The sequence below is a fragment of the Strongylocentrotus purpuratus genome, unplaced genomic scaffold, assembly GCF_000002235.5.
Source record: "Strongylocentrotus purpuratus isolate Spur 01 unplaced genomic scaffold, Spur_5.0 spur5_scaffold_10, whole genome shotgun sequence".
Lineage (NCBI taxonomy): Eukaryota > Metazoa > Echinodermata > Echinoidea > Camarodonta > Strongylocentrotidae > Strongylocentrotus > Strongylocentrotus purpuratus.
In genome coordinates this window covers 25,219,229-25,351,740 of record NW_022145595.1, presented here as the reverse complement: position 1 = coordinate 25,351,740, position 132,512 = coordinate 25,219,229, and the positions used below count along the sequence as shown (strand labels likewise).

General features: G+C 37.3%; 4 protein-coding genes across 11 annotated transcripts; 1 reads left to right on the top strand and 3 right to left on the bottom strand.

The window, feature by feature from the left end:
- Nucleotides 1-2,955: 2,955 nt before the first annotated feature.
- LOC579579 (stomatin-like protein 1) lies at nucleotides 2,956-12,108 on the bottom strand. 2 transcript variants are annotated; one of them, XM_779686.5, is made up of 9 exons: nucleotides 11,972-12,108; nucleotides 9,484-9,683; nucleotides 8,801-8,907; nucleotides 8,439-8,505; nucleotides 7,880-7,962; nucleotides 6,756-7,015; nucleotides 6,024-6,118; nucleotides 5,246-5,575; nucleotides 2,956-4,650 (listed from the first exon to the last, which is right to left on the bottom strand). In XM_779686.5, exons 2-9 carry the CDS (start codon nucleotides 9,659-9,661, stop codon nucleotides 4,445-4,447), a joined length of 1,326 nt encoding a protein of 441 aa, XP_784779.2. In that variant the 5' UTR covers nucleotides 9,662-9,683; nucleotides 11,972-12,108; the 3' UTR covers nucleotides 2,956-4,444. The 2 variants fall into 2 exon arrangements, with proteins under 2 accessions (XP_784779.2, XP_030835748.1); XM_030979888.1 differs by having other exon boundaries at nucleotides 9,484-9,646.
- A 2,811-nt stretch (nucleotides 12,109-14,919) lies between these two features.
- Nucleotides 14,920-49,056, bottom strand: LOC579645 (folliculin-interacting protein 2). 3 transcript variants are annotated; one of them, XM_011675669.2, is made up of 17 exons: nucleotides 48,784-49,056; nucleotides 46,752-46,781; nucleotides 31,790-31,916; nucleotides 31,015-31,122; nucleotides 30,347-30,507; nucleotides 29,521-29,621; nucleotides 28,662-28,742; nucleotides 26,028-26,191; nucleotides 25,149-25,361; nucleotides 24,350-24,522; nucleotides 23,520-23,637; nucleotides 22,936-22,988; nucleotides 21,046-22,335; nucleotides 20,247-20,418; nucleotides 19,414-19,617; nucleotides 18,576-18,806; nucleotides 14,920-18,499 (listed from the first exon to the last, which is right to left on the bottom strand). In XM_011675669.2, the coding sequence occupies exons 1-17, from the start codon at nucleotides 48,876-48,878 to the stop codon at nucleotides 18,488-18,490; spliced, it is 3,333 nt and encodes a 1,110-aa protein (XP_011673971.2). In that variant the 5' UTR covers nucleotides 48,879-49,056; the 3' UTR covers nucleotides 14,920-18,487. The 3 variants fall into 3 exon arrangements, with proteins under 3 accessions (XP_011673971.2, XP_030835746.1, XP_030835747.1); XM_030979886.1 differs by having other exon boundaries at nucleotides 14,920-18,806; nucleotides 25,149-25,358; XM_030979887.1 differs by lacking the exon at nucleotides 46,752-46,781 and having other exon boundaries at nucleotides 14,920-18,806; nucleotides 48,784-49,055.
- Nucleotides 49,057-50,036: 980 nt separating this feature from the next.
- Nucleotides 50,037-84,470, bottom strand: LOC579710 (probable ATP-dependent RNA helicase DDX46). Of its 2 annotated transcripts, none has more exons than XM_030979884.1 (23): nucleotides 84,338-84,470; nucleotides 79,745-79,972; nucleotides 78,975-79,163; nucleotides 78,316-78,514; nucleotides 77,360-77,587; nucleotides 76,470-76,727; nucleotides 74,952-75,074; nucleotides 73,786-73,954; nucleotides 70,778-70,898; nucleotides 69,297-69,472; nucleotides 67,603-67,724; nucleotides 65,038-65,116; nucleotides 62,848-62,930; nucleotides 61,744-61,908; nucleotides 60,568-60,762; nucleotides 59,787-59,920; nucleotides 58,785-58,947; nucleotides 57,897-58,046; nucleotides 55,427-55,732; nucleotides 54,829-55,005; nucleotides 53,834-53,951; nucleotides 53,130-53,203; nucleotides 50,037-52,273 (listed from the first exon to the last, which is right to left on the bottom strand). In XM_030979884.1, the coding sequence occupies exons 1-23, from the start codon at nucleotides 84,352-84,354 to the stop codon at nucleotides 52,226-52,228; spliced, it is 3,522 nt and encodes a 1,173-aa protein (XP_030835744.1). In that variant the 5' UTR covers nucleotides 84,355-84,470; the 3' UTR covers nucleotides 50,037-52,225. The 2 variants fall into 2 exon arrangements, with proteins under 2 accessions (XP_030835744.1, XP_030835745.1); XM_030979885.1 differs by having other exon boundaries at nucleotides 77,372-77,587; nucleotides 84,338-84,469.
- A 5,699-nt stretch (nucleotides 84,471-90,169) lies between these two features.
- Nucleotides 90,170-129,064, top strand: LOC100892295 (gastrula zinc finger protein XlCGF57.1). Of its 4 annotated transcripts, XM_011672296.2 has the most exons (8): nucleotides 90,170-90,292; nucleotides 98,695-98,796; nucleotides 99,885-99,980; nucleotides 101,598-101,687; nucleotides 105,688-105,789; nucleotides 107,243-107,323; nucleotides 117,103-117,204; nucleotides 124,141-127,716. In XM_011672296.2, exons 2-8 carry the CDS (start codon nucleotides 98,700-98,702, stop codon nucleotides 125,535-125,537), a joined length of 1,965 nt encoding a protein of 654 aa, XP_011670598.2. In that variant the 5' UTR covers nucleotides 90,170-90,292; nucleotides 98,695-98,699; the 3' UTR covers nucleotides 125,538-127,716. The 4 variants fall into 4 exon arrangements, with proteins under 4 accessions (XP_011670598.2, XP_030835742.1, XP_030835741.1 ...); XM_030979882.1 differs by lacking the exons at nucleotides 117,103-117,204; nucleotides 124,141-127,716 and adding an exon at nucleotides 127,745-129,064; XM_030979881.1 differs by lacking the exon at nucleotides 117,103-117,204.
- Nucleotides 129,065-132,512: the final 3,448 nt, after the last annotated feature.

Below are 132,512 nucleotides of genomic sequence, written 5' to 3'. Positions count from 1 at the left end.
TGAAAACGGGGCATTTCTCGCACCTGAAAAGGGGCACTCACCAGAGGTTTTTAAAAGGGGCACTAATGATAATGAAAAATAGGCATTTGTCGCAGGAAAATGGGAACCTATTAGATTTTGATAGGGGCATTTATCAAAGATGAAAAGGGGTATTTATGAAAAGGAGAGGGGCCGTATAAAAAAGGGAAAAGGGGCACCCATTAGGAGGGAAAGGGTACTTACAAGAAAGGAAAAGGAGGCATGTGTCAAAGAGGAATTTATGAGAAAGGGAAGGGGCTCTTATTAAAAAGGGGAAAGTGGCACATATCAAAAAGTAAAAGGGCACTTATTAGAGGGGACGCGTGTCAAGGTAAACAATAAAAAGGGCTATTATCAGATATCATAAGGGGCACTTATGAACTTGTGACAAACATATACAATCCAGATGAAATACGCCATAGGATGAAATCATTTCTTCACAGTATACGAGTAAGGAAAGAAAAATATAAGAAACCAAGATTACTTTTAAAATTAGAGAAAAAAATAAGAAAAAGATAAAGGAAAGAAGGGAAAAAAAGGTAGCCAGGCCTATAAAAAAAAAACAAGAGGTTGACTAGAAGTGAAGACATGGTATCAATATTATCTTGCTCCTTTCCCTTCTTCTTTCGTCTTCTTTTCATTTCAATTTTCGTTCAATTTATTTCTATCTTTCTTGGTTTCTTTTTCCTATATTCTATTCATTTATTATTTATATTTATTTTCTTTTTTTACTTTTACTTTTTTCTTTCTTATCCCATTTTCTTTCTTCCTTTCCTTCCTTCTGCTTCTTCAATTTCTTTTTCATTTGTTTTCTTTTCTTTGCGGCTTACTTTCCGGCATATTTTCATCATCAATAGAAGTTAAATGTGCTAGATAGATGTAATCAGAAACAATTGATATCTCCAAATTCTAATGGCAACTGGTATTGCTATTAGACTGAAGTCACTTGATGAAACACGCCAGAATTACGTAGTAGGTAGGTGATGGTTTTGTCCCCCATAACGAATGGCGATTAACACGGCCTGCTGTGCATGTAGCGCAGTCGGAGTGCAGTCTATAAATGCTTCGCGGTAATGACAATCTTCGGCCTTTTCCACTTGAATCTCTCCCCCTCTCTCTCTCTCTCTCTCTCTCTCTCTCTCTCTCTTTATGGGATAAAAGAAAGCTTACGAAGCTACTCATGTAAGGCATATTTCCTATCGGTCTGTATTAAGCTTTAAATATTGAATTGGTACACTTTAGTCGAACAATTGCAGCAACTAGCTAGTTAGCTGGAACGAAAGCGAGCAGTATACTGCTGTTTGCATGCATGATAACTACAGCTAGCTGTACGTAAGCGCCGCGCGCACGCAGCGACTCTTTTTTCAGGAGCTAGGGGGTCGTGTTACACTTTAAGACCATGTTACACTTTAAGACCTCAACAGTCGTTGCCAAAGTATCCTCTCTCCCATGATTCTAGCGATGAATGAATCTTATGATGTTTCTGTTCTGTTTTGGAATTCATTAAGTAGTGAAATAAAAAATGCTCCATCGATCAATACTCTTGAGAAAGAAAAAAAAAATTGAAATTGTTTCTATTACAATCATATACACCTCATTGAATTATATGTCATTGTTGCTTTTGTTTAATACAAGATCATTCTCCACTCGATGACTCAAAATGTAATTTGATATATTATATTGTGCCTTTATCATGCTTATTTCCTTTCTATTAAACGCGCATTTCTCTATCCTTATCTTCTTCTCAACCCCACATGCAGCTCATCATTTTGTATTATTTTCTGTACCCCCGATCTCTCACTTCTTTGTGTCATGTATCATAACCGTGTTCTTCTATATATCTTTGTAGTGTAAAGCATTGTCTTGTCCCTAATTTTTCGTCTCTGTTGGCACCCCCTTTGTCTTTCCCCTATTTTGTAGTTCCTTTTGTAGTTACGGATTAGTTAATTCAATCATTCATTATTCCCAAGTATCATTTTAGGTGTTCACATTTGTACAAGCATTACTTTTTAGTGGACCCCTCTGTTTCCAACATGTATTTCTTTAATTTTCTTACATTTGTTTTAAATGCTTATAACTGATGTTTTGATGGAAACATGAATAAATTGGAATTGAAATGTATATCTTGCCCTATAGCTGTCCGACACCCAATTTGTAGTTGTTTTGAATCTGAGTTACCCTTAAAATTATTTATTTAAAAAAGTCTTTCTGACTAATCAATCATGATTCACATTAGACTAAAAAATGTGTCTGCATCGTTCAGGGATATAAATAAATGGTCAGCTGAGACTATACGTCTGTCTCCGCCAAATTCATCTACATTTATGTGTAGGAAGGAGAGCCTCTAAATTAAGTCAACTTTGCTGGTGTTCTTCCTTTTGTTGAAACATTTTTGGAACATCTGTTGGTAAATTGAAACTGTTACTACCCACATTTCCTCTCTTCTCTGTCCCTATCTCATGCTCTTTGTTAGTTTGTTTTCTCTCCTCCCACCCCACCCCCCCCCCCTCTCTCTCTCTCTCTCTCTCTCTCTCTCTCTCTCAATTGGTATAGTACTTTTCCTTGCAGTTACACAGTGCTTCACAATTTGCTACTTATCTTTCTCTGTCTATCTTTCTCTGTCCGACGTTCATTTATTACACTTCATATTTTGTCCATCATGAGATATTGCGAGGCCGGGTGGCAAAGAACAATTAGTATAAACATATTACTATCCTACCCCCTCCATCTCTTTTCTCTTTTCTCTGTACGTCTGTCTGTCTGTATGTCTCTCTCTCTCTCCTACCCCTTCCCACTCTCTCTCTCTCTCTCTTTCTCTCTATCCCTCTCCCTTCCACTCTCTCTCCATCTCTTCCTCCCTATACCATTTCTCCTCTGAGCAACAAAGCCTCCACTTGACATCCATCACCACACAAAAGACAAAAACAACAGTCATAATTGATAGTACAACAATTTTCTATTGCACAAACATTGACAGGAAAAAAAGAATCATTTATCCCTACAGAGACAAAACTATCATCATCACTATCATTATAAACACATTGTTTTGTAGAACATACATACACTGAATAAGTACCAAGCTTGGTAGAAAACTGCTTGAAATAAAAACAGAACACACTGCGGGATATAGAGGGCCCGCATAATGTGCCTTTTCATGCAAAGAACCACAAGTCTATGAATCACAAAACTATTCAGAAGTCCTCTTTCTACACTGATCAATAGATGCTGATTTACAGCAAAAGAGTTGATTGAACAATAACAAGAGTCTAAAAATATATTTTTCTTCCTTTATTTACATATCAAAGACTATATCTTCATTATCTACATACCTACTGTACACATAAATAGTACATTATATCAACATTGTATACAGCATAATTGCACACAAACACTGTTGGGTACTGTTGAGGGGAGGGGATGAGAGTTGGCATGCAAAATAAATATTGAGCATACATCAATACCACAAAAGCAGAAAAACTTAACATTACAGGCAAACATGCTAGTAATATTTTTGTAAAAGAAATTAGTACACGAGTTGCATAATTACGGCATATTACTTCTGTTTAGTTTTAATTACCGTATGAGACTGAAATGTATGTAAAACTCAATTGGCATAGGATAATCTACAGGAAAATAACATGTAGTAATATGTGTTTTCATGCATAGTTTTTTCCACTCTGAATAAGATCCACAGATTTCAATTATTTTTTTATCACATTCAAAAATTAACTGGCATACATTCTTTTATCAAGGGATATAAATACAGATCTCATTAAAGTGATCTTTCTGAGCTATCGCTTCTACCATGTTAGCATAAATTATAAGTTTGACATTAGCATTTCTCACAACTCTAACCCCTTATCTAACGATAAGGATTAAAATCTCTCATCAATATCTCTCAATGCCTACATCCCTCTCTCTCTCTCTCTCTCTCTCTTTCTCTCACTCTTACTCTCTATCATATTATAAACAGGGCAATTGGAATTAATACTAGTACATTAATATTTGTCAGTGAAATTTTTCATCTTCAATGGCACTAGTTTCAATAATATTTCACCATCTCTTCATTTTACTCATGATTTTCTCTTATAAATGCACATTTGACCACCTTCCATTGTTATTTGTCCACATTCCCACCCTCTCTTTCTAACCCTTTAACAATGTTCCTTTCTCTCTCTACTTTTTTTTGTTTTACTCAATCCCTGATCTTGTCAGCCTCTCTCCCTACTCTTTATCCTACCTTTCTCTCTCTCTCTCTCTCTCTCTCACTCTTTCTTTCTGTCCCCCCTTCTCTCTCTTTCTCTCCCCTCTCTCTCTTTCCCTGCCTCTCTCTCTCTCTCTGTCTTTCCCTTCTTCTCTCTCTTCCGAGCCCCACCCTACCCACTCTCTCTCCGTCTGCACCACCACCACACTTCCTAACTGCTGATCATCTGTGGTCCTCTCGTATTCTAGTGATGACTTTCTCCAATGTCATTGCAATATTCCTATCGCCTTCTAGCTCTAGGCGACCCGCCATGTAGGCCATGGCGGGGCGCAGCTCACCCTCAAACATGGCCCGCATGTCATCTACAGACATGGTGAGGGTAACGTCAGGGGTGCAAGGGGGTGGTCCTACACCCGCTTGCCCTGCACCTGTTATGAGAAAAAAAATGGGAAATAAATAGATTAACTTGTTACTTGCTTTGGCGGACTAATGGAACAAGCTGTCAACTAACACAATCAACTTTTGTTACACAATTTAGGTATACAGAACACACATGAAGTCCTCCTAAAAATTTGGCAGTCTGAGGTGTCAATTGGCAGCAAATAAAGAGTTAGTCAAAGCAGGGTTTTGTCTTTGAATGCTTCAATCAATTTGATATATTAATAGATATGGCTGCATGTGACTTTATGGTAATGTTCAAGTTGTAATTCTCCAAATGCCTTGTGTACAAATGATTCAAATGAGAAATTCACACACTTCAATTTCTAATTCCATGAATACTCTATTTACTACATTTTGAAACATATAATCACAAATATGACATTAACGTATCAATAATAACTATTGATTTTGAATATTCTACCTCCTGTCCCCACATCTAATGACCAAATGAAAACAAAATTTATCCAAACCAAGTGGTATGTGATATAGCACAGCTTCCTTGCATTGGTATTTATCCTTCAATTCATTCAATTGAATTTAAGGGAAAAAAAGAAAAAAGAAGGAGCTGTGAGAAGCACATACCTCTTGCTAAATCCAGATAATAGACTCCACCACTTGCACCTGTCACGCTGAACTTAAACACAGCACCGATTTCTTCCACCAATTGCTCATTGAGTAAGGGTTGGACCAGCTGGAGGAGCTCTTCGGGCGTGGCCGGAGTATTACCCCCCAGCTCTACCAGAGTTGATGTGACGGGTATAGAAGGGCGAGGTGCAGTCAGGCTTGGTTGGTGGTAGGGGTTGGGTGAGGAAGCCATGGTGAGGGAAGGGGTTTGGTTGGATGATGCCGTTACCATGGAGAGGAGGGATGCAAGGCCCGATGACGGATCCCCCTTTTTTTCTTTGGCTCCAGCTGATTAATCAGTGTTACAAAAAAAAGGTGTTAATTAAATTCAATATAGCCATGTACAACCAAAATAATATGATTGCAGGGCCCTCAGCAAGAACAGCAGAAATACTGATAAGGCTATCCCGGGTAAACAAGACATATCAATATTATTGTTACTACTATTAACCATGCAATGATCTGATTAGACTTTTAGTTCAAAGTGTCATAATACATAAGAACAACTATTGTCAGAACATAATTTATTTCATCTTCTTTTATGAGCATCAATCAATTCTACCCATTCCCGCCTCCCTAGAAAAACATCAAATTTGCCACCACTATGTACTCCTGCAACAATTAAAAAATTCAGTTTACATAATTTGAAACAGCTTTGCATCACCACCACAGCAGATTCATAAACCAAATGGTTACATACATATTTTGAGCCTGATAGAGGAATTTGTTCTCATACCTGCCATTTGGCCTGCAACTTGGCCCAACACACCAGTCATTTTTTCGAAGTCTAGAGATCCTGGCACTGCATCTTGAATCACTGTTATCTCAGAACTATATGTACATAGAATGGAATAAGATTTGGTTTCATTTTCACATATTTATCTATTCCATACAAATATAAAAACAATATTATATAATCTTAAAATACAGACAAATGTAATTACGTGTCTGAAGTGGGAGGATCATAAAAAAAAACTTTTAAATGATTCGTTAAAAATGATCCTCACAGCATTATAAGTTATTTGAATTTATCAACAACAAAAATATCACCATTACATGAAAATCATACATGAGAATGATTATTTTTCCTTTTCTCATGAAAATGTATAGGTAAGTAATGGTGATGTGATATCAAATTTCAAAGATCACAAGGAGATGGTGCAGATATCATGAGCAGGAATGAATCTTGTCACCATCATTTCAGACCCTTTGCTAAGATTTAGGCTCTCCCGTCTCTATAAGACGAGCAAAGAAAAGAAAATATTTCAGGTGATATATATATATATATATAAAGGAAACTTTGTTGACCAATTTCCTCCAGAAGTAAATTTTCTGACATATTTCAACCCCAAACCCAGGATAATCACTGTATCATCAGCAGCCCCACTAATAAAAAATGTTATCTTTTCTATACATACAAAGTGTCGTTTATACTAAACAAAAGTGGGTCAATATTGTCAAAGCTCACATTTCTGCTCTGCTGATCTCCACGCCCCAGTTGAGTGTGGCAGTGTTCATGAGATCCTGCATCTCTAGAGTGATGAGGGCCTTGTCACGTTCGATGTCGGAGAGCTCCTTGGAGCTGAGCAGGTTGAGGAGGATGGTCTGCCCGAGGTTCCGCAGGGCGTGGTTCATGTCCTGGATGGAGGCTATGGACAGGGCCACATCGGTGATGCGGTGGTAGATCGTCGCACCCGCTGAGATGGCCGCTCCATTGGAAGTCAATAGCTGAGAAAGGTTCATGTAAACAAAGATAGGAATGGACAGATGTTTATTAATCATGAGACCAGCATAAGGGCACAAAAGGAGTTTTAATCAAATTTTCCATTTCTATATATATATATACACCAGAAGTATACATAATTACAGGTACATTAAGTGCAAAAAAGGGACAGGTAACTTCACATTTCCTCCAAAGAAATAGTAGGTATTTGGAGAACACACCTCTCATCAAAAGCACCAGCACATTGACCTTGTCTTGAAAACATTTCACCACCACTCCAAGAGAATCTCCTGAGGTCCTCACAAAAAGGTCCGTCTTTCTTTCAGAACAAATGTTCTTTATTCTAAGTCCTATTCAAGGAATGGGTAACTAAAGGTTAATTCTTAAATATGGCTCAGAACAAACACAATTTTTTTCAACACAGGGATAGCAGAGATGCCAACCTTCATCATAAAAAAATAAGTATTCTTAAGAGGAAAAACAGTATTTTTTGACAAAAACAGGATTTTCGAGAGCAGCTTTTAAAAAACGGCGGTACCATGTATACGACCCCGGATCAGAGCGCGACGTGTATACAGTACACGTGGGTTGTTCACAACGTGCAGAGTTTGGGGCCCGTATCACCGCCCTGCGTGCATCGTTTGACGACTTAGGTGCATTATACACATATGACACAAAGCCGATGAACGGAAATTCAGAAAAACATCAATTAAATTTTTTTTTAAAGTAAAACATACAAAAACATACTGCCGTATTCCGTTAGCAAAAAAAACGGCACGGTTGGCATCTCTGGGATAGTGCAATCTTATCATTGAATACGTTTTCTAATTGTAGTCAATAATAGATATGCTATTTAGACTTGGACTCACTTGTTGCGGTGGTACGTTGAAGGCTCTAGTCCTCATGTCGACTTTCTTCCATTTGTCAATGAAAGGATTGATAAGAACAAAACCTGTAGACACATACGTTAGGAAAACCAACAATCAGAACAACTCTCATCCAATTATTTCAAATGTGGCATTTGTAAACAAATCAAGGTTTAATACTAATTTCAAAGTTACATACCTGTAACAGTAAATTGTTAGACAATAGATACTTTGTTTAGCGATCAATCAGAACATTTGTTATAGGCTGTTTAAAGCAAAAATATGAAGTTTCTACATGCTTTACTGTATGAAGTTACAAGTTAACATTTTTAGAAATATATCAGTCGAGTATAAAAAATGAACTCCTCTGCTGTAGTAAGAACAAATGATTGAACTGGAATTACCTTACTTGCTAGAAATTTGTTATAAGGTGCAGTCTAAAGTAAAAGCCAAATATCTTAAGAATCAATTTTTGTTAATAGCAAAGCATTCATGAGTTTGCATTCTTCTCAATGGAGTCGCTAAAGAAGTAAGTTAGAAGTTTAAAGGAGAGAATTCCTACCTGGTCCTTGTGGTGCTTTCATTCTACCTAGTCTGAAAATTACTATCCTCTCAAACTGTTGAACCATCTGAAAAAAAATAGATAATACTATCGATGATGTTATGCTTCATTTTATTACTAGATGCCTTTTGTATGTCTTGCAACTCTTGGTAATTTTGTATTGTCTTGGGCTACATATATCTACCCAGTTGTAAAAAATTTCCTGATATGAAAAAAGCGCTATATATTTGGCAGCTCAGCCATGACTGAGATAATAATGTTATAGTGCAGTTAGTGCTAGGTTTGTCACGGCTTGACAGAAATAATCAGTACAAACAATAAGACGCTGCCATCATTGTCATTAATAAGAATATTGTACCTACCTTTATAGCTAACCATCCTGACAAGGGAAAAGTCAACAGGAGCAGGATAAAACTCAGGAGAATGACCACGGAATTGCAGATATAGGATATGACCGGTGGTTTGTATTCTGTAGAAAATGGATAGCAACAAATGTTAGAAAAGCATTGCGGGGAGACAGCAAGACTCTGCAAGAGGTACGTGTACGTAGGGTAACATCAACATCATACCGACTATGATGAGCACAATCATGATTTAATTAGCAAAGTGATTGGTCATTACATCTTGCTGATGGCTAGTTTAAAGATGATTTGTCCTATTAGCAAACTTAAAAACCGAAGTTCCATGAATCCAGTGGTATATATTGAAAAGGTCTATTATTAGGACCCTCCCAAATAAAAAAAAAAGGAAAACATCTCTTAATATCTATTTTCTAGACTAAAAGCCTATAGCCTAGAGTAGATGTCACAAGGGCAAAAGCCTCATCATCCCTATTTGGGCCAGGGAAAAACATACTTTAAACATTTCGGGGCTACTTTTAATGCTTGCTTGCATGAAAATAACACTCTCTATTTTGTTTTGCATTGAACTCTATGCAATTTTTTGGGGCTCTTTTATGACTTGCGGGGGCTCTTTTGGACATTTCTGGGGCTAATTCGTCCCAAGCTGCCGTGTATTTTCCCCCCTGATTTGGACCATGCCTCACCTTTCACCTCATTGATGTAAGGTGGGACTGCCTTGCTGTATGAGAAGACCGACTTGAAGCTGTGTACAGAGCCAAAGTCAAAGGCCACAGAGCTGAAGTCAAAGGCCACAGAGTCTTTGGCTTGCCTGCTGTCGGCATTGTCCTCCATCGGCAGTCGGCTGTACTGAACACGAGGCATGGTACAAGAATGTTCAGGTTCTCTTAAAAAAAAGGGGTTACAAAATGCAAAATTGTCTTTCAAGGCTCTAAGATCAAACAAATCTAATCCTTAAAAAATTTAGGATAAGAAAAGTAGTCTAATTAGAATATGAGATATGACCATCTGAATGAATAGAGTTCCTATGGGCACTCAGTGTTATTGTTCAGTCAATAAATATGATCAATTATTGGTCGGAAAGTGTAATTGGTTTACAGAAACTTCGTTAAAATCCCTCCGAGCCGAAGACAAGTAGTATTTCTTGGCAAATACTGGTAGGCCAATTAATAATTAATCAATTTTTAAACAAAATTTGTGTGAACACATTTTAAATTAAATTTCAGCATAAGATTTTTATATTGAGGCCACCATCATAGTCAAGCCTCTCTTATGTTGGTGTTCTCCAGCACTTTTGCACAGATAATTAGAATAATACTTTAAATTCATAACACTATACTAGACACAGCACAGCTCTAATTTTCCTTTCACAAGTAATTAATCTACATTTTCCACTCCATAGCCTACCAATGAGATAAATCGGGACCTGGCAGGATAACGGAAACCTTTGTGTTTGTAATTGCCATATGCCCTCATGGTAACCACATGATACGAATACTTCCCAAGCAGTTTAGATGGTGCATATTGAATGATTCCGATGACCAGGTAATAATGTCTGTAAAGCCCCTAGAGACTGTATTTCGTAATAAGCGCTACATAAATCCAGGTTTGTATATGAATATAAAGTAAGTTATTACATGTTTCTATGTAAATCACATTTTCACATAAATTATGATTGTTTGCATATTTGTAGTCATACCTTACGTTTAAATTTTCTCTGTTACTCAGTTTTTGTACTTGGACAAAAAGGCGAAAATCAAATAAAAACCAAACAAACTGCAGTATAAAATAAAAGCATGTATACTATTTTCCTAGAGTTATACGGCTTATGTTTCATCTCTCGATGATTGTTGACCGCAATTTTTATTGGTACATTACATTTCCATTTTCTTGTACTTTTGATATCAATTTCAGTTGTTTTATTGTACAGAATACAGATAATATTTGTTGTTATCCATTTTATTCCTTTTTCAATAAATGTAAACCACTTAACACTTTATTATATTTGACTGGACAAAGTTTTCTGTTTGTTTTTGTTTTTTTAAATAAATTTTGATGCAGGATATAAAACAAATATACCATGCCTTCTATTCGAGGTACTGGTTAAACTATGGGCCTCGGTGACTCCTAAAGTACCATTTGCTTCGGGGCTGCTGGAGTCACCTCTTGCGCATAGTTTTAACCAGAACCTCTCAAGGCAGTGTATATTTGTATAATATTGTTTTGAATTTAGGGTAGGAGTTAGGATTAGGGTGAGGGTACCAGTTTTTATGATGTCCTGTTGATATACCATTTAGGGTTATAGACCTATATAGATGTCCTGTTAATATAACATGTATGTAAGTAACAATCCCTATACCCTATCACTCCAGCAAAGCATAGAGAGTCAATGCTAAAGCGTATTGACCTCTAGCACTGTACATGCTGTGAGGCAGGGACCTAGAAGTCTATACACAAATATACACACCACACAATATCGCATAGAATGTACACAATCATGTCGATGCAGCTGTAAGCAAAGTTTGACACTAGACTTACAATTTGAATTTTTAAATTATTCTTTTTAACATCAGTAAGTTGAAAAAAATGTATTTTACTGCTATTTAGGTGTCATCAATTGTCACTAAAGTACCGATTTTGAGTGAAATCAGTTGAGTTTTGTACAGTGGTGTTTGAAATGTTGAAAATCAAAAGCACAGCTTTTACTACACAGCCAGGATAGTGATGCTCCTATGTGTGTACCCTATAGGCTATATACCCATGTTTTTACAATGTCAAATTGACTCCACTACCTCCTTGTGGAAATGACAATGTTCTTACTCAAATTTTGATATTTTCAGCACACCTAGCTCCTATCAACAATGTAAGGATTAAGATGAGATCAGATATTAAGAGAATAAGAGTGAAATGTTAGGTGAGCATACAATGATATGATACATAGTGTCCCATAAATCATGTAAATATACACATCGCTGATCGCTCGTGCCCGTGAGTCTGGCCAGGCAATGAGCCCCCATCATAGGGGTAACTAGCGGGCAGTCATGTAGCTGCAGCTGCGGTCAAAACGCTCGAGCTGGTACGTTCTATTATCGCAATATTATATGTCGTATTCTAACTGTTTATTACGAAAAATTATATTTAGCCATAACATCTACGTCTTCTACTAATACTTACCAAGTTGTCTTTGTTCTGCTTTTCACCACCAAGCTAAACAATCTCCATCTCATTCAGTCTCAATCTTTGCTAGATCTATATCGCCGCCATATTGAAACTCCTTGATGGAGCTAGCTAGCGCTCGGATATCCGGATCGGAACGAATGACAACGGCCACACATTAATGTCATTGATGAAATGAGGTATCGCGCGGTAGGTTCGTATGCTCCTCATTTCATCTTTTCATCTCTCCTCCGCATTCTATATCTCACCCCTCTCTCTCCCTCTAGCTCTCTCTGTCTCTCTTCCACATTATCTTTCTCTCCTTTTCTCTAGCCCTCCCTATAATTAGATAAAGAAGACAATTCGTTGTACAGTTCTCGACTCTTAATCCTTGTCTAAATTCATTTCCCCTCTCTCTCTCTCGATCCAATCTCCCTTTCTCTCGCTCTCACTACTCTCCTCCACATTTTCGCTCTCTCCTTCTCGCTCTCCCCATTTCTCTCCCATATATTCTCTCTCCTTTTCTCTCGCTCTTCCCATTTCTCTTCCATATTCTCTCTATTTTCTCTCACTCTTCCCATTTCTCTTCCATATTCTCTCTCTCCTTTCCTCTCGCTCTTCCCATTTCTCTTCCATATTCTCTCTATTTTCTCTCACTCTTCCCATTTCTCTTCCATATTCTCTCTCCTTTCCTCTCGCTCTTCCCATTTCTCTTCCATATTCTCTCTCCTTTTCTCTCGCTCTTCCCATTTCTCTTCCATATTCTCTCTCCTTTTCTCTCGCTCTTCCCATTTCTCTTCCATATTCTCTCTCTTCTTTTCTCTCGCTCTTCCCATTTCTCTTCCATATTCTCTCTCCTTTTCTCTCCCTCTTCCCATTTCTCTTCCATATTCTCTCTCCTTTTCTCTCGCTCTTCCCATTTCTCTTCCATATTCTCTCTCTCCTTTCCTCTCGCTCTTCCCATTTCTCTTCCATATTCTCTCTCCTTTTCTCTCACTCTCCCCATTTCTCTCCCATATTCTCTCTCCTTTTCTCTCGCTCTTCCCATTTCTCTTCCATATTCTCTCTCGATCCTTTTCTCTCACTCTCCCCATTTCTCTTCCATATTCTCTCTCCTTTTCTCTCGCTCTTCCCATTTCTCTTCCATATTCTCTCTCTCCTTTCCTCTCGCTCTTCCCATTTCTCTTCCATATTCTCTCTCCTTTTCTCTCGCTCTTCCCATTTCTCTTCCATATTCTCTCTCTCCTTTCCTCTCGCTCTTCCCATTCTCTCTCTCCTTTTCTCTCGCTCTTCCCATTTCTCTTCCATATTCTCTCTCTCCTTTCCTCTCGCTCTTCCCATTTTTCTTCCATATTCTCTCTCCTTTTCTCTCGCTCTTCCCATTTCTCTTCCATATTCTCTCTCCTTTCCTCTCGCTCTTCCCATTTCTCTTCCATATTCTCTCTCTCCTTTCCTCTCGCTCTTCCCATTTCTCTTCCATATTCTCTCTCTCCTTTTTTCTCGCTCTTCCCATTTCTCTTCCATATTCTCTCTCTCCTTTCCTCTCGCTCTTCCCATTTCTCTTCCATATTCTCTCTCTCCTTTTTTCTCGCTCTTCCCATTTCTCTTCCATATTCTAGCTCTCTCTCCTTTCCTCTCGCTCTTCCCATTTCTCTTCCATATTCTCTCTCTCCTTTCCTCTCGCTCTTCCCATTTGTCTTCCATATTCTCTCTCTCCTTTTCTCTCGCTCTTCCCATTTCTCTTCCATATTCTCTCTCTCTCCTTTTCTCTGTCTCTTCCCATTTCTCTTCCATATTCTCTCTCTCCTTTCCTCTCGCTCTTCCCATTTCTCTTCCATATTCTCTCTCTCCTTTTCTCTCGCTCTTCCCATTTCTCTTCCATATTCTCTCTCCTTTCCTCTCGCTCTTCCCATTTCTCTTCCATATTCTCTCTCCTTTCCTCTCGCTCTTCCCATTTCTCTTCCATATTCTCTCTATTTTCTCTCACTCTTCCCATTTCTCTTCCATATTCTCTCTCCTTTCCTCTCGCTCTTCCCATTTCTCTTCCATATTCTCTCTATTTTCTCTCACTCTTCCCATTTCTCTTCCATATTCTCTCTATTTTCTCTCACTCTTCCCATTTCTCTTCCATATTCTCTCTCCTTTCCTCTCGCTCTTCCCATTTCTCTTCCATATTCTCTCTATTTTCTCTCACTCTTCCCATTTCTCTTCCATATTCTCTCTATTTTCTCTCACTCTTCCCATTTCTCTTCCATATTCTCTCTCCTTTCCTCTCGCTCTTCCCATTTCTCTTCCATATTCTCTCTATTTTCTCTCACTCTTCCCATTTCTCTTCCATATTCTCTCTCCTTTTCTCTCACTCTTCCCATTTCTCTTCCATATTCTCTTTCTCCTTTCCTCTCGCTCTTCCCATTTGTCTTCCATATTCTCTCTCTCCTTTTCTCTCGCTCTTCCCATTTCTCTTCCATATTCTCTCTCTCTCCTTTTCTCTGTCCCTTCCCATTTCTCTTCCATATTCTCTCTCTCCTTTTCTCTCGCTCTTCCCATTTCTCTTCCATATTCTCTCTCCTTTCCTCTCGCTCTTCCCATTTATCTTCCATATTCTCTCTCTCCTTTTCTCTCGCTCTTCCCATTTCTCTTCCATATTCTCTCTCCTTTTCTCTCCCTCTCCCTATTATCTCTCTTCCATATTCTCTTTCTCTCCCTATTTCTCCTTTTCTCTAGCTCTCCCTTTTTCTCCTCCACATTCTCTCTCTCTCACTCTGTCTGTCTGTCTCTCTCTCTCTCTCACTCTGTTGCATCTGTGTCTCTTCTCTCCATTTCTCATAAATCCATACCCAGCTTTTAATATTACAAAAATTCATCCTCATTAAATTCTGACATTACATCTAAAAAAAGAAAATGACAACAAATATTGGTCAGAGATTACTAAATAAGAAATGGTGTAATGAGACACAATATAGTCCACATTTTGTATAATACTTCACCAATGGTGATTTGCACTTTATTTTTTTGTATTAGAGCTTCATTCACTCCCTGTAACTACTGAATATGTATCTCAAGACTGAAATGTCCCAGCCCAAGACTTTACATTCAAATATATATGTCATATCTACTACTTCTACAAGAATATTTTTGAAACCTGCAAAAATATCTGGTTAGTCTACCGTAAATATTTTCTGTCTAAATAAATATTCCAAGGCCACAAAATCACTCTTTTGAGGTCAAAAACAAAACAAAATTTAAACAAGTGCATACGAAAAAGAAAAAGGGAAGTCAGATATTTGAAATGGACTATCTTTGCATGTCTTGAAAAAGAAAATGTTTTAGAAGAATATAGAAATCAAATTCAAGAGAAACTGGAGAGAAAGGAGTAGCAAAAGAATTTTTTTTTTAGAAAAGATTGTCTAGGTAGACTATAGGAATAATATGTGATAATGAAAGAGAAATTGTAACTGACAATGTAACAAAATGGTTTGATTTGAATCACATACTAGCAGTCTATTATCAAACATTAATGTAGGACACCTTTGAGTATATATATAAATGAGAAGAGATCGAACGGAGTCACAAAGATAAATATAGATAAATATAGCAACAGAGAGGGAGGGAGGGAGGGAGTGGAGAGAGAGAGAGAGAGAGAGAGAGAGAGAGAGAGAGGGTGGAGAAAGAAATATAGAGTAAGATTCTTACTTTACTAGAATACATCAGATATCATAAAAAGAAAAGTTTCATCATGAAATAATAAATTATATATTCATATTTTTGTGTTTACTTAACTCTGTAGTAATAAACTGATCATTGGATTGCATATCAAGTAAATACAAACAACAAATTATCAAGTAATCTTGATACAGTAATCTACAGATAATTACAATATATGGCCATAAATTTATTAACAAAGCAAGCATGAAGTAAGGCAGTGATTGAATATGAAACAAAATTATTTCATTTATCTCAGATTTAAGATGTGATTTTTTTTCCCGTCTAACTCAAAGAAATGCAACAGCTGAGAATATTGTAATAAATAATGTTTTCTTTCATTCAACATATTCCAGTCTTTCAACAAGAAGCCTGAATAGTGGTAGTTTCTTTTTCTCTTTTTCTACATTTCAGTTGATTTGAATATGCATTTGCATATCCACGAATTGAAACGTTTTGAATCTTTCAATACTTTCAAAATGCTCTTTCTATTATATGAGCCGAGTTTACTCTGTAAACAAAGGCAGATAGAAAGAATGAAAGAAATGAAATCAAGAAAGAAAGCAGAAACAGAAAGAAAGCAAAAAAAGGAAGAGAGCGGAAAGAAAGGAAGAAATAAAGAAAGGAAAAAAGAAAGAAAGACAGAAAGACAGAAATATCCCAGACATTGTCTTTCCAAAAGGGAATTCCCCTCAAGCAGTAGACAAGCCAAATTGGAAATTGCTAGGAAAGAAAGAAAATTCAATGCATAACTTTAAAAAGAAGAGCCATTTGTTATAATACTATTTACGCCCTTATACATCAAATTTAATTGCAAAATAAATGTGCTTTTATTTTTCAATACATATCAGTTAACAATCTCTTCCTGCATAAATAAGTAATATTCATTTCACAGTCAACATTTGAAATAATTTCAGTATTCTATGCCTACAAATATTATGTGATAATAAAGCTTGAACATAATATCATGAAATGCATTAATTGATATACATGTATAGTACTGGAAATTCACCATCATTGTACACCAATGAAAATATTGAACAAGTTTTTTCGAGCAAACTCTGAAAATGAGATCTTCACTGCTCATGTCATGATACCCGGGCACATTGGCGTACTTACAGAGGAGGCACAGTGGGCACATCCCTCCTCCCCCCCCCAAAAAAAAAAAATGAATAAGAGAAAACAAGGGAGATGGAAAAAAGGAAAGGGAAAAAGCGAGGAGATGGTGATAGGCCCTACAGGTATCAGTTACCTAGTTATATCACATCGATTGCTCCCACTCATCAGTGCCTTCCTCCACGACACCTCTACATTGATATACCTTAATTACTTAAATATCAAATGTTTTTGTTAAATACAGCTCAAAATCATTAGCTTTCTCACAGTATGGCCAAACACTAAAGGTAGTTAAGAGGCAGTTTAACAATCTGCTGAGAGCCAGAAGGGCCTTGACTGATATCAAAAGCTTACATCTTTCTGGCTCTCAACTAATGATTTGATAGAGGCAGCCAAATGGCTGTGAAACATTTCCAGTAAAGGAACAACACAGTGCAAATACGCACATTTCCATGTATAAATCTAACAAAAAATTGCACGATGTGAATAAATACGATCCTAATTACATATGTATTTCCATAATAGATAATTTTCATATGAAAAGGAAATCTAGATACAAGTGAATAGAAATATTCTACTGCTAATTGATTAATTTTCTTCAATCACTTCGATTCTTATCTAGCCAAAGTAATTAATCAAAACTACCGCAAAGAAGCTATTTCAAAATAGTTTTCCTTCGACTTCGCTCTCAACAACTTTAATTCTGAATAAATTTGTTTGGCTGGCAACTTGAAACATTCCCATGTGTGTAATGTGGTTGCAAAATAGTTGTGATTTTCAAGATATTCTTATATGAATTTCAAATAGCAGTCCTTTGAATATAGAGCCCAATAAAATAGCTTTATAGTCATCACATTCTCGCTAGAGAAAGAATCACCTGCTCTGTATCTATATGCAAACACCAATCTCATGCAGCAGGTTATCGCAAGGATGGTTCTCTTGCAAAGGAGTATTTAAAATTAAGGAATTTTGGATGCCTGCATGTTCAGGGCATTGGGAAACTTTCGAGCTGCTTTGCTATGCACACTAGAAGATTCAATTCTGAATCCGTCATAAGAATATTAAGCATTTCTTCATGAGAATGTTTCCATTTGAGATATACATGTAAACCTGGGCCCTGTTTCATAAAACTTGATATCAATAACATGTTACAAGCTACTGTTATAAGCTACTGAAATCATGGCTTCTGATTGGCTGAGAGCAAATTTGCCATAGAAATTTAGCATTTGTTATAGATAACAAGTTTTATGAAACGGGCCCCAGCTGTCCCTCTTGCTAGCAGTTTGCTCAGAGTTGTTGAATTATTTGCATGTTAAATAAGACAAGCAAGTCCCTACAAAGAGGTACAAAGTGGACTTGGATTTCAGGGATATGTGGCAGATGCCATGAGGTGGATGTCAGGTGGTGTCAAGTTCCGATGAAAATCCGGAGTCAACAGCAGCAGCTAGTCACTAGAAAGGTCTGAAACACCAGTTAAGACATAAACCGTCAGGGCGAGTACTGCTGAAGTAACAGACGCTGTTGTTCAATGGTCTCCCTGAAACACCTGTGAAGATAGAAGCCGTCAGGGCGAGTCCTGCTGAAGCAACATACGCTGTTGTTCAATGGTCTCCCTGAAACACATGTGAAGATAGAAGCCGTCAGGGCGAGTCCTGCTGAAGCAACAGACGCTGTTGTTCAATAGTCTCCCTGAAACACCTGTGAAGATAGAAACCGTCAGGGCGAGTCCTGCTGAAGCAACAGACGCTGATGTTCAATGGTCTCCCTGAAACACCTGTGAAGATAGAAGCCGTCAGGGCGAGTCCTGCTGAAGCAACAGACGCTGTTGTTCAATGGTCTCTCTCATGACGTTAGCAATGATGTGTGGTGAATGGACACTCGCTACGGCCCATAGTAGAGGGAGATCTGTGCAGTCGACGCCCACGGCTCCAGCGAGGGCTTCGGCCATGATCATGGGCTTGTGTTCTAGGTAGGAGGCTACCGAGGTACTCTGGAAGTACAGCTCCTGTAGACGATCCTCTAGGTGCATTAGACACTGTCGAAAGGAAGAACAAGATGATCAAGATCATCAAGATGATTTCCTCCATTTTTATATAATAATAATAATAATAATAATAATAATAATAATAATAATAATAATAATAGTGTAAACTTATAGAGCGCACACACCATCCAGGGACGCTCATGGCGCTAGCTCAGCAACAGTTCTCTTTAATTGTTAATGTTTATTTGATAATAGAGTTATATAATAGGTATATGTATAATATTCTGGGAATGATGACGTATATCATTTAAATAGAATGTTTACAAGTCTGGTTGGTATACTTTAACAACCCCCTGATTATCAAGACTGAGATAATGTAAGCTGGAGTCTACAGAAATATGATTTATATTCAAATTAATTGTATCTGTTGGGTAACAAGAGCAGAAGGAATATTCATTGCCAATAAAAAATCTCCTACAGAAATGATCAGTTTTGGAAATTAAACAAAACTAATTTGCATTGAAGCCTTTTTTAACTATACAAAACAACAAATGAGACTAAATACAGAAATATCTCATTTAAATCTTGAGCTGGACCCACTGGACTGTGAAAAGTACATTTTTTATACTTTCAAAAGTACAAAGTGACATCAACTCACAAAGTCTGAGGAGAGCTTCATGCGATTAAGCTGCATCACTGAATCCAGGAGCTGATCAACAAGTCCAGAGATTCCTACATCCTGAGTGACAGGTTTGTTGCTACATCCTTGATACCTCTTGCAAGACACAGTCTCCACCGTCCAGTTGTCCGTATTGGCCACCAGGTACACATCTTCCAAGTTAGAGTCGTCCAAGACTGGGTGCTATGTGGGAAAAGGATGCAGAGAATTTTGATTTTTACATTGATGGTGGGCAGAAAAAGTTACGACACATAAAGTATAGTTTCCGAATGTCTAAACGATATACCTAGGCCCTTTAGCGTCCTTTAATGAGGTCAACCATTGAACAAAGTTGAGACATGCCTAAAACGCTCAGGCTACATAACTCACTCTCTTCAGATAAAAGGAGATCCTATGAATAGAAGAGCCATACTTAAACATTATTTAATGACCCACTGCAATCATTGTGAAGAGAAACAGGGAAACCCTATGTAAGGGTACACCTGCGTAATCCAAATAAGTTCCATCAGGATACTAGACCAAAACATCATATTTAGTCAATTTTTGTTCTTTCCCTCCTTTATTTACAAACAGCCAGATAGCATTTAGCAAGAAATAAGGGTAGTCATGCTATCAAGCTTTGCTTACTTCGTCAAACCTCCTGTTTGATGTTTTCGATAAGTTACAGCCAGCTTTACTTTATTCTACATATATTCTTTTGTCATGTGCAAATTTGCAATGTTTTGATTGTTATATATTTGTAAAACTGCAAAAGAAACACGGACAGAAATAAATAAATAAAATAAAATAAAATAAAATAATTAGTGCAATACCTGTGCAGACTCAATGAGACTCTTCTCTACCATCTTGGTATCCAGTTGGGGCACGCCCTGAAGGGCAAAGTCAGGCACAAAGTGTTGGCAGTAACCCCCTAGCAGGGAACGACCAAAGTTATCCACATGGGACTTGGTCTTCTCTATCTCCAGTTCAAACATCTGCTCAGAGCTACAGAAGAGGGAAAAAAATACAGAGAGGAAAAAAACAAAACAATGAGATTGTATAACGGTGAAAAGAAAGTAGACGACTATGAACCTCTACGGGGAAAACAAAGACTAAATATAAGAATTACCCTAAGGAATCTCATTTACAAGTGAAAAATTGGGGAAGATCTATCATGAAACAAAAACAAACAATAAGATTACACTATGTATCTAAGCCAAACTTCTGATAAAACATGTTCTTAGGGATAGTTGACCCCTAATGCACAGAAGGGTTTAAATTCCTTATTCAAAACTGGGAACATTGAGATGTATTTCAAAATACATGGCTGGTATTCCACTCGTAAACAAAAGAATAGAGTAGTCTGTCATGTGACATGTCTGTCATGTGACTACTAGTCTGATGGTGTTATTCTAAAAGCAATGTTATCTTTCATTTTAATAAAATGATGTTAATTGCCATAACAAATCAAACTTAGGAATAGTCGTTGCTTAATGTCTGCGCAAAGCTGGCTGCGTTTGTGTATAGTTAAAAGAGACATCTGCTTAAGTACCACAGGTAAGCGTCAGTTCTGTTATGACAAACAACATTTTCCCCCTTAATTCCCATCAAAATATGGCCCCTAGTCCTTACCATGCCAATGGAAGTTCTTCATGATCCAGACAAGTATGATCTGAGAGAGCTGATGAGGCACACGATACAGCTGACATACTCGAAACCGAACGCTTGTATAAATCAGGAGAACGATCATAGTGTCCTGGCCCTTCTGTAGAGTCGAGTCTAGACATCTGATGTTGATTCTGTTCAACACCTTGGCACGAGTGATGACATGAGGTATGAGTAGAAGTGTAAGAGGTATGCCGATGCTGCGTTGCGTCCACTGTATGCTCCTTGTTCGAAGGTGCCACTGTTCTCAGACAAGAGTTTGTGGTAATTGCTATGGAGTCTGAAACTTTGTGTGATTTCAAGTGGTTTGAGTCTGACTTATGTTCAGTTGACAAGACAATATCCGGCTTTGATACACTCTCAACTAATCCTTGGAACTTTGACAATTTCTCATTTGCAAGATTGGGGATCACACACAATTTATCGTTTTCGTTGCTGTCGCATATTCTTGTTAACGTTCTATCATTCCTGTCCTTTGATGAATCTTTCACAGGTTCATCAATGTCAAATCGTAGGAGGTCTTCGATGTTCCTTGAAGCACGACCAACAGGCATTGCAACTTCCAACTTGGATTCAAGCAAACTGTTGTCTAGAGTCTTACACACAATAGAAGATCCCTGGTCATTTTGAACAGTTTGTGAGTTTGACCTTGCTGTTGTTTCAGAAACTTTGCAAGTATCTCCTCCGGCGACCACTTGATTGTGTTGAGGCATTCTAGAATCTGAACTGTCCCTGAAAACGTTATCGCTCTCCTCAAATCGATTGTGAATCCTTAAATTGCTGCTGTTGGACAGCGTTACATTAGTTCTATTTAGCTCGTGAATACAACTTGATTTCTTCAATGCTACACCATCTTGAACCTCATTCTCAAATCCAACACCGTCATCACTTGAGGTTTCCGTAGGCAACAGCCTATCGCTACCCTTCGGCATATCCGGGATGTAGAACACCGGTTTATTGCTCGATTCGCTCTGAGTCAACCCTCCTACATCCTCGATCCCACTGTCCTCTGTTTTGGCAAGAACCAGCTCCTTCGTCAAAGTCCTTCGACGATCAATCAAATCATCCGATTCAGACAGTGCTAGTTCGGGACATTCCATGATGATGTCTTCGCACTTCTCGTTGACTTCGTGGACCTCGCTGCATCGGATGAAGTAGGATAGCACGTAGAGCAGCCTGCACACCACATCAGCACGCTTCCCGACTATAACCGTCTTTGCAACCCTGTTCGGAAGCCCGATGTTGCCATACATGTCTCTGTAAATGAAAAGGAAAATTATGCAAATGAAATGAAAGAAAGGAGACCCTTAATCGAACAGTAACACAAGCCTACTACATAAAAAAAATTTCAACAATAACCGTCCTTGCAACCCTATTTGGAAGCCCGATGTTGCCATACATGTCTCTGGAAACGAAGAACAAAATTATGCAAATGAAATGAAAATAGGGGACCCTGAATCGAACGGTAACAAAAGCCTACTGCATAGATGCAACAAAAATATTCACTTTCTAACAGATTACAAGATGACAGCTTTTATGTAAATAAAAAGAGTAGAGATGATTCACCTCATTCTTCCTAGCATTAGTTGACTGGAAATAAATTTACAATGAAAAACAGCCTAAATTCAAATGCATGTAACTAACCAAAGGTTCAAAAGATTTAGCAGGAATATCATTAACAAAAGAATATCGAATGGCGGTATAAGTCCTTCCTTCAATTATTAGAAGAAATACAATTATTACTCCCAAAATTTATTTTAAATTCTATTAATTTCATAGATATTTAACACACAGCTTCACGTACATGTATACTCATGCTCACTCATAAACAGATTCAGAAAAAAAATGAAGACTCACCCCAACTGTGCCCAGAGTGGATTGTAAGGATGACACTTGGCTAGTATATCTAGCTGTAAAAGAAATAAAAAAGACATATTAATTTATAATCCACTGGAGCTGGCTCATTCATTTACTGACCCTATGGGATTAAGAGAATTCAATCATCCATGGATTCATGACTCTAACTATCATACTTTTTTCCTTTTTTTTCCAATCAATTTATTAATTGAATAATACGTACGTAAGAAACACAAAGAAAAACACATGAATTATACTTATATCACAAAATTAATTATACTTTAAAAAAAAAAATTATCAACATTTTTTCTCCAGAGATGATACTTTTCAACAAATCGCCCTCCATTATATTTCCTTTCTCCTTCCTTCTAACAAACATGTTAACTAGAGCTATATTGAACAGAGCAGCTAAATGATATGAACAAACATATACCTCAATATGAATGACAATATTCTGGACCGTTCATGGTAAAAATAATCCCTGAAAATGGAAAAATATGACATTTAATCTCTCTTATGTATGCGCTATCTTCATATCTGGCTAGAGATAGACAATCCTCCATCCGACTGTAAAGCGTACTTACAGTTGTTGATGAGTGTTTATCAAGGAAGGCGCGGCTGGGCGTGGCTCCGGCTGGCATCACCGTGGGAACCCAGGCAAGATGGTGCATCAGAACTCCAGTCATCAGACGACTCATGAAACTGAAAAGACAAAACAATTTGGGGGTCTTCAAGATGTACTAGAATTATTTTACTCACTATACAGAAGCTAATATATAAAACAAAATACCAAGGTTTTGGAATAACCTACCATAAGACAAAACAAAAGCCTCATTGGTTGCTGTCTTCAAAGTTTTGTTGAAGACTTACTTGTTTTCAGGAGCTTTTGAATAGTTTTTACTGTGTGTATGTAAAGTAACACTGTTTTGTTTTCATCACAGCGCAGTAGAGTATATTCATATAGTAACTGTACAATATAAATTGATCTAAGTACTATTATTAATACCACCATTATAGAAAGAAATGCTATCAAGTTCTTCCTCCTGGTTATGGACAAATGCATGACTTAACTGCTGATTAAGCAGAATTTTTTAGCAAGGGTTCATATTTCCTTTTTGTTTAAATAATCCTTATCTTAATGGTTTATAAATATACAGAAGATTTGAGGTGACTGATAAAAAAGCACAGGATTCTGAATATAGTTCATGGTACTTCTTTCTTGCATCTCCAACGGCCTTTAGAATAAACTTCACAATTCTGAAATGAGAATATTATTTCCATTTTATTTCTGAATTGTACAGTTTATTCTCAAACAGGGACATGACTTCAATTTACATTCATAAAACATTAAAAAAATCGAATTATAGAGACGCCAAGATCTGACCCCTACCAAAGGCCTTTTCTAAACACTTACAAATTGTTCTGTTTGCTGTTGTGCGTCTCCAGGACTCTGCCCAGTTCTCGGACGAGATGCTCGCACAGATGACCTCTCTGCTGGGGGTAGGTCATGAGGTTAAGCCAGATGGGTCGTTGGATTCTAGGGGAGGTGTATAGCCGAATCACGCTCAGCTTGAAATGCTCAAGGGCCTGTACAGGTGAAATCATTGGAACGTATGAAATTAATTGGTTGTCAATGACTTGATAAATGGAATTATATACAGAAAGAGATATCTGTGTCCCTCTCTCTAAATCTGTAACTCAAACATTCATTAATTGATATCTACTTTGTACAAAGTAACTGACTTTATCTGACTGTTATTTTGGAAAAACATTCAAGTGGACAGGAAAATGTCCACCTAATGAACAATTGGGCATTATTTCTTTTAACATGTCTGTGACTTAGTGTGGTAAAGCTAATACAACTGGCAAGTTCCTTTGGTTTGCTTTTGGGTACAGCTATTTCTCTGGAAAGGAATTTGCTGAATCCATTTTAAATTTGAAACACCAAAACTGAAGAAACAAGAGGGAGGGGGACTTTTAGTCCACCGAATCTGTTTCTACTTAACAACAGTAAATTCATCTTAAAGATGTTCATGCGTGGGTATATAGTCTTTGATGAAGTAGACAACTTGGCTATCACTACATAACACTGAGCCAACAGGTATTACGCTCCTGTGCGTACGACTACGTCCGTGTGCTGCCCTCTATATACCCACGCATGAGCAACTTTAGTATCTTCTCAAAAGGAAGAAATTTATCCTATCTCTGCCTACCTCCATTATAGGTCTTATGAAGCTCTTGCGATGATAACTGAGTGCTTTCTCAATGGTGGACACCAGTCTCTGAAAGTGGCCCTCAAGCAGAGAGAAGTGAGAGAAGAAGAATCGCCGGAACTCCTCGTCCTCCCTTCCAGAGGGCGCTTCTGGCAGCTGGAAGAGAATAGCCACGCCGATCTTTGGGTAGCGCTTCCTCCGTCTGATTGGCTGCTACAAATCACACAATATTTTCAAATTATAATTTACCAGGCACATTTCATGTAAATGATTAGGAATATAGAATAGTTATTGATACAGTGAGCCTACTACTACCAGGAAGGTATTCTCCATTTTTGCTTCAATATATATAATTAATGTTGGAAGAGAATAGCCACACCGATCTTTGGGTAGTGCTTTCTCCGTCTGATTGACTGCTGGAAATCAAAATCACATGACATTTCAAATTTCAATGCTATACACATTTTATGTTCATGATTTTTAACTATAGCAAATGAATTATTGACGTAGCATGCCTCCTTCTACCTGGTTGATATTATCCATTCTCACCTAAATTGATATATTTTATGTTTTTTGTTGCAATCATGATAACTTTGTTCTTTCTCTGACTTAACATCTATTTGGACCTGAACATTTTCTCCCTTCATCTCCCTGTAATCTTTCTCAAAACTGTTTTTTTCCACTTTGGGGGGGGGGGGGGGGGGGAGTAATCATTATCATGTCTGTAAATTGGGGGGGTTGCTTTACTTTGATCACTTTGGGGAAGATTGGTCCCCAATATAAAGTTTCCTTCAGGAAAGCATACAAAAAACAAAAAATTGATAATAGACAAACTGCTTAGTACACAAAGCACCAAAGAGGGAGCACCAACTAACTAACCTCTTCCACGTTATTGATATTTTCTGATGACCTTCTCCTGGCAACCGTCTCCATACTGGTGACCTGGCTTCTTATCCATCGTCTGTGAAGGCTGCCGTTGGAGGCGGAGCTTGAGACACTGCCTGGTGATGATGGCAAGAAAGGAGCTAAGAAGCTTCCTGATGCTGTGGACAAAGTATACAAGGTCAAGGGTCAAAGGTTATTCTATGCTCTTGACACAGGATAAAACATTATGTGCAAAGCTACATTGACCATATTATTATTATTATTTGTTATATAAGATTATGTTTTATTTGTTTTATAAAATGATGTTTTCTAACAATATTTTGATAATGACCGGTCATTACCCAAATTACCTTCGATTACGCGCTAGGCAAAATAAATGCCTGGTCACGTGTACGCTTTCAGCCAATCATTTAATTAGGATCCACGTCATCATCTTATAATAAAAACTATGACATATGCGATATCAGGGGCTATACTAACTCCCCCTCACCTAATAAGCTTGGGAATAAAGAAGTCCCGAGAGTCTATTTATTAATTGCTAAGTATCTGTGTTTTCTATTGAAGTGACACTTAAACGGATGATGAAATGCAAGTAGGAAATACCAAATGTCACTTCTCTTGGTATGAACAAGAAATGGTGTGAAAATGTTACTTTTAAACAAAACATGACCTTTAAAGTTCAATGATTAAATCTTACATTGTCACAGATACAATGCAATAAATGTGTTTTAAATCACTATAGCATCCTTCTGCTTTTACCATCATAATAACAAGTATGTAAACTTTTGAGGATATCCTTGTATGCTTAACGTTTGATGGTTAAACAATACTCATTTTTCACACCAATATCATGTGACCATAACTCTGGGCGTCAATGTGATTTTCACAAGTACAAACCATAACCCAGGCCACAAGATCAATTTTATGTTTTAACTTATTGTTCTAATGGGGGATCTGCGACACATGCTTTGGCAACAAATCATTTCACACTCAATAACCTACACAAACTAAATTCTTAAATTTAACCCTGGGTACAACAATACACCTAACCTTAACTCCAAACCAAACCAAAAACCGAGCTGCAAGCCTTATCCTCACACAAAATCTTTGATGAAATAATCCCTAAAGTGCTTATAACCAAAGCAAATGTTGGGTCACTGCTATCAGTCAGTTTCTGACTGAACTACACCTGATTTCAAAATACAACCTTGAAATTAAAGTTTTGTTTCGTTTTCCCAGATGTGACGAGCTGTACATATGTTTATACAAAAGTCCTTAGGATGAAGCTAGATTAGAAGTCAACATGGCGTTTACTTTCAGAGATCGTTGTTCAGAGTCTTATGTCGTTTCTTTTTCATCACTAGAGTATTAGTCAGGGAATCTGGGATATACAGGCCAGATCTAGGCCCATATGAGAGATCAAGATCGCATCTAACAGTATCAAACACACTGCTATGCAATTCAAAAGTCGTGGGTTCGATCCCCAACATGGCGCTAATGTCCTTTGGCAAGGCATTAATCTACGATTGCCAATCCATACCCAGGAGAGAAATGGGGACCTGGTAAGATGACGAAAGCATTTGTGTTAGTAATTGCCATATGCCCTCACGGTGACCATATGGTAAGAATACTCCCCAGGGAGTGGAGAATGAATTTAATAAACGGGATAAAAGCGCTTAGAGACGGTATTTCTTATTAAGTGCTATATAAATCCAGATTATTATTTTTGGACAATGGATGTTACATTCCATCCCTTAACAGGTAATACCAAACACAGCCCTGACAATGGTCGGGAAGAGGAAGTAAGTGAGGAAGGAGACAATGCAAAAATAAACATGTGATCATAAAACAGGTGATTTTCCTTTATATGCACCTGTGATTGCTATTAATAGGGATGCCTGGGCTAATCACAACGAAAGTAGAGATATGCCTTTAACATTATGTTTCCTTCACTGCTTTATCTACAAGCTATTTCTTCTTTCGTGAACTATTGTAATGCTGCTACTGTCATCAAGCGATTGTACATCATAGATTGTGTGATTATGCATATGACCTGGGCTTACATCTAGCTGCTAATAGAAATGCAAGGGCTATTCGTAACAAAAGTAGTCATAACTCCACATATTTTCCCTGCTATTTCCTTGACTACCATCACTACAACTAATTTCTTCTTCTCAATGCCATTTCTACTGCAACTATTATTTTGAAAGCCGTTTGCTACTACCATTTATAGTGATGCTAATTCTTTGAGAATGTGACATATCAAAGCTTACACCTAAAAATATCGAACAAAGGCCCTAACTCAACCGGTCCACCTTTCATTCTTGAGTTACGAAAAACACAAAAGAACAACAAACTGTCAAGGGGTATGAATATTTAAGTTGTTAACTGTATATGAAGAGCTTAATTCCAAAAGGAGCTAAATCCACTTTTGATGACAATTGAGTTATTGATTTCAGAACATTGTTCACTTTCAACAAAATTATTTACCTAAATTTTGGGAGCAATTATGAAAAAATGCACCTTCCATAGAAACCTTAACAAAATCTTTCTTTTTTCTCAGAAGTTACAAAAATGCATTTAGCTCCTTTTGGAATTAAACTCTTCATATGTTGATAAATAACATACCTGAGAATTCTCCACTCTCGTCATCCAGTCCCAGAATGGTAGGTGGTGTGGGCATTGCTATCGGCATCGGCATGCTACGAGCTAATACAATCATACAAACAAACAAAAAAAGGAGTTAACCAGATTAATTCAGGCTTGATAAGTTACTTAAAGCTAATCTTGAGCTCTGGTATATGGGAATTATATTTTGAGAGAAAATTGCCATGATTTAATCTGGATTGTTTATCCTGCAGTAGATTGGTTGTTTTCATCAGTGAATTAAAACTACCTCACAAAAACTTGCTGGAAATCATCTTCATTAGAATTGTTTAGTACATATCATTTATTTGTAATCTTGACCATTCAGTGTAAATTTCGTTGGATTCTGTGAGAATTTATTTTCTATATTTACCAGAACTCAAGTTAATCTGTAATCTTCCGATAGGAGAAACTGCATGATTTATCAATTATTGAATAAATAAATTTGAGTCAGAAAAGAAACACTACTGATTAAAAGAAGTCACCAATGCTTTAAAAAACTGTACACATTTTATGCGGCCCTAATAAAAATAAAAATAAAAATATGTGACTATCCAGGACTTCTAAATATACTGAATTGAGTAACTTAAACAGGGAATCATAATATTCAGCTAGTCAAAAAACGATTAAAAAAAAAATCACGATTTGTAAACAAACTTTGGTTCATGATCCTTTTTGAAAGTGACTAGAATATTTTCTTCATATTCACCGGTAAAACTAGTATAAATCATTCAATACCGGAGAAATGTTTGTTCATATCCAGAAGGACTTAAATGCTTTGACAGCAGGGTATTCACAATGACAGGTCTAATCCCGACAATCCTGTAACAAAATGACTCACCGATCTCAACAGAGGGCAGGCTTGAAGTGCTAATACTCCTAGGTATGGTCATGTCTGCGCAGTACAGGCTAATAGAGTCTTTGTCGCCTCCATCCGTTTCCCTGATAATAAAATGAGAAGAAAAAAAACAAAACATGAATCCAAATCAAGCATTACAGAGTAGATTCGTTTCTCTATGTAGAAGCATGTGTCATATTAGATAGAATCAGCTATAATTAGCCTATCAGGGTATAATTTTTCACATGCTTTTCAAAAGGTGCATATCTCAATTACCTAATTAGTGAGTGTTATAAAGAATTAAGTTTGAATGGAAATTTTGTTTGAACATGCTGTTTTTAAACAGGGCCTGTAGCTATGTTTTCTTTTATTTGTATAAATGAATCATAGAAGTGCCATTTGAGTAAAATTGTATAAAATAGGCTGAATAAATGATTTCTTATGTGGGATCCAAGAAGACCCTTTCCCTGTCATTACAAGGTAATCTTATGATGCAAAGGTTCTGGTTAGAAGGGCCATCTTTTATTGTCCATCAATAAACCATTACAAACTAGGCTAAGGCTTCATTGCAGAATACTCCACAATGCATTAGGATCAGGGTTTGAGTTATGGTCAGGGTTGGAGTTTGAGTTAGCATTAGACTTCACAGGGTTAGGATAAGGATTAAGATTAGGTGTAGGACTAGGATCAGTCTTAAGATACGGATCAAGAATAGGGTTAGGGTTACTTGAGTGATGGGGTATCTTGCAGTTGTACCAAAATCTTATCTGAACATTTCGGGGGACATAGAAATGCTTCTTTAGAGACAATTATAAAGGGATCAACTTACAATTGTTCATCAGGAGGTTTGAGTTGGAAGACCCTTGACAGCATGACCTTGGGCGGCGTCTTGAAGGTATGGACCTTGATGATAGGACCATTGGAACTCATCGGAATGGACCCAAACAGCATCTCACCAAGCATCTTCACATCAGATCCTGGACGGGTGTACTACGATATAGAACAGATTAAATAATGAACATTGATTGGAATTTATATATTAAAGGGATTGGGCATCTTTGCCTCAGATTCTAAACAAATTCCTTGATTTAGCTCATGCTCCAATCATAATCAAAAACCTTTAGGTCAGCCAGGAATCCCATGACTTTAACAAGCTGATCGCATGTTTGATTATCAAGATATTTATGATTGGAATTCGAAATTTCAAAAATGTTTCCTAACAGTTTTTATGACACTACAGTCTATTCGGGAAAATGTGTATGGTAAAACCAGTCACTCAAAGATTTTTACTTTTTTGAAGCACAATTTTTTATGGCTTCAATATTACACCATATCACAGACACTGATAACACGTAAGGCCATGCATCTCAGATTTGTAAAACTGGAAACATTGCCTTTAATGCCTTTGAGACTGGTTTCATGTTCTTATCAAACCAATTCTCAACCAACAACCAAGTCAACCACCGATTCTCCAACCAATAAACTACTGTAACTGACCTTGTATCCATCCACAATATGAGGAGAGTTGACCGTAGGTTTGCTGTTATTCTTGACATCTGAGTTGACATTTTGTCTGCATCGGGGTGATGATCTATTGGTAGAGGTCTGAAAAAAAAGACAGAATATTTGAAAAGGAACATTATTACAAAAACAAGTAATATTGTAAATTATGTGAACACTGGTACTCCGAAATAATACTTCCTAAACAAACACAAAATTATACTGGAACATTTTTTATTCTTCAACAACCCTGTTTAAGCAGGTAGACTATTAAATGCAATGAATTTGTCAACAAACCTGTTTGTAGTCTAAACAAGGGAAATGCTCTCGGCGGTCTCGCCTGCATTACGCAATTTGATATGATGAAAAATTGAGGTTGGGACATTATTTATAGGCAGGGTGGCCCATCAGCAGGCCCCCCAAAATGAAATCCTCTGAATATAATCAGCATTTTGAAGTGAATATTGACTAAGAATCATCAGAAGAATTATTTACTTAATTTGTACCAAGTTTGATAACTTCAATGAAATATGAACAAATAACAAAAATTGATTATTTATTGTCATATTAAGTTGTCACTGGAAAAGCGGCGCCTATGTCTCGCTTTTTGCTACGCAGGCGAGACAAAAATTGGGCAGTATGGTTGTATGAAGGACTTTTAACAGCTCCTCTTCTCACCTTACAGGAAATCACTAAGTATTAAACTGACCGCTGAGGAATCGGTGCTGGAGCATATGCTAAATAAACAACCCATCTAGGGGATTAAATTTACCTCTGTGGTTTGTGGATCCACCTTATGAATGGCTTTGGAGTCGATGATTGTTTTCTTGCCCTTCACGTCACACTCTTTGATGACGACGAGTCGGATCTGTTTCTCTTCCAATAATGGAGCCTGCCAGCTGAAAACACAAAACAAGTCAATAGTATACATTAGGATTATGTATTAGCAATGCCTTCTTCCAGGTTGAAAATCTGAAAACTGATAACAATAACATGTACAATGTAGAACAAGCATGATCAAATGTGTGCAAAGCTAGCGATCGCCATATCGGTGATTGGAAGTTTTTAGAAACAAATAATATAAATAGGGGTTACTTGAAGAGCTTTTTACATCCAAATGATTTTGTGAAGAATAATTTGGACAATATCAGTTAAATCATACACCTTGGTACTTCATTAGGCTCATACAATTCATATAATTATACTTTCATATGCAGTCTTGACTCATTTGACTGAATTGTATTGAAACGTCTCTATAACATTCTGACATGATTTCAAGCTTCCCAAAGATATGCCACTCCTCTAATCCTCCCCCATCCATCCATCCCTTACTCCCATCCTCCTCCCATGCCCCTCCCATCCTCCTCCCATGCCCCTCCCATCCTCCTCCCATGCCCCTCCCATGCCCCTCCCATCCTCATCCCATGCCCCTCCGATCCTCCTCCCATGCCCCTCCATGCCCCTCCCATCCTCCTCCCATGCCCCTCCCATCCTCATCCCATCCTCCTCCCATGCCCCTCCGATCCTCCTCCCATCCTCCTCCCATGCCCCTCCCATCCTCATCTCATGCCCCTCCCATCCCTCTCCCATCCTCCTCCCTCCTCTTCCCTCCTCCTCCCTCCCCCTCCCATCTTCCTCCCATTTCTTAGGGTCAACAAGTCAGCATCGGTAGACAGGCGAGTATGCATTCAACACATTCAACGAACGGTTGCACAATCCGTCTGGTATGCCTGATATCTAACCTCACCGGGCTCAACTTGGCAAACACACCATGTACATTAGGTCATGATAAGGTGAATTACACAACGTGGCACTAGGAGCTAGTCTGTTCACATACAAGTGAAACAATGAACCCACTTCATACATATGAATATCAAATAGGCCTTTATGGGTCGAACGGTATAAAATATGCCACCTCCACTCAACAAAGTCACAAGGAATTAGCCACATGTACAGTACATGTACAACACGGATACTGGTTCATGTCCATGTGTACATGTACATCTGAAGTGTTCATTACACAAAGGTGGGCATACAGTACATTTAAAAAATGTATTTTGGACTTTCATCATATTAGCACTTTTAAGTTTGATTAATTGTGATTAAGGACTTTTAAGGTATTTAAATATCAAAGGATCTACATGTATGTATAATGTAATATTGGAATCAAATTAATGAATAAATCTTCCTAATGCCTCGATAAAAGTTATTTCATTCACCTGTTACGAATAACTATATTTCAATAGTCAGAATGCAAATTGCTTATTGCATACATTAATTGTTACTAGGGAGGTCTTGTAGAACAAGCCATAATAATTGTCCTACCTAACAACACATGTATGAAATTTTCATTCTGACTATTGAAATACAATTATTTGCAACAGGTGAATGAAATAATTTGCAACAAGGCATTTAACAAAGATTTCGGCTTTAAATTTGATTACATTACGAGAATGGCCTATTTCAGCAACCACAGTCAATGATTCTAGAAACTGAGGAAAATGTAAGTTTGAATTTGAAGACTACCTACAATATGTAGGACACCAATGCACAAGGCATGCACCGTCCACAATGCAACATGACCATGAACCGTACAAAGATATGGTGTCATCAAAATACCTAACTGAGCTTGTTAAAACCGGTCTATCCCGTCTAGCGGACGGATGGGCGACTGGATGTTGGTTGCTCCCTGGAGCTGAGATGTCTGCCGAACTGATATCTCAGCTGACATCATCCCAAAGCATGTTAATTTGATTTGGTGCATCCAACGGCACGTTCACACATGCCCCGGTATACTGCAGTGTTTTATAAATCATTTCATAAATTGTAAATGGATGGCGAGTAAAGATGAAAAAAAAGGTTGCATGCAACAAAGGTCCTCCCGTACTCACTATCTGAGTGTACTTGTGTTATAAGATATATCTTAATGTAAAAAGAATTAAGCTTACATCTTTGAAGAAATAAAAAGAACCAAAAAACAGCCCAAGTTTACTGTGACATATGTGAATGAACCTGCAGGTAACTGAAAGAAATTGATGCTCCTTCATTGAAGCAGCGTACTCTACATTAAATACATGTTGTATAAATGCACCCACAAATGGCTCAATCACATCGCTCTAGGAGGATCGATGGCTTGCCCTAAACTTCACTTGAACCTTGCACACATTTTGAACTACTGGCTAATTTCCTAATAATTATGATACCTAATTAAGATTCAAAATAATGCTCAGAATTATCTAATCTGTATTTTGTAGTTCAAAATTATACCCCTTCCTAACCTCACTTGAACCTTGCACAAATTTTGAACCAATGGCTAATTTTCTAATAATCATGATACCTAGCTAAGTCACAAAATTATGTTTGGACTTATCTAATCTGTATTTTTGTAGGTCAGGATTTGCTCACTTCCTTTCTTAGGTACCGTACAGTATATAATCTCCCACCAAGTTACACCAATATGTATGCAGGGTGCCAAGAACCTAGACATGAACTCTTGAAGTTCAAGAGGTTACTCCACTCCAAGTGTGGCGGATAAGATGTCCTGTGGGATGTGTGTGAATTGAACGTTTTGTGCAATTCACAACCTATATAGATTACAGAACTTACTTCTTCACACCTTTAAGTACATACGGTTTGGAGCAATTATTACATCAATTTGTAGGGTAGTGGATTGCTTTTGCATTCATGAGGATTACTGGAAGAAAGTGAAGGAAAGAAAGAAGCAGATTCTATACAGAAGGAAAGACAATAAAGAAAGAAAGAGAGACAGAGAGAGGGGGGAGAGACACAGAGAGAGAGGGAGAGAGAGAGAGAGAGAGAGACAGACAGACAGAGAGAGAGAAAAAAAAAGAGAAAAAGAGCTGAGGTGAGAAAGTTCTGTTTCTCTATCATCATTCTCTAAATAATCTGCAGTTTCTCAAAGTACAATTATAATTTTCAATTTTCCATACATACTGGTAATTTGAGACTTTTCATGAATGGATATATGCCTACACTCTCACCCTTTCAGTTCTAACTGTACAATACATAATGGGGATGGACCTACGATACATGTATCTGGGTCAGCATACTTGTATATTCACAAGGATGTGGTGTGCTATGCGTGGGATGTTTCACATCAAAGCCAGATGACATCTAGAGTAGTTTCTATCACGAGAATGGGAGCTTCAATTCAAACAAGTTTGGCTAATACAAAGAGTATTAGAGCAAATACAACCACATGTCGAGGTAAAGGTCGATACAGATGGCAATGCAACAAGTAGATCATGTGCCATTCATACAAGTGAAGCATATGGATTGCCGGTGTATGCATAGCATTACGGCTTATCATCAGTTCCCTGGTTGAAGTGTCGGCAGGCAATGTCTCGAGACATTGGCAAAATGAAAATGACATTGTGAGAAGCACACAATGCCCCCCCCCCCAAAAAAAAGGGAAAACTGGATAAATAGAACACTCTGTCTTCCATAGTAACCTTGACAGTGGACCCTGTGCTGTTGGAGCCTTGCTTTCAATCAGTGTAGGCCTGTTTATACTTTGATCTAGTCTAAATACTCCTCTCAGACTCTGTAAAGAGAGGAAATGTGTTCCAATTTGTTTTTTGAGGATATCATAAATCAAGGCGAGAAAAACAGAAAGGTTTCAGACTATATTTCCTCCTTCAGACTGCCAAAAGTTATGGCTTACAGATACAGAATAGAACCATGGACTTTGTTGTAGTATGTCCATGTTAGCTTAAAATGATCTTGAATTCAGAGGAGTCATCGTAGCATAGTGGGTCATTCACTCGATTTTCAATCAAATGGTTGAGGGTTCAAATCCTAGCATAGCACCAACATCCTTTGGCAAGTCATTGATCCACATTTGCCACTCTTCACCCAGGAGTATATAGGTATCTACATGTATCTAGCAATGCAAGGATAATTAAAAGTGCAAGGCCCTCAGGAGGAACAGCACTGATACTGTTGAGGCTAATTCCCTCTGTTTAAATAAAATCAATATTTTTATTATGACCAATTAGTTAGTGCACTAGTGCCTCTGACAAAGGCACTTACTTGTACATGTATCCTCATTAAGCGCTATAGATACAAATGCAACTTTTTTCATCCTCCTTGGATAGGAAATTTATGAAATTTATCTATTAAAAGCATACTTGCTCTGGTAGCAAGTCAGATAAAATTATGACAACAGTCATCATACAGTAGATCTGTTTGACGGAGGTTGATGGACTCCACATGTGACCATCCAGTCTACCACAGCAGCAGGTTACAGGAAGCTTGGTATCCGATTGTCAAGTTTTCAACCATCACATGACATTGGGTGTGTTCAGGGCTGGCTAGGACACAATCAATATTGCACTGACCTGTAGGCTTATTGATAACATTGTTTTGTTTGGGAACTTAAAATAGATTGAACGCAAGGCACTGAAAGCAGTCTGGTCTAGAGCATATCTGGAATATCAACACTACACAAAAATATACAAGATGGCCCCAGTGAATACGGTTGTCATATATATGGAAGCCTTGGTGAAAGACTGTAAATTATTCCTTCTTGAACTTCTTGGACAGGCTGCAAGAATGGTCCCATGCAGACCTTACAAATATAAAGAATCCACAGTAACGGTACTCAAAAATATGCATGTCGGCCTAAATTTGTCTTGCTTGTAAATGTAATTGTAAGAACTAAACAAGAGCTGGGGCCCCATTAAAGTATTTTCCAGGTAGTGTACCTACAGTGTATGGTTAGTACAAAGCCTCAAATATAATGAGAGTCTAAATTTAGGTCATATATCCTGAAAGCTGGTATTATTGAATCATAATTTGCATATACTGCTACCAAAAATGCAAGATTGATAATGACCGAGTAATCGTACACACAGCGAGACACACATAATGTACAACCTCTGGAAATGTTTTTCACCTTCTTAAATCAAAAACATAAAATTGCATACAAGGCTTGATTAAGAGACTCATATCATCAAACTAGCATGGCTACACCAAATAATCAACTGATGGGTGTTGGCGCCCCCTTTAAATTAATCGGCAGGAACCAATAGACTTGCATTAATGCCTCCCAAGCCCCAACATGAGTCAATGCATGACGGCTGATCCTAGGCTAATTTGGTGCCACTAAATTCCGATTAGAGCCATTTCCTTTGTCGTCAATGAAAATGAGTGACCTCTACTCCCTGGAGCATCATCGATAGTCATTCACTCTTAATAGCCATGTTATGCTATATGACCGTTCGTTTAAAATAAAGATAAATGAGTAAAATATAACTGTACAAAACAATTACCCGTAACACATTATAAATGGTGGCTTTGTGATAAGAAACTCATTGTTTTCTCCAATTATGAAAAATACTGAATGAAGAAAAATAGTACATTCTCTGTGATTTGAGTGGTTTATAGCACTGGAGAGGACAAAAGGTTAAGGGGTCAAATTCTAGCCCCTGTCCTTATGCAAGACACTGATCAAAGTTTGCCGCTCTTGATCCAGGTGCAGTAAATGAGTACCCCTGTATACAAACAGAAGAAATGTTTCCATGCAATGCACTACATGTATGCACCATGTCAGTAGGAGGCCAGTGAAATCATATAAAGGGGAAGTCCACCCTGATATAAAGTTGGTTTTAAATTTAATAGAAGCAGAAAAATGAGAGGAACATGTCAGTGAAAGATGGAGCAAAATTGATGAAGTCGCGATCAATCAAACACAAATTGGCAACTCTGTGACGTTTCTTGCGAGGTCTTCTCGCAAATATGTTTTTTTATACTCTTTACACCCAGGTGTCAAATGGGTACCCGGTAGGATGCGGCCGTCATTGTTGGTCAAACAGCTTGTGAGCGTCAAGTAACGCCCGGCTGGAATGCTCCCCAGGGAGTGGAGATTGTGCACACAGTGTGTGCGGGCAAGCACTGAATCCAATGACCGGGGTAATAGTATATTTTTAAAGCGCTTAGAGACATTTGTATTAAGCGCTATATAAAAATTAAATATTATTATTATTATTATTATTAAATGTAATACAAAGTTTTGGGAAATTTTGTAAATTGGGTGGATAGTGATTCTTAACAATTTTGATACTTTCGAATGCCCCTGTGGATGTATTATAAGCACTAGTAAATTTAGCCCCTAAAACACTTCTGCTTTCGAGAAAAATGGAATATAAAAATTTACCGGTGCTCCCGGTAAATTTCAAATAGCTCCTACGGCCATACAATAGTAGCTGCGACCATGAAAATCTCTGAATATGTGGTATTAATATATAATTTCCAAACGGGAATAGCTAGTTGGTCAATTTTATTCAAGAAACATTGTTTGATAGCTTAATTAATATCTTGACCTTGAGAGGGAGCTATACAGCATAAAGAGTTAATTATTTATAATTTCATAACTTTAGACTCGATTTCAACCGAGACAACGATGACTGAATATTGTAGGATCACATATGCTTCCAATATGTTCATTTGGACCAAATTCATGACCCCATACCAAAACTTTGTATTACCTTTAATACAGAACCCCTGTATGAAACTAATCTATTCCTTCCTCAACAGCTAAGAAAATGAAAGTTCATACAATTCTTAGTACAGAGCAAATGGGAGGAGACCTCGCAATATATTTTGCCAAATTGTATTTGTTTGATTACAACTTCAGAAATTCATGACTTTCTTTTTTTAATCGGATTTTGCTCCAGCTGAATTGAATTTTTTCTTCTGATTTACAAATGTAGTTCTTTATGATAAAGACTTGAAATACCAATAAATGTCTACAAAATGAAATTTGCCAAGTTTCATTTTTGTTTAGAACTACAACATACATACATGCATGTGGAAGTTCATAGGGCATTCTGACCTGAGATTAACTTGTAAATACACAATGCCCAAAATTTAAATTCAGATACCCGGTAAATGAACTTGGCTGCTTGCGTTCCAACTATCTCACGAGTTTGATAGCGCAATGTCAACACAGATCATGTGCCAAAAACTTGGAGAAAACAAACTGAGAAGGGCAGAGATAAGAAGATCACACTGTCTGATCAATAGTCTTCATCCAAAGACTCTAAGATTCAAGTTGAGGTTCGCTTACATGCTGAAGGGAGCACCAAAAAGCAATGGGTCTTTTCAATGTAGCCACACTATGTAATCTTTGACTTGGTGATATGATAGATACAGGAATAGGCAATACTTCCAAAGAGATACAGGTCCCTTCTTCTGTTCTGGGTATGGAGTGGCAAATGCAGATTAATGCCTAATTGCCAAAGGACGTTAGTGCTGTGCCAGGGATCAAACCAATGACCTTTGATGGCCAGTGTTCGAACCACTCAACTATGACACACATTCACCAAAAACAATATGGTTGCAGAATTTTTTATTATTTGTTTATTTTTTTTTAAATAGATGTCAGGATCAGAAAAAAAGTCTGATATCAGCTTTTGCCTAAATTTCATTAAAGCTTCAATAACTTCAATCTTATTATTTTTCCTGTAATTCTCCTTCCAGGGCATACATTACATAGAGACAGCAAAAAACATGTCTGTTTAAACAGACTAGCATGTCTGTTCCGAGTATTCTTTAAAATTTCATTATCATCCTTATCAGATGGCAAACACTCACAAAGCATAGCACGTGGTGGTCTGGGACTTTGGACGAGGATCACCTGATATGTATACTTACGAAACTCGCACTGTTTTCACAGATACTAGGTGTGAACTCTCGTCTGCACAATGGAGTCAGGACTTATGTACTTGTCTACATGTACTGGTACATGTAAAGGGAAAGGGTTGTCAGTTTCCATGGGCAGAAGGTCATAATCAGCTGACACCAAATTTGGTGGAAATAAGTATGTACATGTACAAATCTGCATACAGCGAAACCCGTATCAAGAAATATCCCCTAGTCTCCCGGAGAGTCTTCGGTGAGGGAAATGTATAAAGATAAAGATTTTACCATATATGGGGAAATGGATTGAAAATGCAGGAGCATTGCATATATTTAAAGGCCTATTGGTCATAAGACTGAAGGCTATATATCCTGGTTATTGACAACACCTGTTATTGTAATTGTGTTATTGGGTATACACCCAAATGGTGTATGATGTAGATCCTACATGTATCTTTCTATTTTTAAGAATTGCTAGGGACACTAATCTGTCATCACATGAATCTAAATTCAAAATTCTACTCTAATTGAAATTTTCCAGTCCTGAATTTGATTAACACTGTAAGCCTGGAACTTAGACTAAACTCGAGGTCATTTTTACAAGTCCCATTTTGCTACTTCCCATACATGTAGCAATATTTGAGAATACTGGCAGTGTGCCAGTGTTTCGTTGGCAATTTGGCATGGTAGGAAATTATGAAATCAATACGAATCGGGCATCACATGACTTGGTTTTAATGATGATAAAGACAATGAAGTATAAGGAATTAGCACAGCTAGTGAAATGCATGGTACAACTGATGAACAGGTACATGTACATTGCCAATGTTACACCTGCTACCTGTATTTTTATGCTATATAAGGCTATTCTGTATTCATTGATACATGTATGTTGGCCTATACCGATGCAAAACAAACAAATGAAAAAAATAAGATTATTTTAACATGCAGCAAGTAAATTCTGCAATTTGCATAATTATGCAGACTTGTTGTCACATAAAAAGAGTAGCGATTGATTACAAGAAAATGCAATTAACATCAATCAAATTATCTCTCTCTTTAGAACAGAGCTGTGATTGATATCAATCACAACTTTTGTACAAGAGTGAAGGCTGGTCCAGCAATAGTACATATTTTACCAGAAAACTGATCAATTTGTTTAAATTCTACTTGTGAGTGACAACATTGGCCTTTGGTATGCGTTAATCTCGATTTGCACACCATACCCAGGTGTGGTTAATAGGTGTGTGTCAATATTGTAGCCTTGCTACCGTTTTATTGAGAGTGATACTTGGGTATCCAACTAGCAACATGCTATAGGAATAACTTCCTTGAATACTTAGGTGCCTAATTGATTAATACAATTCAGCACTATATAAAGCCTTGTATCCTCTTGAAAAGTGCAGCTAAGCAATACCAATGATAAGGTGACAAACTTGAGAACAAGAATTTTCACGAACATGAACAGTGTTGACAGTTTCCTGCTAGGAATGTTCCTGAATACCTTTTTAAAAATAAATTTTTATTTTAAAAAAAATTGGAGGGGGGGGGGGGGGGGTAAAATTTCACCATGCACATTGTAAAACATGCGACAAATAGTTGGCACAGGTTTATTAAGTCATTTCCTAGAAAGGATGAGGCCTTGCCCAAGCCGTGCCTCATGCATGTTTGGCACAAAATTCTACATTCCAGACTTTGCATTGCAGCGATATTTGATGAAAAGTGCAAACTTGGCTTAAAGAAGAAAAACCACCTACGACGACGGCTTATTGAAAAAATTAAAAAGTTTTCCAGTCACAACGAAACCTTGACCCTACAATCTTTCCAGTCACGTAACTTTTTGACTTGATGCAAATGCTTAAAGGTATGGACCAGTTTTGGATAGATATAATAATTTATTGCATAGTCCCATATACGGTACATCTTTCTGTGTACAGTGCTTGTAACTTTACCAAGACTGGGCCGAATTTCTTATCATTTTGATGATTCCAGAACCCTGCAGTACACACCACTAGTTATATGCTAGATGATCAACCTTTTCTGATCGATTCCACGTTTCTTTCACAATGTAATCGCATGACCAGAACTGGTCAATACCTTTAAAGGTAAAGACCAGTATTGGCAACGCCCCAATTTCAAAAAATGAAATGGAAGCTCTCATTACCAATCATGTGAAAGAATATGTTTTGACTAATACATGATGATAAAAAATTTGCCGGGAAACCGCCTACTAATTCATATATTTGGTAAATTTATTTCTCTCATGGTCTGGTGAGAGAGATAGGGTAGTCCCATATACATCTTTCTGTGTATAGTGCTTGTAACTTTACGAAGAATGAGCCAAATTTCTTATCATTTTGATGATTCCAGAACCTTGCAGATGCTAGATGCTAGATGATCGACCTTTTCTGATCGATTCCACAACGTTTCTTTCACAATGCAATCGCATGACCATTACTGGTCTTTACCTTTAAGATGAAATCAAGTGATTTGGTGTCACATAATTCTGACTCACAGAGGGAGATAAATACTATGTCAACTGAGCACTGATTATGTGGTAAAAGGTACTGTACATGTACATTTAAGTTCAAGCAAAACACAAACAGTATTAGTAAAAGAATATCCAAAGTTCCAAACAAACCGCCCCATGCTTGACTGCCTGTGCTGAACCATTCCTCTCGCTGAAAGGCAATTACACACCTTTTGTCATATTAAAGTGTTGAATGGTTGACAGCTTGACATACAGACCAAAGTGAAACAAAAACAAAAGACTCCCACGCTAATTTCTGCAAGGGGGTTTACAAAATATCATGCACCAGTTCTGTAGTTCATCAGTGTAAAATTGCTAGTTACACAGTTCGGCCATGCTGAGCAAAAGAGCATTCATAATTTACTTTCTTTTTGTATTTTTTTTTCTGAGCAAAAATGTTACATTCCGGTTCATGTAGTTCAGCAAAGGAAAGTTCAACACACTTTTAAAACTTTACAATCATGGGCTAAGGCTCATCAATCAATTTCTGCTATAATCCTCAAATAAAAACTGCAATACATTGGATTATAATGATGATGAGCCATCAAGCTAGACATCCAATTTTTTATTTTATTTTTTGCTTAAGAAGATTTGACCTTCCGATCTACCCGCCTGATGGGATCAACCACATGATACATATAATAAGCAATACAAATTATTTCTTCCTTCCTCGTCATAACAAGAAACTTGATTCCCGGACCGTACAATGACGATTCTTGGCAAGGCACAGCAAGTTGTGGTGATTACAACACATCTTGTGATCATTTCTCATGCTATTCTGACTCATCACAACAATCCCTCTAGTTGGGAATGTCTGTTATCAATGCCAACAAACACCCGTTTTTAATGGGTGTGTATCGGGAGTACCATTACAACCTCCGCAGTCATGAAGTCACATTAAATCCTGAAATGTTGTAAACAATTAAAAAGAGAAACTACACATAACTAACAAATATACAGGAGAAATACCAATCTACAGTATGATGATATGCAATTGTGTGAGGAACAGTACTCAGGCTCGATAAGATATTTGTTTAGTAATCTATCATTTCTTCTATGCAAAGAAAAGAAATGACTCCAGAAAGACAGACCTCTTTGATAACTGGATGCTGAGTTTTTTTTTTCTTTCTTTGTTTGCTTTCTGTTTATTATTAATTTTTTGATGCAAATTAAGGGCAGTTATATATATTTCATATTCTATTGGATATTTTGCTAAATATGACTCTGATCTGACGTATGTTTGAAAACAATTAAGCCTCTAAATAATCGTGTCTGAATTCTACATATCTGTTTAAAAAAAAAATTAAAAATTAAAAAAAAAATCTATACAAAACTTTTTTAAAATGTGCATGTACATGTAGTATGTACAGCTACATGTACATGTACAAACACACATGTTATCTAAAATGTCTTCTACGGTCACATAAAAAGGCCACAAAACCCGTCACAAATGCTAAGCAAATATTACATGAGCCATTCACAGGAAAGATCATTGTGCAACTGAGCATGTAATTATCAGTATCCCTTAGAGAATGCATACAAATGCAATACACTGGTGACCTTTTCAATTCGCATAATGATGTGCATTATTCCCACGCAAAAGTTGAACATCAACACAGCCCCTTTCAACATGAACTTTTCATATTACAACGGATGAGAAACACTGAGAATCACAGTGAAAACATACAAAAGGAAGGAAATACCCTTTCAATGTTTAATACAAAAGGTGTCCTTTCAGCCCACTCTCCAAAGTCTCTATGAATGTTTCTCTCTAACAGGTATAAGGAAACAAAACCTCAACTACGGTTAGGTATCATATCTTTAGGTATCATATCTTTTGGTATAATTTCTCTGTCACAGTGAAAACATACAAAAGGAAGGAAATACCCTTTCAATGTTTAATACAAAGGTGTCCTTTCAGCCCATTCTCTAAAGTTTCTATGAATGTTTCTCTATAACAAGTATAAGGAAACAAAACCTCAACTACGGTACATGTAGGTATCATATCTTTTGGTATAATTTCTCTGTCACGCAATCTTGTGGTAAATGAACATGTGATTCAAACTTTGAATCACAAGTTTTGATTTCACAATCCATATAAATCATGTACATGACAAGATATCTATCTACATGTATGCAGTAATCCTCCTTGTGCAAATTATAGGAATTTTGAATATTTGGAATACCGGTATGGAATACAAGTCTAGACCTAGAGGATATTCTTTTTATGGTCTGGGCTTTCTAAATTCAAGAAACAACTTGTTAGAGGTTCTAATGAGATACAAGTCCTCCACGTGGAGGTCATGCTCTACGTTGGAAAATGAAAGCTTCATGTTGCATTCATATTCAGACAGTTTGGGGCTCATAGAAGTGTGAGACTTCTCCGCAGTTGGGAAGGGAAAAAAAATTAGTTTGTTAGGACAACTAACGACTGTTGGGGAATGTTGCCAATCAGGAATGGTCGAAACTGGGATTTGTGACTTTCAAGGCTTCATGGTTGATGAGTGTTCATGCTTTTTTTATAACCTTTATCAAAAAAAAAAAAAATAATAACAAATACCAAGTGACCGATATTTGCTTTTGAATACCGGTATATTTCCACGAACTATAGAACCTTGAACCCTTTAACCATAAAATCAAAGTCTTCTGGGCTGCGTCTCACGAAACCGTCATAAGTACAAGTTCAGCGACATCCCATTGAAATGCGTGTATTAAGTTTAACACGCGTTTCAATGGGATGTTGCTGAACTTGTACTTATGACGGTTTCGTGAGACACAGCCCTGGATGACTGTTCCTGTAAACAAAACCTGTAAAGTGCTGGCAAAAGAAATGAAAAAGAAGAAACACCTGTGTTCACAATTCTACACAACAGCTTTAAATGGTCATGTGATTGTGATAATTCATGTGAGAGACAACCGACCTTGGAGCTAAATCCAGTTAGTCGGATTAGTCTATAGCTAAATGTACAGGCATGTTCACACAGGTCAGAAGTTATAAACAACATCCATTATTAAATAACAATGAGGGTTGGTTGGGTTCCCAATGGACAGGAAAAAAAATGAGTATTCAGAGTTATAACTAATACCTGGGGAAAGGATTCATTTTAACCACAAGCTAGTGTAAGTCTTAAAGTTAATTGCATTTACACAACACAGCACATGTAACTGTGAATGAGAACACCGCTCCTCCTGCTACTTGTAGCTTTTCCCGCTAAGGCGCTAAGTTCCGCTAACCTTAATATTTGCGGTCTGTTTTAACTTCGAGTTACATGTACAAATGTAACTGGAAGTCTTGTAAAATTCTACAGGTGAGTCCCCACGGTTCCTAACTGCAATACAACTTAAGTAAACAGACCTGTCATGTGAGCCCTTCACTATTGTTGAGAATGATACTCTCTGTAGAAACCATATATGGTATGCTACCACATGATGGCTCTGCGGTAACTATCTTGATTATGATAATCCTATTCCTATTGAACGATTAGTTAAGGTTGTTCTTGGAAAACATCCATATTTGAAGCAATAACTTTGATGTTATATTTTGTCTAATATTCTAAACTCAGATCAGGGATATTAGCTATATTTTCAATTCAATTCAATTCAATTCAATTTTATTTTGCAATATAAAAATCAAAATATACAAAGTAACAGTAAATTTTAACTATGTTTACAAAGGTTATATGCGGGGCTTTCCATGAAGGTTGCGAAAACCTGTGAAGTTGGATCGCCCATTAAAGAATGTGCATGTAGACATGCAAGGGCAATTTTCAGCAAAAACAAAGAAATTTGTTGTTGTTGTTGTTGCTTCGTTTAGCACCCATTGCAACACATACAATAATGTACAAATGATGAAAAATATATGTTCATGTAATTTAGAATTTGTCTACAGTTCTCTAGTTTAGCCAAATGTATCGGCACGAAAAGACACGTTTTGAATACAAAATGCACATATTCGTTGAAGTTCTCACAGATATGGAACCACAACGCTAAGATATGGACCTTGTATATACATGTACTATGACGATTATAAAGCTTTTATCCTAAAATATCACAAAAGACTCTTTAATTATTGCGTTTATGGACGCGTCTTTCATCCCACTACATTTCGCTATGTTACCTTATTATCTACAAGCATCGTGCCATTTCTTGTATTGGCCCTCGGGGGCAGGCCGGGGCTAATCCATGCAGAGGCTGCTCGGAGATTGTACGGACATCGTGCAATTTCAATGCAGTAGCCGTGTCGTCTCCAGTCTCCACGGGCTCCGTAGACTAATCGCAGGCCAAATGTAATCCAGGCATTAGCAAGATACATGTAACATGTAGCACGCATTTCCTGACTTTTATCATTGGTGAGTTGAGTGGGCAAACTAGACACTAATTAGCATACAACTCAACTGAGTGCTTAATTTGTATGTTAACTGAGACCAACTGTAAAGTTCATTTGCTTTCCATAAATGGACTTTTTATTTTAGTTACATTTTAGGTGAAAATCTGTCAATTCTATTATGATGCATGGCTGACAAAACTACTAAATAAAACTTACCATTTATGAGAAACCAGCACTTCTGGTGATCTGTAACGAAAAAGTTAAAAATGCATTTTTTTATAACTATGAGTAATAATTTACCAACACTTCTGTCATCATCTATAACCAAAATAGTTTTAAAAATGTATTTTGTTATATTTAATATCGGTCGCCCGCCCAGAACCCACTTGTATTGTGTGGTGGTTTGCAGTGAAACCTGTGAGAAAGTGTTTATAATAATGTCTTTGTTTTTAGGAAAAATACTCCCAAAAAGATAAGTAAATTGACCCGAAACAGGTAAGAATTATAACAACTTTTATTAAATCATGACTATATTTCAACAATTGTTGAAGATTTAGTTGATTTTTGGTATAGTAGAGTATCTCCACGCCAGAGTCACGAGTCAAAGTTTGGATACGATTATGAACCAACACTGCATGCTTCATCCTGTTAGGCGTTACATGCAAGTTATATGCAGAAACGAAACAATGGAGCGGCAATGAAGAAACCATGTGATAATGATTGATGCAAGATATTGCAATTGACCATATTCGTTGTCGGGTCTAAACTCTAAAGTAAAAGTTAACATCGAAAAAGTCACAGCTTAGCCTGTGTGTTCAGTTAGCGACTGTAAACTAAAGCCCCAGTCCCATATAAAGCCGGACCAGCACGGACGAGCACTGACCACTCCGGACCATCCCGGACCATGGTCTGGGGTGATCCGGGATGGTCCGGGATGTTTTGTTCAAAAAAGTGTGATGCTTTAAAAGCTACAGTCCCATATACGTCCCGGACCGTCCCGGACCATCCCGGACCCCATCCGGGGTGATCCGGGATTCGGTCCGTGTTGACACCGTGTTGGCACCGGGGTGGTCCTGGATGGTCCTGGATGGTCCTGGATGGTCCTGGATGGTCCTGGATGGTCCTGGGCGGTCAATAACTCACTCCCGGACTGCCACGGATCAACACGGACCGCCCCGGCGCCACTACGGATGACCCCGGACCCAGCACGGTGGCTACACGGATCACCCCGGATCAAACTATTGTCCCGGACCGTCCCGGACCACCCCGGCAGTTTTTGACCGTCAAAAACATCCGGGGTCGACTCCCGGACCGCCCAGGACCATCCAGGACCATCCAGGACCATCCAGGACCACCCCGGTGCCAACACGGTGTCAACACGGACCGAATCCCGGATCACCCCGGATGGGGTCCGGGATGGTCCGGGACGGTCCGGGACGTATATGGGACTGTAGCTTAAGATTACAGTCGCTAACTGAACACACGCACGCGCCCGCTCCCCACCGTCGGTACGGTATGCAATTGTAGTGTGCTGCAAGCTGCAGTTTGCCTAACTCCAGGAAGCTCCAACGCCGATGCCGAAGGGCGTTGGAGCTTCCTGGAGCTAGAGTTACAGTTTGTCGTGAATCCTGTGAGAAAGTGCATATTATAAGTCTTTGTTTTTAGGAAAAATACTCTGAAAAAGATAAGAAAATAACACGAATCAGGTAACAAACATAGATCTATTTACTTTTAAATAATGACCTTTATTTGGGTAGTTGATGAATATTTACTTCCTTTTATTTTAGGTATGTTTTAGTAGGTCTATCTCCACGCCGGAGTTACGGGTCAAATTTTGGCTAGACTTCTGAACTAGGCCTAGATCAGTAGATGATGATAGATCTAGATGATCTAGGCCTAGCTAGGGCGGGGTCTAGATCTAGATCGAGATCTAACTTAGACCTAGAGAAAGTGGCCGTGGAGTAGTCGGAGTAGACTCTAGTCTAGTGCCTGAAATTGTTGTGAATGAGTATTTCTATGTGACGTGATCTAAAGTCTACAACCCTAGTAACATCTTAATCTTATGAATGTTTAATAGTCTACGTTTTTGAATGAAATGACTGTTGTTATGTTGTCAAAAAAAATGAGTCTGTGAATTTTGTGATTCTATTTTGTCTGCACTGCACTGGTGCCCGGTGTGTGAACCGACATTTCTTGACTGATCACATCACCCGGCACCCATTCTTCACGTTCACTGCACTGGACTTACTCTAAATTCTCCTTCCTTGAAGCTCCGCATCCCCAGGTGCAATTGGAGCGCCTCTTTTCACGAGAAGTTTGGAAAAGTCGATGAATTAAAGCCATTTTCACATCATGATCGTTGCTTGAAACTTGAAAAATCTCCTCTCGCTGCACTAATTATCTATGTAGTTTACCGTATGGGCTTCGCGTTGCATGCCCAAAAGTGTATACGATAGTATTATAGTTCAATGACTGCATACTACTCGTACTAGTGCTTGTGTTGTTTATAAAAGTCACATGACGATCTTTCAGAGTCGGGGCGCCTGAATGTGATTCACTTCGTACACAGAACGTGATTGGCTAACTGCGTTTCAGTCAGTGCTATTATCAAGAGTATTGATTGGTCGGTGTCGAGTATGGTATGCACTCGTACCTGAAAATGCCAGCCAAGCAAGCAGTCTAGTCATGTGAATTATTTTCTTTTGTTGATACGATAAAATCCGTGCTGATACACATACCGCTTTAATCATGCACGTATGTATGTAGCATCACGTGCAGATGAATAGAAAAGAGCCTGGCAAGATTTGAAAGTTTGTGCAACTAGTTTAATTAACCAGCTGTAAAGCTTAGGCAAATTTCTGAAGTTCTTCCACCAACGCCTTTCTCCCTCTCGCGTTCATTATCCTTGTTTTTTCCCTGTTTTTTCCCTCTTTTAATATAGGCCCTTTACTCTTCTCTTTCTTTATTCATTTCATAAGCCCTTTTCTATTTGTTGCTAAATTTTGCCCCCGGCCTCCCCCCCCCCCCCCCCCCCTCTGTCTGTCTCTTTATCTTTCCAATTCCTCTCGATCTGATCGAGGAATCTGATTGTGGCTGTACTAATCAGTCATCTATGGTGCTAGTGACTTTGTCATATAAATTATTGATTCGTCATTTCAGTTTAAAAAAATACTTGTACCTCCTCCTTGCTTCCATCTCCCCCCTCTCTCTCTCTCTCTCTCTCTCTCTCTCTCTCTCTCCATCTCTCTTTTTCCACTTCCCCTCTCCCTATCTTTCTCTCTAGTCTCTCCCCTATCTTGTAGCCTCTTCTATTCCCCACTATAATTAGTTTTCAGTGACCCATAATCTGTCTCTGATACTTGCATCCACTTGAGATTCTTATTTTCTCTTTCATCTCTCATATCATGTTTAAAACTATTCTTTACTTCTATTCTTTATTTGCTTTAATTATACAGGTATAATGGACAGTGGAAACAAATATATCAATAGCCAGACATCGAGCATTGTCAAAAATTTACAATTTTATTTACAATAACATCATTTAAAAAATGAGATTTGTTGTTTTCAAATCTTGATTAGGAATGGGCATCCCAATTAAGTCTAGCTGATGAAAAATCTTTATAGAAGAAATAACTAAAAATTCAAAAAAATAAAAAACACTATGACAATAGCAGTGATTCAAAAAATTACTTAGCATTTTGAAAGGGCTATGAAATTACTTGAATTTTTATCAATTTGTTGTAAAATATTTTTTTATCAGACCATATTATCTTTAATTTTCAAGCGAAACGGAAAACGAATTTTACATTCGAACTACCATAATAAACAAACGTCATATTGCTGCTGAAAAATAATGCTATCTCAGCTTAAATGTATCTCAAGGAAAGGCTTCTATGTGGCCATTTACAAACTTTCAAATTAAAACCTGTCAAGCATTAAGCAAAAGCATACATATATTGAAATGTAATTTCCTTTCCCCCAGATGAACTTGATCATAACTTCATTTCATCCATATATTCATGTAGTAGTAATACTTATGGTTTGATTTATTTAAATGAATGAACATTCTTGTTTCAAATTCTCTTATTGAAAGGAAGTAAGGTAAACATGAAGATATTTTGTTGCAGTAATAGTTTTTGACAATATGTTAATGGTTGTGGCTGCAAGAAAACAAGTTCGATAACGTTTACATTTGAGTGCACTCCAGTAAATGTTTGTTAAATATTTCACGAGTGATGTCACATAAATAATAAATCCATGTAGTTCTGAACATATATGCAAAGAGTGTTACATATTATTTTTCAGAAATGAATCATTATAATTAATGATCCTTGGATGATGCATTGATAAATGTTCATTGGAATCCAAAACTTCTTAATAAGGTACCAGGAATCCAAGGACGTAACCAACAACTTTTCTGAATAAATCTAGAAATCCTGTTATAACATAAATAAATTCAACAAGGGTTACTACATTTTTGTCAAGTCTTTGTGATATATTGGTCTTGCTAAAACATTAGAAATGACAATCTTGAACCTACAATTTAAGTTTTATAAAAATCTATTTTCTAAAACAGGAGACAACAAATATCATGGATGATAAAAAACTTCTTGTGTAGTTTAGATGAGCTCATTCATCTCATCAACAGTGTTTGTTTACACAATCGTTTTTACAATGGGTATTTCGTGAAATTATCACTTGGGACAAATTACTGTATCATACAAAATACACAGAAACAGGCTCAATAAACATCTGAAGTTCGTCACTGTTAAGATATCCTATTCCAATCTAAATTTGACCCCATCCTGAGCAGCTGAAGAGGTTCTCCATTGTTGGTTGGCTTATCTTGAGATAACAAGCTGAAATCAACAGTCAAAATAAAAGTCTAACAATTCACAAACATGATTTAAACGTAGCACATGATGTAAACCTGCTATTTACTATGGCCCAACCAAGGTAAAATATGGGCAAAAACAAAAAACATGTATTTTAAATGTGCCTTCAAGTTGTGAAAAATAAGGAACCAATCTTTTTTGTTTCTACCTTTATATTTTCTGCCTATATATTTCAAAGACAGTGAGGGGGCATATATTTTGTTTGCTTTGTCTTCTTATTTTAAGGACTTTTGGGACTGTCAATAATAAATAAACCAGTGTTTAGGCTGTGGGATTCAGACTATCATGCCCAGGATAATGCAACAAGTACTATACAGTGAAACCTGTCTATAAAGACCACCTAAGGGAGACAAGAAAAGTGGTCTATATAGGCAAGAGGTCTTTATATACAGGTTCCTTTAGTACATTTGCATGATAGTTCAATGAGAACCCAGCTTCAAGGGAAACAAAAAATGTGGTCTTTGTAGACAGGTGGTCACTAAATCAGGTTTTGCTGTATAATGGAAGCAGATCTGAACCAGAAGATATAGACTGCAAGACATAAAGGTCACAGTCCAATCTACAAGACAGGAAAGTTGTAGTGCTCAGCAAATTAAAAATATAAACATGCAGAAGAAATGTCCATTCTTGAGAGGTCCATCGGTCCTTGAGATGCTCTGTTTCTTAACCCTCTGGCTATTGACTTCTCTCATTCCCATATGCTTAATACAGGGACCAATCAGTTCCAGTAGGCAAAGGGTTAATATGATGTTACTGTCCTTGGTGAAGACTTGGTGGATGGAGATCAAAAGACACTCAAAGAACCTTATACCTCCCTTTGTTGGTAGGTTGATACGAGTTTTGCTGGAGAAAAAAAATATGAATAAGACAGATAAGTGATTAAATAATCAAAACTAAACAATAATAATATAAACACTTATAATGCACTGGTATCCATAGAGTAGAAATAGTCACATAAACATGAACAGGAGTGTACAAACAATAAACATGAAATTGTATGAAACACTAAACGTAATACTTAAGTGTAATGAAAGTAGTGTATCAATTACCAGTGAATTCATCGTACTCATTACACCATTTCTGAATATCTCTTTTCCCCCCACAGATTTGTAATTGTACATGCAGAAATAGAGTTTGAATTGTAATACATGGCTTAGCCAAACTTCGATGAGTACCATAAGCATGCATGCAGTGTTTAGATTCAATCACACATAGGATGGGTGAAAAGGTGATTAAAGGCACAGTTTGGTGATGCAACTGCCTTTCAAGAACTTTCCAAAACCAGTTATTATCTTTACTAAATTTTGAAAATTCAGTTTAAGTTTGGTTTGTATATGTAAAACTGCATTTTTCTATCATTAACAAAATATAAAAATAAATCTTATATTTTGCTTGTGTGTGTTTTGTTATTCTTCTTTATTGTCATTATTTTTTTGTTCCTTATATTCATGTATATTGTAACTTTTGATTTGGTACAGTGATGAACTATGGGGAGTAGCCTTGACAGGTCAATGGCCTTTGCTACTCTCTCACACCCACTTCATCACAGTGTACGCATCTTTTTCTCATTTGTATCATTTGTCTATTTTTTTAACAATGTTGTTCTAAAATTGTCTATATCTTCATACATTGTATTTTTTTAAGGGATGTGAAATAAATGAATTTGTATGTGAATGTGAATGAGAATTTCATTTCTTACCAGCCTGACTAGTTCATCCTTGACTAATCTTGTGATCTCAGCTTTGGCCTTTGACACAGCTCTGTCACTGACACCTGAAAATTGACACAAAAAAAAAAAGAGAGACTTAATATGTCAGAATTCACATAGGATTTATTATATCTATTTTCACTTCATTGAAACATACATTCTAGTTACACTCTCTCTCACTCTCTCACTCTCTCACTCTCTCTCTCTCTCTCTCTCTCTCTCTCTTGCTCTGCTGTGCAGCAGGTTTAAAGCATGAACATTGAGTCTCAATGTTATCTGACATTCATCAACTACAATTTTATCAATGTAAAGTATTTTTTTTACAATATGGTACTTAATTCAATATGTTTAATTCACAATTGCAATTTTTATTTACAATATATTTTTATCTTTGTATAACATGTATAATTAAGTCTTTGTACTGCGAAACATGTTCAAATAAACCTTTATTGAATTGAATTGAAAAAGAAAATTATGAAATGAAAGTAAGAAAGAATAATTACAAAATCAACTACAGGATAATACAGATTGTGTTGAATTACATTCGGGAATTCAGGAATTCAGTTTCACATTTCTTCAACAAAAAAACTGATTGTTTAGTCTACTTCATAATTATGTTGATGCTAATATTGATTGTTTAGTCATCACAGTACTCTATAAACATAACCAATATTTAGATAGGTAGAGGATCTTACTTTCGATAGCCAGATAAAGCTTTCTTTCTCCTTCCTTGGGTTCTTTGCCAGGAGCAAAGTACGTCCCTCTGATCGTGATCCCTGCTTCGCTGTAGTCCTGGATCTGGGCTAGGTTCTCCTGAAATACAAAGGACAAGAATAAATCAATGTGACTTCTACTTCTATGACAATACTCAGCAGGATCCATAAGTGAGGATGTAGTGCTGAGGATGTAGTGCTGAGGATTCAACTTAGGTGCTCATTTGCAGTGCATGCTTGTTGGTGCATTTAAAAGGTTGTGTAAGTAAAAATCTAGTTCCTTAGTCTAGAAGGTGCTGGGTGGAAGCACTTCTTTGAAGGCCTCCAATGTCATTGTCTATCCAGCAGATATGTCTGTTGAGAGCCAGAAGGGTGTTAACTCTGTGTATTACAGATAATGAAATAAAATGCCTTTCTAGCTCTGAGCTGAGGAGACACGAGGGCTCAGTGGTAGAGCAGGTCTTATAAGCACGAGGTCCTGGGTTCAAACCAAGTCAATGTGCTAGTGCCCTTGGTATTTATCAAGGCATTTATCCTCATTACCAAGTTCCTCAGAGAGGACTAAAGCCATCAGGCCCCTGGCTCCATACTTACAAACATACACAGACTTTTAGCAGTCAAGTAATAAATGTTAAGATGATATGGATAGGGCTCATTGGGACCTATACAGGAATTTACAATAAGGATGTTTTTAGCCAGGAGAACATGCAGAATAAAGCCCTTATACATAGAAAACATCATATACACATCTTAACTGCCACCCCCCTATAGGATTGTTATCTAATATATTATTTATGACAAATTGTATTCCACGTTGGAGGTTTAAAACATGTATTAGGCCACAATTTGAATTTAAATTTCTATTATTTTGGGCAAAAGAGCGTTAACTTGGCTGTTTCACTTGTAACTATCCCTGCAGTCCCACATATAGAATTCAGTGTGGCCCCTGAAACCAAACATTTAGTCCCATTCATTACCTTTGATGTAACCTTCCACCTGGCAGTTTGAGGGAAGTCATTGATCTCCAATTCCTCCTCGTATTTCCTGAAGGTTGGTTTAGGCTGTTCCTCCTCCTTCTCTTCTTCATTAATCTTAGGAATGTAGTTGAGCTTGGCGTTAAGTTTGGCAGCCATTTGCTCGGCCCTAGTGAATGTCTGTGTCAAAAGTCATCAAAAATTGAAAAGTGATGGTCAGGTACATGTACATCATTGATTTAGGTCATAAAATAACCTATTTAAACAAAAATATAAATAAAATATCCTTTGTATGTAGGCTTATAGACATCTGATTGTGGATTATCAAAAATAGATTCAAAGTGCATTCATTGATAAACCTGTCGGATGTAGGGGTTTCCTTTATTCTATCTCTCTCTCTCTCTTATTTTCTCTTCCTCTCTATTGAAGACTTTACGACATACACTGGTTACGGAACATTGACCATGAGCAGCTCCTTTCATCATTTTCTCCTTTTCTGCCCCCCCCCCCCCCTCTCTCTTTCTGTCTATCTCCCTCAACCCCTATCTCACTATCTCCCTCGCTATTTATGTCTCATGTACGCTCTACAATGAGAACTTACCGATACTGCAGGTTGTCCTAGCGTGGCTCCTTTCATCACAGCATGCGTTGCTTGCTGAACCATATCCACACCCCTCTCACTCTCCAGGTTCTTATTAATCTTGGCTGCCATTCGCTTAGCCAGACTCAGCATAGCCTGGTTGGCCCCAGCGGGCAGGGTAGTGGCGGCTCCAGCCGGGGCCGCGCCCGGTGCCGCTCCCGGTGTGGCAGAGTTCGCCTGCGGTTGCTGGACGACGGGGATCTCATCAGCTGTTACGTCCTTGACGCGTCGCTTTGATGCAAACATGGTCTCGATCTTCTCGTCGATCTGCAGAAATGTGAAAGTATAGTATATAAATAATACACAGCAGTGAGGGCATTAGTAGGAATTACCCAGACTAGCAGCCTTTTCACACACAGCTAAAATTCATCGTATCTAGAGATGATTAGTATAAACATGTTTAACTCAACAGTTTTAAACACCTTTAAAGAAAATTTTCCCTGTGTGAACATCTTATATACGATGTTCGGATAGATACGAAGTCGCGATTCATACGCCCCTCAAAGCAGGCTGCAGAAACGAAGTTCGTATCTAGAGAGCTTGACATTTTGTGTGTGAACGGTTTAAACGTGTTTAAACAAGGTGGAGCGTTTACTTTGTTTGATATGACCTAACCTTCAATGCGCAATGGCACTACTGCGCATTTTAAGAGCAGTAGTTAATCACAAAACGATTAAAGATCGAACCAAAATTTCTGTGTGTGAATGATGTCGTATGTACAGCTGATTAGTTTAAAGCCCTTTAACCCTTACTGTACTGGGCTATTTTGAGCACCCACTGACTGGGGGGGGGGGCCTGGGAGGCCCCCCCCTATGATCTCGGCCGTCGATTGTCCGATGAACACGAAAATTTGCATGTTTGTAGATATTTACGTAAGGAACAAGATGGTATAATTAGTTTTTTCCGAATATGCAAATTTTTCTCATTAGCCTAATTAATTATGCAAAATGCGCTAATTTTATGCATTTTACCGAAAACGTGTCAAACTCCACTTTTTGAATGTTGAAACTCATTATTCATATGAAACTTCTTTTCTAACACAAAAAAGTTATTTTAATGTAATTAATAATGATAATTTATGCAAATTTTGATGCGATTTTCATTTTTTTTTTTTTTTTTTTGATGACATGCGCATACTAATTGTTATGTAACGCCTTACAGGAATATCCGATTTCGACGAAAATGGTATCAAAATGTGCGTAAGACTTGAGGGAAAAAAGTCATGAAACGACAATTCAAAATTCCAAGCGGTTGCAGCGCAATCTCCGAAAATGTAAGGGTTAAACTAATCATGTTTATAGAATTTTAGCTGTGTGTGAAAAGGCTGTCAGTACCTTTGGAACAGTCTAACACGCCCGAGGCAGTAGCCGAGGGTGTTTGGACTGTTTTGAAGGTACCGAGTGTGGGTAATTTTACTAATGCCCGAACAAAATTATATGTATTATTTGATTAATAAATTATGTTAATTTCTTTTATAAAATGATATTTTTTAACATGATTTTACTAATGACCGGTCATTAGAATTGGATAATGACTGGTCATTATCCAAATTACGCATCAGGCAAAATAAATGCCTGGTCACGTGTAGGCTTTCAACCAATCATTTGATTAGAGTCCATGTCATCTTACAATGTATCATACCTATTGGTATAGCTTCTTCCTGGGTCTCACCTTATAACGAGTGATCTATGAAAGTCAAGTGCAAGTTCTTGAGGCAATGGATCAGGCATGGATTTGTGCTTGATTCGGGTCAATAGAGACACTTTACTACGGTCACAATAAAGATGGTCCATATTTTACAATAAATATATATCACAAGATCCCCCTCAAATCAAGTTATACAAAATTCTTTTTGATTTTCAATTTCAAGTGATCTGGGATTACAATGTACATTCCTATTTGTTATACAGTGAATTACTATAATGACAATAACAGCTATTAAAGGTGATATTGAACAATATCCTTTCAAATCATTACTATTACCCTGGCTTTAGCCTAGCTGTCCTAAGGAAGTAAAATTACTTTCTACCAGGTATCCATTAAAATGTAGATTGATGTCTTGCCAAGGACATTGTGCTAGATGATTATGTACCAGAATTTTTGATAAATGAATCTCTTTTACAAGCCGATCGCCTGTCTGATTATCAAGATATGATTGGAAATCAAAACCAAACGGTTTTCATAACTCTACAGTCTATTGGGGAAAACGAGTATGCCAAAACCGGTCACTCAAAGATTTTTTACTTTTTTGAGGCACTTCTTGATCTTTATGAAGCGCAATTTTTTTTTTAGGGCTTCAATATTACACCATATCACAGACACTGATAAAACGTAGGGCCATGCATCTCAGATTTAACACTGTTACACGATCCCTTTAAGGTTTGGATTTCCCGAAGGAGTGTGAAGTAGTTTTTGAGGGATATATTCTTACATCCATTCCTGCATCTTCATCATCAGAGTCTTGTAGACCTAGAGCGGCCCTCTGTAGTTTCTTCTTCTCGTTGGCTAGCTCTCTCTCAGTGTCGTCAAACTTGAAGCCTTTCCCACTGAAGCCACTGTTTTTGGTCACCTCTTTTCCTTCCTAAAAAACAGGGGATAAAGAAAATAAACATGTTCCAATTGAATCCCAAATCAGTATCTGAAATTCTTAAAATCTAAATTTTCATATCAAACCATGAATTACAGAAATCAGAATTACTCTGTTTCCAATAAACCAGCTATTTCAGAGCCATCAAACTTTCAACATAAATTCTTTTGTAGCTGTTATTTCTGATTACCTATTTTCTTTCTTTAACAAAATTTAAGACTTAGACAGGATTTAAAGATATATCCAAAATGTGTATATGCATTATCAACATTCAACATATACAATCATTTTACTTTTCTTCGGCATTTACCTTTACCTTGTATTGTTTTTTGAAACTCAAACATGTTTGGAAGAAACCTTTCCTTCCTGAACAATATCAACAATATTGGCATGATAAATTCAAATCCAAATTTAAATAATCTTCACCAAAGTTCAACTACAATCAAACCTGTCTATAAAGACCACCCAAGGAAGACGTAAATAATCATATCTGATTGGTACACATCTGTAAAAACCCAATACACACACACACACAAACACGCACACACTCAAGAAAAGTGGTCTTTATAGGCAGGTGGCCTTTAAGTAAAGGTACCTTTGGTACATGTTTCAATGAGAAACCATTTTCAAGGGGAACAAAAAATGTGATCTTTGTAGAGAGGTGGTCACTAAAGCAGGTTTGACTGTACCAGTGAAATTCAAGGTTGTAAGGAGGCCCTGATTTCTACTCACAGATTTCTGCTGATTGCAATAGAGGCTCCACATCTCAGTCAGCTCCTCAGGTACCTTAGCACCGCTCAGCTCAAACGCCTTGATCACATCTCCAGCATACTTAGCCTGTTCAGGCATTAGGAAGGTGTATGAGAACCCCTTGTTTCCCGCTCGCCCTGTGCGCCTGAAATACACAGGATAACAATCACAGTCCTGTAAATCAATACTTGAATCCTTGACGGATGTATAATAGATTTGGCCTTAGAACTACTCAGCTCAAACGGCTTGATGACATCTCCAGCATACTTGGCCTGTTCAGGGGTTAGGAAGGTGTAGGAGAACCCCTTGTTTCCGGCTGGCCCTGTGCGTCTTTAATACATACAGTACAAAGACAACTGCTACCAATAGCACTCGTCCTAAATGTACTGTATTTGGGAGTTTGGTCAAACTAGGTATTCTTTGGTTACTATTATACAGGCATAAAACAAACTGATAAAGAAATTTCTACATAATGCACTACTGTTTTTGAAAAATAGGAACGTGATTCAGATTATGTGACCAAGTTGGTTGAAATTGCTGATTAAAATTGCACATTTTGTTCATTTTTTTAAACAAAACATAGAAACGACTGAAGCCAAACTCACTAACCCAACCTAATCTAATTTAAATGTAATAAATTTCAGTTCAACTTAATCCAATCAAACCCAATATAATTCCAGTAATTCAATCATTCATGAACCAACACTATAGAAACCAATGAAACCTAACTCACTAACCCAACCTAATCTGACTTAAATGTAATCAATTTCAGTCCAATCTAATCCAATCCAACCCAATATAATTCCAGTCATTCAATCATTCTTGAACCAACAATGATTGGGGCAATCCAACCAGACACAATCTAATATCTAATCCAATCCAATCCCAATTCAAGCTAATCCAATTTGATCCAATCTAATATGGTGTCTTTCAGTCCAAATCAATATCATTCCATCCAAGTAAAAGAATTTCCATCATTCTTACCCAACTCTGTGCACGTAATCCTCGTAGTGGTTAGGACAATCATAGTTGATAACAAGGACAAGGTTCTTCACATCCAAGCCTCTGGCTGCCACAGAGGTTGCAACCAGGATCTTCACATTAGCAGCTTTGAAATCCTGAATATAAGGCAGTAACAAGGTGGACATTATTCACTGCCACTGCACTAATGTCCTTTGGCAAGACATTGATCTGCATTTGTCACACTCAGCCCAGGTGATGTAAATGGGTACCTGGCAGGAATTAGTTCCTTGAAATGCTACAGCGCCGTAATGGCAGCCGTGCCAAAGCCAGGGTAATAATCTCCCTCTGGCCCTCAGAATAGTTTACTAGATCGATGGCACATTACAAATGCTGGCATATTAGTATTATCATACATGTAGCTCAACTATGCACAACACTATGATATCACCAAGATTAAAGTGTCAAAATCATAGTGAAATAAGTAACTCAGAGAAAGAAAAAAATCAAATGGTCTTGAGCAGTAGGTTCGCAGACTAATCTTTCTCAATTCAATCCAGTGCAACTCAACCCAACCTAACCTAATCTAATCTATTCTAAATAAACAGACCATCGGAGCAAAGTTTTAATGGTGTCCGTCGTACCGATCTATACCACCATGCAGGGCTAGGCAAGGATAGGACACCTTCATGAGGTCTTTGAGCAGCAGATCTGCAAGACTTCTCTCTCTTACCAAGTCAACCCATCCTAACCCAATTCAACCCAAACAACTCTAAACTACTAGGTTCTAAAGCAAATTAATTACCTGAATGATGGAGTCTCTGTCGTACTGATCTATACCTCCATGAAGAGCGAGACAAGGGTAAGATGCCTTCATGAGGTCTTTGAGTAGCAGATCTGCAGACTCTTGCTTCTCCACAAAGACTAGGATCTGGCCTTCATCATAGTAACCCAAAAGCTCAAGTAGCTTCAGGAACTTCTGATCCTCCTCCAGAATCATCTGCAAGATACAGGATGAGAAAATAAAAATTTATTGCAATAAATGCCATTTCAATGTTATGATCATAAAAATCACCATCATAAAAAATAAAAATAAAAATTGCCATCATAAAAAATACAAGCACTAGTATCTTCTCAATCGTAATCAATACTTATAACCATACGAATAAACCCACTATTTTACCAATAACATCTCCATCTCAGTTATTACCAACTCCACTATAAACCCTCACCGGTTCCTCAATCACTTATAGAATGTAGAGAAATGGTCATAAAATTACTTTGTAAAAAGGAACACTCCAGATTTTATCATAAATAGTTTATCAAGTAGAATGGCATATGAAGTTTATGGCATCATAAATATTTTAATAAATTGACTGAATCTAGATGAATGGGACAGCACAAACATTTGGCATCAGAGTTTTGTATAAATGTGTAAGCTATTTTTAGTCATATCTGAAATATCACACCACTTCAAGGGCAAGCCTTTTAAAGGTAAAGACCAGTATTGGAAAAGCCCCAATTTCAAAAAATGAAATGGAAGCTCTTATTACCAATCATGTGAAAGAATATGTTTTGATTTATACATGATGATAACAATTTTGCCGGGAAACCGCCTACTAATTGATATATTTGGTAAATTAGTTTATCTATTGGTGTGAGAGAGATAAAAACGCATGTGTCGCTCACGTGTGCGTAGTCCCATATACATCTTTCTGTGTACAGTGCTTGTAACTTTATGAAGACTGGGCCAAATTTCTTATCATTTTGATGATTCCAGAACCTTGCAGTACATCTATGCTAGATGATCAACCTTTTCTGATCGATTTCACAATGCAATCGCATGACCATAACTGGTCTTTATCTTTAATGGGATATGCTGATCTGATGTTCTTCCACACTGGAATATAAATGATGACAAAACACACAAATTATTTTTCACTTTAACAAGAACTCCAACTTCTTCCTAAATCTGACTTACAGCATGTTGAGTGACGTCGGAGCACACCACACTACGACCTCCAACTTGGACTTCAATAGGCTTGGTCAAGATCTTCCTGGCTAAGGCCTCCATCTGTCTGGGAAACGTGGCTGAGAACAGAACCGTCTGTCTATCAGGGCGGATGTTCTCTACAATCTTCATCACCTGGTGGATTGGAAGAAAAATTCAAAGGCTTATCATTGAACTCTACATGTAAAAGCACCTTCTTACAAGTTTGACAATTGTTTAAAACTTCTTGTGATGATAATGTGCCTTCAAAAACAAACATGAACATTCTTCACGTTTCTCAAATTTCCACTTCTTAAACCAGAATTAAAAAAGAACCTAATATCATAAGCTTTATAACTCTTAATTATTCACTTATTCTATTATCATCAGAAGCGGATCTAGAGGGGGGTTGGGGGGGTTGCAACCCCCCCCCCTTGGGCGGCCCCCAAAAAAAAAAAAAAAAAAAAAAAGGAAAAAAAAAGAAAAAAAGAAAGAAAAAAAGAAAGAAAAAAAGAAAGAAAAAAGAACGCACGCTGGAGAGAAACCCTTTCAAGTGCAAATATTGTGAGAAGATATTCAACTCATCTGGTAACTTAACCAAACACATGATAACTCTGGATATAACTATGTATTAAACTGTTACTTGATTTAAAAAGACGTTATCATGCACTGCTTTTTATGGTCTCCATTGTGTTAATAGATGCCAGGAAAACATCACTTACGGGGTTCAAATAAACACCCCCCAAAAAATCGGCTCGCCGCTTCGCGGCTCGTGGACGATGCTCCGCATCGTCATTATTTTGGTCAAACCCCCCCCTTAGCAAAAAGCTAGATCCGCCCCTGATCATTTATGTTATAAATGTACATGATTCCTTATATGACATTTTGTTAAACTTGCTTTAAACTGTGATGTAAAGAATCACAGAAAATTGGAGTACCGTAATGTGCTTTTAGACTAACAACCATCTTAAAGTTTATTGATTGCGTAAATGGAAATAAATATTTGTTTCAATGTAAGAAAAACTAAACAATCCAAAGCAAAGGTTGTTATGCTCTTCACATAAAGCAATCAGTGGTCTAGTGGTTTTGATTTACCTGGGGTTCAAAACCCATGTCAAACATTCTATCAGCTTCATCCAAGACAAGGTATGTACATCGACGAAGATTTGTGACGCGACCTGCAAATATTTACAGATGTCAAAGATAGAAATGAAAGAGAATGGAAAAGAATTAGCATGGCCTGAAATAATATATTTCTACAAGCTTTTACAATAACTAATAGTCATATTTGTAACAAATATTATTTATCATTCCTCAGTATTGAATGTGGACATGTCTAATCTTAGGCTAGTGTCAAATTTTAGAGTAGTTTTGTTGCTCTATATTGGGACATATAAATACTTTACAAACAAACATTAGATATATTAAATATCTTAAAGTCTAGACATCACATTTTCCATGTTGAAGTTTTACCAACAAATCTACTTATTTGAATAAAATGCTATAATGCTCAATATCATAAATAGTTGCTTCACTAGTGAGAATACACTCAAGCATAAGGAAACTGAAATGCCATCTAATTCAACCCAGTCATTCTTAATCAGCGTACTTCACAATTATCATAATTCTAAGGGTTCAGTGCTCCACCCAAAGGGTCACATGACCAAAGAGCTCCTCCGATGATCTATTCCTCTGCGTCTGAGTGCCCTTTGGCACCCGACCTTTGACCCTTAAAAGCAGCTGCATCATCAATGTCATCATCACCATCATCTAGAGTTCAGGGAGGGAAACGCAAGAGAAACATTACTCCTCGCATGTGTGGATAATTCAACCTTAAAATTTAAAAACCAAGAACATCTTCTCTTTTCTTGAGTTACATACCAAAAAAGTTAATTTTCCAATCATATATCACACCTTCAGTGGATTAATCAACCACCTTTAAATAAAAACAAAGATCATCTTTTTCCTTGCATTACATACAAAGGTTATGTTCCAAATAAAAAAATATACCTAAATGTTCCCAGGTTATCAATCAACTTACATGTATATCATGGGAACCTTTATAAATAATAGACAGATCTCAAATTCAATTTAGGAAGAAAATCATCGTGGTCTAGTATTGGAACTCTAATGTAGAATTTTGATGTAATGCCTATATGGCGTAATATGTTACAAAATGGATTTTTAAGATGACAAAATGTCTTGATGACTGCTCCATTACTCTTACTCCAGTGCTGAAATGAAAACAATATTTCATTAATAAGGTGTCATTGTAAACTCTTGTACATTGCAAAAAGATTTAAAAATACAGATTTCATTTACCCAATTCACATTTTACTACCTCTGTCATACTGACAAGAATAATACTAGACAAACAACAGTCAAAATAAAACATCTCGATACTCTCTCAATGGCCGAAATGGGTCTGATTTGAGTCGGTTTGGCGGTGTGACTGATATAAGACACACTACATCTTATAATACAAAGCAAACAATTGTAAGCCTTTAAGAGAACTAAAACATGATTACTGGTTCTTATCAATCTAATAACTATGGATGCTTATTGAACATGTGTCTAGCTACAATGTCTAGCATCACAATGTCTTTTCCCTACTAAATGTTACAGACCTTTATATGATGCAACTATGCATGTGAACCCAACAAAATTTTCTTTGTCTCTGTTTTACTTACTATTCAGAGTTAATTAACATATTATACTTGGAAATTATAAATATGTACAAGTGTAAAAACCAAATCTGATCATGATAGTTACACAGCAGTATGATATCTATGTATTGACAGGTGAGTTCCCCTATACAAAAATTGCGTTACCAGTCTTGGAACTGATAAGAATGCTTACAATATACCATATTTCATATCTTTAAACATACAACACTCCAGCAATAAACCATCATGAGACAAAATGTAAATAACCAATTTCTGTCTATACTATTCAGTTTATTGTTGAAATGTGTAAAAGTAATAAACATCAAAAGTTGATGCAAATTTATTTGTCTTCAACAACTTACATGTACATGTATTTTTAGAGTACAATAATTCCCTATGGGGACCTTATGTGAGGATTACCAATGATATGACGAAATGCTATTCATACATGAAACATGTCATTACTGAGAGATATGGTACCATTCTGCCAACCTACCATTATTAGAGTACACTCACTCCCTATGAGGACCTTATGTGAGGGTTACCAATGATTTGACAAAATGCTATTCATACATTATATGTCATTACTGAGAGATATGGTACCATTCTGCCAACCTACCATTATTAGCTCCCAGCATGTCTATCATCCTCCCCGGTGTACACACAATGATCTCTGCTCCACGTTTCAACTCTGCAATCTAGTCAGGAGGAAGAAGAAAGAAAAAACAGTGATATCGATGAGTTCATCCATCGGAAGGACACTTTACATTATGTCTCAAATTTCCTCTCATTCATTCATTCATTTTATTTCCAATTCTCGATAAAAATAAATTCAACAATATATTATACATACGAGACCATATATATAAACAATACAAAGAATATGGAGGAGCCAGAAGAGGCCAATAGCCTTTCAAAGGCTGGGCTCCAATGATCATTATACAAAGTAAAGAGAAAAGAGAAAAGAAAGGGTTGGTAGTCCATTTCAACAGATCTATGAATGGGACTTCACTGGAAGAACCTGCCTTTTTCAAAAAGTTTTGATAACGAGCATGGTGCCAAATAATTCCTGTAAATCATCACGATCATCATCATAAGCTGCATTTACACTGCAACCAAAATCATTGATTTTTATCACATTCTGGTGTTTTGCCGGTAGTTGCAATAGGAATAGCAACTACCGTCACACAGGATGAAAAAAAGAAATTGAAAAATCCACCGCTGGAGTGTGGTTTTTTAAATAGCTGCCAAAGTTTCACTGCTTTTTGCAGTGTAATTGCAAACTTTGGTCAGATACCAATTTTTGCTCATGTGACTCTTCTCTCTTCCATACTAATGCATGCAGGGCATAGCTCAGTCGCACATGCGCACTACTCACCCCGAAATCAGTATGAGCAAACTTCCTCGTTTTTTAATGGATTTTTACAGTAGTGTAAATGGAATTCCAAAAATTTAAAGATTTTTCAAAATGGTGTTTGGGATGAATAAATGGGCATAAAATCACCATCAGCATCATCATCAACTACACAAAGGAAAATCTAATGGACATGTACATTGTCCTAAACTTTACCAACCACATAAAAGATACCTGATCATTGTATTACGCTGATTACTATAGCATACCTGCCAACATTTGAAAAATAAGAATTAGGAATTTTTAGCACGGTATGCCCTTGAAAATAAGAAATCGCACTTGCAGCAGCAGTGTTACTGGTAATAAGCGGTAAATCTGTACCAGAAAGCAAATACAAACTCGCTGTTCAATCATGCAGTCATTCAACGCATGCATTACGTTAACTCTCAAATCGCGGCACAACCAAAAAAAAATATTTTTTTTTAAAAATCAGAATTTAAAACAAGGGAAACGCTCTCGGCGGTCTCGCCTGCATAACGCAATTCAATATGATTAACCAGAACGTCAATGATGTAGTGCTCATCCGCATCTCGCAACAACAAATATCTTAAATTTTAAGTGGTACACTTTTGAACTGGTCAAAAAATAAAAATTTGATGCCCTGGAAGGGACATAATTTCATTTCATTTGCATAAAGTACCATAAATAATCAATGGAGCAAAATCTCACAATTCTGTGTAGAAGTTTAGTGTTCCAAATTTAGCTTTACCAAATAAGGCAAACCAAATCAAAATCGGTCAAGAAATGAGGGAAAAGAAGCAATTTTTGTTATTTTTGGAATAAATTTGCATAAATTACCATAATTAATTAATGGAGAACAATTTCAAAATTCTGTGTAGAAGTTTAGTGTACCAAAGTTAGCTCTACTAAATAAAGCAAACCAAATCAAAATCAGTCGAGAAATGAAGGAGAGGAAGCCTTTTTTGTGATTTCGAATAAATTTGCATAAATTAGCATAGATAATGAATTTCACGATTCAGTGTAGAAATTTTAAATCCCCCTCCTAGCCCTATCATATGAAACAATCAGAATCAAAATCGGTTGAAAAATAACGAAGAAGAAGCATTTTGAAAATCTTGATGTTGATGCCACAACAAAGTCTAAGTTTGTTGACCTTAAATGACCTTTGACCTTAACTTAGTGACCTGAAATTCTACTCACATGATTGGGGAGACTTGATAACCCTATAGTCTAAGTTTCATTGACTAAGAACTTATACTTTCAAAATTATATCAAAAATTCAAAAACTTAACCTTAGGTTAAGTTTGCGATGATGATGCTACAACATAGTCCAAGTCTGTTGACCTGAAATGACCTTTGACCTTGACTTTGTGATCTGAAATTCTACTCACATGATTATAGTCAAAGTTTCATTGACTAAGAACCTATACTTAAAACTTAACCTTAGGTTAAGTTTTTGATGTTGACGCCGCCGCCGCCGCCGTCGCTGTCACCGTCACCGGAAAAGCGGCGCCTATGTCTCGCTTTTTGCTACGCAGGCGAGACAAAAATCAGAATATTCTGAATTTTCAGGTCCTAAAGATCCAGAAAATCTGAATATTACAGATTATTCTGAAGGGCTGGCAGGTATGCTATAGTTGGGATTAGTCCTCATATCAAGGATAATTATAGTTCCAATGTAACATACATGTATGGTAAACTGAATGGCCATTTACCTAGGACTTGCCCACAACTATACACGTATTGCTTTTCCTTTTCGAAACATTCAGGTGAATTTTGCTTGAGTCTAGCACTTCATTCATACTGTACCTGTTCACTGATGCCTGTGCCTCCGTACACGCATACCGCCCTCAGTCCCATCGATTTGGTGAACTTCTTGCACTCCTTGAAAATTTGCATGGCTAATTCTCTGGTAGGAGTCATTATCAAAGCTAAAATGTGTTGAAAAACAAGAAAAGGTCATAGTATTGACAACTCTTGGATGACAAGATACATGTTTAATGAAAGAGATATGGGTGTCAAAGAAACATAAGTACAAAAAGGTGGTATGCAGACTTCAAGCTAATCTTGAATTCTAAGTATACGCAGGTTCTCTAATGACGGGTGACCTTTATACAAAAGTGGTCACTATGACAGTTTAAATGAAGTGCACTCTGCCACTCGTTTGTTCGTGTCTCCTTAGATCAAGATTAATGTATCTTGATCTTCGGAGTAGTTGCTACAACCGGCCGTGTCAGACATGTTGCCCCGGGGTGCAAGATAGGACTCTTGTAGCGTGCCCCCATTTAAAACAATTATACAATAACAATTAATATTACATTTAATTAATAGTATGAAACTATTAAAATTACTCTCATGTTACGGGGAAAAAAAATTATATATATATTAAAAATCAATTGATTTGGTCGATCAAGTTCGATGGCACAAACACGGCACTACTGGACAGAGATCCTAATAATTACAGAGCTTGGTCTTGTTGCTCTGTTCGTCACTTGAACAGGAAATTAGAAGAAGTTCCTTATGTGAATGCCACCCTATGGAAGTTAAGAACCTACTGCACTCTTTGAAGAGAGAAGGGAGAAACCTCAGGGTATAGGTACACATGCACTTTCAAATCCTATACGTCATTTGAGACCATTGGGGGGGGGGGTTGTTTCACAAAGATTCCAAGTCAAACTTAACTATGGAGAGCCATTTGTAGCCTTAAAATAAAATATATTCAAAAAGCAAAAATTCAAGTATTTTAGACTTTTCATAAATTCCACATCAAGAATATGAAATCTCATATGAATGAATTTATCAACATTTTATGCCTTTTAAAATATCTTTTACAAAATATTTCAAAGATGCTTACAGCTTTCCATAATTGTTAAGCCCAACTTAGAGTTAAGCTCGACCTAGGATCTTTGTGAAACACCCCCCAGAAGGTCATAACAGAGTAGGTTTATGGCTATAAAGGCTTGATTTATCCCTTCAGCAAAAGGTGAAACCAAATTATCCACCCGTTGAAGAGTATTAGGCTCGTTCAGATATGACACGGTAAACCCAAGGAAAAGGCACTACATCTTGTTTAAATGTAAATGAATGGCAACTGCGTGCAACAAACCACTTGAGTGTAATCAGTGAGCTCTGCATTTATAAGATACAGAATGTGAAGCATATTACACTTACATTATCATAAAAACCTGCCGAGTCTTGCTGCGTCATCGCTTGGGTTGGAGCTTATAAAAATGTGTCATTTTGAGGGTTCAGTGACACAAAGAAGTAACTACATATTTTGCCGAAATGAGTATTTGATATCAGAATGTTCAGAAAAATGTGGGCTTTCCAGGAAACACAGAGACTTAACTCGACCCAACACCCCATTGAAGTCAATGGTTAGTGAAACATAGACTTAACTCCTTAAGGCCCAATGTGCTCAGTAACACATAAACCACTTTTTCTCAAAATGGCCAAAAAAGAGTTATGTCTTTGTGTCACTGACCCCTCGAATTGTAACTTACTAATAGGTCCATCCTCTGCCTCCAGAGGATCTTGATCCATGATGTGTCTGAACATGGGTAGGAGGAAGGCCATCGTCTTCCCACTCCCCGTCTTGGCGATACCAATGAGGTCACGCCCAGACATGATGGCTGGGATGGCTTGGCACTGGATGGGAGTCGGCTTCTCGTAGTTATTCCTGATAATTATATGCAAGCGAATGAAAATATCACAGAAAAATAAGGGAAACCCAGGTGATGTAAATGGGTACCTGACAGGAATTAATTCTTTGAAATGCTACAGCGCCGTAATGGCAGCACAACTAAGGCCGGGGTAATAATTTCCAAGTTTGGCAGCGCTTAGTGATTGTAATAAGAGTTATACATGTATAAAAACTGAGTATTTTTATCATTATTATTAAGCTACATGTATGCCCAGACGATGTGTGTCTGAACAGGTTGTGTATCTGGACAGCTGATTTAAAAACAGCACTTTGAAGAAGTTTCATAAATCTTCTACAACTTTTGTTGGGCAATATTAAAAAGGACAAATATTCGTACAGGTTAGTATGATGACGAAAGCCTCTGTGGCTCAGGACAATTACCCCCTGAATGTTAGACATGTATACCTGCATTCTGAACAGCTTGGCTGAATGAATAATTAATAAGGTACTTAGTCTAGCAAGCCTCTACATGTAAAGAGAACTTGATAAGAGAAATGAATAATAACTAGATTCCAGTGTACTAAAATATTCTTACCACCAGATACAATCTAACAAGGCTAAAGGCCCCATGTCCCTTTTGCAGACTGCACCAAATTCACTAACGCTTTGCCTAAATCACATGGATGTCATGTAGGTCCTGTCTCTGAAATTTAACAGTGATCTAGTTTTCAAATGAAGCATGGAAAACTGACATTTTCATAGGCTTCCTGTCAAACCCAGTTCTTCTATTTTTTCTTTGAATATGGCATACAAAAGGCTACCCATGGTTTATATTTCTTACAATGGATTAATCAAAATATTTTGTGTTCAAATGACACTGAAAATAAGTTCCATATGGATATTTTGTTCCCAACTGTAAACAAGATTGCACCCATGCAGTAACAAGGGTCTGAAACCACCTGACATAGTTTTCTACGGTTAGATGAAAAATCTCATCTCGGAAGCAAATTGAATGATATTTTCACAAAGACTGCTTTGATCGGCCTAATACTTTATAGGTACAGTCAAACCTGTCTATAGCGACCACCCAAGGGAAACACACAAAGTGGCCTTTGTAGACAGGTGCATCTTTGTAGACAGGTTCCTTTAGTACATGATTCAATGAGAAACCATTTTCAAGAGAAACAACAAATGTGGCCATTGTAGACAGGTGGTCACTAAAGCAGGTTTGACTGTACTTTAGAAACTGCATTTTCCAGAAAATAGTAAAGTATTTGGAGCAACTCCAGATTTTCTTAAGCATAAGGGGCACACTGTCTTAGAGCTGAAGGAACAACTTACTTCTTTAGGATTGTTAGAACTCTCATAGACACGCCACACTGCACCCATGAGTCTACAGGTTTGGGGCATCCTTTACCACGCACCTTAACACCTTCCAGATCTGAACGTCTCTTGTCAACCTCTGTGTAAATACAAAGAAGAGTCCTTTTAAAGTCACATTTTTATATGATATAATATTCAATTTAATCTAGTGCTTCCAGTCAGCGACAATCTGGCAATATTTTATGTTGCACATTGCTAGGTCGGACAATCCTTGAGCTATTCGACCTGTCAACGGCAGATTGATGTGCAGAATTTGATGCACGCTGATGATGGTCTAGTACATAATTTATACTGGGAATCTCACTCAACAAGCCTAGCTTTTCTGAGATTCCCTTTTTTACCCTTTCAATTAAATCAAGAATTATAAAATACTTTGTCTTATTCTCAACTTAAATGTTCTCTGTAAACTTATTCTATTACGTACATAATTATCAGTATTTCGTTACTTGTATAATTCATTTGTTCTATTATATATTGTATTACTGTATGGTTTACATATGTCATTTAATCTTGTGGATATTTGAGTGGAAAAATAAATCAAATCAAATCAAATCAAATGAACTTCTCAGAGTTAAACTCAAAGATAAATTTGAAGCGTATCCATGGCAGACCAAACGGCACGTCAATTGCCCAGTGTCGGGTTGACCAAAAGGTATGGCAGATCCCAAAAAATAGAAACTAAAGTCGTTGACTCTAAGTTGCAAAAGGCACAGCAACTTTTCCTGACAGCAGGCAGCTGGTCAGATATGTCTGGTCATGAGCTTGCGAAGCTCATCCTCGACAGTATTATTTCCATTGGCTCGGCAAATGGAAAACTCAACATGATACGAATCAGGCCAGGGCTTAATGCTAATTTCAGGCCCCTTTTTTCGGGTGAAACAGACAAGCAGGCTTCGGGCGTACTCTTCGGAGATATCCTTCCCCTTAGGTGCAAGGAATTGCATGATACGCAGAAGCTAGGTCTTGGGACACGTTCCCTCTTTTTCCAGCCATTGACACACAGATCTAAATCTGGCTCAAGAGGAGGTTACTCTGTAAAACGCTTCGTCCAGTACAACCCGGGATACAAGAACCAGAACAAAGAGGTCAATCTGATTTCCGTCCCCCAAACTTGCAACAGAAAAAATATCAAGGCCCCAAGAACAACGGATGGTCTACTGGACAACGCAGACCCAACTCCTAATGACAGCATTTCTTTTGAGAAACTAACTCTGAAACTTCTGATGCTCATCTCTGGTAGACGATCACAAACAATTGCTCATATCTTTACGCAAGACTGGAAAAACCATGGAAAAAACATGCTCTAGCCCTGATCTTTAAACTAGTAAACAATTTGCTTCCTAAGTCATTATGCAAACGCATTTCCCTAACAGAATACACTTACGGGCTCTGGAATTCTGATAATAAGCTCACTTTAGAAAAACCCAACACCAACTTTAAACAAGTGTGATTTATCTATTCAATTGTTCAATTATTCAACGCCTTATCTGGAAGAATTTTTCTGATGTCAAATACCTGGCAATTTGAACTGGAGGTAGACGCATTGTACTAGTCCATCACTCTCACCCTCTTCTTCTATCTCTCTTTTCTCACATTATCTCTTTATTTTTTAAATTCCCATTATACTCTTCCCCTATGCCCATTGATTCAAATGACACTTTTTATAACACTTGTCAATGTCTGTTGTTTGCATTTAATGTTAGCTTTTTACTTAATTTTGTTCTTCCTAATTTATTGATATGAAACTTTTTACATCATATAGCTTTATCCTTGTTATTTTTATTTGATGCGTTAGCTTTTTATTCAAGTTTGTTTTGTATACATGTATGTCATCTTTAAGTAGTTTTTCCTATTGTATTTATATTCAGTTTGGAGTCTATATGATCTGTTTTATGTTTTTTACACAAACTTGATGAAAAGCAGTCTTTTAAAGCTGATGTGAGTTTTACCGTGAATGAATACATTCAAATCAATTCAAGACTTTACTATATCAAGTTTGTCAGTTTCCTTTTACATCAAGCAGCTGATAAAAACCAGCACACCTAGTCAGCCGGCGCCTGTCATACAGCTACCGGACTATCCGGAGGACGAGCGGATATGTGTATATCTAAGTATATATCTGAGTATATCTAAAAAGGACATCGCACTGTAGACATAATAGTTGATACCTCTTTGTGTCCATTAATCGTCCTCATCGTAACGTTTCACTGCAAACTGTGAGCCGGTGGCTGAAAAAGATCATTCATCTTCGATGTTTAAGGGACATAGTACTCGTGCAGCATCGACCAACTACTGCCTTTCAAAATGGCACAGCGATTGACACTATTCTTCATACGGCAGTATGGAATTCTGTAAGAACATTTGCACATTTCTACAACAAACCTCTGAATTTGATGAGAAACTCAAGTGAAATTGCATCGTTTTTTTCTCGAACTCCAAGAATATTATTTACTCTGACAAGCTGGTCAGCATGTGCTTAGCCTACATGTTTATGCCAATTTTTTATTCATACATGTACTCTGTGATGAGGCGGAAAATAAGTGTGCCTTATACCCAGAGATTAATACGGTATGTAATGATTATCATGCTTATGTGCCATGTGAATGAAGTATTCTAATAACTACAGAATACAAGCAGGGGGAGGGGGGTGTTTCACAAAGATCCTTAGTTGAACTTATCTCTAAGTTGGACTTAAAAATTATGGAAAGCTGTTAGCATCTTTGAATATATTTTGTCAAATTTATTTTAAAAGGCATAAAATGTTAATTCAAATCATTCATATTTTCTATTATCAAGGAGATTTCATGTTCTTGATGTGAAATTTATGAAAAGTCTAAAATACTTGAATTTTTTTATTTGAATATATTTTATTTTTAAGGCTACAAATGGCTCTCCATAATATCTAAGTCCAACTAAGAGTTAAGGTCGGCTAAGGATCTTTGTGAAACACCCCCCTGGAAACTCACCTTCAGGGGTAAGACGAGCTAGCTCCGGCACCTCTACATAGAAGTCCTTCCTATAGGGTGGGTAATCAATCTTTGAATGATCAACCTTGGCCAGTTCTTTCTTCTTCTTCTGCTCCAGAGCTGCCATTGTGTCCATCAGATTACTCTCCTTCTCTTCTTCAGAAGAATACTGCCGTGGGATAGAAGGTCAAAGGTCAATATAATTACTTAGGTTACATGTACAGTCAGACACAGAGAAACACAAAAAGTGGCCTTTGTAGACAGGTTCCTTTAGTACATGATTCAATGAGAAAGCATCTTTAAGGGAAACAACAAATGTGGCCATTCTAGACAAGTGGTCTTTGTAGACAGGTGGTCACTAAAGCAGGTTTGACTGTACTATTGAAATTTTGTGGTTAAAATTGTGCTAAAACATATTAATTTAAAGGTAATACAAAGTTTTGGTATGGGGTCATGAATTTGGTTCAATGAACATATTTGAAGCATATGCGGTCCTACAATATTCAGAGATCGTTGTCGTGGTTGAAATCGAGTCTAAAGTTATGAAATTGTAAATAATAAACTCTCATTAACTTTCTGCCATTCCGATATGTTTTTTCCTGTTGAGATGGGCCTGGATGTCATTTAGGGAAAAACATAATGTTGGCAGCTCTGTAGTACTTTTAAGGTTTAGCCATTTTAACCACATCAAGAGTAAAATTTCTTTACCACAATAAGGAATTATAATTTTGTTTTTCATAATGAACTTTAATTAAAAAACAAATCACCGCATTGCAAATTAAACCATTAGTTTGGTCATTTCTAATTCAAGAAGAAGAAAGACAAGTTATTTTCACTCAAAAATGAATTACCACATGGCAATGGTTAAAACACACACATCTCTAAAAGGGTTCAATTATTGTCAGGTTTATGCTTCATTTGTTATACCTTGTCTTTATAAGTGCATGGAATCAAACCTTTGACTAAATTTTAGTTTTTTAAACTTCCATTCTTCTAAGAATATCACAAATGACGATAACTGACACTATTCATTTACACAAGTCATGTAGTGGTTAATATTTTACAAAGTTATTTCACATTTTGAAAACTATGCACTTGATGTGTGCATATGCACCTAACGTTTCATTCACTTCAGACAACAAAGATTTGAATTGAATGTAACCTACCTCCATGGCATCTTGATCATTCTCCATGAGTTCACCTTTCTTTCCTGATGTCACGATGACCGGCATCGGCACCGGAACACTCTTCTTCTTCACCACTCCTGTCACGATGCTAAACTTAGGGGCCTAAGAAGAAATAGGGCCAAGGAGTTCATGAAGTCATTAGCACTCTTTATGAATGATAGATTGAGGAGGTGCAATAGCCCAGTTAGTAGAGCAGTGGTCTCATAATCCGGCGACCCGGGTTCGAAACCAGTGCCCTTTGGTAAGGCATTAATCCTCATTACCAGGTCCCTCTGAGAGGACCTAAAGCCGTCAGCCCTCTGGCTGCTTACTAACAAGCATTTATGCTTTCTTAGCAGCCACGTAAAATAACCACCACCACTACCACTACCATAGTGCAGTGAAAGAATGGTTTCAATCCACAGTGAGAGCAGAACATACATGGAACTGAATTAACTGTCAATTATATTGTAGCATACGTGGATATACATTTACTTGTAGCTATTCTCAATAAATTGGAATCCCATCTAAAAAGTATACCATGATTTCTGCTAGCAACCTCTATACAAGTCTCACAATAAACTTTGTTAATCATATAGACATGATCAAATTCTTTTTTTGAACACAGCCCTGTATAAAAGTGATACATGATGTTACTAATATTAATGTTTTAAAAGATCAAATAAACCATATTTCACACCTTTTTCTGATCATCTTAAAACTAGTCACAAGAATTTGAATAGATGTCCTTGATAGGTTCCAATGGACAATGCGCATTCACAATTCACAGATATTCACAATAGAAATAAACTGAAAGAAAAGATATTGAACATAAGTTGAATATAACTCTGACACCACACCAGTAACAAATAAATTATTCACTAAGAAATGCAATTCAGTTAAAGGACTTGTTTATTTTGTTTCTCTTGCTTTTACCCAAGCTTTTGATTAGATTGCCATATCAATTTAGAGCTATCTAAAGCTACATGTAAGGTACTTATCACTCCTGGGCCCGTCTTACAAAGAGTTGCGATTGATCCGAATCAATCCCAAGTTTGCAGTTTGCAGTCTCTTATGAACATACTTGCGATTGATATGTACTCTTTGAAATACGGGGCCCTGGGCCCTGATATGTATTTTTTAAAACCTGTACCTGGGGGGAGGGGGGAAGGGTGTTTCATAAAGCTGTTCGTAAAGTTACGCATGACTTTACGATGACTTAAATATGAAAAGCCAAATGGATTGCTCAATCATTAACTGCATTAACTAAAGTTGAACTGTGCAGATATAGATCAACATTCATATTATAACAAACATTTTTAATGCTAAGTATATTTTTTTGCCATAATTTAATTGAGGTTATTGGAAATATAGTCACACTTTGTTAAAACATCAGGGAAAACTTTGGGCATCCAATCTGGCACTTCATATACAAGTCGTTTGTAAAGTCATGCGTAACTTTACAAACAGCTTTATGAAACATCCCCCAGGCTTTTTTTGGATAGTGTGTTTTCTCACCTCTCCTCCTGTTCCGTTTCCAGGGGTAGGTTTGACTGCCTTCTCCACAGCTGGTGGCCCTTTCTTGTCCTTACTGCCAATCTTCTTAACCTCCGCATGAACACCCATCATGAAAGCATCCAGAGGGTCAACGTCGTCATCATCATCCTCCTCCGCCTCCATCTTCACCTCATCATCTTCCTTGTCATCATCCATCTTCTCACCACCATCCTTGCCTTCTTGACCACCGGGGCCCGGTTCCTTGGATTCTTTTGCTTCCTGTACGTAATTATACAATGAATTATTTAGTTCCAGCAATGAATACCAAATGAATTCTTACACAATTGAATAGAATTTTCACTGGCTCTTCAAGAATATAAGTAAATGACATCTGCCAAATGATTAAAAACAAGAAAAGTGTAATGGCAGAGTATGGAAGAAATATTTTGTGGGTATTTGTTAACATCATCATTTTTCTCATCACCTTCAAAACACTTCAATCAAAATCATTCCAGAAAGAACCTCCTCTAATTTAACTTAACATTTCCTATACATACCTGCAAAAACAAATCATCACTTTTACAGGGATTGTGGGTGTTCGTTTTTTTTTAGAACAAGTGAATTTTTCAATAACATCATTTCAAATTTACTCAAAGAATACCTCTTTGAGTAAAAAAAAATAAAGTACAGTATCTAGCTTCCAAACACCTGACTCAAGAAGAAAAAGTAATGTATTGAAAAGCATACGTAAATTCATTATCCTGTGCAACATCACATGTCTCAAAAAGTAATTAACTTCTAAGAGCCAGAAGGGTATAAACTCTGTGTTACAGTATATGAAATAACGCCCTTCTGGCTCCAAACAGTCTTATATGTAGACTTGAGTAAATAAAAGGGGGCAACACTTTCACCTTTGAACTTACATCCTCTTCCTCTGCCTCTGCTTCATCATCAGCATCATCATCATCCTCCAGACTCCACTTCTTGCCTGGCTTCTGGGGCGGGGCATCGGCCTTCTCCCCCTCTCCTTCCGTCTTTGATGGTCCTGCTGCCGCCTCCATGGTCTTCTTTCTCTCCATCCTCCATCTCTCAATCCGCTCACGTCTCTTCTGCATCTCCTCTTCAAGTCGTCTTTGCTCCTGCAATTATAATAATAATAATAATAGTGGTTTCTTGTATAGCGCTCATTTCTGTCAGATTTGACACTCCTGGCACTCTCGATTATTACCCTGGCTTTAGCACAGCTAGCATTTCAAGGGATTAATTCCTGCCAGGTACCCATTTACATCACCTGGGTGGAGTGTGGCAAATGTCGATCAATGTCTTGCCAAAGGGCATTAATGCCGCGGCGGGACTCGAACCGCGGACCTTGTGATCGACAGTCCGGTGACATATCCACTCGACCACGACACCTCTACATTATATATGCAGACATTGTAAATCTTCAACATACTGTGTGGTTTCCTAGAAATTGCAGAAGTTATCATATGAAGATCAAACTCAGAATATGTGGCACATGCACCATATTGAATAATACTTTGTAAATACTGCCGAGTCGAAATAGCTAACCATTCCAATATTCTTTAAAGCATAATTGTTTATGCTTTTGCAAATCATGTAACTGAAAAATTAGGAATGTTATTGTAAAGTTATAAACAAGTCTGTCCACTTTTCAAATGGTAGAAACGGTTAAAAAAAAATTAAAGTGGTATCGCATAGCCCTAGTAAATGCACACACAATGTACAGCAGTATTTCAACCACACTGCATTTGGGCCTCGTCCATCAAAATGAATCCAAAGTGAAGAAAATAGTTAGACACTCATACAAGCAATAGAGATCAATTTGGCATACATATGTCAATCTTACCAAGACTAAGCCTTTCTCCTCCTTGACCTCCTTAGTCTCCTCCTTTTCTTCCTTTATCTCTTGCTTCACCTCTACTTCCTTCTTCACCTCTGCCTCCGTCTTCACCTCCACTTTTACAGTCCCTTCAGTCTTAACAGCAGATGATGATGATGATGATCCTTTTGATTTGCTGTCCTTGTTTGGAGATCTCGAGCGAGACCTGAAAGAAATATTTATGTCTTTATTTTTAGATTCAAATAATTTTTTTTCCATAAACGTCTAAACGCAGATTGTGATATCTCTGGGTGCTATATAAAAGAAGTACCATGTCTCTTGTGAAAGACAACATTTTTACCACTTTTATATCTTTGTATCCAAAATGTGGGATTTTTTTCTGTTAAAGAGCATTACCGGTAATCATTTTTTTTGCGAAGAAAATGAAATGTGGAAGAAAAAATTCTAGACTACCAACCATTTTAAAGACTCTTTAGTTATTTACTACTTGCACGTCTTCTAATTCATACCGTTTAGAAATGTGTTGTTTCTTAAGAATAAATTATACTTCAGGAGCTGCACATTTCATTGCATATATAAAAACATTAAATGATATAATCCAGCTATGAACATTCTATAGATACATCCTGCTACTTCTTCGAGAAAGGAATGATAAGGGGGCTTACCTAGATGCTCGCTCTACCGACTGTGACCTTCGACCCTTGCTCCGCTTGGGACTCCTAGAGCGAGACCTGGTTCTACGCCTCCTGTTCCTGTCTCTACTCCGGCTCCTTGAGCGCCGGGATCTCCTATCTCGCTCCCTGACCCGATCTCTTTCTATATCTCTGTCTCTGCGAGGTGGACTCCTTCGATCTCTGCAATTACATAAATGTGGGAAACAAGAGAGGGGATGCTCTTTTTAAAGATAAAATGTAGCGCATGTGTCTGGTAGATATCTATAAGTATATTCAACTACTTACTTTGATACTAGTGAAGCTACTATTACAAATGCTACTTCTAATTGTATAATTTTTTCTCTTATATCTAATACTACACATTACTGGTTATGTTCCACGACTATGATCATGGTATTTACAATTAGGATGATGGTGTCAATAATGTCTACAGTTACTGTAGTTCCATTATAACGTTAATATTTTGAAAGTTACAGACAAACTTCACAATAAAAATATTAACAGCAATTTTAGAGTATTTTCAAGGGTTACAATGTCAATGCATAATTTAGCCTGTTAAATTGTTTTAGTCATCCAAAACCACGTCCCTGAGTTTCCAATATGCCATGTTCAAGTCCCTTTCGACGCAATGAAAACTTTCAACTTGCAAAAATTGATTTGGTACTCTCAAATTACACCCTGGCATACGTCAATACCATATTCCTCTAAATTTATACAAAACGGTACAACAATGTTCTGCTGAGGAGCATGCTTGTACTAACCTTCTCCTATCTCTATCCCTGGATCTCGATCTTGATTTCCTTGACCTATCACGTTCTCTCTCCTTGCTACGTGACCTCCGTGACCTCTCCCTGCTCTTTGACCTGGACCGCGACCTCCTCCTTTCTTTCTCCTTGTCCTTCTCCTTGGACCTCTCTGGGGATCGCTTCTTCTTGGAGCTGTCATTGTCAGCATCAGGAGATTTTGATCTGGACCTTTTGCGGTATTGCCTGTAAAAAAGAAATGAAATCTTTGATATCATTACTTGTTATGCTTGTCTAAACGCTCCTATTTACTGAGACCCGCTTATATATGTCCATTCACCTTTAACGGAACTTGGTCACATTGTTCAGATGAGGGAAAATGTTGCCAAGGTAGTGACTTCACGGCAAACCGCTGCACAAATACGACGCTGGGGTGCAAGTACGTATGAAGTTAGCGACTGTAATCTCAGATCTTCATAAAACTCATGTCCTAGCAGGGCTCAAATTAATTTTTTGTCCACGGGGCTCTTCCAAAAAAAAAGAGCCCCTGTGAGACTTCCCACGGGGGCTCTTTTTGTTTTTGGTGCTCTTTTTTTAATACAAATTTCCATTGAATTGGTTGTACCCATGATACTCCTAAATTCTTTGCTATTTCATCATTATCTGTATTATTTCCCTCTTACAACTTTACAAGTTATAACATGCAGCTAATGGTCAGATCTCTTTCCTCTGTACGAAATTTCTGGTCCAAGCCCGTACAGTCGCCTCCTCGCCAACTGGTTTCCTTTTACTAAATTTAGCTTTCGGTTGATTTACTGGTCGAGGTTCATTATTTGCTGGTACATGTACATGTATTTCAAATCACCAGAATTCAGAGGATTCATGATTTTTACAACGAAAAACTTCTTATTTCTACTTAGATTAAACGTAGGATGGTTAGGGGTAAGACCGGATAACATTATAAAAAATATAAACTGCCACCCTGCCATATCCAAGTTTTGGGCTGATTAGTGCCGACTACCACATTTCTGTATGCACGCGAAGCACCCTTTAGTGACCCATGAATGTGCCTAACACTGTTTATCAGCGACATTAGTGTTTATGTGAATTATTGGACAAATGGCGAGCCATAGCGCATGTGTTTACCTATTATCAACGTAAGAGGGCGCTGCCGGGCCACTTATTATAATACGTACTGTAGGTAACATTAGAAAATGGAGGTACAGAGTTGAGAACGATGGACCCAATCAGAAGTCTTGCTAGAGTAAAGGAGGGGGTTTTCGGCCACTTAAGACAAAATCCTATTTTTTAGTACCTTTTAGTACTCTTTACGACCTATTTATTATAATTTCTTGTTCAAATCATGAAGCAAATATTATTATTATTTAAACAAAAAAAGAATCCCAGGAAAAAATCATGAATTGCCATGACAATATTCATTTCAATTTTCACTGTTTCGGAGTCAGTTATCGGCAAAGCGAACCAGTTTTCGGTCGTATGTACAAAGTCAATAGGAAGCGCGCGCGCCGTGCGTTTCCGCGCTGATCTATAGCACTAGCAGGCAGAGCAGGTCTCCCACGCCGAAGCTAGTACTGCGGTGATCGGAAATTGTAATCTGAATTAGACAGAGATATCGTGTGTGCGTTGCGGTGTCCGGCTGCATTGATTTAATACATGCGATGAGAAACTTTGAGCTTGCGACTCACACAAAATCGGGCTCTAAATCTGAAAAATACTTGAAATAAAGCTCATTTTATGGTACCCATATTTCTTACAGACATGTGTAAGAAACACGATTTTTCAGATTCGGGTAGCGGGACCGCCGATTACATCGCTACAATGTGATATTTTAGGATATATTTTCCATTGCAAATGTGGTTCTTCAGTGACTCTGGCATGGTATGGAATGCGTGGGATATGTGATATGCTATTATGCGATGTATTTTAAAGGGATTTTACCATGCATCCAACGGATCGGCCGAAAACTGGTGATGGTCGATTACCCCCTCCTTTACTCTATAGTCTATGCTAGAATTACTGGTGGAAACTCAAGTAAAATTCATAAACGAATCTTGCACAAATCAGGCAGCTGAACAACTTTTCTTAACTCTCAAAATTAAATCAGATTTAGGGCCTCGGTAAGATCTCCAACTTAGCTCGAAATTGGTCAGTGTCGCACAACTTTCTGCACTTCCGCGTTCTCTTAGCACATGCGCTAACATGCATAGCCATATGTAGAAGTCTATTGCGAAACAACTACGTGTGCTGTCGCAATGAATTTAGTATGGGTGTGAAGAGGAGCTCTTCCGTGTTCGCTCCATCACAGCGAATTTGCAAATGATGCACTTGCCGATGTGCAAGAGGTATTTATAGCCTTAAGGGCTCCCTTGAAATGTTTTTCATGATATTATTCAAGGGAGCCTTAATTTGCTCCCATAGGGTCCCATGGAGAGGTAGGTAAACAACATCTCAAATGTGTCCAAAATCACACTTTCCCGCACCTGACCAACATTGGACAGTGGATTTGATGAATTTTATGTTAGTTGAAATCATAATTACATCCTGAATTTAAAAATCGGAGGTAAAAATAAGGAAATAATAGCAATAATAACACTCATACAGCGCATTATACGGAAACAGCACAATCACGGAAGTGCCAGTCAGAGGTTATCACCATTGTGCAGAGATCGTGAATTCACACGGTACACGTGAAAAGGGAGCTGAGTTGTATCGGTCTGGTAAGAAAATTGCTATTATTGCGCAAATACGCTTCGCTCCTTGGCAGCGGAGATACCACGCACAAATTGCGTGACCAAATTCTATTCGGCACGACCAAATTCTGGGCAGAAAAATGCTCCGTCTTCTTTCAGAAGTATTTTGCTTATTAATATTATCATCATTCTATTTTTAAGTGACTATAAAATCCTGTTAGAGGAATAAATTTCTTTTCTTTGCATACCATTGCAGAATTATACAACAGCTGCTCAAGCAAGGTGTTTTGGGACCATTCTGTAGGACCCTCTTTTCGTGTGCTGCAAGGAGTGAGGCAAGGAGGTGTTTTATCTCCCACTCTCTACACACTCTACATTGATGACCTCATCAAGCTCCTGAGAGAATGCCATCTAGGTTGCACAATAAGGAACGTCTATGTAGGTGTCATAGCATTTGCTGATGATATTGCTCTCCTTAGTAATGACCCAAAAGAGCTCCAACAAATGCTTAACATCACATTCCAGTACACCCAAGAATGGAGGTACAAGATCAACCCCACTAAGAGTGCTGTCATCGTGCTGAACCAACATCGTACAATCAGGGGACATTCCTGGCATATCGATTGCGAGCCAATAGATGAGGTATCCTCCTACAAGCACCTTGGTATAACCAGGACATGTGACCCTCAACATGATTATGCAGCAGATACGATCACCAAAGGTTACAGAGCCTTTTATGCCCTAGTTAGAACCTCTCCACTCGGAGCAAGGGTTGTACCTCACATCGCGGCAAAGCTCTGGACAACATTCTGTGTGCCACGGACGCTGTATGGCTGCTCCAGCGTGCAGTGTTGCCCTCACTGAAAAGACTTCTTTATCCCTGTGGACCAGGAGACCTAAACCTAAGGCCAAGGATCTGTATCCTGGGCATATCGCCAACTGATTTTGGTCATTTCTTTAATAAAACTGACATTTGTTGACATTCCCCAATACAGATGGTAACCCAGAGATCTCGTACCGTGGGGGTAGCTAGAGCCAACAATGTACATCCTTTCGTTCAAAACATTTTCTCCCCGATTTTCTTTATTTAGATCTAATTTTCTGATTTCTAAATCAGATGTAAATTAGGTCAGTATGTCATTTGTCCTAATTGCAGTTATCAAAATTTAATGACTTAATATTAAATGTATAATTTACAGACTTACTTATACGAATTATCCAATTTGTATCTCAGAACTGTGTTACAGTACGTTCATGCACTCGAACATAGGGCTATATGACTTACAGACACGCGTAAGATACTCGATTTTTCAGATTCGGGTAGCGGGACCGCCGATTACATCGCTAAAATGTGATATTTTAGGATATATTTTTCATTGCAAATGTGGTTCTTCAGTGACACTGGCATGGTCTATGGTATGTGTGGGATATGTGTTAGGCCTATGCTATTATGCGATGTATTTTAGAGTGATTTTACCTTGCATCCAACCAATCGGCCGAAAACTGGAGCTGGCCGATTACCGGCTCCTTTACTTTAGAGTTTAGGCTTTACTCTACATTCAAGTTATTGGAGTTGAGCCCTGAGGAGTCGTGCACCCTATGATGTAAAAATTGTAAGTACTCCCTATGCAGATTTAACGATGATATCACCCAATCGGCTGTTTTACTAGCCCCCACGAGAAACCAACGAAACCACCCGAAGCTCCGACGCCTGCGGCGCCGGTGTTGGAGCTTCCCGGAGTTACCCAACGTGATGTCGAACATGCGGGACTGAAGCAAACTCTTCGAAAGAAGTTGGCTGTTGGCTTGTTGCTGTAGCTCAATCTTGGGCCTTTCCACGAGTGGATAACTCTACTTAATGCAACTGAGACTGAATACAGTACGTTTCATTTGCACTTACCTGCTCTCTCTAGGCATTCTTGTTTATTTTTTTAAGGAAATACGTCCTAAAATTTACGAAGAAAGACGTCCTCGATCGTTCGTATAACGCACGATAATAATAGTCTACTTTCCAGACGTTAGAAGATCTGTAGGGTATAAGAAAGAAAAACAACAACAAAAACAAAAGTATTCATCGATTCTTTTTAGGTTTCTGTTGCAGTTGCAAAGTGAAGGACAAAGTTCAATTAATATAAGTCACAATGGGTTGAGTTTCTTGCAGAAAGTTTTGATTATGCAGGACTTGGGAACGTCTGGTGATAGAGCTCATGACATCAGACGCTAGCTGCTTTGGCTTAAAAACATTCCTAATCATTCCATGTCCCTTTTATATCATTATGTGTCGCCTGAAATTGAGCATCTTAGCAGCACGTAGGATTGAAGTAAGAGTATTCCGATAAATAGAATATTTCCTATGAGAAGACTGAGATTTACTAATAGACATGGGTGTCGATCCCGGGGGGGATGGGGGGGGGATATACCCCCCCCCCCCCCAATATTTCAGGTGGTGGGGGGGGGCCGGGATGGCCTGTACAATCACCCCCCCCCCCCCCAATAATTCACCATAAAAAAAAGAGAGAGAGAGAGAGAAATTAATGATGAGAGCCCGATGAGAGTAGTTAATGGTTATTACTCGCAAGATGACCATCAATATACACATTTTGCTATCTCATTTTCATAATACATACATATATAAATAGAAAACGAAGTAAATGAGACGACCGTATATGAGACAAGTATAAATTTAATTCTCGCGCGGCTTCATCAGGAATTGATGAATTTATTCAATTTATTCAATCAACAGCATCGTAGAAATGCAGTGCGCCAAATGCAAAGCCGCAGCGTTAAAAAGCAACGAGCTTAGTAAATGTTAAGCGCGAAGCGCAAAAGTGCAAAAAAGCAGAAGAGAGTGGGAGAGAGAGATAATGAGAGACAGAGAGGATACAGGCGCGTAGCCAGGGGGTGGTGGGGGCGGTCGCCCCCCCCCCCCCCCAAAAAAGAGAGAGAGAAAGAGGATAGGAAGATGACGTAGGAAGAAAAAGGATTAAGAGTCGAGAACAGTACAACGAATCGTCTTCTTTCTCTAATAATTTAATGAAACGTCGAAGCTTCCGCGCTTCGCGCGGGAAGGGGGGGGGGGGGGGACTGAATTCAGCAAGGATTAAGAGTCGAGAATGGTACAACGAATTGCTTCTTTCTCTAATAATTTAAAGAAACGTCGAAGCTTCCGCGCTTCGCGCGGGAAGGGGGGGGGGAACTGAATTCAGACAAGGATTAAGAGTCGAGAATGGTACAACGAATCGTCTTCTTTCTCTAATAATTATAATTTAATGAAACGTCAAAGCTTCCGCGCTTCGCGCGGGAAGGGGGAACTGAATTCAGCAAGAATTAAGAGTCGAGAATAAGAATCGTCTTCTTTCTTTAATAATTTAATGAAATGTCACAGCTTCCGCGCTTCACGTGGGAGGGGGGGAACTGAATTCAGACAAGGATTAAGAGTCGAGAATGGTACAACGAATCGTCTTCCCTGCACCCACCCCTAGGAGGTGCTCACTACCGCCCCCCCCCCCCTAAATTAAAATCCTGCCTATATGCTTGAGAGGATAATAACCCAGGTAGCAAGCCCATGTGGGACTCACATGGGTCCCATATTCTCTAAAATGTTATCTTTATTGAGGGTGACTTGAAAAAGTTAATAACTTGGAAGGGAGGGGGTGCAACCTGCCACACGCCTCTACCTCTTGGTTGCTTTGATCCATTGCCGAAAATATTTTGGCACCTATCACCCCCCCCCCCCCCCCCAACCGAGGATACAAATCGACATTTCTTGCTTATAGACCTCGTACAACTTGTTTTTCCTATTTGACCTCAATATAGAATTAGTAATCCATGGCAATCGAGGGGTTGTTCCATACGATTTCTACTATAAGGCCTACATTTACATAAAGGTAAATTTGAATCATACAGCTAGCAAAAAGAATTTATTTAAGAATTTACCATATGAGCTTTCAACATCATAATTACGTAATACTTCTCTCCAATCAGTTGCTAACAACTCATCTCTCAATTTTTTTTTCGAACATTACTAGAAGTATTACGGATATTCCTACCAAAAGACATCCTCGCATATATACTGGAAAGTGGTCAGACAAATCTGCAATTATAATACCCGCATCTGGTAAAGGTCGTACATTACTAAATATGTTATCAATGCGAGTAGAAAAAGTGTCTGTATCTCCGATAGGTTTAGTAATTAAGGGCAATAAAGAGAAAGATCAGTATAAACACTGGTTCGAAAAGTCACAAACGTATGCATTCTCATCGTGCTGAAGAAGATTAATATTATAATCACCCATGACTGTTTTATGTAAAAAAAAAAAATGTTGAATTTGACATCATTCATTACATTATAACTTCATTTCAAACTCGGTAATTCAACTGCGTGGGGACATACAACACGACACCTCCTCCCCTCCTATTGTCGATTATTCATAATTAAATTACTTCCTGGAAGAAAAAATACATTTCCTTCAGTTTCACTCGATAACCAAGTTTCAGAGATTCCTATAATCGTAGAACTGTAGCACATGTTCCAAAAAAAAATACATTTAATTTATCAAAGTTTGCTTGCATACTACGAACATTAAAATGTAGAAAAGAAAGCTCGTTATCACCAGAATTACCCATTTTTGAGAGAATTGGCTTTCTGTACAATAATTACAGTGACTCGTGACAGCGTCATTGCCTTCACCAAGATCATACTCTGGCGAGTCAGCGCGAGATTCTAGATAGTTACTAGTTGATATTTTCATCATTTGTATTAATAATTTACAGATTCATACATATAGAAAGGCAGCCCGTACTACGTGCAAAAGAAAGGACATATACAGGCGCGGATCAGGGATTTTCCGATAAGGGGGGGGGGGGGGGGGGGGCGCGGATCCAGGATTTCTCAGAGGAGGGGGCCCATTTTTTTTTTTTTTCTCCCGAAAATTTGAAAATCTCGCCGACCGAAAAGTCGCTCAGCGGGGGGAGGGGGGGGGGGTTTGGAGGAACCCCCCCCCTCCATTAAAAAAACAATTGTGGTAATGGGTGACCCAAAAAAGGTTACCTTAACCACCCCCTTCCCCCCACCCCCCCCCCCCCAACGAAACGAATTATTGATCGGCAAAATTTTCAAATTTTGGGACACAAATAAAGAAGGAAGAAAATGTGCTCTAAACCAAAGAAGCAATTCGTTGTACCATTCTCGACTCTTAATCCGTGTCTGAATTCAGGCCCCCTCACGCGCGAAGCGTGGAAGCTATGTTTTTTTTTAATTATTAGAGAAAGAAGAGGATTTGTTGTACCATTCTCGACTATTAATCCTTGTCTGAATTAAGTTTCCCCCTCTTCCGCGCGAAGCGAGGAAGCTTTGACCTTTCATTAATTTAGAGGAAAAAAAAGATGATTTATTATATCATTCTCGACTCTTATTTCTTGTCTGAATTCAGACCCCCCCCCCCCCCTCCTGTGCAAAGCGCGTAGGCTTTGATCTTTCATAGTTTACTGAAATTATTAGAGAAAAAAGACGAATCGTTGTATTTACCTTTCTCGACCCTTTTTCCTTGTCTGAATGTGGTTCTCCCCCCCCCCTCCCGCGCGAAGCGTGGAAGCTTTGATGTTTCATTAAATTATTAGAGAAAGAAGATGATTCGTTGTTCCATTCTCGACTCTTACTCCTTGTCTGAATTCAGGCCCCCTCCCACGCGAAGCTTGGAAGCTTTGATTTTTCATTAAATTATTAAAGAGAGAAGTGGATTTTTTTTACCATCATCGACTATTAATCCATGTCTGAATCAAGTTTCCACCCCCCCCCTCCTTTCGCGCGAAGCGCGGAAGCTTTGACGTTACATTAAATTCTTAAAGAAAGAAGACGATTCGTTGTACCATTCTCGATCCGTCCTTGTCTGAATTCAGTTCCCCCCCCCCCTCCCGCGCGAAGCGCGGAAGCTTGGATGTTTCATTAAATTATTAGAGAAAGAAGAGGATTTGTTGTACCATTCTCGATCCGTAATCCTTGTCTGAATGCAGTCCCCCCCCCCTCCCCCTTCCCGCGCGAAGCGTTGAAGCTTTGATTTTTCATTAAATTATTAGAGAAAGAAGTGGATTTGTTGTACCATCATCGACTATTAATCCTTGTCTGAATCCAGTTTCCCCCCTCCTCCGCGCGAAGCGCGGAAGCTTTGACCTTTCATAGTTTAATGAAATTATTAGAGAAAGAAGACGATTCGTCGTTCCGTTCTCGACTCTCGCTACGTACGCACCTGCTTTAAAGGGAAAATGAAACAATCATTGTGATAGCACACAATTATGTTAGTAGAAATGAAAAAGAAAAAAAATTATTACACCAACCATTGGATAAATCACGGCCGGGAGCGTGGGTGGAGTGTTGTATCATAGTTTTGTGTGATTAGGCGAGGGGGCGTAGCGACCAAGCGAGATTTTGAAATGTTCGATGTTATACGCAGATGATACCCAAATTTATGTGACTTACTCCGGAAGCAGTAAGCAAGCAGCCATTATGAAAGTTAATAACTGTCTTAGTGACATAGTTTCATGGGCTCATACTAACATGTTAAAGATCAATGCTGGCAAGACTGAGCTTATTCATTTCTCATCAAAGTTTAGCCCATCGCCTTGGACCCTGCTTCTGTAGTAGTTATGGTCTAAATGTCGTTGATAGAGCAGGAGCGAGGAACCTGGGTGTATATAATTATGGATTATCAACTGCAACTTAAAGATCATCTTAAGATGACATGCCGTTCAGCAATGTGTGCAATCAGAAAAATTGGACAAATACGAAATTTCCTAGATAAAAAAAACACTGAGATATTAATTCATGCATTTGTTTCCTCTATTGATTGCTGTAATGCTCTATTGTTTGGTTTAGCTGAGAAAGATATAAGAAAATTGCAAATTGTCCCTCTGTCGGGTCCAGGATCGCCGCCCCGTGTCCATGATTACTACCAACATGAGCTCAAACACAAGCTCAAGCGAGTTGGTATGAGCTGAAGCCAAATGAAGGGATAATTAAGAGTTGTGAAGCGGCCCCTATATGCGCTCTACCGTATACTTTGTAGCACAGGGGCCTGTTTTTAACGTTTAACTTTGGATCTGTGTTTTTTCTGGTTCTTAATTTTCCCTTCTTTCTTTTTTCTTCTCCTTTCTTTTCTCTTCCCCTTTTTTCTCTTCTCTTTTCTTTTTTTCTTCATTCTCATGAGTCTTTTTTCCTTCCTTTTTTTTATGCCGCAAATAGGGGGGGGGGGGGGGCGGTCGTTTCGACCCCCTGGATCCGCCACTGATATATATATATATATATATATATATATATATATATATATATAACAAAAACGGTTGAGTATACTCAAAAATATGCATTAATAGGAAGAACAGGATAAAAACACTGAAAAAAGTGAGAGAAAAATTGGCAAGAAAAAGAAAAACAGCGGAAGAGGGATAGAGAGTGGAAAAGATAAACAAAAATGAAACAAGCAGTAGAACACTGGAAAAAAGATTAAAAGGTAACAAAAATACATATATATATATATATATATATATATATATACATGCATAACAACTGACAGTAAAACCCTCACCTTAAATTATGTACTTTTTACAAAAGAAAAGCTAACACGAATATTACAAAAGAATCCACATTTTTAGAATTTATAACGTCTCGAAAGTAGACTATGATAGATGCGTTACGCACGCACATGGCGCGTAGGCCTAAACATAATTCTGAAAAAACGCCTGTAAACTCAAACAACAACAACACGGACGAAGACGTCTCTTTCTTCTCCTTGTACTTCTATTCTTCGTGAATTTCAGGACGTATTTCCTTTAAAAAATAAACAAGAATGCCCGGAGTGAGCAGGTAAGTGCAAGTGAAACGTACTGTATTCAGCCTCAATGGCATTAAGAAGAGTTTCTATCAATATCCACTCCTGGAAAGGTCCAAAATTGAGCTACAACCACCGCCAATGGCTTAACTGCAGAATACCCCGCACATTTAGACTACCACAGCGAGCCCGTGCTATAGCATCAGCCGGCTAAAGCACGGGGCGCTCTCGCTACTGACTACGTACGTTCATGCGGCCGAAAACTACCTCCGAAACAGTGTAGGGGTCTAGACTACATGAAAAAGAATATTGTCATGGCAATTCATGATTTTGTTCTGAGATTCTTTTTTTGTTTAAATAATAATAGTATTTTCTTCATGATTTGAACAAGAAATGTTAATAAATATGAAGTAAAGAGTCCAAAAATCAGATTTTGTTTAATAGGTGGCGGTGGCCAAAAAACTCGCTCCTTTACTCGACTATAGATCCAGACTAGAGGGCCATTTGCTCGAAAATGCTGAATATGCAAGAGGTTGTGAAGGACCGAGGGACCTTCGAGTCGTGCATATTCAGCATTTGCGAGCGGACGGCTCGGGTGCTTGTGCAGGTACAGAGATGCCAACCGTTAATACTAGGGTGTCTGATCGCGCACCCGATGTTGTGTGCTAAAATTCTTCCCATAGAGATTACACGCATCCCTATGCAGTCTACGTGCATTGCGCGACCATGCAAAAAAAGTCAATTTTTTTTTTTCAAATCGAGATTCAAACTAACCAAACCTTTATCTGTTGTGATCCTGAAGGTGATAATCAATGAATGAGGTGTCATATGAAAGAGCAGGTAAATTCCAATATTTCCAAAGGGGCGTAGAGTAGAGTCTCCGGTTTGCGGCATCGCCCGGTTTGCGGCCAGGGGTATTTGTTTTAAAAATAAAATGAATATGACTCGATAATAATCATTGAAACCTACCGTGGATTCCACGGTAAGTTCTGCTTTGCCGAAAACGTCCGTAGCAGGTGCTCCTGTCGGTACGGAGTATCCGTCAGCGATGTCGGAAATCTACGGCATCAGTCGCCGATGAAAATTCCAGCAGGTGCTAACTTTTAAGTTAAGAGATCGAGGCATGACTAGATCAATATTGTAGCTCTATTTGTCCGATATTTGTCCGATTGGAGGTGAAATTTGATGTTTTTGTGGAAGTATGATGGCTGTGGTCTGTCTCCTATCGCAGATATTTTGATTGTGCCACCGCATGGCCAGTTGCATGGGGTGGCCGCAAACCGGCACGTAATTACGTGTTTTTTCTGGTTTGCGGCGGGGGGTGTAAATACACACATAACATGCGGGATCGTGTATGATGGTATGTGTGCTGATGTGTGTACCCGCTATGACCCGATAGTTTCTAGTAGTACTTACCCCCGGATGGGATGATCCATTCGAGGAAAAGGTGAAATTGTTTAAAACTTGACAAATTTACCGTAGCAACAGATAAACATGAGAATTTGGGTTACCCGTAGTAATTTGGTACATGCTTTCATCGTGACGTAGCGCACAAAGCTTTGTGACGTACGCGTGCCGCAAACCGGTAATGCGTGCCCGCAAACCGGGGAACTCAAAGCATTTCGAAACGTGGTCAATGCTGACCACGCTGTGGGTCAGTTAGGCTATTTGTGACTTCTATTTAATAAGTAAGTATATGGACTCTTTATTGAGGGTATTGAAGTATTCTGTGAGTATTCCAATAAAAATAGAATCGGCAGTTCCCGCCGATCGGCCGCAGACCGGAGCCACTACTCTAGCCCCCGAAATTCTAAAAATATCTTGGTCAAAACAGCAATTTAAACATTGTGTCCTGGCTAACTCTGAGGTTTGTCACTTTTGAGATATGACGCCCCGATCGATAAGTAGTCCCAGTCCTAAGGAACAATTCTATGTGATTATATTTTCGCTAGCCCCCAGGGATCACAACTGATAACAGTTTAAAAATACCCTTCTCGCTATTTGGTGGATCAGCTAATTAGGGGGCGTTCGCTCCGCTCAGTCCAAACCATGGTTACATCGCGTAACATCTCCGCGCACGAACGAAACCCCAAATTCAATTACACATTATAGTGACTGAAATTATGGTTGGCAATTCCCTCCATAAACCCGGAAGTGAATACACGTTATAGTCAATGGCAATATCGCGGAGACAACGTGCGTTGTCTCCGCGATATTGCCGTTGACTACAACGTGTATTCACTTCCGGGTTCTACGGCGAGAATTGCCAACCATACTAGTCAATGGCACATATCGCGGAGACAGCGTGGCTCAAGCTGCAAGTCGCGCATTGGCTTAGCAACATGCGTACTATATGCATACGCTTGCATATCGCGCGATACAGCTGTTTGTCTGAATTTAGCAAAACAACATCACTCTGCGTGGACGTCTTTTTCGTCGATTTTGACCAAAATGATATGAATATACCAGCGTTTTGGAGGGGCGGTAACTTTTGATAGAAACATCGATGAGACTTGAAATTTGAAATGTATTATTCTGATAACATTTTTTATTCAAATATCAAACAAAAATGGTGAAAAACGATCCAAAATTGAAAATTGAAAAATCGTTCAGACACCCTACCGTTACGGTTTCGCCGTATTTGTTACGGTATTAATGCTCTTGTTACGGCGTTACGGTAAACAATCAAAAGGTTACGGGAAACTATAAATAAAAGTACATTAGAGTAAAGGAGTCGGTAATCGGCCAGCTCCAGTTTTCGGCCGATTGGTTGGATGCAAGGTAAAATCACTCTAAAATACATCGCATAATAGCATAACACATATCCCACACATACCATACCATGCCAGTGTCACTGAAGAACCACATTTGCAATGGAAAATATATCCTAAAATATCACATTTTAGCGATGTAATCGCCGGTCCCGCTACCCAAATCTGAAAAATCGAGTTTCTTACGCGTGTATGTAAGAAATATGGGTACCATAAAATTAGCTTTATTTCAAGTATTTTTCAGATTAAGAGCCCGATTTTGTGTTAGTCGCAAGCTCAAAAGTATCTCATCGCATGTATTAAATCAATGCAGCCGGACCCTGCCACGCACACACGATATGTCTGTCTAATTCAGATTCCAACTTCCAATCACCGCTGTGCCTGTCTTCGGCCAGGCGAGCACCAGGGAGCTCCGGCGTGGGATACCTGCTCCGCCCGCTTGTGCTGTACATCAGCGCGGAAACGCACGGCGCGCGCGAGCGCTTCCTATTGACTTTGTACATGCGGCCGTAAACTGAAACGCTCGGCCGATAACTGGCTCCAAAACAGTGAAAATTGAAATGAATATTGTCATGGCAATTCGTGATTTTTTTCTGGGATTCTTTTTTTGTTTAAATAATAATATTTGCTTCATGATTTGAACAAGAAATGATAATAAATAGGAAGTAAAGAGTCCTAAAAATAGGATTTTGTCTTAAGTGGCCGAAAACGGGCTCCTTTACTCTATAGCAAATGCCGCCTTATCACATAGCCTCCGTACACAGCGCTGCATGTCGCACGCATTTACCTATAATTTCACTGAATTTGACTACACTGGATAGGCACTTTCGCACACATGGTCCGTCCGCCGCCATCTTGTTTAATTCTGAAACAACACGGCCGCCGTTATTACTGTTTTGATACTGGTATGCTACGTGCGGTCGTGCCTTTTGGGGGGAGCATGGTGGTAGATGATCGTGCGCGCGGCGCCTGCTGCAGTTAAGCCACCCATTCAAAGTATAGTAGCGAAGACTTCGGTGATTCAGCGGGCGCATTGCAAGTGCAGTATACGGTGTGTTGTTGTTCATGAACGCCGGGCCTAGCGGCCTGGGCTGGTGTGTCTGTGGTACCGGTGAGTGTACATGTGCGTGTGTAGGATACGAGTTCTGCTATTTGACTGTCGATTCGAATTTGCCATTCGACGCTTGAACGAGGTGTTTTCTTCCTGGGGCCCGTTCCTACAAACCGTCATAAGTCTAACTTCTCGACTAAATCAGCGTTAGTGAGCAACTTGTCCGCTACGTGTTTCACCAAGCCCTCTTTGCCAAGATCAACGACAACACCCTGACTAAGGAGTTATGACGCCTCTGACACCGTCGTATCTCTGTCATAACTATTTAGTCGATGGGCAGCGCCATCACATGTCATTTATTGGGTAGACTATGGCTGGCAAAAAAGGACAATAAATCCTACAACTATGATTTATCAACACATTCACTTAAACAGGAAGTTATCATTTTTTACATTAGAAAATCTGTTGAAAATATGCCATGTTTATATTTTAGGTTTTTTCCACTTAAATAAACTGATAATACGCGTTTCTTTTCACATTGTAAAATCGTCGAAAGGATAGCTATTTTGCCACAGCATGCAAGCCATAGTTTGAAGTGTATTCTTTAGTTTTCAGACCCATATTGCTTTTTTTTCTTCAAATGTGTAAAATGCACAGTTTAAAAAATGTGTTTTAACCTTTGGAATGTTGAAGTTTTGTCATTTGATTATTCAACTGATACCTAAAACATTGGACATAAAGTTCATTACATCGTATTTTTCTAAAAATAATATATTGGTGTATTTTTATAAACTATCAAACTAAAATATCCGGGGGGTACCCATCTCAAGAACCAAACTGATTCACCGGTCATATAATGAAATACTCACAATTATATGTTAAAAGTACTTCTATTGTACAATCTACATACATTTGGAAGTATATTGCATCTCTTATTTCTTGGTATCATTTTCAATCTTTTTTATTACTAATTCATTTAAATAATTGCATTTTCCCTAATATTAATTTTGTAATAATCCGGTGGTATTGCGACTAAGGCTAAGTTTTGGCTCCTCTTCTCGCCGATAGTATCGATCTCACGAGATACTAGCTAGTAAGCTCTTCGTGAAACGGTTTAGGAAGATCAGAGACATCTCCGTAGTTGGCGGATAAAGTTATGACTGTCTTGTCGTTGGTTTCTAGGAACGAGCCCCTGAATATTATCATGGATTCATTAAAAAGAGCGAGTACCCGAGGAGGAGATCCTTTGACTGGAAACAGATTTTTAAAAACGTTTTTATGCACATCTTTATTTTGGACTTAAACTGGTAGGTTCGAAATGCAGTAAGACTGATTGGGTGTTTGTGTACGTTTTGCGCGAAAATTATGCTGCGGTGTCTTGCGTTACGGAAGGACCCCCATTTGTTACGGACAAATATGGTAAATGTTACTGACAGCCATCCTATAGGGTTGGCATCTCTGCAGGTAGTTATTAGAGTAAAGGAGCCGGTAATCGGCCAGCTCCAGTTTTCGGCCGATTGGTTGGATGCAAGGTAAAATCACTCTAAAATACATTGCATAATAGCATAACACATATCCCACACATACCATACCATGCCAGTGCCAGTGTCACTGAAGAACCACATTTGCAATGAAAAATATATCCTAAAATATCACATTTTAGCAATGTAATCGGCGGTCCCGCTACCCGAATCTGAAAAATCGAGTATCTTACGCGTGTCTGTAAGAAATATGGGTACTATAAAATGAGCTTTATTTCAAGTATTTTTCAGATTTAGAGCCCGATTTTGTGCTAGTCGCAAGCTCAAAAGTATCTCATCGCATGTATTAAATCAATGCAGCCGCACACCGCAACGCACACACGATATCTAATTCAGATTCCAATATCTGATCACCACAGTACTAGTTTTCGGCCTGGCGAGCTCCGGGGAGCTCCGGCGTGGGATATCTGCTCCGCCCGCTAGTGCTATAGATCAGTGCGGAAACGCACGGCGCGTGCGCGCGCTTCCTAATGACTTTGTACATGCGGCCGAAAACTGGTACGCTATGCCGAAAACTGACTCCGAAACAGTGAAAATTGAATGAATATTGTCATGGCAATTCGTGATTTTTTTCTGGGATTCTTGTTTTGTTTAAATAATAATAATATTTGCTTCATGATTTGAACAAAAATAGGAAGTAAAGGGTCCTAAAAATAGGATTTTGTCTTAAGTGGCCGAAAACGGGCTCCTTTACTCTAGCTCAATTTAGAGAACTCTGTGCATATGCGCCTTTATTTACTATAAATAATAATCGCCATTATTAGGGTGTCTGATCGCGCACCCGATGTTGTGTGCCAAGGCCAAATAAAAAAAAAAACATGTTTAGGAAGGAGGATGCCCTTTTTTTTTTTTCTTTCAAAATGGCCGCTCAAAATGGCTGCTCGGTACATTTTCCCTGACAGTCGGGCTATTTTTCAAGATGGCCGCCGACATTTTTTTAATTTTATTTTTTTAATCAGAAATAGACCCATCTTAGCAGTGTTTTTCATGTTTTTTTTCTTTAAAAAAAAAAAAATCCAAAAAAAATTTCAAAAAAAAAAAAAATAGGAGGCGGCCCCCAAAAAGGAAGCAGGCGGGGACGCTAAACATGGATATTTTTTTATAAATGGCCTGAAATGCTCCCCATTGAGATTGCACGCATCCCTATGTGGTCTACGTGCATTGCGGGAGTGTTGTGGTCGAGTGGTTTAAGGCGCTTAACTGTAGATGCGAAGGTCGAGGGTTCGAATCCCGACACGGCACTAATATCCTTTGACAAGATATTTACCTGCACTTGCTACTCTACACCCAGGTGTTAAATGGGTACCCGGTAGGATGCGAACGTTCATGTGGTTGAATGAGCAAGTGTGCGCCTGTAAAATGGCGACTGGCTGGGTAATAATATATCTGTAAAGCGCTTAGGTACATGTACATTGTTGGATCGGTGTATTGAGCGCTATATAAAAAACCGGATTATTATTATTATTGCGCGACCATGCAAAATTGGTCAATGATTTTATGAAGAAATTGAAATTCACAGGCCTGATAAAAACCTGAATCAAATCGGTTTCCCAATTTTTTTTATTGTTACCAAATTTTTTTCTTCCCGATTTAGAAAAGAAAAAAAAGATTGAAATGTTGTTTGCATCCTAGCTCAAAAATTTGCCACTTTCCTGAGCTGCGCCCCCGCGGCTTAAGTGGGGCTAGACATAAGGATAATATCCAGGTGCTTTTTTTTTTCGCTAGCCCCAAGGGATCATTCGCCACAACAGTTTGAAAATACCCTTCCCCCATTTTTTGAATCAGCTAATTAGGGAGGCGTGAGCTCAGCTCAGTCCAAACCATGGTTACATCGCGTGACATCTGCACGTATAGTGAATGAAAGTATGGATAGCCGTTCGCACAGTAAAACCCGGAAGTGAATACACGTTATAGTCAATGGCAATATTGCTGAGACAACGTGCATGTTGTCTCCGCGATATTGCCATTGACTATAACGTGTACATTCACTTCCTTTTTTTTTTTTGCGTGAACAGCTAGCCATATAGTCAATAGCAAGTATCGTGGAGACAACGTGGCTCAAGCTGCAAGTTGCGCATAACATTCGTATGCTATGCATACGCTTGCATATCGCGCGATACAGCTGTTTGGCTAAATTTAGCAAAACAACATAACTCTGCATGTACGTCTTTTTCGTCGATTCTGATCAAAATGCCATGAATATTGCAGCGTTTCGAAGGGGCTGTATCTTTTGATAGAAACATCGGTGAGACTTAAAATTATTCGGTATTCGGTCACTTACGGGGAAATCGCTAATATTTTGAATTCTTACCTCTTTTATTTGGCAATCCACCCATGAAAAGAAAAGAAAATTATTCCTCTAACAGGATTTTATAGTCACTTAAAATATAGAATGATGATAAGCAAAATATTTCCGCAAGAAGACGACGCATTTTTCTGCCCAGAATTCAGTCGCGCCGAATAGAATACGATCACACGATTTGTGCGTGGTATCTCCATTGCCAAGGAGCGAAGCGTACCGTATTTGCCAGCGTAAAGGCCGCAGTATTTTTGGAAGAGAAAATATCAAAAATTTGGGGTGCGGCCTATGCGACGAAAGAGTAACAAAATTTTAAAAAGTAAGTCAAAACCAGCACGAAATTTGCACATATGGGACAAGATCTACGAACGGTACAATAACTATACATTTCCACACATCTTACCGACAATTTTATCTTGCATTGTTGACATGAAGACGAAAATAAACTTCCAAAAACAACATCTGCCGATAGATCTTGATCTAAGTTCGTGCCAATGCATTGCAAAAGTAAAAGAAGGGCCGTTTAACGGAGCTGCCGCGAAACATCCAGCACGGGAAGTCGCTATTTTGAATCCATTTCAATACACAAGAGAGAGGCGCAATGTATACATCACAAAAAACTACATAAGCTAACAATTGTGCGACAAAGCACTGAATGTCAATGCGTTGACTGAATACTGGACGAGCGCAAGTGTGTTTGTACACTCTCGTTACAGTGATTATTTCATGAGAAGGCAAAACATATTATCAAGTATTGTCCAATATTGTTTCACAGATAGCATGGCGATGAAGCAAGGAATCGATTGTCGGACGTCTCTCTCAAGTACAGATGGAGTAGGAGATGGAACTCTTCAGTCATCACATGAACATGATGAAGGTATGGAGTGTTTCAATGTGTTCTGCTTTGTTTGGTAATGTTTCTGATGAGTAATGACAATATAAGTTCAGTATATGCTCCCTCTCATCTATTTCAAAATATTTGCTCTGTGAGTGTGATTTCTTTTGTTTTTGTTTGTGTTGCTGTGAGATTGAAATTTGCTTTGAAGTCTAATGTTACACATAAACATTACATACAAAGATGTGAAGAGGAAACATATTGCAAGTCTGAAAAATTTAAAAACCTTAACAAGGAGTCGAACCTTATATTAAAGATGGTACCTCCAGTACACGAATTGTGCAAAAATAGGGAACGATAGTATAAGATAGGCAACGAGGAGATCCCTTACACCTTTGGGTAAATAGTAAAGAAAGCTCTCTTTCAAAAGAAAAGAAAAGAAAAATAATAAGGATGCACATAATATACAGATAATTTTCATCTCTGCACTGATTTAAAAAAAAATTAAAGCTATATTGAATACAATGAAAAAAGTATTGTCATTCACGAGTGTTACCATACTCATAGGCATAAGCAATTGAAAATTTAAAGGGGGGTTGCTGGCAGTTTCCATGTGCAGAAGGTCCCATCAAGAAATACCCCCTAGTTGTTCCGAGAGTCTTTGGGTGTGGAAAATGTAAGATAATGGCTTTACCATATATGAAGATGGGTGGAATAAGCACAGCATTACATAAGGCTTGTTGGTCATAAACCTGGAGGCTAATCCTGGTGATTGACAACACTTATCATTGGTAAACGCCCAAATGGTGTCAAATTCCCCAGTGAGAGCCCACTACAATGCATCTTTAATTAATACAACCAGAAGCTTCACCTTACACATCAAATTATGAAGAACAAAAAATAAGTAAGATTTATTCAAAACAAGTCAATCCACTAGCTCAGAATCAAGAATGTTTATTTGCACCAAACAACCTCTAAACAGATGCCTATTATGGTAATACATAAATATTCAAAAACACAATTTGCATACCGTATTCTTAAATAACATGTCTCTACTTCACTCCATATTATAGAAATGATAAGTCTATAGTGATCAAGAGTTTTAATGATTTTTATTTTTACATGTACAGGAAACATCTGCATCAAGAAGGAAGGAGAAGTTGAGTGTCTTTCCATTCCAGGTGCAGATGGATTGAGATATGAGGGTCAGCTTGTAACTCAAGACGGTATGCTATAGGTTCTTAAAGGAAAATCATACATTGATAGCAAATCAACAACATTGAGAGAAAGCAGCAAAATAAGTGGATTGGTGAAATCATACAAAATAATAAGAAAGTTATGAGTGTTTATAATATGATGTCACTAAGTCTGTGCAAATCTCAAAATTAATGATTTGGTTACTGGATTGTGACGTACATGTAGTCACAGATAACTCCCCCGTTTGTTGTGTACAAAAATACCATAAATTTCAGTTTTTCTCTAAAAATATATTGTGTATAATTTATTATTAAAGGTTCTCTAAAAAGAAAAGACACTCCTGGGTCATAGATTTTGAAAAATTGATGTTTTAGTCATTTTGTGCGTTGGAACAAATGGGAAAGTTGTCCAGCAGTTCGTCATAGTGACTTCACTTGTCTGCTTCTGAGATATTTCTGCTTTCTTTTAGAGTAGTTTGCTATCAGGGATTAATATCCCTTAAAAGCAAAATCAATTGAGCCAACCAGAAAATAAGAATGTTTGTTGTGAATAGGAAGGATGCATCTGTGGGGCACACTCCTTGGTGGATTCTGAACCCTGTGTTATCTCTAATATTGTTGTATCTTTGAAGTTAAGATAAAGTTGGTATTTTGAAAATTGTTGTAACTTTTGTTGTATCTTTTCTCTCATCTCTTTGGCCACGCCTGCGCTCAAACTTTTGTGCGCTGTAATAGTGCGTGTTGTTGATAAAATGGCGCTTAATCCTCGTTTGCATATGCCCATGGGAGATAATATGACAAGGTGATTGGTATTCAGAAAATTGTTGTATCTTATCTTATCTTGCATAGTATTAACAACAATATTAACAATAGGAAGGGGGTTGTTGTATCTTTCGTGGTGATATAATGGCGGCAATCTTCCTTGCTCAGAACCAACTTCGTGCCAATAGACGAGTTAGAAGAAGATTGTGTGTTGACCGGAAACATCATATATAAGAACTTTTAAAGAAATTACATGATATGATATGACGATTTCAATGCTCTCATCTCTGTGATGTTTCTTAACCACTAAGTGCAAGCTTGACTTGTCTTCATGATCCACATGTCACAGCGCATATAATGAAGCACGTAATAAGCGCTCAACTAACTAATTACGCCCCAAATTAGCATGGCTAGGTGCATCTTCAGACATTGCATGAAGTATTCCTATTGGACCTACTTATCATGTTTATATAAAATAGATCTTGATTGGTCAGGTCCATACAAATGGGCGTGTCAAAGAGTAATTTGGTATCCTGAAAACCAAATTACAACAGTATTAGCGCTGTGTTATCTCTGGAAGATACAACAAAAGATAACACAAAACTTACAACAATGTTCAGATTACCGCCCTTGCTTGCAAAGTCCAATTAAAAAAAAGAACTGAAAATATCCATATTATAGATCTTACTGCATAGATCTATAGATGTCCTTCAATGCTCTTTTCCCTCCGTTTCATACTATGACATTCATTCTTGTGAGTTATTGGCATATCATTTTTTATTTGGTTATAAAATTCATTATTCTCTTTGTAGCCAGTAATAGGTAACCAGATCAAATTTTACTTCTCAGATAATATGAAAATATTTCTTCTTTGTTCCTTTATAGGTCTGGTCATCACCATCAAACAAGAAGTTGACACTGACACGTTTGAATCTCTCTCAAGTACAGAAGGACAAGACCCATCGACTGAACAAGGTATGGTATCATGTAGTTATCAAGAGAATTCTATTGTACAATGGCGCTCAGGGTGGTCAACAACAAACAAAAAATAAATCAAGGTGTAAAATTGGAACATGAAATTAGTATGTACTGATGCATGCAATGAATTAAGTCCTATATGGCTGGGCTCTAGTGTTAGCTTGAGGGCTATAGGGTTCATTGATGCACACTGGTGCAATGTGATCCTTATTTCGAAGCATTTCAAAGAAATTTTGTACCTCATATTATTGAATGATTTTGGGTGGGGATGAATTCTGTTACTGAATTTGTTAAAGCCCCTTGTGGACTCGACAAGGAAGTCGGTGATTTTAATGATCTTGATGTGAACCAAATTTTAGAAAATGATACCTTCTGTCAAGTTAATTAATTTACCTATTAGTGATCTCGTTATTGCTTATACTGGATACATAAGACCAATATTAGAGTACTGTGCACCACTTTTTCATTCCAACCTAACGAGTAAACAAACAGATAATATTGAACGAATACAAAAATGGGCATGTAGAATTATTTTGGGACTTAATTATGTAACATATCATCATGCTCTAGAATTGTGCAATTTGTTAACGGAAGAACGTAGGAATAAACTTTGTTTTGATTTCGCCATTAACTTAGAAAAGCATGAATTGTGCTCTTTATGGCTACCAAGTCAAAGAATTGTTAAATTTAATTTACGAAATGTACAGAAATATTCTCAATTTATTTGTAAAACCAATCGCTTTAATAATAGCTCTATTCCCTATTTTGTTCGTATCTTAAACGATTATTATTCAAAAAAGTAAGCTTCATGTATTTTTTATATGTTTATGTTTAATGATGTTGCCTATTATGTGTATAAATGTATCTAGTATATTTATCCTTTTATACAGTATGTCATTAATTTTATTTCATGTTAACATGTATAATGATCAGTGTATTTTAAATATGATGTTTTTATCTTGTATAAATGACCTGCAATTCAGCTTCGGCTTCCAGATTGTCATATGAATAAACCCTTATTGAATTGAATTGAATTGAATGAAGTAAATTAGTTAAGACGTAATGTAAGTATTAACCACCAGGGCATCCTTTCACAAAAACCGTCCACAGAACAAGTTCACCGACCTCCCCTTGAAATACATGTATGTGTTAGTATACAAATAATAGGTGTGAGTGCGTTATGGTCGATGCAGCGCATGAGGGTATTCACTATAGTGCAATAAAATTCACGAGGCGTAGCCAAGTGAATTTTGTGCCATTAGGGACTTTTTGATTTGCTCGTTCATAAATAGACTGCGACGTATGCAATCATTTTTAAGCAGGGTTGACGACGCACGCTGACTGTTGTTTGTTACCTTTTCGATTTTACACAACGACGATGCTCGCTTAGCGAGCGCGATGGAATGTTCTCAAAACTTATGCTGCAACAGATTAGCGATGCATGGGAATGTTCTCAAAACTTATGCTGCAACAGATTAGCGATGCATAAATAAAATGTGTTCATTTTATGAATTATTCTGCCTTGTGAGCGCGAAATTTGATCGAAAAACTAAAGATCCAACACACCAACTTCGGTGCATGGGACTGATCTCGAAAATTATGCTGCAACAGATTGGCGATGCATAAATATAAAAAAATAATAATAAAAATCATTTTATGAATTATTCTGCAACAATTTTGATTTTAGGGAAATTACAGACTCGGAAATGTGTTAATTTAAGAGAATTCACGCTTCCACTACTCTCCAGTTCTAGAATTAAGTCAATTGGGTCTATTTTGTGACTTCAGTGTGATGTTTTGTGCCCGTTTCGTGCGTACAAAAGATTGCTTATGAACATGTACCGTCACAGTTTGCGAACGACGGCAAAACAAGGGCGAACGCATTCGAGAATTCTGCTATGAACGATGAGCTCGTCGATGAGCATGCGCACTGCTTCAAAAGTGACCGCATACGTCGCAGTCCACTAGTGAACGTGCAAATTAAAAAAGTCCCTATTGTGAATAGCGGTGCATCGCCATAACGTCACAAACGAAAAACCTTTGTATTATTTGTTTTATAAAAATAGGTCTACTATCACATCTCTTCAGAAAGTAGCTGAAAGTTCGGCTTCTAGAGGCTGCCATCCTGCAACAGGGCCACTCGTAGCTAGCTCAGTCATCGCACACAATTGCAGAAATTTGTTGCGATTTATTTTGATGGGCACTGAAGGGCTGCATCTTGGCTTTCTTCTGCTCAAGCAGCTTTTCATGCATTTAAATGCTTTGAGTGCCGCGGGCGTCTTAGCAGTGGGATATATCTCCCCGCAACCACATAACAAATAACGTGCGCCCACAGCAATCGCGACAGCAGTGGCTGTGGATTGTATGGTGCAACTTCTCGTAAACATCCATTGAATTGCACGTAGCGTGCACAGCTGTTATCATCAAACACACAATTCAGTGACAATTGCTCTGTGATCAGTATCATACGCCAACCAACCAAACTTCGATCTTGGATCAAACACTATAACCTAAGTCTGACCCTTACCCTGAATCTTAACTCACCTGAAATTTGATTGCCACCCTAACCCTAATCTAGAACTTGGGGTAATTGATATTGGAGCATGTGTAGGATAAGTCTATTCATTTACTGCCCGTAACTTTAAAGTAATTAATTGGGGGGGGGGGGGGGGGGTCATTGGCTTGAAAAAAACCTAAAATGTAAAGCATGATGACTAGACCTATATTCAGAAGGAAAGAAAAAAATTGAGAATTAACCTCTTGACTACGAAGCATTATCATGACATAAGAGTAAAACAACGTTTTATTTGATATAAAAAGCATTACTGTAGGTCAAATAATATTGTTTTGCAAGGACAATAAAGAGACCCTATTTTGCCATATTAACGACGTCGTCTGCTGCCCATGGAAGCTGCCATTTTGTCGAAATTTCCCTTGAAAACTTCCTAGTTGTGACGTATCGCAAGGAGAACTGGGGAGTGTTTCACAAAGACTAAGATAGACTTTAATTTGGACTTAACTATGGCAGGCCATTCATGTCACTGTTTGCTCTCTCCATTTACTGGCATTGGTCTCTCAGGGGACGTTCAAATCATGGTCACAAATCTACAGAATTTAACTTTTTTGATAATTCATTATTGAAGAAAAAGATATTATCTAAAGATTATAATGGTGAGAGGAAACCGTGGCATGAACGGTCTGCCATAGTTAAGTCCAACTTAAAGTCAATCTTAGTCTTTGTGAAACACTTCCCTGATGTAGCAGGGCAATATGCCTAGAAGCGTGCATTATACATTGTATATGCAATACACGTCAAACATGGTGTACTGCCAAGTGTTAGGCACTGTGGCTGCTGAAAAAGGATGCAGTTCCGTCAATTTTTGCCAATAGACCGGTTCCAATAATCCTGTCAGTCAACAGAAAAGAGGATAGTTGAGATTGAGGCAAAAAGAGTATGTCATTTATATCGTAATTGAATTGTGACATTTGTGTGCAATGTTGTTACAAATTGGGGTGGTTATTGACAAATCTTATTTTTATTGTGCATGCTCGAGCTGGCTGCAACGTGAGTGTAATGTGTATGTAGCTTATAGCAGGTAAACGTATGTACAAAATCCAATGTACTAGTTGACTCCATGCGATACGTCACAGAACAGGCCAAGTGCAAACACAATAGCGATGTTCTTAAAATACTCAGATCTCAGAAAGACAAAGGATTCTAAAGAAGAGTTACGTCCTACCTTTCGTCAAATGTACGATGTTTTATATTTTTCAGAGGCCTACGAACTAAAATTAACATGAATTTTGAGGTTAATTCCCCTTTAATAAGTAAATAACATTTTCCCTATTTTCCAGTTTAATATCTTGAACATCAAATTAAACCACAAGAATTGACATGGTCTGAAAAAAAAGTTCAAAAACCTCAAATAATTAGCAAATGCACAGCTGTTAAGAAAAATGATGTTGAACATTTCTTCTTGATTTCCCTTTCTTATAGAAATGGTCTATGCCACCATAAAGCAAGATGAGGAAGAGATATTTGAACCTATTACAACTCAAGGTGAAGGAGGAGGAGAAACTGAGCAATCAATTACTGCAGGTATGATCAACATTCTTTCATCTTCAAGTCAAATCAAATCACAATCTAGGGTCTAGATCTATTATGTTACAGTTATTGCATCAAATCAATGCATGAAATCTTAGTTATTGAACTAGAAAAAGGGGTTTCTTTTTTAATAGGCAATTATGAAGCAGGAAGCCTGAAACCTTATCCTACTAAACAAATCTCGACAAACTGTAGGCCTATCCTTTTATCAATTAATGAAAAAGTAGCCCCAGAAAAAAGAGCCCCCGAAAGTTGAAATAGTAGCCCCCGAAAATTTTTCAAAAAATTTGAAATGGAGCCTCCAAAATGAAAAACTTAATTTTTTGCCTGGACAGATTACCATCAAACTCAGGACATGTATGTATCTTGCAGAGCCAATGAACTGATTAGATTTTGGGTCAAAGGTCATGGGGCTCATCTATTAAAACAGAGCTTGTGAACGCATTCTCATCAGAACTGATGGATGGATTACTATTAAACTCAGGAGATGTATGTCTCTTGCAGAGCCAATGAACTGATTAGATTTTAGGGTCATGAGGTTAAAGAGCAAAGGGTCATACATGTATATGAAAAAAAGCTAGAAATCACGATATTGTGAGAACCTGTTAATGAATTACGATCGAACTTGAACTCAAATGCAAAGGAGAATGCATACGTTGATCACTCCTAAAGAACACTAGACATTCAGGAAAGACTTCTTGCAAATGCCCAAGAACATTTAAAAAAAAATCAAAAGTGGTTAGAGATATTCAGAGATTTGCAACCTCTATCCAGCTGTCTGAAATTTGAGGTTGAAAAAACAGATATTCTGTTTTATGATATAAAATTCACTGCAGGGACTCTATTACCAATGGGAGTGTATATATTGAATTTCAAATTGTTATAATGCTTTATTCAATGTGGCTGATAGACCTTTTCATGAATGAATGTAATAATAGATTTCAATTGAAGGTATGAATTGTAATTTATTTTCACCACAAACGTGACTGACACTGTATACACTATACACACAAAAATTATTCTTAATTTTTATTGCAGTTCTTTAAAAGGCTCTTCAAAGTGGAGCTGATTTTGTTTATAGGGTATATTTTCTCTTTTTCATTGTTTAAGGAGCTAAGTTGTTTTGAAAAGGGTAACCATTTTCTCCAAAGGTCTATTATTACAGGCTCAAATCCAAACAATCCCATTATTAAAGGTTGTAAACATTTTAGTAGGTCTTTCATATATTTGAAAAGGTTGATGACAGCGCATTTTTACCATCCGTAAGTTGCGTCAGTCGAAATCTGGTCACGTAATTGCTATGTCCTCATCTTTGCAGCCTCCCTGAATACTTATTTCCACACTTGCTCCGCTCGCTTTAAGGATCCGTTCGACATGGTTTACGAAGAGAAAATTAATTACAAAATTGTACAACAGAATCATGAATCACTTTCTTTTCCCTCCCCAGAGTTGGACAATGGACAAGACGAGATAAACTCACTTATTACGGCATGCAGTGGAGAGAAGTCCCATCTGTGTTTACATTGCAGTAAGACATTTACTGAAATGAACTGTATTGAAAATCCTTATAAATGTTCTCATTTTGACAAGATTTTTTCTTGCCAAGGTAATCTTACTACCCATTCAAGAACGCGCAGTGGAAAAAAGCCTTATCAATGTCCCTATTGTGACACAGGATGTTCTCACAAGAATAATCTTACTAGGCACCTTAGAACACATAGAGGAGAGAAACCCTTTAAGTGTTCCCACTGTAATAAAGGATTTTCTCAAAAGAATGACCTTACTAGCCACCTTAGAACACATACAGGAGAGAAACCTTTTAAGTGTTCCCACTGTAATAAAGGATTTTCTCAAAAGAATGACCTTACTAGGCAACTTAGAACACATACAGGAGAGAAACCTTTTAAGTGTTCCCACTGTAATAAAGGATTTTCTCAAAAGAATGACCTAACTAGGCACCTTAGAACACATACAGGAGAGAAACCCTTCAAGTGTCCCTATTGTGATATAGGATTTTCTGAAAAGACTAAGCTTACTATGCACCTTAAAACACATACAGGAGAGAAACCCTTTAATTGTTCCCAGTGTAATAAGGGATTTTCTCAAAAGAAAGAGCTTACTAGGCACCATAAAACACATACAGGAAAAAAAACCTTTAAATGTTCCCATTGTGAGAAGGGTTTTTCTTGCCAAAGTAATCTTACTACCCATTCAAGAATGCACAGTGGAGAAAAGCCTCATCGATGTTCCTATTGTGATACAGGATTTTCTCAAAAGAATAATCTTACTAGGCACCGTAGAACACATACAGGAGAGAAACCTTTTAAGTGTTCCCACTGTAATAAAGGATTTTCTGAAAAGAATAATCTTACTAGGCACCTTGGAACACATTTAGAAGAGAAACCTTTTAAGTGTTCCAACTGTAATAAAGGATTTTCTGAAAAGAATAGTCTTACTAGGCACTGTAGAACACATTCAGGAGAGAAACCCTTTAAGTGTTCCCACTGTAATAAAGGATTTTCTCAAAAGAATAATCTTACTAGGCACCTAATAACACATACAGGAGAGAAACCCTTTAAGTGTTCCTACTGTAATAAAGGTTTTTCTGAAAAGAATGACCTTACTAGGCACCTTAGAACACATACATGAGAGAAACCCTTTAAGTGTTCCCACTGTAATAAAGGATTTCCTTAAAAGAATAGTCTTACTAGGCACCTAATAACACATACAGGAGAGAAACCCTTTAAGTGTTCCTTTTGTGATAAAGGATTTTCACAATAGAATGAGCTTACTAGCCACATTAGAACAGATACAGAAGAGAAACCCTTTAAGTGTTCCCAATGTACGTGATAAGGGTTTTTCTTGCAAAAGTACTCTTATTAATCCTTTAAGAAAACACAGTGGTGAAAAGCCTTATAAATGTTTGTATTGTGATAAGGTCTTTTCTCATTGAAGTAACCTGAGAACCCATTCAAGAATGCACAGAGGAGAAAAGCCTTTTTAATGTTCCAATTGTATAGAGGGATTTTGTAGTAAAAGTCATCTTACTAAACATCTGAAAAACACATTGGACCATGATCGCTGTTCCCAATGTGATATGGAATTTTCTCAACAAAATAATGTTACCTTTCATATAATAAGAAAAAAAATGTCAGTAATGATTGATTTTTTTCTCATTTTATAATTCAATGATTTGTAATTAAGAGATGAACTATATTGACGCACTTCTAATGGTGATATACATGTACTTGATTTGAACATTGTATCTGACAAACCTTCAAAGAAATCACACATGGGAGAAAATCAGATCACAGAACCAAATATAGTAAAAGTCAATTGAAGAATCCAATAGCCATGTATGAGAACAATAAAGAACTTGCTAATTTTCCAATTGTGAAAATATTTCTAAAAAATCTAGTGTTGCAAAGCTTCTCAGGAAAATTACACAAATGAGAAAAGCCTACTGTTCCTGTTTTGATTTATCAACAAACCAATCTCTTTATCCATCTAGGCATACAGTGAAGAAAATCTTAATCTACTCCTCTTCTTATGACATCACCTCCCCATTATGGTTTGAGGTTTTATCTGTCACATTACCCTCACAACCATATACTGGTACTCTGTAGTTTTTTTTATTGACATTTGCGGTTGAAAAGCCAGACAATGTGTTTGATGAATTGAAATTCAATGCATGGACTCCGTTTCAAATGGGAGTGCATTTATTTAATGTCAAATTGTTATAATTCTTTATTCAATTTAGCTGATTGAAGTTTTCATGAATGAATAAAAAAATAGCTTTAAATCAAAGGTATGATTTGTAATTTGTTTTCACCACCTACAGCTCTGTATACACACAAAAAAGTTATATTTTATTTTATTGCAGTTCTTTGAAAGGCTCTTCAAAGTGGAGCTAATTTTATTTATAGGGGATATTTTCTCTTTTTCAATGTATTAGGAGCTAAATTGTTTTTAAAGGGTTACCGTTTTCTCCAAAGGTCTTTACAGGCTTCTGATGTTATATTTTTCGATAGAATCATTTGATATACACAAAATAATGTACATTCTTAAATACAAAGGAATACACACATAACAGGACAAAAAAGCAGGTGACAAAGGGGGGAATAAGATGATAAACCAGTATGTATGCAGAAGGGGGGGGGGGGGAGCAAAATTTCTTGGCAGGGTTTATCTTCAATATATTGATATCACATTGTAAGCATCTAATAACAAATTAAAAGGGGGGGACATTGGAATACATGTATTACCATTAATGAGCTACAAAGAAAATTGAATATTTAACAAGTATTTTTTCATTTTGTTTTAAAGCTTTGGAATGATACAGTTTGTAATGTCATTGGTTAATCCATTCCAGAGGAATTGCCCTCTATACCTCACACTTTTTTGTTGTCCTTGGTGTAGTTTATAGAATATAGAATGTAATTTATTTGAGCTTCTAATGTTATATATTTTTATATAATCGTTTGATATATACCAGTCACTATACCTTTGAAGCAGAGATCTGTTAAGATGCCTAAGCTCCCCCAATTGTAATTGACATAATTGATAGACAGTTTAAACACAATATTTGAGAATAATATTTGACGTATGTGCTATATTGTGTCTTAAATGGCACGCGTATGTAACAAAAAATATTCTGTTAACAAGAGAGATTTTGAAGCATTGGCCCACAGCATAATACTGGTACCTAACGATAAATGTGGTAAAATCATTAAATTACAAAATAAACAGAACATGTGAGGGTAAAACAAACTTCAGTTTGCACATTACACCAATGATTTGATCATTTGAACAATCAAACATAACTTATCAATATGTTTTGACCATTGGAGCTTTTTCGTCAATTGAAAGACCTGAAAATTGCACATGCATTATCTGAGTCAGATTATTTTAGACATTTACAACTTTCAAATTTCAAATTTTGTGTTTGGTGTAATAAAGTGCATATAAGTTGTAGAGGGTAAGACATTAACTTAAAACCAATCAAAAACCTTGATTATTTCAATATATTCATTTGATACATTAATGACTTCAAATCTGAGTCACTTAAAAAAACATTTGCGTCATCTGCAAAGATAACATGACAGTACCTCCAACACATTTGGAATATCATTAACATAAATGGGAATAAAAGAGAACCCAGAGAATACATTACGAAAAGCTCTCAAAGTGAGCACTGGGCCTGGGCCCCGCTATTTTATTGGGTTTCAAAATGATAGGAGAACAAAAAATATGCATTCCTCGTTTCTAAAAATATATTTACATTTCGATTTGTTTAAAAATCTAACAAGTTCAGGTTAAAATCTCTGAGTACATTTTTTTTTCATTGCACATTTTGGATAGTACTGCTGTTAGATAAGCACTGGGCCCTGTCTTATAAAGAGGTGGTATTAATCGCAACTTATTTGTTGATTTGAATTGAATTTCTTTATTGTTTTGCACAAAATAAAATGAAGGCATACAAATCGTCTTACAGCTCACATGTGTATAGAATATAACAATACATTAACATATCATAGACAAATAACTATAAATAACATAAATAACATAACCATGTAGTAGAATTTAATCTCTCTGTTGAAAGCCAGGGGAGTTATTTGATTATTTGTACTCCCCTGGCTCCCAATAGACAATACTAACTTAGATATATTCTAGAAAATGTACATGACAACAATCAATGTCATTTAAATATAACAAGTCACAGCCAAGATCTAAAATCGATTATTCATCAATTGTTAAAAATTTCAGATAAAAACTGTTTATTTTTTTTGGTGACAGACATAAACTAAACGTACATCATACTGGATGGCGAAGAGGAGAGACAAGAGAGAGGACGAACGGGAGAGAGAGAGAGATAGAGAATGAAAGAGAGGAACAGTTTAGTGTGAGAATATGATGCAATTTCATTCAGAACATTGCTTTGTAATAGACATTATTTTTATATCACCTGTGCTTAGAACTGTTACATATATGAAACACTGCTATGCATGCCAAGAAATAAAAATACAATTGTATACTAGTGTAAGGTTTTAATTTTACTGATCCAAGTTGTTATTTGTTTATTTTACACTGTACATTTAGCTTTCAACTCTATTACACTAGTACTATTACACTAGTACATGTACATATAGATGGTAGATACACTGTACAGTTGAAAGAAGAAAATTGATGTCAGATAGAAGTGGCGAGAAGAGAGACATGAAAGAAAGAGGAAAGAAAGAAGAAAGAAAGGAAAGAGAGGAAAAGGAGGAAAAGTGCAGTGTGAGATATTGAAAATTTGTTGGAATTGATAGGTCTACGTGTCACTCACAAACTACCAACCATAACAGCAGGAAGGACCCCCTTCCCCCTTGACCTCATAAAAGTTGACCCATCTTCATCACCCCCTGTACTTCCAGGATATGAAGAGAGAGAGAGACAGACAGAAAGAGATATAGAGAGAGAGAGAGAGATAAAATGAGAGGGTAGGGGATCATACTCGGGAGGTGAACAGGGTCATTCATCTACAGAAATTGTTGTTATACGCTTTCATTGCAATTGGGAGAAAGGACCTGCCGAACCTATCAGTTCTTATTCTAGGTAGCCTAATTCTTCCTGATCTATTAAAAACCACTTTATTATGCAGAGGGTGATTAGAATCCTTCATAATCTCTTGGAGCTCATAGCCAATAATGCCCTTTCTGCCTTTCTGATTGATATCGATCGCAGCTATGTATATAAGAGATAGGAGACTGCAACCTTGCGATTGATTGGAAGACTTGCGATTGATTCAGATCAATCATAGCTCTTTATAAGACAGGGGCCTGAGATAAAATAAAATCACTCTGTTTTTTTTACCCTTTTGTAATATTTCAATACAATGTAACTCTATATAATTTATGATTAAATACATTAAATCAATACATTCTTTTACAATGAACTTATTATTTGAATAATGAAGACACCAAATCCATAACCATGACTCTCTGGTTTTTGCCATAAAATATTTAATTAGGAAATGTTTTCCAAGGAATTCATGTCATCTGTAGTGTTAACCATGTTTCACTCAAAGCAATAACATCTAATTCTACTTTCAATAACTGAAGGTACACAGATAAAGCTTCATGGTTCTTATTCGAGCTTCTACAATTCATATGAACAAGTAAAATATTTCAAGAATTTTGAAAAATCAACGATCATATTAAAATTGTCAGGGAAATATATGGTGTACATGTATCTGTTTCACACACTCCATCAAAGTTATCATCAGGTATAATACATTCTTTCAATACATATAGACATACAGTAAATATAATTTTAAAGACATGTAAGAAAATTCTTTTAAAGAAAAGAAGGGAAAAGTCAAATATTCCTTTAAAAAAAGTAACATGTCAGATAAGAGATACCGGTATATGCCTAATTGGTGCAGTGTAAGATTACTCTTAGATTGCATCAAATAAGATAATTCAGTTACATTGTAGTAATGACTGTTAAATACCTCACTTAAGAAATCCAGCCATCTGATTGGTCAAAATTGCATTCATAAACTTTAACTATTCCTGTAAAATTCCCGGTAAAATTTCAGTTACCATGGTTACGGGGAAAATAGTTCAGTCTGGGTGAAATACCCATAGGTTCACATGTTAAAAACTTGTTTGAGCGATCGAGGATACCGTACGTGTGCCAAGAATTGGTCAGTAATTTCAATACGGCAAACAAGGCAAAAATGGCTAAAGAAACTCTTCTAAGATTTCAACTTCTTGATGATGATCAAATGCAAGACTTGCTGACAGCAAGAACACCAAAAAGAGTACATGAAATTATCCATAATTTTTTTTTTTAAATAGATCTAGTAGGCCTAGTTTCTAGTAGTGCTAAAATCCTTCTCGTAGAGATTGCACACATCCCTATCTCGCTATCAGCTATCTGCTATGCATTGGCCATTGCGCACTCATGCTAAATTGGTCGATGTTTTAATTACCAGAGATTCAAATTAATATTGCTCGTGATCCTGAAGGTGATACTCAATAAGTGAGGTGTCATATGAAAGCCAGGTTTTTCTCCATATTCCCCACAGGGCCGGCCCACCCCCAAAATTGTAAAAATATCTTGCTTAGACTAGAATCTAGATCTAGTCTACTCTCAAAGATACACTCATAAAAAATAACCGTGCAGATAAACTAGAGAAAGGCCAAGGTGGTGTCATAAGTTGACTTTTTTGGGGGGCATATAAAAGTATTAATGACTGCTTTAATATACGAGAAATAGTTGTTTTTATACTCTCTCGGGAAGGTTACAATTGGGCTATTGCCCTCGGCACGCCTCTGGCAATAGCACAATTCGTCCTTGTTTTCACGAAGTGACGGTAGTGAGGAAAATCGTAACGTAAAGTGAATGCAATTTTTTTTCACTACCGTCACTTCGTGAAAACAGCGACGAATTGTTACCTTCCCTTGAGCGTATAAAAACAACTATTTCTCTCAAAGCAGTCATTAATACTATACTATGAGATACATAGTTGTTTTTATACGCTAAAGGGGACGTTACATTGTGCTATCGCCCCAAGGCATGCCGAGGGGTGATATCACGATGTAACCTTCCCGAGAGCCTATACAAACAGCTACCGGATGCCTCGAATATGAAAGCAGTCATTATAACATTTATATACAGAAAAGGGTCATAGAATACATGTGCGACTTACCAATCATGGTAATCAAGTTTGTTTACGCTATCGAGACCTAGTCTTAATAGGGTGTCTGATCGTGCACCACTCAAGTTTATGTGCTAAAATCCTTCCCATTGAGATTGCACGCACATATCCCTATGCAGTCTAGATCTACGTGAATTAAGAAAGTTATTTTCAAATCGAGATCGGCTGTCGTCTGCGCTGTGTTTGTAGCAACCAATTTGATCGCACAAAAAAATGTATGGTAGTCGCGCTCCGCACAAACTCAGTTAATTAATACGCAAACCAAAGGGGATCGCAGTACTCATACCCGCCTACCAGTCAATAGTCTTTTGAAAAGTGCCCTTGACTGGTAGGTGGGGCATGGCACGACTCCTATTTCGACCGATCAGATGGCTAGATTTCTAAAGTGAGGTATATAATACAAATTAAGGTTGTGTCAAATCTTCTTTGCAGTTGATAAGTTTCCTGCTTTGGGTGCTGGTTTTGTTTGGGACCTATATAATAATTCTTTCATACGAAAACCATGCGCCCTGAACATTACCTTTATGGAAGAGTCTGTATGCTCCTTGAGGCAATTTTCAGTTTTTTCGGTAAGGCCTTCTTGGATTGTTCTTTAATTACCTTCCATTTTGTAACAACTCCTGTCTCTTGTGATATTAATAAAACTATAATTGGAACATCACATTGACGTGTTACTGAAGTAGGGTCGCCAACTCGATGGCGACGGTCTATATCTTGCTCCTGAAAATCAACTTTAATTCGCTTGGCTAATTGACAAAGTAGACTATTGGTGTTTTCTCCACGCTTCTCTATGAGACCAAAGATTCTTTTGCAGCTGCGTCAAGAATACTGCTCTAAGCAGTTACATTCACTTGGTGTTCTGGGTTTACAATTTTTGTTGAGGCTCGTATCCAGTTCATTTTGAAGATGTTTGATAACTGTCTCCCTCTCATTCACCTTCAGCTCAACATCCATCAAGGTTGATTTGGCCTTCTCTGATGAAGTTTGAAGGTACTGACATTTTGGTGCGAGTTCACCATAAACTTCAATTAATCTTCTGAGATCTTTTTCAATAGTTGTAAAGGGTTGATCATGATGATCAAGTTTCTACAAAATGTTATCAAGCTTATTTTAATAGCTGTGTCCAGTCAAATATTGGGTACATGAAAATATAACATGTTGTTATTTTCTGGAGGTCTGCAGAAGAGTTTAAAGGGAGTCATGAGAAATACTTGTTAATGCCATCTACGTCTTCTTTTGGACAACTGCACATAAACGAATGGACTTGATTAACTGGGTCAGCGCGAGCTAGCGTTTTCGAAGCAGACCGAAGTTCTCTTCACGCTTCAGTTTCGTGTATGTTGCACGCACGTGAATACGTGGGCCGACTGCGATCGCGTCGTCCATAGTCGTATCGTATTATACCCGGTTGTCCCCGAGTAGGGCCACGGGAAAGACACAAAGTCCCGTCATGCCACACTCCCTTTAAATTAACCAAGGCATTGGATAAAAACTAATATCAACTAAACTGCTGGCAAGTTCCAGAGTTATATTAGGGACATCATATGCTTAATCATTTTGACTTACACAGAAATCAAAGATCATATTTTGCTCGGTTCTGTTAAAGCTCATCTGCACTAGTTTGGCCAAAGGGATTAGACCACCGTGCTGGTCACTGACAGGTGGTTATTTTATCAACTCAGCTCTCGATTAACTAAGAAAAAGAGGATTATGGGGGACCAACGGGTACCGCTAGGGCATTATAGTCTATGAAGAGGGAGCAAGTAGCTACAAGTAGTTGGGGGGGGGGGGGGGCTTTAAGGTAAATTTTGGCGAAAGACAAATTTTCTTTTATTTACGAGTTATAAACAAATCAAAGATTTTACTGTATCCAGTCCAACTGTATCCTGTCAAAACTCAAAAGTGACTAATGTGAAGTTGACTGTATTGAAGGTTTTAGACCATTACATTATGGTCTGCAGCTAGGCAGTCTGGATATGCCTTTTGATGTCTCTTCACACTACAGTGATTTTAATTTTAATTTTGACACTTACCATAAGTATACCTTTTCTTTAAAGGGACTTGGTAACATTGTTCAGATGAGAGATAGTGGTGCTAAGGTAGTGACTTCAATACTAGATATACAATTAAAGATAATCTGACAATTTGAGTGAAAACGGACCATAATTATTCATAGTACAGATTGGGAAAAAACTGATCTGATTGATTGCTTAATTCTCCCAACTATATTATTACAATTTAATTACATTTTAGGTGAATACATTCCATTACAGACATTTAAGTGTTGACAGATTTTCTATGGCCTGTTTTATGTCTTTTTTTATGGAAAAACAGTTTGGAAAATTCAAGAATGGTTGGGAGAATTTACTGTAAATCACTGTTAAAGGGTGTCATACATCAACGCCTTCAAAGAAAACCATAGGTATCTTTGTGGTTTGAGAATTTTGTTAGAATTTTTTGCATGTCAGAGGGTTAGTACAGTATAGAAGGAATATAGTAAGTAACATTTTATACAAAAATTAAGCAATTTTTTCATCGACCTTCAACAATGTTACAAAGTATCTTTAATAGGGATGTAATTACTTTGTTTTCCTCCCCAGAATTGGACAATGGACAGGACAAAATACACTCACTTGTGACAGCATGCAGTGGAGAAAAGCTTCATCGATGTTCATGTTGTGATAAAAGATTTTCTGGAAAAAGTACGCTTACTAGGCACCTTAGAACACATTCAAAAGAGAAACCCTTTAAGTGTTCCCACTGTAATAAAGGATTTTCTCGAAATAATGACCTTACAAGGCACCTTGGAACACATTTAGAAGAAAAACCCTTTAACTGTTCCCACTGTAATAAAGGATTTTCTCGAAATAATGACCTTACAAGGCACCTTAGAACACATACAGGAGAGAAACCCTTTAAGTGTTCCCAGTGTGATCAGAGATTCGTTTGCAAAAGTAATCTTGTTACCCATTCAAGAACACACAGTGGATATATTCCTCACCGATGTTCCTTTTGTGATAAAGGATTTTCTCAAAAGAATGACCTTACAAGGCACTGTAGAACACATTCAGGAGAGAAACCTTTTAAGAGTTCCTACTGTAATAAAGGATTTTCTGAAAAGAATAGTCTTACTAGGCACTGTAGAACACATTCAGGAGAGAAACCCTTTAAGTGTTCCCACTGTAATAAAGGATTTTCTCAAAAGAATAATCTTACTAGGCACCTAATAACACATTTAGAAGAAAAACCCTTTAACTGTTCCCACTGTAATAAAGGATTTTCTCGAAATAATGACCTTACAAGGCACCTTGGAACACATTTAGAAGAGAAACCCTTTAAGTGTTCCAACTGTAATAAAGGATTTTGTGAAAAGAATAGTCTTACTAGGCACCTTAAAACACATACACGAGAGAAACCCTTTAAGTGTTCCCACTGTTATAAAGGATTTTCTGAAAAGAATAGTCTTACTAGGCACCTTGGAACACATTCAGAAGAGAAACCTTTTAAGTGTTCCCACTGTAATAAAGGATTTCCTGAAAAGAATAGTCTTACTAGGCACCTAAGAACACATACTGGAGAGAAACCCTTTAAGTGTTCCCACTGTAATAAAGGATTTTATGAAAAAAATGACCTAACTAGGCACCTCAGAACACATACAGGAGAGAAACCCTTTAAATGTTCCCACTGTAACAAGGGATTTTCTCAAAAGAATGGCCTTACTAGGCACCGTAGAACACATACAGGAGAGAAACCCTTTAAGTGTTCCCACTGTAATAAAGGATTTTCTGAAAAGAATAGTCTTACTAGGCACCTTGGAACACATTTAGAAGAGAAACCTTTTAAGTGTTCCAACTGTAATAAAGGATTTTCTGAAAAGAATAGTCTTACTAGGCACTGTAGAACACATTCAGGAGAGAAACCCTTTAAGAGTTCCCACTGTAATAAAGGATTTTCTCAAAAGAATAATCTTACTAGGCACCTAATAACACATACAGGAGAGAAACCCTTTAAGTGTTCCTACTGTAATAAAGGTTTTTCTGAAAAGAATGACCTTACTAGGCACCTTAGAACACATACATGAGAGAAACCCTTTAAGTGTTCCCACTGTAATAAAGGATTTCCTTAAAAGAATAGTCTTACTAGGCACCTAATAACACATACAGGAGAGAAACCCTTTAAGTGTTCCTTTTGTGATAAAGGATTTTCACAATAGAATGAGCTTACTAGCCACATTAGAACAGATACAGAAGAGAAACCCTTTAAGTGTTCCCAATGTACGTGATAAGGGTTTTTCTTGCAAAAGTACTCTTATTTATCCTTTAAGAAAACACAGTGGTGAGTGGTGAAAAGCCTTATAAATGTTTGTATTGTGATAAGGTCTTTTCTCATTGAAGTAACCTGAGAACCCATTCAAGAATGCACAGAGGAGAAAAGCCTTTTTAATGTTCCAATTGTATAGAGGGATTTTGTAGTAAAAGTCATCTTACTAAACATCTGAAAAACACATTGGACCATGATCGCTGTTCCCAATGTGATATGGAATTTTCTCAACAAAATGATGTTACCTTTCATATAATAAGAAAAAAAATGTCAGTAATGATTGATTTTTTTCTCATTTTATAATTCAAAGATTTGTAATTAAGAGATGAACTATATTGACACACTTCTAATGGTGATAAACATGTACTTGATTTGAACATTGTATCTGACGAACCTTCAAAGAAATCACACATGGGAGAAAATCAGATCACAGAACCAAATATAGTAAAAGTTAATTGAAGAATCCAATAGCCATGTATGAGAACAAGAAAGAACTTGATAATTTTCCAATTGTGAAAATATTTCTAAAAAATCTAGTCTTGCAAAGCTTCTCAGGAAAATTACACAAATGAGAAAAGCCTACTGTTCCTGTTTTGATTTATCAACAAACCAATCTGTTTATCCATCTAGGCATACAGTGAAGAAAATCTTAATCTACTCCTCTTCTTATGACATCACCTCCCCATTATGGTTTGAGGTTTTATCTGTCACATTACCCTCACAACCATATACTGGTACTCTGTAGTTTTTTTTTATTGACATTTGCGGTTGAAAAGCCAGACAATGTGTTTGATGAATTGAAATTCAATGCATGGACTCCGTTTCAAATGGGAGTGCATTTATTTAATGTCAAATTGTTATAATTCTTTATTCAATTTAGCTGATTGAAGTTTTCATGAATGAATAAAATAATAGCTTTAAATCAAAGGTATGATTTGTAATTTGTTTTCACCACCTACAGCTCTGTATACACACAAAAAAGTTATATTTTATTTTATTGCAGTTCTTTGAAAGGCTCTTCAAAGTGGAGCTAATTTTATTTATAGGGGATATTTTCTCTTTTTCAATGTATTAGGAGCTAAATTGTTTTTAAAGGGTTACCGTTTTCTCCAAAGGTCTTTACAGGCTTCTGATGTTATATTTTTCGATAGAATCATTTGATATACACAAAATAATGTACATTCTTAAATACAAAGGAATACACACATAACAGGAGAAAAAAGCAGGTGACAAAGGGGGGAATAAGATGATAAACCAGTATGTATGCAGAAGGGGGGGGGGAGCAAAATTTCTTTGCAGGGTTTATCTTCAATATATTGATATCACATTGTAAGCATCTAATAACAAATTAAAAGGGGGGGCATTGGAATACATGTATTACCATTAATGAGCTACAAAGAAAATTGAATATTTAACAAGTATTTTTTCATTTTGTTTTAAAGCTTTGGAATGATACAGTTTGTAATGTCATTGGTTAATCCATTCTAGAGGAATTGGCCTCTATACCTCACACTTTTTTGTTGTCCTTGGTGTAGTTTATAGAATATAGAATATAATTTATTTGAGCTTCTAATGTTATATATTTTTATATAATCGTTTGATATATACCAGTCACTATACCTTTGAAGCAGAGATCTGTTAAGATGCCTAAGCTCCCCCAATTGTAATTGACATAATTGATAGACAGTTTAAACACAATATTTGAGAATAATATTTGACGTATGTGCTATATTGTGTCTTAAATGGCACGCGTATGTAACAAAAAATATTCTGTTAACAAGAGAGATTTTGAAGCATTGGCCCACAGCATAATACAGGTACCTAACGATAAATGTGGTAAAATCATTAAATTACAAAATAAACAGAACATGTGAGGGTAAAACAAACTTCAGTTTGCACAATACACCAATGATTTGATCATTTGAAGAATCAAACATAACTTATCAATATGTTTTGACCATTGGAGCTTTTCGTCAATTGCAAGACCTAAAAATTGCACTTGCTTTATCTGAGTCAGAGTATTTTGGACTTTTACAACTTTTTAATTTCAAATTTTGTGTTTGGGGTAATAAAGTGCATAGAACTTGTAGAGGGTAAGACATTAACTTTAAACCAATCAAAAACCTTGATTATTTCAATATATTAATTTGATACATTAATGACTTCAAATCTGAGTCACTTAAAAAAACATTTGCGTCATCTGCAAAGATAACATGCTAGTACCTCCAACACATTTGGAATATCATTAACATAAATGAGAATGAAAGAGAGCCCAGAGAATGAGAGCACTCAAAGCTGCAATTTGCTAGGATGAATACCTTTATAATTTTCTATCCTTTAAACCATCTTAATCCAGTCAAATACTAATCCCCTAATTCCATAAAATCTGAGTTTGGCAAATAACAATTGATGATTAATGTAATCAAAAGATTATGAAATATTCAAGTACAAACCAACAGTATGTTTTTCTATCATCAAGATGTGTCACTTAAAGGTACCCCTCGTGTAATCATATGCTTTTGTAAATATATATGTTAATTCAGGTACCCTAATTTATATACAACCCTATGAACCGGGACCTACAAAATACAAGCTTTGCTTTTTAGTAGATTCCCCACTTTATTGATTGATTTATATGATTGTATCCTCTGTTATAACTATTATCATGTACATTATGTTTTCTATATTGTATGTTTAGTTATAATAATTACCATGTTTATTGTGTTCAATTGTGTTATCTTTGATAAAGTGAAATAAATAAAGTTGAACTTGAAACTTGAAGAGCATTCATCTCCTGATCTAAAAAGTCAGTTACTGCAAGCAGAGTTGAATGACCAGTTCTAAATCCATATTGAAAGCTATAGATAGCAAGTTATTTTTCTCTAGAATTATAACAAGCGCATATAAAATAAACGCTTAAGAGTTTTTGAAAACTCTGGTAGTATTGATATAGGACAGTCATTTACAAAATGATCAATATGACCCTTATTGAATATGGGAGATACCTTTGCCCAGACGCAGACAAAAAGATAAGTTAAATATATGATTAAAACATATTATAATTGATAAATCTATATTCTGTTTCATAATGGTAGTACTGATACTATCATGACCTGGGATCTTCTTTGGTTTTAACTTTCTATTTCAATAATTTCATGTTCTATGGGTTTTAGAAAAAAAATAGACTGAGAAATATGGCCTTTTAAGTAAATCAAACATCAATAAAAATCAATATTAAATGTATCAGAACCTTGGCTCCAGTACTTACAATGTATTGATTAAATTTATTTGCTATTTTATTGGAATCTGTAATAACAGAATTTTCATTTTCATCGAAACTGGATGAAATATCTAAATTTTGGTTCTTCCCAAAACTTTATTAATAGCACCCATAGTTTTGTACAATCAATCTTACTATCATTTATTAATTTAGTATAATAATATTGTTAGGAAGTTTGAATTGTATTTGTCTGAATATTGCTACATCTTTTATAATTTGTACCTTAGGTTTTTTTCATAATTTGTTTATTCAAGCATTTTTTTTTTTCTACATGATTTCAGAATGCCAGAAGTTATTTAGGCTTTCCTTTAAACAAATGGAAAAGAATTTTCAAAAATATTTTTGAAATGTGTAGAAATCTACCATATGCTATGTTACACTACATTCTAATACATTGTCCCATGATACATTACTGAGGCGATTTCAAAATTGTACATACGGTAATTATTTTCCTACATGTCAAAAATATATGTATTTTTAGATGATTAGATAATGGTTTGATATCTGCCTTAGTAATAGCAAAAATAAGTAAGGGATCACATATATCTGCAATCAATATACCATTATATCCCACATACTAAGAATCTTGCAATCCGATTGGTCTAATTGAGGTCACATGATAAAAGATCGATAAGTACTATCTACCTGAGATAGGTCTTTTGTAAGGGAACTTTTTGCTGCTGCCCCACTTGCCATTGAATATGCGTAACAAAGTAGGTTACGCGAAATGTCAATGTCAATGTCAAATGAGCGCGCATCGACTTTGTTACATTGTATGCATGTTGCGCTTTGTAGAATCTAGCTGAAGCTAAACTGTCTGCAGAATCAATTCTTTTAATTATGTAAAATTCACTTTAAATAGACCTTATTGCCGATGTGGGATATAAAACAAATGTTAACCTCCTTTACTCGGGCGATGGATACAAACTATCATCGCCTCTGTGATCTCGGGGCTACCATATCATCCCTCGCCTTGCGGCTCGAGATGATAGTAGCCCCCCGAGATCACCTCAGTTATGATAGTTTGTACCCTCGTAGTCGATTAATATTTGCTTACTATTTACAATCCAGTCCTTATCATTCATAAAATATTATCAAAGTAGCACCGGGCCCCGCTATTCTATTGGGTTTCAACATGTTAGGAAAAAAAATGTGCATTCCTCGTTTCTAAAAATATATTTACATTTCGATTTGTATAAAAATCTAGCAAGTTCAGATTAAAATCTCTGAGTACATATTTTTTTTTTCATTGCACATTTTGGATAGGACAGCTGTTAGATAAGCACTGGGCCCTGTCTTATAAAGAGGTAATATATGCGTGTTTCCAGCAACCCCCCCCCCCCCTTTTCAGCAAAAGTCTGGTGTGTAAAGTCAATATGGGTCGAACTTTTTCTTTTGTTATACAAGCCTTTTTCAGCAAAAGTCTGGTGTGTAAAACCAATACGGGTAGACCTTTTTCATGAAAAAAAAAATGGTGTACGGTACATGTATTTTTTTCACACACTATCAAAGTTCTCATCAGGTATGATACATTCATTCATTACATATAGACATACAGGGAATATAATTTTGAAGACATGTAAGCAAATTCCTTTAAAAAAAGAAAGAAAAGAAGGGAAAAGTCAATATATTCCTTTAAAAAAGTAAAATGTCAGATAAGAGATATGCCTTGGTGCAGTGTAAGATTACTCTTAGATTGCACCAATTAAGATAATTAAGTTACATTGTTATAGTACAAATCAAGGTTTTGTCAAATCTTCTTTGCAGTTGATGAGTTTCCGGTTTTGGGTGCTAGTTTTGTTTAGGACCTATCAAATAATTATTCCATCGGAAAACCATGCGCCCTGAACATTATGCGAAGTTGACTGTATTAAAGGTTTTAGACCATTACATGATAGTCTGCATCTAGGCAGTCTGAATATGCCTGATGGTGATATCTCTTCACTCGATCTACAGTGATTTTAATTTTAATTTTGACACTTACCAGAACTTGACCTTCTCTTTAATAGGGATGTAATTACTTCGTTTTCCTCCCCAGATTTGGACAATGGACAGGACAAAATACACTCACTTATGGCAGCATGCAGTGGAGAGAAGTCCCATCCATGTTTACATTGCAGTAAAACATTTACTGATGAGAACTGTGGTGAAAATCCTAATCAGTGTTCCCAGTGTGATATGGGATTTCCTCATAAAAGTACTCTTATTAGTCATTTAAGAACACACAGTGGAGAAAACCCTCATCAATGTTCCTATTGTGATACAGGGTGTTCTCAAAAGAATAAAATTACTAGGCACCTAAGAACACATACAGGAGAGAAACCCTTTAAGTGTTCCCATTGTGATAAGGTTTTATCTTGCAAAAGTAATCCCACTACCCATTCAAGAACGCACAGTGGAGAAAAACTTCATCGATGTTCCTATTGTGATGCAGGATTTTCTCAAAAGAATAATCTTACTAGGCACCTTAGAACACATACAGGAGAGAAACCCTTTAAGTGTTCCCAGTGTGATACAGGATTTTCTCAAAAGTCATATCTTAATAGCCACCTTAGAACACACACAGGAGAGAAACCCTTTATGTGTTCCCATTGTGATAAGGGTTTTTCTTGCCAAACTAATGTTACTACCCATTCAAGAACGCACTTTGGAGAAAAACTTCATCGATGTTCCTATTGTGATGCAGGATTTTCTCAAAAGAATAATCTTACTAGGCACCTTAGAACACATACAGGAGAAAAACCCTTTAAGTGTTCCCACTGTGATAAGGGTTTTGCTTGCCAAAGTAATCTAGCAAGGCATCTACTGACACATACTGGAGAGAAACCTTTTAAGTGTTGCTATTGTGATACAGGATTTTCTCATAAGTCATATCTTAATAGCCACCTTAGAACACATACAGGAGAGAAACCTTTCAAGTGTTCCCAGTGTGATAAGAGTTTTTCTCATAAAGATAATCTTATTATTCATTTAAGAACACACAATGGCAAAAAGCCTTATCGATGTTCCCATTGTGGTAAGGGATTTCTTCATAAAAGTACTATCATTAATCATTTAAGAAGACACAGTGGAGAAAAGCCTTATCAATGTTCCCAGTGTGATAAGAGTTTTTCTCATAAAGGTAATCTTGTTATTCATTTAAGAACACACAGTGGCAAACAGCCTTACCAATGTTCCCATTGTGATAAGGGATTTCCTCATAAAAGTACTCTTATTAATCATTTAAGAAGACACAGTGGAGAAAAACCACATCAATGTTCATATTGTGATTCAGGATTTTCTCAAAAGAATAATCTCACTAGGCACCTTAGAACACATACAGGAGAGAAACCCTTTAAGTGCTCCCATTGTAATAAGGGTTTTTCTTGCCAAAGTAATTTAGCAAAGCATCTATGGACACATAAAGGAGAGAAACCTTTTAAGTGTTCCCAGTGAGATTCAAGATTTTGTAATAGAAATACCCTGACCCGTCATTTGAGAATACACAGTGCTGAAAAGCCTTATAAATGTTTCCATTGTGATTGTGTGTTTTTTTCTTGGAAAAAAATAAACTTAATACCCATTCAAGAACGCACAGTGGAAAAAAGCTTATGTCCCTATTGTGATATAGCATTTTTGGAAAACACTAAGCTTGTGTTCCCAGCGTGATAAGGGATCTCCTTATAAAAGAATCATTTTACAACACAGTGAAGAAAAGCCTTATCCATCTACCTAATGTGATACAATATTTGTTCAAAAGTCTAATCTTACTAGCCACTTAAGAACAGATACTGGGTACAAGCCAGACACCCTTAAGTGTTCCCAGTGTGATAAGTGATTTTCTCATGAATGTAATCTTACTAGCTAGTCATCTAACGATACATACTGGAGAAAAGCCATTTAAATGTTTACTCTGTAATGTTTACTCTGTGTATGATCTTGCTTATTGCCTAATAACAAACAAGAAAAATGCTATATAAATGTTTCAAATGTAATAAGGGAGTCTGGTGTATAAGTGATCTTACTGCCAAAGGAAATTAGTGCCGCGGTGGGACTCGAACCGCAGACCTTGTGATCCACAGTCCGATGACATATCCACTCGACCAAGACACTTCTTAAAATGACACCTGGCTCAAATACTGCCCAGGGAGTGGAGCACGTTGAGATCAGCAATTGAATCCAATGACCAGGGTATCAATAAAGACAATGTAAAGTACATGTGTACTTTGAAACTTAGTATTAAGCACTATACCAATGCGACTATTAAAGGTGTATTATAAAGAGGTATACAATTGTGACTTTTATTATTATAAAGGTTTTTTGTTAATCTAGAAGAAATCCTTATTTCATAGCCTTGTTAGAACATATAGGAGAAAGCAGGGAATAAAGGCCATATCAACTTCTCAATGCAATAATGGAATTTCTCAAAAATGTCCACTTACTAGCCTTCTACATTGAAGAAACGTTTTATATTGTATTGTTCAATTAGGGGCTAGGAGTTTTTTTGGAAAGAATCTTTTTTATAGCAGATTTCCGGTTTTGAGAAAATGTCCTAAATAGTGTTGCTATTTCATGTGTAAGACTATATGTTCATGTACATTTATATATTTTCAGTGTCATGAATGTAGATTTTCATTTTTTTTTCAGTGTCATGAAAACAGTCATGAGTCCATGTAGCAATATTTTGTGTACTGTGAATTTATTACAAAACTCCAGGAGGGGGGCATTACAACACATGGCGTGCTTGACATAAGATTTCATTTTACAAGCTAAATAAATCCCAAATTTTGTTTGTACAAGTACTCTCAAATAATCAAGAAGCGATATATATCTTTTCTCGTATATGATGTTTATTCCCCAGGCAACCATTTAAAAGGATAGTATATGTATTTATTATTGTGTGTACAACATATACATGTGTGTGTTTACTCTGGAAAATATATTTCTAGATTGAATGTAACCTTGATATTGATATTTCTCTTTTGTATCTTTTATCAGATTTTAAAACGATTTACTCATATTTTTTATTTCTCTGCTCTCATTCAACACAACTTGGGAGGACTTTTATCCCTAATTGATCTCTGTTTCATAGACTGAACACTTTTACATAAAAGGTTTTTCCTCCTTCATTTGTTATGAAAGAACCACAGTATTATCATGTGTATTAATAGTGATTTTGTTTATTATTACATGTATCTGGAACTCGTGTTATTGTATTGTAAGCATACGGCACACTATAGGATTTCACTAGCATCCTATTTTCGATGAAGTTGCAAAATATGAACATTCTATTATGTAAATTGTTATGATTGTCTAAATTGTGGTATATCACCTTTATCATTCTATTAACCATCTCCTCCTGTCAATTTCTAATACATCTCATTTCATTCCATCCTCAACATCATTTTTGTATAAAGGAATTATTAAGTTTTATACAGCATTGCCACACCTTCAAGCTAAGCGTTAATATATGGCAATCCTTCTTTCTTATTCTGTCATGTTAATATTACGATGTAAGTGTTGTACTTTGATGTGTATTAATTATATGTTTATTATTGTGATTATGTTGTAATTAGTTTGTAATTTTGGAAAGAGCGATGAAGAGAAATGAATAAATCAAATTAAAATAAATCAATAAATTATTCATAGAATAAAATTTCCAGAATCTTGCAATCCTGCTTGTCGGAGGAAATTCAAATCAGCTCTGAATCCTAGTGATGTCTGAACAATCGTGCAACATTCTACAATTTGAAGCTGATTTTGCATTTACTTTATATAACGAGGAGATTATTTTTGTTTAAATTTCCATATATGATGTAAATGTGATTTATTGGAAAATCGGATCACAATGGAGTTACTCAAGGTTACTTTTAAATTTCTTAAGGGCTGAAAATGAAAGAAAATATATATATATATTTTTTTCTTTCTTACACTTCAAGTCAGTTCAATTTAGTAATAGTTTTATTTGAAAATGCCTTGCAACCATCTCTCAATCTCATTTCAATTAAAAATTGCATTTAAGATCAAGTGAAAATATTGAAGAAAATCTGATAAATTAATCAGAAAACACCAATTGGTATCTCCTTGAATGGCCTTTTTGAGCATCTCTCCCATCTGCTTTATACTAAAATTTCATGAGTTTCCATTTAATTTTCTGGGTTGTTGATGAAAGAAAAAATTAAACATGTATTTCATATAGCAGGTTTGTGTAACCATAAGTGCAATACACCTGTTGTTAAATCTAGGGTGTATTTATAAGTAAGCCTTTTCTGTAGAGAAAATTAAAATTAAAATTTGTTGGTCGTGAGCAAAATGGAGAGGTCATCGTAAGGTGTGTGATGGAGGTTGTTAGATCAACTACAACTTTTAAGATTCGTAACATAAATTTCCCCTGATTTCATTTAAAAAAAAAAATTCTTCTGCTGTCAGGGTGGACCCCCCCCCTTTTTTTTTTAAAGTATTATATCAGGTGTACGATCTAGGGCTAGCATTGGGAATGGGTAGGTAAGGTTGAGTACTGGCTCTGTGAGGGATTACATTATAAAATAAAAATTCTATAATAAGTTATTGTAATCTGCTACTTTATGATTTAATTGGGGGGGGGGGGTGGAAGGTTGCCCTGATGTAAAAGCTAGACTTCATGAACTATGAGAAAAGGGGAATACATGTATTAATTTGTAACGCATATCCGCTGTGCCTTCTCTCCCCTTCTCTCTCTCTCTAGAATATACACTAGTCAGTCCCATGTGATGGAAAGGTGATTGAACCACCTGCCTATGGAAACCAGGTGGTTTTCTAAGACCCATGGGGATGGGGCAATTCAGTATGATGATAATAATAATAATATATTTCTATACCACAAATTGAATGATGCCTCTAAGCGGTTCAGAAGGAAACTAGTTTATAAGTAAAGGAAATAGAATTTGCATTACAAATTACATCAAATCATCAAATATAGGTCAGAGGGCTATTCAGGAACAAGACTTAAAGAGTTGTGTTTTTAGCATTGTTTTAATTGTATTTAAAGAAATGGCATAGCGAATTTGAAGGGGAAGATTCTTCCAAAGATATGTAGCTGCATAAACGAAAGAGCGTTGACCGTATTGTTTGTAAGATATAGTGTGAGACCGAGAGAGGAGAGATAATCATTGAGAAGCAGATCGCAAAGTCCGGACAGGAGTGAATCGATGAAGGAGTTCAGAAAGATATGAAGTAGCGAAACCATGGTTAACTCTTGAAAGTAAAGAGGAGAATTTTGTAAGTGATGCGAGAAGTGAAGCCAGTGAAGGTTTTGAAGAACAGGGGTAATGTGAAAAGTACGAGGAACACAAGAAACAAGACGAGCTGCTGTGGTTTGGCTGGAGCTTTGAGGTTATTTTGGCAGGAAGACCAAATAGAGAAGGGAATTGTAACAATAGCCTAGATGTGACGGAAGCATGGATAAGGCGATGGGCTGTATTCTGGTCGAGAAACCTACGATTTAGTTTTCCTATTTTCCTTATAGCTACAAAAGCAGATTTACAAATGGCATCAGCATTTTGAGACAAAGTACGTGAAGAATCCATAACAACACCATAACAACACTAAGATTACGGGCCATATATGATGGCTTAATTACAGACTGCCCAATTCTTAAACTGATTTGTGGGACATGAGAATAAAAAACAAAAAATGATGACAGAATCATGAAACTCTGATGTAGAAAACTCCCTCGGATCATACAAATATCTTGTTTTACTTGGGATAAAGTCAAGAGGATAAATGACCTGGGACTGAAATACTTAACTCTCAAGAAAAATTTGTTATTAAAATCAGTGCTCTTTGTGATAAGGCTCCACTAAATATACGTGAACTACAAAATGTGACTTTCTGCGTCTTTTTCTGTAAACATTGTTAAATGAACCTATACCTCTAAAGAGAATGAGTTGGTTAATACATCACCTTTCAATCCCTCACATTGATAATACAAGCATATATAGACAGGTGGAGAACAAAAACTAGAAAGAACAGAGCTAGGATTGTTTGGCGAATTTCCAGCCCCGATATTCCATTTTGCAACAGTGTCTTGTACAATGTTAATCCCAGCCAGATTGCTTAAACAGTGAATTTTGGGAACTCAAAGGTGAAGTTCTTTCCAGTCAGTTTGTTGTATATGGCAGCGTGGGTCTTCGTCTGAAAATATCACAATAATAAAATTAGTTATAACTTAAGTCAGAGTTAATTTAGGAGAGAAGTGAGCATTAGTCATACATATCCTGTAAGGCCGTTTTTAATCAGTTAATTGGGCACTGACCAAGTATGAAAAGGGGCACTTATGAGAATGAAAAAAGGAGCACCTATAATAAAGGAAAATGTGCATTACTTAGTTGAAAGAAAAGGGTTACCGATCAGATTTGAATAGGGGCATTCAATTTATCGGAGGTGAAAGGGGGCTTTTAATTATGAAAAGGGGGAAGAGGCTCTTATCAAAAATAAAAAGAGGCATGTGATAAAATAAACGGGGCGCTTATCAGAGATGAAGAGGGGTAATTATGAAAAGGGGAAGGGGCATTTATTAGAATAAAAGGAAGCGGGGCACGAGTAAAAATAAAAGGGGTAATTATGAGAGGTAAAAAGAGCACTTAAAAGTAAATTTTGAATAGGGGCAATTATCGGAGGTGAATGGGACACTTATCAAAGGTTAAAAGGAGTAATTTTTCATACCTAAAAAGGGTCACTGTATTACCAGAGATGAAAAGGGGCATTTTTTAGGAGAATTATGGGGCTCTTTTTTTAAATGGGGGCACTTATAAGAAAGGAAAGGGGGAGACGTATAAGGTGCGCTTATCCAAGTTAAAAAGGGGGTAATAAAAGGCAGACGCGGATCCAGGATTTCTTGGGGAGGCCCAAATTTGAAATTATGGGTCCCCCAAAAATCGCAACGACTCAGCCAGCCGCTGAATAAGCGGGGGGGGGGGGGGGGACTTTTTTTTCGACTTTTTTTTGGGGGGGGGGGGGCCTCCACTGCCCCCTGGCTACGCGCCTGCGGTCAGATGAACATATTTTGATACCTTGTCCGCCCCCGGAATTTCAGGGGTTTAAGGCAATAAATTACGGTCAGATAAGCATTCAGGGTCTCGCCTAAGGGCCCCTGGTGGGGTCGAGGGTGCGGAAACCCCGGAATCTCAGGGGTTTTAGGCATTTGTTTACGGTCAGATGAACATATTTTTATACCTTATTTGTGACACTGGCAGGACACTGATTGGCGTGAGGTCCAGCGGGCGGAGAGGTAAAAAGAGCACTTAAAAGTAAATTTTGAATAGGGGCAATTATCGGAGGTGAATGGGACACTAATCAAAGGTTAAAAGGAGTAACTTCTCATACCTGAAAAGGGTCACTGTATTACCAGAGATGAAAAGGGACATTTTTTAGAAGGAGAATTATGAGGCTCTTTTTTTAAATGGGGGCACTTATGAGAAAGGAAAGGGGGAGACGTATAAGGTGCGCTTATCAAAGTTAAAAAGGGGGTAATAAAAGGCAGGCGCGGAACCAGAATTTCTTAGGGGGGGGGGCCCAAATTTGAAATTATGGGTCCCCAAATAATCGCAACGACTCAGCCAGCCGCTGAATAAAGCGGGGGGGGGGGGGGGGGGGGGGGTTAAGAGGACATATATTTTTTTTGGGGTGGGGGTCCCGAAATTTGAAATTTTGACCCATCGACATTCCGTTCCGTTGGGGGGGGGGGGGGGTAAGGTCATCTTTTTAGGTAATCTTTAAAGGTAAAGACCAGTATTGGAAACGCCCCAAATTCAAAAAATGAAATGGAAGCTCTCATTACCAATCATGTGAAAGAATATGTTTTGACTAATACATGATGATAAAAAATTTGCCGGGAAACCACCTACTAATTCATATATTTGGTAAATTTGTTTCTCTCATGGTCTGTGAGAGATATAGGGTAGTCCCATATACATCTTTCTGTGTATAGTGCTTGTAACTTTACGAAGAATGGGCCAAATTTCTTGTCATTTTGATGATTCCAGAACCTTGCAGACGCTAGATGCTAGATGATCAACCTTTTCTGATCGATTCCACAACGTTTCTTTCACAATGCAATCGCATGACCATAACTGGTCTTTACCTTTAAGGATTTTTTTTAATTAAAAAAAAAAAAAAATTATTACAAAAAAGAAAAAAAGAAAAAAAAAGTAAATCAAAATCAAAAGGGGAGGGGGGGGGGGTTTCCCCAAAAACATACATAAAACATACACATAAAAAAAAACTCAAGGGGGGGGAGTTAACCTCAACCCCCTCCCTCAAATAATCCTCGTCTGAATACAGTTCCCCCCCCCCTTTCCCTAGCGAAGCGTGGAAGCTTTTACGTTTAATTAAATCATTAGAGAAAAAAGACAATTCATTGCACCGTTCTCGACTCTTAATCCTTGTCTAAAT

Excerpts from the sequence above, each read along its gene's own strand:
- LOC579579 (XM_779686.5), bottom strand. The coding sequence starts at position 9,661 with ATGCCTCGTGTTCAGTACAGCCGACTGCCGATGGAGGACAATGCCGAC. Across the intron at positions 8,908-9,483 it reads TTACATCAATGAGGTGAAAG|AATACAAACCACCGGTCATA; the intron begins GTGAGGCATGGT and ends CATTTTCTACAG. Across the intron at positions 6,119-6,755 it reads GAGATCAGCAGAGCAGAAAT|TTCTGAGATAACAGTGATTC; the intron begins GTGAGCTTTGAC and ends ATGTACATATAG.
- LOC579645 (XM_011675669.2), bottom strand. The coding sequence starts at position 48,878 with ATGGCTTTAATTCATCGACTTTTCCAAACTTCTCGTGAAAAGAGGCGC. Across the intron at positions 25,362-26,027 it reads ATATCAATAACGTGGAAGAG|CAGCCAATCAGACGGAGGAA; the intron begins GTTAGTTAGTTG and ends TGTGATTTGTAG. Across the intron at positions 22,989-23,519 it reads ATAAACACTCATCAACAACT|CTAGATATACTAGCCAAGTG; the intron begins GTAAGTACGCTT and ends TTTCTTTTACAG.
- LOC579710 (XM_030979884.1), bottom strand. Across the intron at positions 77,588-78,315 it reads AGGAGAAAGGCTTAGTCTTG|GAGCAAAGACGACTTGAAGA; the intron begins GTAAGATTGACA and ends TTATAATTGCAG. Across the intron at positions 67,725-69,296 it reads GGCAGAGGATGGACCTATTA|CTTTGATAATGACTCCTACC; the intron begins GTAAGTTACAAT and ends AACACATTTTAG.
- LOC100892295 (XM_011672296.2), top strand. The coding sequence starts at position 98,700 with ATGGCGATGAAGCAAGGAATCGATTGTCGGACGTCTCTCTCAAGTACA. Across the intron at positions 107,324-117,102 it reads CCATCTGTGTTTACATTGCA|AATTGGACAATGGACAGGAC; the intron begins GTAAGACATTTA and ends TTTCCTCCCCAG. Across the intron at positions 117,205-124,140 it reads TAAAAGATTTTCTGGAAAAA|ATTTGGACAATGGACAGGAC; the intron begins GTACGCTTACTA and ends TTTCCTCCCCAG.